The sequence below is a fragment of the Lynx rufus genome, unplaced genomic scaffold (genome assembly GCF_022079265.1).
Source record: "Lynx rufus isolate CCGP_SWC_20201006 ecotype Redwood Valley unplaced genomic scaffold, mLynRuf1.p SCAF_1, whole genome shotgun sequence".
Taxonomy (NCBI): domain Eukaryota; kingdom Metazoa; phylum Chordata; class Mammalia; order Carnivora; family Felidae; genus Lynx; species Lynx rufus.
The window spans coordinates 17,931,952-18,076,130 of record NW_025814823.1 but is presented as its reverse complement, the minus strand read 5'-3'; the positions used below and the strand labels follow the sequence as shown (position 1 = coordinate 18,076,130).

The following is a 144,179-nucleotide window of genomic DNA, read 5'->3' as shown; positions in this document are numbered from 1 at the left end:
TATATATGTTAGGCTACATGTGCATGTTAGATGCCCAGACCCTTTCATTAAAAATGTATGATTAAGGCTTTGGTTGTCAACTCTTAGAGTTTTTAAAAAATACCAGTTTGAGCCCCATCCAAATCAATTTAGTATCTCTGGAAGTTAATATTGTTTTCAAAGCTCAATGGATGTTTCTAATGTGCAGCTACGATTGAAAACCATTGGGTTAGGAAGGCAGGATATAAATAACAGAAGCCCAAAGTAGAAGTGTGCACAGAGGGTCACTATTGCTTGGTAGTAGCAGATGGGCCAGGTTAGACTCTTGGCACTGGTAACTAGTTATATGATCTTGCATAATGTGCTTATCCTCTCTCATCTTCAATTTCCTTACACTGGAAATTAAACTTCCGTAAATTGGGTTAATAACGGTCCCATTGTGATAGAGTTGTTCCAAGGATTAAATGAAGTAAGGCATGGAAAACACAACTCCTGGCACCTGGTAAAAGTTCATTAAATTATTATAGCAGTATTAAGTGCACTGCGGAATATCACCAGACAAGGTGTGAATGAAGCAAGTCTTGCAGGATGGAAGGTAGGGTGGAAACATTTCATTTGAACGTTGGAGGAAGATAAGATTAATTTGAAGGCAGTTACAACTCTACTGCCCCCTACATAAATCGGCTTAACACAGTGCGGGAGTGTGAGTCAATAGAATGTTTTTGTTTTCTTGTTTGTTTCCTTAATCCTTGATGGAGAAAAGGACCCAACCTAGTAGATCTGGCTGAACAGAAAGGGTTTTTGGCTACTGTTGGTGGATTCTGAAAGGGTTTATTGATCTCTAACACTAGACCTTTCATGTCTTGAGAAAAGGGCTCCCCTGAAACGATGACAAGCCAGGCTGGCTATACTGCATAAACAGTCCAGTTTACTATTAGTATATAAACATTGCTTTGGCATTAATATAGAAAATATGAATCAGAGGGTCCTATTCATAAATAAAATATTTGGATAAGAAGTGAAGCCACCACAGCGTTAATTTGTCTGTAAAGTCAAAAAGAAACAAGAAGAATAAATAGAAAAGTTAGTGTCAGCATCAGGTAATACTTCGGATATATGGCAATTACCTGGTTAATTTAGTCAGTGTGGAAAAATTCAGAACTCTTCCAAATTGGCTATTCATGTTGACTGAAGTATTCAGACAATTAACAAATCTCTGCTTTGTGTTAGGTAGAAAGAAGGTTAATGTTCAAAATGTGCAACAAAATGGTAGAGTACAAAACTCAACAATCAGAACAAATACTTGCCCAATCAGATCCGATGTGATCTGTAAATATGTGTTTCATCTGTACCTGCGTGTACTCACTAACCGTCAGCTGTGGGGTAAGACCATCTCTTGTCTCTTTTTTCCTACCACTCCTCCATGAAAATTGATTCTTCAAGATGTTTTACCTAAAATTTTAATGATCCCAGCTGCCTCTCTGCACTCATCAGTTTAACCACTTAGCAACAACAAAAATTTCTCCATTTTTTGTTGCAGAGATATCTAAGAGATGAAGAAAGAATTTTTAAAATTATTACTGTTAATGCACTGGTCTTTTCAAAATAGATCATTTAAAATACCATTGGAGTTGTACAAAAACAGCAGAGTAAAACAACAAGGAGAAGAAACAAAAATGCAAGCTCCATCGATGGCAAACCAGGAAGTATATCTAATCCTGAATATAGTACAGAAGAAAAGCTGACAACAGCAGTAAAGATAAAGATACCAAGAAGAAATGCTCATAGCTGCAGATGTCAGAGAATCAACAGAGTAGTGTTCTCTGGGGTTTGTCCCTTAGAGGGTCAAAACCAACCATCTCTTGTTCTGAAACAAGACGCATAGATACCTTGGCAGCTTCGGGAAGCTTGGAAGGTAACACGGAATGAGGAATCACAGAGACAAGCCACTTTGCAAGAAACAATCTGTCAGTGAGACTAGGAAGCAGATTCTGAGTTCAGTTGATAGAGAGATATAAGATTTTAGTAACCCATTCACAAACACACCCAACCCCAGATATTAAGAATTCCTACTAGCCTGAAACATGGCACTGATTTTCTTTCACATAAACTTACTACAAATAGCTGGGCCAGAAAGAATTTATCTTCTTCAAATATACCATAAAGGGGTTAAGGGATTAAATAGAAATTTAACATGTACAGAAAGCACTTACATTTAACAAATGAGAATTTTAACTAAATACATTGCTGCGAAATTTTTAAATCTTCAAGAAGCAACCACTTCTCGGGGCGCCTGGGTGGCGCAGTCGGTTAAGCGTCCGACTTCAGCCAGGTCACGATCTCGCGGTCCGTGAGTTCGAGCCCCGCGTCAGGCTCTGGGCTGATGGCTCGGAGCCTGGAGCCTGTTTCCGATTCTGTGTCTCCCTCTCTCTCTGCCCCTCCCCCGTTCATGCTCTGTCTCTCTCTGTCCCAAAAATAAATAAACGTTGAAAAAAAAAATTAAAAAAAAAAAAAATTAAAAAAAAAAAAGAAGCAACCACTTCTCTAAACCAAGAGCACAGAGCAGAAATGTGAGAGCTCAGAGAAGGACTAAAGTTCCAAAGAAGGGAAAACTTAATAGAAATGGAAAATGTTTATTGATATAAAAATTTTTTAACTTTCCAGAATTAAGTGAAGATTTGATTCCACAACTTAAGGTGATATATGGCCCATGAAAAACTGATCTAGACAGCCTAGTAAAATTATTGATTTCAGATATAAAATATCCAGTCACTTATAGTAGAAGGAAAAAACTCATGCTGCTCTCAGATGATTTTGTTACTATATTCACTGCTTAAGGACAGTCAGCAAGGTCTAAGAGGTCCTCAATGAAAGACAGTGGCCTATGAATTTTATCCTTAGAAAGAGGAGCCTAGTCCTAGTTTATTCAGGGTGACCTTAGTTTTTCCACAGTAAATCTTACATTCCAGGAAGCCTCTCAGTCCCAGGCAAAACCTTCATTTTAAGTGTCCAGGCAATACTTATTACAATGCTATGTATTAGGCAACAATGAGAAAATCTATTAATTTCAACATGTAGAAATAATACAGAGAACATTCTCTGAATACAAGAAATAAATCTAGAAGTTAATACAAACACTAAAAAATAGAAAAATCTCTGCCACTTGCCAGTTAGAAAGGGAAAGTCAAAATGTGAATCACAGAATATTTAGAAAATAAAGACATAAAAACACCATACAGAAAACCTATTACTTACTCATAAGTAAAATAGGAAAAATTTTAAAATAATAATTTAACAACTCTCATAAACATAGATGCAAAAACATTTACTAAAATATTGGTGAATGGCGTTTTATAATATATACATCAGAACCAAAGTAGAATTTATCTCAGGATTGTAAAATTGGCTTCAGATTTAAAAATCAACCAATGTGAGCTCATTTTAAATTTTTTTTTTTTTCAACGTTTATTTATTTTTTTTTGGGACAGAGAGAGACAGAGCATGAACGGGGGAGGGGCAGAGAGAGAGGGAGACACAGAATTGGAAACAGGCTCCAGGCTCTGAGCCATCAGCCCAGAGCCCGACGCGGGGCTCGAACTCCCGGACCGCGAGATCGTGACCTGGCTGAAGTCGGACGCTTAACCGACTGCGCCACCCAGGCGCCCCATGTGAGCTCATTTTAAAGTGCAGGGGTGCATGGGTGGCTCAGTCAGTTAAGTGTCCAAGTTGGTTTCGGCTCAGGTCATGATCTTGCAGTTCAGGTTGTGAGATTGAGCCCCAGTTTGGGCTCTGTGCCCTCCTCGGCTCACAAGGGCACACACACTTGTGCATGTGCTCTCTCTCTTTCTCAAAAATAAATAAATAAACATTTAAAACACAAAATAAAAGTGCAAAATTCACTGGACAAAATTCAACACCCATTCAAGATTAAACCAATAAACAGAATGGCTTTTAGCAAACTAAGACCTTAATAAGTTAACTTCCTGGGGCGCCTGGGTGGCGCAGTCGGTTAAGCGTCCGACTTCAGCCAGGTCACGATCTCGCGGTCCGTGAGTTCGAGCCCCGCGTCGGGCTCTGGGCTGATGGCTCAGAGCCTGGAGCCTGTTTCCGATTCTGTGTCTCCCTCTCTCTCTGCCCCTCCCCCGTTCATGCTCTGTCTCTCTCTGTCCCAAAAGTGAATAAATGTTGAAAAAAAAAAAAATTAAAAAAAAAAAAAGAAGTTAACTTCCTTAATTGTTCAGTCTGATAAAGGATGTTCATCAAAAACCCACAGCTAACGTCACACCTAGTAGGAAATTTCAAAAAATTTTTTCCCATAAAATTGAGAACAAGGCAAGGATCTCCACGCTCACCATTTTGATTCAATTTTGTACTAGTGGTCCTAAATGTTTACAATACAACAGACAGACAAAGACATAACACCAGAAGGGAAGAAGAAAAACTAACTGTATTTTCAGGTGGCATTGTTTGCACAGAAAATGCTTAGAAATCTATAAAACTATGACTAAAGTGACAAGATTAAAAATTACTTTTAATCAGAAAATAAGGTAAGATAAAATTCCATTTATAATAACACCAAAGGAAAACTGCATAAAATACTTAGGAACAAATTTACAGAAGGCAAGCAAGGCCTCTACAACAAAAACTACAAAAAAAAAAAAATTGCTGAGAGAAGGTAACAGTGGATAAAAGACTTGAACATACGCTTACCATGAAAGATATATAAGCGATCAGGAAGTAAACGAAAAGTCCTCAACATTATTAGTCATCAGGGGGTGCAAATTAAAACAAAATGAGGTAACATTACTTCCCACCAGAATAACCAAAATTAAAAACACTGACCACAGCAAATGTTAGTAAGGAAGGATGTAGAACTGAACTTTTCATATTTTATTGGTGAGAATATGGTAAATCTACTTTGGAAGAATTTCTGACACCGTCTTGTACTACGAAGCAAGTGCCTACGTTACGACCCAAGAATCCCATTCCTAAGTATTGACTTAGGAAAAAAGAGAACTTACATCCACAGAAAGACTTAGACTACAATTTTCAGGGTAGCTTTATTCACAACAGCCCCCCACCAGGAAAAGCTCAGGTGTCTGGTGATAATGGGATATTTATACAATAGTGTACTACTAATCAATAGCAAGGGGAAAACTACTGACACGTGAACTGATACAGACAAATCTCAAAGACATGCTGAGTAAAAGAAACCATATACAAAAGCTTGTATACCCTATGATCACATTTGTATCAAGTTCTAAAATAGGCAAAACTAGTCTATGCTGTAAAAAAAAAAAAAATCAGAATAGCATTTGTCTCTGGAAGGGGTGGAAGATGGGGATTAACGTGGAGAGGTAGGAGAGGAAATTCTGGGGCTATGTTAATGCTCTATAACTTGATAGGTTTCAGTCACACATTTGCATACATTTGTCTAACCCCAGCAAATGTACACTTAAGATTTTTGCATTTCGTTGTATGTAAATCTATACCAAAAGGAAAAATTGTAGCAAATATTTAACTATTTTATGATACGTATGTGAAATAAAGGAAGTGAATTGATCCCTGCGATTTACTTTGAAGTGAGTCAACAAAGTAAGATAGATAGCTGGACAGATTGCCAGATAAATATAGTATTATATTATCAAATGAACATAGTAAAATGTTATTGGTAGAATCTACAAAATGAATAAATCCATGTGTTCCCCGTAAAACGATTTCAACTTTGTTTTGTTTAAAATTTTTCACAGTAAAACGTTAAAAAAAATTATCTCAAGAAGCTAGAAAGTATATGGCAAAAGTAAAACAATCAGATTTGGTAAGTAGGAAAATGGAAATTGATCATTTCAAAACAGAAAGATGACCAAGGTAATAAATTCCAGAGCTACTTCTTTAAAATAAAATAAAATGAGTAGATTACCTAATTTAATACAGAAAATATGTATAGAATATATGTGTATTTCTATACATAAATATATATATTTATGTATAGAAATACACAAAATAAAAAGTAAAAATAAAATAAAAAAATACACAAAATACACAAAATAAAAAGTAATAGAAAATTTTTATAGAGACTTCAACAGAATCATAAGAGAATACTTCAACTCTCTGCAAATCAATTTTGAAACTGAGATGTAATGCATAGTTGTTTATTAAAATAAAAATTTCCAAAAATGACACTAAGAGAGATAGAAACTTAATTAATTTAAAAATGTTTCCGGGGCGCCTGGGTGGCTCAGTCGGTTGGGTGCCCGACTTCGGCTCGGGTCATGATCTTGCCGTCCCTGAGTTCAAGCCCTGCGTCGGGCTCTGTGCTAACAGCTCAGGGCCTGGAGCCTGTTTCAGATTCCGTGTCTGCCTCTCTCTCTGACCTTCCCCCATTCATGCTCTGTCTCTCTCTGTCTCAAAAATGAATACACGTTAAAAAAAGTTTAAAAAAAAATAAAAATGTTTCCATTATCTTATTCAACATTTTTATGTGGTCTCTAATGAGAAGGTATTTTCAGATATATAATCTACTATATTTTCATAAGTAGTAGGCTATAAAAGTTTCTTGCAAAGCTAAACTATAAAAATTCCACAAAGGTAATATACCACAAAAGGAGATCCACAGCCCATGCTCACTTATGAACATTGTTGCAAAATATTCAGTAAAAGTAAACAGAGTCCTCCAGTAATTCCTCCATAATTCAATATTAGGAAATCTATTCCTATATTACCATAGATCATCATATTAATTAGTTAAGAGAGAAAATTTATTTTATCCTCTCCATAGATATTTAAAGGCCTTAATACAATATAATATCTATTCTGGATAAAAAATGTTAAATACTAAATACTAAAAGTAGGTACCTCATAACATGAATTACACACACATACACCTGTATTTAATGTCTACTTAAATATAGATGTAGTATTTGTCTGAATCCAGAGAGGAAGAGAAAATGAGAGGGAGGATGTATGCACGCATGTATGTACATACGCACATATGCGTGTACATATGTACATATGTATACCAGCCTTCTGCTAAAGCATTATCTTTACAATCTGGAGCAAAATAGGATGTTTCTTGCCAGAAATTTTGTTTATCTTGTCTCATAGCTACTAGTATCTGTGATAGACAATAAAAATAATAGAGGTATAAAATTTGAGGCAAAATTATTTTTAATTATTATTATTAAAATCATTACTTGATGGGGCGCCTGGGTGGCTCAGTGGGTTGAGCGTTCGACTTCGGCTCAGGTCATGACCTCACAGCTCGTGAGTTCGAGCCCCGCGTCAGGCTCCATGCTGACAGCTCAGAGCCTGGAGCCTGCTTCTGCTTCTGTGTCTCCCTCTCTCTCTGCCCCTAACCCACTCGCACTCTGTCTCTGTCTCTCTCAAAAATAAATAAACATTAAAAAAAATTTTTTTAATAAAATAAAATTATTACTTGTCATGATGTCTTCCCTGGAAACTGTTGTTATCTCTGGAACACTTAAAGATTCAACTAAAAGTATATCATAAATAATAAGAAAATTCAGTAAAATAGCTGAGTGAAAAAATAATAGTCTTCATATATACAAACCACAACCAGGTAGGTGATATATTAACAAAAAGTAACTACAAATAAGCCTATTCCTTAAAATGCTACTGAGGAGCATAACCAAAAATTTAAATATGGATGAACAGTCAAATCGTAAATAGAAAGAGTCAATATTACAAAGATTTCAATTCTCTCGAAGTCAATATATGTGAATTTCACTTATTCACAACAAAAATAAAAACATTTTTTAATAACACAAGCTTATCCTTAGTTCATGAAAAATTTCTGAAGGAGAAAAGTAATGAGAAGGAGGAAAACCTGGCAGATATTAAAACATATTAAAAAGCTACATTAATTAATAAGTCAATCAATAGATTCATGAATACTAGATTCATGATTCATGAAGAATAAAAAGAACAAGGGGGAAAAAAAGGCCAGAAATAATAATATGTAGAGAAACAATAATAGCTGTTGTTATTTAGAGTTTATTACATGCCAGGAATATTCTAAGCCCTGTACAATATTTGCCTTGTATTATGTTTTCAATAATCCCATGAAATTGTTGTTATTCTCACTCATTGGATGAGGAAATTGAGGCAAAGAGATTAAATAATTTGTTCAAGTTCAAACCATTAGTGGAAGAGCTAAGGTTCAAACCCAGACAGACTGCAGAGGGTATATTCTCCAATGTTGTGTTTTACTACCTAAACGCATGGACGAGTCGAATAGATGATAAAAGTATACTTCAAAGCATTGGCGGAAAGGTAGATTATTCAACACATCATATCTGCTTAAAACATAAGGTTGGGTCCCTGTCTCATACCTATTGGGAAAATCAAAAACCAGGTAGATAAAATATTTAATATTTAAATGATGAAAAATTAAAAATAAAAGACAAGTATATCATTGCAGCATTGCCTGTAATAACAAAATCAAAATATCCATTAAAAGACTGGATTATAAATTAGAGTAAATCTATGCTGTGGAATACTATTCAATCGTTTAAAATATTGGGCAGTATTACATATACAGCTAAGGAATACTATGCAAAATACATCCTGAGTATAGAAAGGAAGGAACAGAAAGAACACGGGGTATACATGACACTGTCATTTGTTTTCAGTGCTGTGTGTGAGTGGTCGGAGTGCGCATGCGTGTATTCTCTGACGCGTGCACTAGAACCAGGGGCCGGCATCGCCTTGCGAAAGAGAATTTGGATGGTAAGGTAACGGGGGAGAGACTACGTTTTCACTGTATATCTTCTTGTGTCTTTTGAATATTTTACAGCATACTGTACATGTCATTACCTATTCATAAATAACAAATTTGAAAACCAACAGCTAACTGTGCGGATATTTTAATCATCACCTGCATAACACTATCTCTGCCCATGGAAGCAAACAATCTTGGTGAAACACAAAAGGAAATCATGAGGTTTAAGAGGAAAGCAAAGAATGGCAGAGAAGAAAATCGTTCAATGAGTGGCTCTTTAGGGCTGAATTTTCTTCAGGTCATTCTATCTTTTAACAATCTACAAAAATGGAAGTCATTTGGAAAATAGCACACAATAAAGAGAACAATATCAATAACAACAACAACAATAATAACAACAACCAGTAACAACTAACACTGGATCGGTGCTTCCAGTTTGTCAGACAGCATTTTAAGGACTTTGTGTGTATTTTCCTCATTTAACCGCCTGCAGCAACCCTATGCGGTATATGTGCATATTATTGCCTGCATTTTTCCAAAGAGTAAATTCAAGTTTCCATTTGGTTCATTTCCATCAAATGAAGAATTGTAGAGCATAGTAGACAAGGGCAGATGACAAAACCATCTGGCCATGTTTCTACAAGCCAGGCCTCTGGGCAGAGTTTTCCAAGACATCACCTCCTCCCACACCTGGAACAGTTCCAGAAGCACAAGGTCCCACACAGGTCACCAAATGATGATGATGGCCCCTGGGGTGGCCTGACCCTGAACAAGTGTCAACATTCAAAGACAATGTTGCTGATGGTGCAATTTCCTGCTTTGAATGCTCCACATTCCTGAGCTTGCACAGGGAAGGCTAATACAAAGATTTATCCCGGGGCGCATACCGAGTGCCATGTGGTGGGGGGCTTGTGAAGATGGAGAAGGCAGTTGGGCACTATGCTTACAGCTGACTGTTGCACGGTGATGGCAGGTGTCACCCAGGGAAAGCTTTAAGCATGACACTTGGAGAAAATCTCACTCCGTAATATCTTTTCTCCACACCTCTGTCCAAAGTGCCTGAAGTTCCACAAGGAAGCATTGCTGTCTGCTGTCTGCCAACGCCACTTTTTAAAAGAAAACCCAACGGAAAAAATATATATATATATATTTTTTCACTAAATAAAGAGTGAATTATTTTAAAAGTACAAAGCATAGAGGTCAGTGTCAGATATCTGTTCTAAACTTCATTCTGCCTTTTCAGGACGCCATGCCATCAGGCAAGTTTACTTAATCTGAGTTTGTGTCCTCCTCTGCGAAATGGGGCTACCCATTCTCATTTCACACGGTTGTCGCAAGGATTCAACACAGACACACACACTCCACCAGATACAGAATCCAGTCAAATGCTAAAGCATTCAGTTACATGTTCCACTAACATCAGTTTCCTCCTACACTTTCCTACCCAATTAACCCCGTCTTCTTGGCAGGCGATGCGAGAGCACGGTGCCGAAACCAGACCTGACTATCTTGCCTGGAACTGGCCCTTTGTGCAGTAACCACCCCGCGCCCTTTTGTTCGCTCCACTCCCCTGACCCCTGACCCAGTCTGCTCACCGCAGTTCATAGCGTGGTAAGCCAATCTCACAATGAAAAGGGACATTTCCTACCTTTGAAAAAAAATGGGCAGAGAACCAGCAGACTTGTGGTGCCTTCCATTTCCCATATGTAAATTTCTCAAAATACTTTCCAGTAAGCCATCTCTTAGGGCTCATAACGTGATTAATAACGTTGTGTCTCGCTCACTTTTAGTATTTCAGATAGGATAGTTGTCTTAGGAATGTATAGTTGTTGAATTATGAAAGGGAGGTGGTCTGATCTGTCTTCTTCCTACTCACACGCATGCTAGAATCTCACAGGGACTACGGGAATCAAGCGAGTGAGCCTTTAACAAGTAAACGTTTTGCTTGAAATCCAGCAGGCAATTAATAGGACTCCTGTGGCTAAAATCCAGTGTTGCCTTGGGGATCCGGAGACCTCAGATCAGCAGGACTAAAGACACTGGACACCTCAGGGTGACTCTACCTGGGAGCACTTTTAAAAATGCTTCTCAGGTTCACATTTGTCTGAAATTTCATCGCTGTAAAGCTGAATCTCACGAGAGCAAGTGTGATCGAGTAGGAGTTTCTCCCTGCAAAACCTGTTTCAGTGTCTTTCACCCTAGTGGGGTGGTTGTGCTCTAGAAACGCGCTTCCTCAACTGGTCAGTCCTAACAGCCAGGTCTCCCCACCTCCCCTCGCCACCCATCACAGTGAACGCTGTAGGCTCCTACCATCATCAGCAGAGCCACATGCCCTTTTCCAGGCTTCCATGCTTCTTCCATTCCATGCCAGACAAATTAAAACACGGGCAGGGCCTGTGTTCCAGCCACCCTCTTTATCTGCCTTCACATTCCTTCCTCTGCCCATTCATGCTGTTGCAGAGGTCTGGACCAGCTTCCTGTAATCTTGGAGGGGAAAATTTCTCCCTTTAGTGAGGGCTTCTGAGCCTGGTTGTTTTGGGTAACTGATTTCCTCCCCTCTCCTCACTTCTGTGCATATAGCTTCCTTTGCTCAGCCTGTTAACCCTCCTCCAATGGCGAGGAGTGTCTTCTAAGCCCTAGGATTTCAGTGTGCTCTTCTGTTTCCTGCTGTCCGAATGCAGGATTTCCTGAGCCAGGGATATATACAGAGTGGAGGCACTGCTGGGCTCTATCCTGACCGCACCTCCTAGGGATCATCCTACTGTGTACAACACGTTATATTTATATCTCAGGGCATTGAGGTCAGTCCCTACTTTGATATATCATTTCCTTCATTCCCCAAAGCTGAGCAAAGTGGAAAATCCTTTCTCCTCAAGTACTTTAGCTCCTACCCTCTCCCTGATTTGATTTGGGAGTGGTCTTTCTTCCTCACTCCCTAAACTGAAGGATTTAATTAAAAGATAAATTAATAGCTAGAAAAGCAAAATGTTGCATCATGAGATGTAATCTTCCTGCTGAAATCTCTTCTGAGTATCCTAAATACTTAAAAGACTGAATATTTTGAAAATAAAAGGACTGGTAGGTATCCCTGAATTAGGGTCAATTCTCTGATCCTTTTTATTTCTGACGGAGGAGTAGAAGTAGACACTTTTAACAATTTAAAATATGGATTGCATAAATAAGGAAACTTCTGAATAGTAATTAGAAAATGACCATAGAGATAGGTACTATTTTAAGTCTGGGAAGGTAACCTTTTCCAGTGGAGGTGCAAAGTCAAATACTACATTTCCACGTGGTTCTATAGCAGGAAAACCAGCCCCTTTACTTCCTGCCATCCCAAACTCTGGTTGCCCATCTCCTTACCATATGCCTGATATAGCCCAAAATTCCCAAGTGCTTTCTCGAATCCAAAGGCAATTCCCAGCTTTCCAGCCTTACAACTGGAGCAGGGACTCAGATGCACGCCCGAGGTCACCTTCAGCGCTGTTGCAAAGCCACTACGCTGCCACCAGATGGTCCCAAAAGGTCCTTCAGTGGCCGTGACAAAGTGTTTTGCAATTGGTCCCGACCAAGGCCGCAGGCCTGAGTGCAGGCCTCCGCTCCCAATGCCTCACCAGCTCATGCGGTTTGTCAAGCTCACTGTGCTCTGTCCAGTAGGGTGCTCACCTAGAACTGCACACAACTGACATGGCACTCTCAAAGCCATTTTCTCAGGCACTTCCTCGGCCCTCAGAGTGCCCCTGGGGGTACCTCCCCAGCATAAATGCTCTGGAAGCTTCCCGAACCTTCAACAGCCAGCTCAGGGGAGGAGCCCCAGCAGAGGTTTCTCTTTCTCTTCCCTGGAGAATCTATTTTAGGAGCCTCACTGTTCTCCCCTGTCCCTTGGCCTTCGTTAAGAACATTGTCTTCATCCAGACAGGTTTCCTTAGCTTTGAATCTAAGAGATAAGGGGTTGGAAACCTCTTTGTAGGCACGTGGACAACTGCTCTATGAATTGTTTTCTCACAGCTTTAGGTAAAGCCCTCATTATCTGCAGCTTTGATTAACTTCCACTCAGTGAGAGGCCTGCTGTGTTCTAGGCCATGGACTCACTTTGTATCCAATATTTACACCCCCTGCTACAGGATCATGTCCAGTAAATACTGGCTGTTCGGACCTGGTGCCCAGAGGCCACCTTCTCCTTCCAGGTGGCTGTGGTCTCTTCCAGCTGCTGCTGGGAGTCTCCCCAGTAATCCCAGCGCCTACCCCCCAGATCCAGACACTTACGTCTCACGGCCGTTCTAAGAAGCACCTTTGCCTGAAGACACTGCATCTGAGCCACTCTTTGCAGGTAAAGTCAGGTGAGCTGCACTCTGACCTCGGGAGACTGATGCTCACGGGTATCTCCTAGGAGTTCCATAAATACAGGCTCTAGGCTCACCATGAAGGTGATGGCAGTTTTTCCAGGGGCAGCCTTCATGCCACCTTCCGAATGCTACATGCCCTGCCTGCAGTGGACCAGATTGCACCAGGCCTAAACCGAGCCATACTGCACCCACCTTGCTTCCCCGCCCACCATGCTTCTGCTCCCCAGGCTGCATGCTGTTTGGGACCACCTCCAGCCCAGCCTCCACGTCCTCTAGGGTAGTATGAAAAATTACCTCACGTGGCTTGAGGTTACCTGGATCTCCAAAGAAGTTCAAAAAGATAGGAATGAAAAACTCCTCTCCCAAAACTCAGAAGTTGAGTTTGTATATGAGAATTGAATCACGATTGTGTCTGGCTACTCGCGTCTCGAGGGGCACCCAGGTCCACAGGTAAGTGGTGGTCGGATGTCCTGGGATCAAACTGAGACAGATTCTGGGTCATTTGCTGGTGTGGAGTCAGAGGCCAAATTGGGGACTGTATTTCATGATATCGAATATGTGATCACTTAGCGTTGGTTTGAATTGGGGAGTGTGGTCTCAGAAGGCTCTGGGAAGCATTGTCCCTTTCAGTGTCGGGCACATGAGTAACACTGACAACTGCCACAATTGCGAAACAAAAAAGATAGGTCCTGACTCCACGAATTTACACGAAACTCAGAAGACAGCAAAACAATTCTAAACTAAGATACTGTGTTCACTTACAGCATTAAGAGCAGAAAAAGGAAAGCTCAAACAAACAAACATAGTCATCCAGTAATTGTAAAAGCCAGGCTTTTATATGTTGCTGAGCATCGATAAATTTCTAAAGGATGCCATCTGACTAGTCCAATGGCCACCATGCTGTTGTCAATGAGGACAATTATTTCTGTCTGAGAAGTAAAGGTTTCCTAACAAAAGGCATAGGATTGAATGATACAGCTTTGTCTCCACCTGCAGGAAAGAGGACACTGAATTCTTTCTTAAAGGTATTTGAAAATATGCAAGGCCTCTAGGATTACCACTAAAAATACCAGGTTTAATTAGCACGCAAGCTCTAACTATACATTCTTCTCTAATAAAATAGTAATTGGATCAAAACAGAGTCAATTACAAGACATAATGGACGTGGACCACTATGCTTACTTTTATAACCTTTTTTTGAACTATAATATACATAGAGAAAAGTTCGCAAGCCTCAACGTAGAGCTGGATGAATTGTCCCAAAGGAAACACACTGGTAATCATCGTCTAGATGAAGAAATGGGACATTAGCAGCCCCCAGAAGCTCATTCACACCTGCACTTAGTTTTTAAACCAGGATTGAAAACCGTAGTCTTTGACCTATCCGTCAGTACATCTAAGGGAGGAAGGAAGCCACAGGCTGCAGAAGGACTCTCGCCCCCTAAGCATCCTGGTCCCAGCGCTGCCCCCGAAAAGGCCATCGCCAGCCCTGCCGTGATGGGGAGAAGGCAGCTCTCTTTCTCTGGCTCCTGTCTCCCACAGGGCTCCAGACAAGGTCAGCTCATGCTCCTGTTCAAGGATAGGTCTAGCCCTCGTTTTCATTAGGCTAAGTTTCCTTTATAGGACTCAGTCAGATGAAAATGAAGAAGAGTTTGTGAGCTGTCTTCACCAAAACCCGTCTGTCATGTATTCCTTGTGCCCACAGTACTCAGGGGCCCAGATGAGAGTGGAGGTGGCCGCCCGTTACCACAATCAGCACGTCTAACATTGTACACCCACGCCAGGTAAGAAATCGTACCTCTTGGCTTAGGGTCCAAGGTACACCTTCTAACAAAAAAGAAACTGCATCTGATTCAGGTGATTCCGAGTGTCCTATTGTCTGGTGTTTGAACCTAGTTTTTTACGCGTTGTCCTTGTTTCTGAGCACGTCCACCCCTGTTACTCCATCTTGGCTGGAAGCAGAAATCTGAAAACTTAGACTCTGACAGTACTCTGGGCTCTGAGGGAGAACAAGGTTTCTAGAAATACAAAGCATTTTGATTATTCTTAGGCTTTGCTATATAGTGGGAACTGTTTTTTCTTTTACCATATATGTGCGGTTGCTTGTTTTGTGATCACAAAGTCTGTAAAATGTCTCCAGGCTCCATTTTAAAGGCAGTTAACAATCCCGTCTCCTACTGATTCAGCTGGGAAGAACTAATTCACGTTTTAATGTTAAGAACCCAAGGGAAAAGGAGACAAGATGAGAGGAAGAATAGAAGGGAAATGATAAAACTTAACGAAATAGAACGGGCTTCATTTTCTTTCCAGTTTTTAAAGTATATGTTAAAATAGTTTGTTAGACTGTTTCTAATATTTGTTAAAATCATTGTCAAAACATATTTGGACATTTGTCACTCAAAGAGTTAAGCCAGACTCCACGGGAGGGGAAGGGGGGGAGGGGGGGACTTGGGAGGCTGGTGACCCTGCCAGGTGCTTTTGGTAAAAGGGAGGTAACAATGTGTCTAGTGGATATTGTGGGTACACTCCAGCCATTCAAACCCAGACAGAGGAAATGGGGGAATGGAGCTGGGGGGGGGGGAGGGATGGGGCTTAGAAAATGAATAAAGAGAGAAAATGGCCCCAAACTCTCTGCTGTGGCTCTTCATGTGCTGAAAGCCTGCATTGTGTGAAGCTGTGAGTCAAAATAAGAAGGTTATTCAGTTATCACAGACTGCATCTGAAATATGAAATCGTTCTATTCCAGTCATTTAGCTTCTCATCCTACCCAAAAAAAAAAAAAAAAAAAAAAAAGAAAAAAAGTCTTCCTCATTAGCTACCAGTTGTTTTTTTTTTTTTTTCTTCCGCACAAAGTCATTTCATATTTTTAGGGAAAAAAATTAATTGCTTTAAAACCTTTCTTCTCTAACCTGTCAAATGAATTCGTGCATTCCAGTGGACTGGGGTGAGGGTTTGGACCTAACGTGAGGTTTGCCAAAAGAGCCCTCCGACCCCCTGGTAAGCATCTGAGCGTTATGTGGGGAGTAACCCTTACCACCACCCCCCACCCTTCGCTAAAACAAGCTTCCTTCTGCGTCTCTGTCCCCATCCCCCAGGTCCTTCACCACCGCCATCTATTTTCCTTGGATGAGAGCCTCGCAGTGAATAGGAAACATTTTTAAGAGAGGGGAGGAGGGGTTGTGAAAGAGATTTAGAGGCCAAATGGGGCCTTTGGAGGAAAAAAGAATTCAGAATCGCTGATATAACTCAATGGCATTCACTGTTGCAGAAAGTAATGAACGTTTTCCTTAGCAGCAGTTCATCTAGTGTCCTAGACTAATTGGAGACCATTTTCCAAGAAGAAAAGAAGGGTATGTGGTTCACAGCCACGCATCTGTGCACGGTGTGGAGAGCCATCCGCCTTGCCTTGTGCAGACTTTTGTGTGAGGAAAAGACCCATCTTTGTTCCTCTGCCTGGTTCCTTGTGTGGCTTCTCTCGTAGGAAGAAACAAGGGGGAAATTAGATGGTTGGCAATCCACTTTAAAGACGTACATTTTGTCTGAAAATTATGTGCTGCAGCTTGATCATAATATTCTACGTCCGAATATCCTTAGACCTCCCGAAGAAGTAGAGTGCATATGAAATATCCAAATACTGATCCTGAAGCTGAGTCTTCTATCAAGTGAGCTGAAAATGTAATACCTTGAGAAACAATGGGGTGTCTTTTCTCATTTCTTCCACGTTAATAAGGATACCTGATCAGAAATAGTAATTTTCACTTGTTGTATTAAAATCTCTAATACTACCTTTGAGTAGAAGGGACATTTCTTTCAGGGAAGGGTCAGTCAGCAGGGCGTGCATGCTGGAGGGTGATCTTTATGCTTCCCGGTGGTCTCGGCTTCCACGGAACCAGCCATTATGCTGTCTCATATATTCAAAAGCAAAGTTCTGAACTTTTAACTTTCATTTGGTTAGATATCAGTCCGTGGGGTATTTGGACACCTATCGAATTTCTTCTCTCTTTTTGAAGGCAATCTTTCTGGTTTAAGAGCTGAAACCATGAAGAGTGAGGAAAGATTTTCGTTTAGTTTGAACTCAATGCATTTGTAAGTAAAGAGTTCAAAACTCTCCTTATTCAACTTCCTGACCCCCCCCTTTTTTTTTTGAATATCACTGTGAATTTTCACTGCAGCAGGTAGATATCTCTAAGATCCTACAGGAGTTAAAATTCATTCCTTGGCCGGCAGAAAGTTTCTTCCTATTTAGGGAATACTGTGAACTTGCTCACAGCAGGTACCTAATAAATATTTATTAATTTGATTTAATCTAGGATAATATCTCTGAGGACTATTTGGTAGCCAGATTCTTGAACATTCCTACAATATTTGTTTCTGATGGTCCAATTCTTAGAGGTGGAACTGAGGTGGGTGATTTTAAAATGATACTCATCTCTGGCTCCCTTTCTTATCATGTCAGAGACACAGCGGTCGGAGGTGACTTCAGGACAGAGTCCTGGATGCGTCCTCAGTCAGTGAAGCCACCCTAGGAATCTGAAAGGATCTATTCAAGGTTCTTGGATGGCTCCTGATGGCTCAGCTGAGATTTGTACCTCTGAGTTCGGCAGGACCCCCTGGTGCCATTTGATCTTCTTCATCTCCATGACACTGAACCTGAGAAGTCACATAGTCTGGCCGGCACCTTTCCAGACCACTTCCTCCAATGAGAAAAGAATAAGGAGGCTTTATAATAATGAAGAAAATACACTGCCTGTCTTGGGTCCCTAGCCCAGGCGAGAAGAGTAGCTAGGTTCATCAGAGCCCAACAAGAGGGTGTGGAGATAACTCTGTTGCTTATAGGAATGACCGACCTCAGGGGAACCCATGGCTGATGCCAGCACGGATCGTTCTTGCCTCCAGATTAGCTCCATCATGGGCCAAAGAAGTCTGGGAAGAATTGGTGGCCAGCATAACAATTTCTAATACTCATCAAGCCCTAATCGTATATCCTGCACTGTTTTAAGGTCTACATTAATTCCTTTGATTCTTACAAGAACTCTACAAGGCCGATACTAAACTTCTTCCTCTTTTACTGATGAAGAAACTGGAGCAGAGAGATTTTAGGTAAGTTGCCCAAGGTTACACATTGTAATGGTGCAAAATTGTGTGAAAAGTCTTTGAAACTCTCTCTTTGAGAAGTGGAGTGTCAATCTCCTCCTCCCTTGATTTGAATCAGACTTAGGACCCAATCCTAATGCCTGGAACGTGCTGGAAGTGATGGCACCTCTCACCACACTAGGATAAAAGGCGTTGCCCCTTCTATCTGGTTCTCCCTCGGATTGCTCACTCTGGGGGAAGTTATTATCATGTCTTGAGGACTACAAAGCAGCCTGTAGAGAGGCCCACGTGGAGGACCGATTACCAGCACCAGGGTGCCCTCCATGTGCGTGAGCCACTCTGGAAGTGGGTTTTCCTGCCCCAGTCAAACCTTCTGATGACCGCAATCCATGACGGACCCTGAGCCAGAAATGTCCAGCTAAGCCACTTCTACATCTCTGAACTGTAGAAACTGTGACATAAATGTTTATTGTTTTAAACCACTCAGCTTGGGGTAATTTATTATGTATCAATAGATAACTAACGCACACAGTAATATCTAAGTGTCAGGGCCAAGATACCAACCCAGAGGGTCTGAAAACAGTGCCCATAGTTTACCACCGTACCATTCTGCCTCTGTTGATACAAAGGAGATCGTTTGATGAGCTTAGATTCTGAAAAAAAATTTTCAAGGAGCACTTGGGTGGCTCTGTTGGTTAAGTGTCCAACTTTGGCTTAGGTCATGATCTCAGTTCATGAGTTGAGCCCCACATCAGGCTCTCTGCTGTCAGGGCAGAGCCTGCTTCAGATCCTCTGTCTCCCTCTCTCTCTGCCCCCCCGCCCCATTCTCTTTCTCTCTCAAAAATATATAAATAAACTTTTAAAAAAATGTTCAATAATTGGAAGATTATTTCTTCCCAGCTGTAAGAAATTCTAACGTGTTTCCAAACATTTAGAAATCCAATGACGGCAATGCACACATTAGCTACATAGTTACTCCTTTCCATGGATATCGAATAAAGGTTGGTTGAGGCCTTTTGTCCTATCCTGCTTTTTCTAGACTCCAGGCAGACACTATCTTTCTGTTAGCACTCTACTTCAGACAAGCCTGTTAACACTATAATTAATCAGATTCCAGCTTATTCGCATGTCATTTCTAACCTATGGATACGCCACAGTCACCGTAACCAAATTAGATATGCGTCCAATCTATGGACCTCAAGTATTAGCTTTCTTTTTGTCATCTGTTACTTTTAGGCTGGGAGGAAAATATAAACAATCCGTCTCTTAGACAGGATCACTTCCGCATGTGGTTATTTCCCCGGTACACGTTCGTTGCTTAGGGCGGCTTGGGTGTCAGAAGATTGACTCTCTGCTGCCACCTTGCGGACACAACAAACACTAGCGCCCACAGCGCTGGGCTTTGTACAGAGCGAATGCTCCCTCGGTGCCAGTTCTCTCTCTGCCAACACTCTCCACAGAAATTGTTAAACAGCTGTCAATAAATAACCATCATCTGACATAAGGCCACTGCTGGCAGCAAACATGTGTTCCCCCACTGCCCATTTTTCAGCATCGAGGTACTTGGAAGACCCGCTCAGAGAATCAGAAGGCACTTGGTAACTAACGTCTTCATTTCTTAGAGTCAGGGAGACAGACAGCCTTAAGGACGGTCCAACCGGGAGGAGCTAACCCGACCCCGGGATCCTGACACTCATTGTCTCTCCCCAGGACAGATGCCACAACACAGTCTCTCTGCTCCCCGTGGGTTTTCCACGTGGTCGCCAAGTCACTCACGCCTCTGCTTAAAACCCGGAGCCAAGTCCAGTTTTCCACCAGCTAATACCGGAGCTGTTCACAACCTGAGCCTGGCCTAGCTTACCTCTCAGCGATCTTCGTGGCTTTCGATTTAATGACATTTAACTCCACCTACTTTCTGGAGCACCCCTCCTCTCCAGGTCCACACGCCCTTCCTAACTCTGAGGATTCGGCCCGGAGCTTGTCTCCCCTGGAATATCATTGTCCCACTCCACCTCTGCCTTTGCCGCTCCCCCACTTCACCACTAGAGTGACCCCTCGCCCTCCAGGCTCCAGCCGCACTCTGAAGACAGCCCCGTGTCCCGAGCTGCTGTGACAACATTGTCTGTTTGAATGCTGGTCTCCTCCAGTGTGGTCTGAGCTCTTTGACGACCAGGGCAGGATTACGTCTAACTTTGCGTTCCTGGTACCTGACAAACAGCAGGTACTTCATAAACGAGATAATGTACATAAAATATTTAGCACGTCACCTGACAACAGCCAGTGGTCAATTCAGGTTGTTGTTGCAGTCATTGTTAATTTGCCGAATGAAACCAAAGGTTCTCACGTATCCACAGCCAAAAAAGAAAGGACTGGCTTTCTTCTTGGTAGCAACTAAAGAGAGGAAGGCTGAATGAAAAGAAAGAACCATAAGACACGCGTAGAAAACAATGAAGAATCTAAAGACACTAGAGGGAAACAATGACATAGGCTAAATAATGTGAGATTAGTGAGAAGATCAAACAAAGCAGGGGGAATTTGACGAACTTTCCTAGCCGGCCAGATAGTCTCCACTAGGAAAGTGACTTTGAGGGAAGTGGTAAATTCCCTATAACCTGAGTCATTAAACACTAGACCAGATACACCACTTAAAAGCACACAGCAGCAGACATCGGGGAAGCCGCTGAGTTAGTGGGCTTTTTCATCCTTTAATTTCCCCGATTCACTCACAAAGTATTTATCATAAGGCTGCAAAACATTCTTTACATCTTTTCCCATTTGTTCACCTTCATTTTTCTGAGGGAAAGGTGCACGGTATTAATATTTACTTAGCCAACATTACCCAGCAAGGGGACTGTGCAAGCCCACAGTGGCCAATATTTAACAAGAACACAGAGACGGCCATTTTACTGGAAACATTTTTTGACACAACCTGATTATTTTGATTCGGTCTGTATTGGGCGGGGGGGGGGGGTGGGGGAGAATCTTGGGGCAGATTGCTACTGGGTGTTTGTTGATGTAGTCTTTGAATAAAATTGGTCGGCACACATTTTCTTAAGATAACAACCACACGACACGCAAGTTGTACTTTACTGCTCTAGCTCCCTTACTGCTTCCTTGTCTTTCTTCCTCTGCTTTTTCTTTTTTCATCTGATAGTTCCTAGAAACAAAGCCAGACACCAGAATAAAAGAGCTGATACTACTATTCTCTTCAGTTGTTTTCTGTAGCTTTTTAAACGTAGTCATATTTTTCTGACTTTGTTGATTCGAATTTTGCCTAAACAACATCTTTCCAAAGTATCTCTGAAAAGATTGTTTTAGATTATTTCCAGCTTTCGCTTGAGCTGGCATCTGGATGCTTTATTTTGTTTTTGGTGTATTAAAATGTAATACTACATTAAAAAAATAACTAAGTAATCAGCAATCAGTACTCACTTGAGCAAGCTCTGGGTGAGTGGGGGCAGGGAGGCTCTGGTGGGACCCTCTCGTTTTAGGGACGAGTGAGCCACAAAGATGTGTTACAGGGTCACAAAGCTGGTGGGAGTCAAAGCCTAGACTAGAACCCAGATGTCCTCATTTTTCATCTAGAACTTTTCCCGTGACACCAAGGATTAAGTGAGTAGAGACAACTGAGTTGTGTGCATTTTTTTTCTTTTTCCCAATCTACCTTTCAGCAATATAACCATAATAAAGATAAGAACTGCTAACATCCAATGAACGCTTACTTCATGCTTATCCCCAACCACAGATCAAATAGGAGAGCAACTGAGCATAATGTAAGTTGTACCAAAAACACTAAATACAGTTCTCGGATTTTTTCACAACCATATTTAATGAGTATCCCACGTTCTGTTCTAAACACCAGAAATAACTGGCCGAACAATTTATTAAAAAGCAAACAAACAAACAAACAAACAAACATGAATTTCTAGTAGCAAAAAGAAGCCTTCCAAATGTACATTACATTTATAAAGTTTTAAATTACATGAAGGTTGGGGAAAAACAGATAATATGGAAGATTCTGCAAGTCACAGCTGAGATGCCCTTTGGCAGATATATACACTCAGGGCTTACTGCCCTATTCGGAGTGCCAGGGAGGCAGTTGGATGGGCCTTTTCCTGCAGTTAGACAATCCTGCTCCATGAAACGGAAGATCGTTCTGGAGCTTGCCCACTCAGCTGCACAAAGTGCACCCATGTGGGTCCCCGCCGCCATTTTACACTGGCCTACTCAAACTTCTGACAACCATCGTGTTCCCTTGTGTGGTTGATTTTTAGGTTCATTTTGGCCAATAGATATATCATGGAGCAAACAAAAATGTCAATAGATAAATAATTTCCATTTCCATCAGGACTAATTTGAGTACAGGATGACAGGTTTACACAGGCTGACACAGCATTTCTTATTCTAAAGAACGTGTTCATGTTTCAATAACAAGGAGCTGAATATTAGGTGGATGGAACATAAGTCACAGGAAAGAATTAGCCTATTTCCACAAAACTACCAGCCTTAAAAGAGTCCTGACGGGAGTCAGGCGAGCGCCGGATTTCTCCGTTCCAATGACTACTCTCTAGAGAACCGATGAGTGACAGTGGCCTGGCTCTTTTAGAGACTGGGCACCTCCAATCTACAATCAGACAATCTTCAGTTCAAGGTTTTGTTTTGTTTTGTTTTCTTCCTGTTCTAATCAAAGCAGGGGTGGACAGAGATAATTAGCTTCTAATTACTGAAAATCATGGTGTCCTGGCCTCTGTGGTGGTCAGCAGAAAAGTATCTTCTCTTCCTCTTGTCTGTTAGGAGCCTCACAAACAATCTCCAGAGCTCAGGGCTCCCCCTAGTAGGGAAATCCAGATCACCTCTCCCTTCACACAGCCAGGGGAGTCCATTGGGAAAATACTGCTGCCTCAATCCAGGCCTAAGCCTCTTCCCAAGAAACAAGTGTAGGTAAATATCCCAAAGGAGAGGCACCCTCGGAAGACCAGTCTCCTTCCTCTGGTTGCCTCTGAGACAGATTTGCTCTTTTCCCTTCCCGGCATTAGGATGGAGGGAGGCTGGAGAGGTAAGGAGAGCGCAGGGTGGACAGAACTGTCTTTGATCCCTGTTCTGCCACCGGGGAAAAGTCCCTCAACCTCTCAGACCTTCCCGATTCTCATCTGGAAAACAGCGATACCACAATGTCTGCTTTGTGGGGTTGGGGAAACCCGGGGAGAGGCTGAGGTTCACGGCATCCCGTAGCTCTGCCTTGGTGCCTCTGGATCAAACACACGGGTCTTGTCGGACACCGAAACAATGCACAAAGAAGTGCCCGAAAGTCTCGCAGTGTGACCCGAGCGGGGCAAGCGCCTTTCCGAATCTGCCGGGAATAGGCCAGAGAGCCCGTTGGCTCTGTTAACCTGCCCAGTGACATTCCGGGGACAGGCCCTGAGTTATTAGGAAGCGGGGCGGTCCTCGTCCCTCAGCCTTGTATGGGACGCCCCTTAGTGGTGGCAGCTCTTTCCCCGCGCTCCCCTGAGTGGGTGGCAGCTGTGGGCCGCTGTGCCCGCTTCTCCCCATGACAGGAGGAGCGGTGCCTGCTTGAGCCCCGGAGAAGGCAGAACTTTTTCTTAGTGAAAATGAACCCTAAAAAGACGATTCATATCATCAAATGAGGTCTTGCAGAAACGAGAAAAGAAGACAATGAGGAACAAAGAGGGCAGTAACTACACGCTTCAGTTGTTACCAAACTTTTCAGTAATTAAAACCTGATTGGGAGAAATGAAAGCCCGTGATCCTAAGGCTTTTTCATTACGAGTAAGCCTTTTACAATTAATTCTCGAACCGTTCCTCTGAAAGCCAATTTGACAGCGAGCTTTGTTCAGTAGTCTGACTAATGGCTACAGCCACCCCTGGAAACACAAATGAATTTCTTTTTATTTTTAATATAGTCAACTGGATTACTAAATAACGTAGAAAGGGAAAAAATGAACAAACACACACAATGGAACATAATACAGTCAGACTGGGGAGGCGATGGGACAAAAAGCATTGGGCCCAGTGACCGAAGGCTTGGCTTCAGTCCAGCTTCTGTCACTTACGTAAGACAAGTCACTTAATTGTCTCTAAGTTTCAGTTTCTTTATCCGTAGAAGCAGGAACAGAAATAACATTGCACTCTGAGGACCTCAGTGGACAGACGACTGACGGGCCGCTCAGGAATAATGCTTTGTAAAAGCCCTGTACTAACGTTACAGCTCTTAGCGTCACTGTTGCCTGCCTCTGAGGACAGCTCCGTCAGCATGCGGGAGACTCGGGGTGGCTCATGTCGCCTTACGGGGCCCTGAGGGCAATGGTATTCTACTGACGGCCCAAAGAGAAAATGCAGCTAATATGTACAAGATAACAGCAGTAGCAGTGGGTGCTAATTACATAAATCCCCAAATTACCACCTGTGATACAACCAGAAAATGTTCATACCTTCTGGTATCTTATTGACGTCTCATTTTCTTTGCGGGACAGATTTAAATCGTGAAGAGTACCAAGTAGCAAGCATCTTAGACCACAGCACAAGGAATTTTGGTTTAGCTGCACTTGGCAACGTGAAGGCACCTAGTGGCTGGGAGATGTTGCATTTTCCCTAAGGCAAGGAAGTTTGCCAATGTGCCCCACCAGGTGTTAAGGTACCCTGCTCGAGCATTTCCTCCAACCTCACCGATAGGAAAACTGAGGCTTAGAGAGAGCAACTAGTCTGTCCAAGTTCCCACAGGTCCAAATGATGCTCGTAACCATTCTTTCATACTGGACCGGACACAGGACACTGTGGGAGGAATCTGGAAAACTGCGAAAGCCACCACCTGGCAGGAGGGGGCCACGCGTTGGTTCAACCACTTTGGAAAGCAGTTTGGCATTCTCTGAAAGCCTTGAACGTTCTGATATGCTAAAATCCAGAAATTCCACTCCAAGGTAGAGAAATTCCCACGTATTTGTACTTTGTTTGTGTACCCAGGAATATCACGGGAGCCTTGCTCATAGTGCAAAGCAAACAAACAAAAACACCTAGAAAACCCAAAGGTTCATTTGAGAGGGGGGTGGCTACAAAGAAGGTGTCACACAAGAGTATACAGCAATGGCTATGAATGAGCCAGAACTCTGGAGAGTTGCAGAGATGAATCTTTTGCATGACCCTACATGGAGGAGAAAGCTACAGAAGGCTACCTACGGAATGATACATGTGTATGTGATAGAACTTTCCAAAAAAATGAAGCGACAGGTCAGGACAAAGTTCAAGCAAATGGTGCCTTCGGAGGGCAAGGGTGAAACGAACACCCCCAGGTAGATGCGAACGCGTTGGGTACATTCTAGTGAGTTGGGCGACAAGTCCTTGGGTGACTGCTTTGTCCAGCTTTGTGCGACCACGTAAATTAAATCACTACTTTGCATGAGGTACCTATCTCATCATTAAAACCTCTGCTTTAAAGTTACCACGGGTAGGACGGGGGTACAGAGGCCGCCAGCCCGAGGCACCTAGAGCCTAGACGATTAACAGGGAAAACATGAGGCCAAGGTGCATGGCTCCGATTATCCGAGTTTGTTTTTCCGGCCCCTCCAAGCTAGGAGGCTACCTAGGGCTCCGGCTCTGGATAAACAACACCGCCAGCACAGCAGAGCGGATGACAAAGTTCTAGGCCACCCACACAGCAATCAAGAGCTCCGCTGGGTGGGCCAGAAATTGCAAATGTCCCTGCCCCTTGGCAGCAGTGAGCCACCTGTGGAGAGCAGCAGGGGCGGCCGCGGCGGCAGTGTTCCCGTGCTGGAGGCCCAGCTGCCCCCGGGGGCCAGCAGCTGAGTGCCAGCCAGCGAGACATGGACACCAGGCGCTCCAGCTGGGGCAATTTATGTGAGTGGATAATTGCACATAATAGAGTTAAAATATAATTGCCTCATTAAAATGGGTTACCAAATCTCATTGTGTGTGAGTGTGAAAGAGATAGACAGAGACACGTGTGTTAAACTGCGAGAAAACAAAATTGCATAAATGCATGTGAACGGGAGCAGTCGGAGCGCTTGACTGAGCCACCTCGACGGAAGGAGACCCTGGTGCCGGGCGGAGCCTGCCGAAGGACTTGGGATGATGTCTCCTCGCACAGTGATGAGGGCTCGGGGTTGGGCCTCGCTAACGGCAGCCAGGTCCTATCCCTGCTGGGGAGTCTCCAGTTTGCAAGGTAGAGTCTTGGGTGGCAAAGATCTGCTCCGTCCCCTTCCCCGTCTCCGGTCTCCAGAGTCCATCCTGGCCTGGCTGCCCAAGCAACCAAGCGGTAGGGCAATCTTCACGCCTGCTCCCCTTCACGGCAGCTCTCTGAGCTGAACCTGGAGCCGTCTGCCCGGGTGACAGGTAAATCGAGGTACCAGAGAATAACTGCGAGGAGCCCTCGCCAACCTGTGAGGGGGCCCGCACAAGGGACAGTTCCTCCTCCTCCCTGTAAGAACGCACACCAGCGGTCCCTGGCTAGATTCAGCAAATGTCCCACTGTTCGAGCGCCCGGGGATACTGCTCTGCTGTCCTCACGGGTGGTGCCCCAATGCTCCCATCTGAGCACCACCTCCATTTCTAACACCCACATCACCAATGGCCCATGTGAGAGTTCCTAAATGGAGACAAATCCAGCCACTCACCTCCTCTGGATTATTTTGTTAAACAGTTATTTCTAAAATTAACTCTGAGCTCTCATCACCCCAAGAGCCACGCGTGGTCATGCCTCACTTTGTTCTCGAGTTTCTAACGTGCACTCAATCTGGCAATTACCACCACTCCGTCTGGAAGGAGCAAAGTGAAGTTTTGTCTCAGAGCACTCACACATTAAAATGTCAAGGCTAATGAGTTATTTTCTTTTCAGTATTAGAAAGCAGATAAACATTAACAATCTGGTTCAGCAAGTGTCACTAACAAAACCCAAATCCCACGTCCAGGAGTGTTGACTGTGGCCACAGCTGAGGCAAGGGAATGGAGACGGGAAACAGCGGAAGAAGGGGAGAGAGGGGAGGACTGGACACCCGGCCCCAATCCGGGCACCGGACACTGACTGGGCGCCGTCACCCTAACCAGCCTGTGTGACTGACTCACCTCCGCTGCTGAGTCCCTGACTTCAAATGCAGATTTTCACTTATATGAACAGATTTGTTTCTATGCATGATTAAATACTCTCTTGATTCGTCAGATAAGTTCAGAAGTGCAAAAAGGAGGAGGATGAGCGTTTTAATTACAAGCAATTCAGCCTGGCAAATAGAACTCTCAACCTGCCAAGTCCTGGGCTTCTAAAGCTCGCCAAGATCCCCATCTGCTTCTACGGGGGATTGGGGAGGGGGTGCTGATTCAAGTTCCCACAGAAAGAATTAGAAAATCTTGGACCAAACGCCTAGCTCTAACAAATAAAGAGCCTCGGTTCTGGATAAAAGTCAAATTGTGAAGATACCGCACAGCTCTGTTTTTTTGGGTTTTTGCGGGGGGGGGGGGGGCGGCTGTAGAACAGGGCGAGATGTAGACGGGGAAATGACAGAACCAGATTTCAGCTCATCTTGATGAAATTCTGGAGTTACAAAGGCTACTCTTGTTCCCTCAGGTTTTTTTGGGTGCGGGCCAGGGGTGCCTGGATGTCCATAATCCCTGAATGGATCTCCCTATCCTGCCCCCAGGCCCGGGTTCCTTGAGTGCCAGGATACCCAGAAGCCTCAGAATGGAGCCCCTGAAATGTTATGAAACGGGAATTGGCAACCCTTTCCTCGGAAGCTGCCAAACTGGAGAAAGAGCCGTGGAGGCACAGGAAAGGTGAATGCAATGTGCCATCTGGGTGTCATGACTCAGCTTGTAAGGTGCCCCCAACTGTGCGCCCGCCACTCGAGTGGCAGGCAGATGGAGGGCAGATGGGCAAGAAGGGTGGGCACGGGGGCAGCATCGGGGAGGGTCCCTGGAAGCCAGCAGTGGCCGGGAGGCAGCTGCGGAGTCTCAGCCAGGCTGGCACTGCCATCAGGAAGCTTGGAGTGCCACCCCCTGGTAACTGAGCCAGGGGTTGGTTGCTAAATCCTGTAACAGAACCCTCCCTACAGGCACTTGGCATTTGAGCCTTAATGGTTTTGGCACGCGGCCTAATTACTCAGAATATGTGCACGGTTAGACAGTAATTCCTTCATCACGTTCAGTGAGTATCTGCACACAGCACAGAAGCTGTGATATTTTTATTCCAATAATTCCTTTGCCGACCACCAAACTTCTATGAAAAAGTCTCAGAAGCTATTAGATATAAACCACACTGAGTTTCACATTAAGTTGATGCTTCGGATTATGGACAGTTTGTATAAACCTCAGAACGTCCACCAAGGCAGAAAGTTGCCTCATTTCGTTCAAGAAACCATCTACAAAGAATGTGGCTACACTCAGTGATGAAAAGGATTCACATCATACACCGTCTCAGAACACTGGAAGCTGGCATTCTTGCTTACGCTTGTTAACGCAATTATGCACCACAACTCATTGTGAGATAAGGTCATTTTGGTTAATGAAATCAGATTGTCTTAACAGGTTGATCTCGTAGAGATTCAAGTCAGATGCTGGTATTCAAAACACAGTCAGAGCCAACAGAATCCAAGTCACCCACCTGAGGGTTTGGGAGAAGAATAAAAGTGAACAATATGAATGGTAACTCAATGCGCTCGGCGAATTTAGCTTAATTTGCCCTGGGACCAAAGTGACGGGTGTTGCCAGGAGTTCATAGATCAATGACTGGCTTAACTGATAAGGCTACAGTTTATTTTTCTAACTGTGAAGTAGGACACAAGGGGGCATGGCAGAAGGAAATCTATTGTCATCGTCAATCGTTCGTTTTATGAAACAAATTTTATTGCCTCACTCCCTTGTTACAAATGTTAATAGTAAAAATACAAATCACATACTTCTGAGAAACTAAGGGTGCAAAGAAAAAAATCAGAATAGATAAAGTTGAAATGTTTAGAAATAGCCTCAAAACATGTAAGGCAAAAACTGAAAAAAAAAAAAAACTAAAAAAAAAACAAGCAAACACACAATCTTAGTTAATATTTTTAACAAGTATCCCTCAGCAGCTGATGTAACATGCAGATAAAATACCTAAATCCAATAGATGATTTGAACAAGATTAACAACATTTATCCCCTCAACATGTATAGAACTCTGCACCCAATAACTAAGAACACATCCTTTCCAAATATAAAGGAGACATCCTCCGCTAAAATAGTATTCTGGGGGCGCCTGGGTGGTTCAGTCGGTGAAGCGCTGGACTCTGGGTCAGGTTAGATCTCATGGTTTGTGAGTTCGAGCCCCAAATCGGGCTCTGCACTCATGGTGCATTGATGGGTTTGGGATTCTCTTTCTCTCCCTCTCTCTCTCTCTCTCTCAAAATAAAGAAAGAAACTTAAAAATAAATAAAATAGTATGCTGGACCATAAAACAACTATGAACAAATATATAAAGATTGATATACAATATACTGGCTGGCTACACTGGAGTTAAACTTGTTATCAATAATCAATAGATGACTAGGAAATCTTCATGTTTGGAAATACATTTTGAAGTAGTCCCTGAGTCAAAGAAGAAATCACAATGAAAGTTAGAAAATATTTTGAAATGAAAAATAATGAAGGTATGCCACATAAAAACATGGATATAGCTAAGTTTATGTTTACACAGCAATACAGATATTTCAATGAATGTATTACCAAAAAGAGTTTGAAAATTGATACTAATTTTCCTTGACCTACAATAGGCTTGTCTCATTAAATCCACTGTAAGTTGAAATCAGTTGAAAATGCATTTAATATACCTAATCTACTGAACATATAGCTTAGCCTTGCTAGCCTACCTTAAGTGTTTTCAGAACACTTAGAGTGGGCAAATCATCTAATACAAAGCCTATTTTAGAATAAAGTGTTGAATATCCCATTTAATTTCTAAAACACAGCACTGAAAGTAAAAAACACAATGGTGGTAAGGGTATCAGTTGTTTACCCCTGCGATTGCGAGGCTGATTGGGAGCTGTGGCTCCCTGCTGCTGTCCAGTATCACAGGAGAAGATCCTACTGCATATGACTAGCCCAGGGAAAGGTCAAAATTCAAAATCTGAAGTACAGTTCCAACTGAATGCATGTTGCTTTTGCAACACTGCAAAGTCAAAAAATTGTAAGTTGCACTATAGTAAGTCAGGGACCATCTGTATAAGCATCTACTTCAAGAAGGTAGAAAATGAATGGGGAGCATTCGTGGCTCAGTTGGTTAAGTGTCCGACTTTGGCTCAGGTCATGATCTCACGGTTCATGAGTTCGAGCCCCGCGGCAGGTTCTGTGCTGACATGTCAGAGCCTGGAACCTGCTTCAGATTCTGTGTCTCCCTCTCTCTCTGCCCCTCCCCCATTCACGCTCTGTCTCTCAAAAATGAATAAACATTAAAAAATAATTTTAAAAAAAGAAGGTTGAAAATGAAGAGCAAATAACAAAGTAAAAGGAAGGAAATAATAAAAATAGAGCAAAAAATCAATGAAATGTAAATAAAGATAATCAACCATGTCAAAACCAGACTCCTTGAAAACACTAACAAAGTTCATAACTCTCAGCAAGACTAATCAAGAAAGACAGAATAAATTATTAATACCATGTCCACAGACATTAAAAAAGATAAGGGGGGGTGCCTGGGTGACTTAGTTGGTTAAGCCTCCTACTCTTGATGTTGGCTCAGGTCGTGATCTCACGGTTCCCTGAGATTGAATTCTGCATTGGGCTCAGGCTCTTGTGCTGACGGCATGGAGCCTGCTTAGGATTCTCTCTCTCTCTCTCTCTCTCTCTCTCTCTCTCTCTCTCTCTCTTTCTCTCAAAATAAATAAACCCTTTTTTTAAAGATAAGAACATTAAGGAGAACATTATGACAAATTTAGATGAAATGGACATATATATTCAAAAACAGAATTCATCGAAACTGACACAAGACAAAATGGACCATATGAATAGTCTTAAATATATTTTGAAAATTGAATCCAAAATTTAAAACTTCTCACAAAGACATCTCTGGACAAGTTGGCTGCTCTTGGAATTCTTCCAAGTACTTAAGGAAGAAGTAACAACAATCTTACACAAACTATTCCAGATAGGAGAAAAAGAGATTATGTGCTAATAGGTCAGTACAATCTTGCTACCAAAACCTGACAAAGATATTAAAAGAAAGGAAAATTACAGGGCAATCTGCCATGGGCATAAAGGAAAAACTATAAATAAAATATAAATAAATCAAACCAAGAGGTATATAAAAAAGATTGTTCTTTATAACCATTGGGTTTATTCCGGGAATGCAAAGTTGTTTTGACATTTGAAATTCTCCACATTAAGCAAAGAAAGGGGGATAGAGACTACAGTTACCTAAAAACAAAAAACAAAACCTACATTTGATAAAATTCAATACTCATTATGATTTAAAGTAATCAAAACAAACCAGGGACAGAAGGGGACTTTCTTAATTTGATAAAGCTTATTTACAAAATATCAGCCTAGGAAAAGCTTTCCCTCCTTCCTCACATTTTGGAAAAAGACAAGGGTGATCGCTATCACCACTTCTATTCAACAGTGTACGTGTTGTACTGGTTGGACACTGCACAGTGTCATAGAGCCAGAAAGACTAACAAGAAAGAGTAAAACTGTCATTCATCATAGACTGTGTGACTGAATTTACAAAGTTTACACAAGCATCTACAAACACCATTTGGAATTTACTAGTAAATTTAGCAAGATCACTGGTCAATATATAAAACAAAACTAAATCCAGTGGTTTGTACAAAAATAGAAAAGAATACAATCGGTCTGGGATCATCCCAGGAATGCAAGAGTGATCTATGATCAGAAAAACTACACATGTCATTTACCACATTAACATTAAAAAAGAGAAGAGCCATATGATCATTTGATGCTCTCTGATTAATCTACTGAAAACCCACAGCAAACGTAATTCCTAATGGTGAGATACTGGGAACATCTTTAAAATCTGAATTACAAAAAGTGTCCATTATCATTGCGCTGGGTTAACATTGGGCTGGAGGTCCTAGTCAGCACAGCAAGACAACAAAAGAAATGAAGGGCATAAAGATTGTCAAGAAGGAAACAAAACTGTCATCTAGTCTCAAATAATATAAATGTCTATATAGAACCCCCCCCCCAAAATCATTAGATGTAAGTGAGCTAAATGCTTAGATTTAAGGTAATCAATATAGAAAAATCAATTCCTCTTCTATACACAGCAACAGATAATTTTAAAATGTAATTAAAAAATAGATACCATTTACCCTATGAACAAGAACTGTACGTTCCTTAGGAATGAATATAACAGTTTTCTCAGATTTATATGAAGAAACATCCATTTTTTTTGAAGAGCACTAAAACTGCAATGTAGGGAAAATTTAACGTGTTCATGATTTGGATTATTAACCTTCATAAAGATATTCATTGTACCCCAACTGATGTATAGGGTCCAAGTAATCCCAACCATATTCCCAATGGCTGTTTGCGAAGGAGAAGTTGATTTTAAAACCCAAGTGGAACCACAAAGAGCCAAGAACACCTGAGGCATTCTAAATGAAAAAGACAAAATGGAACATCCCACCAAATATCAAGATTGTGAAGTTATAATATTAAAATATTTGTTATTTGGTGCAGGAATAAGTAAACCTACGGAAAGAATGTGAGAAAGATCCAGCAGTGTATCCACATACACAAAAATTTGATTCACGACAGAGACGGCAGGAGTCTCACCCACTGTATCACACACAAAGTAGGAGGCAATACTAATTCTGCATCATCTCCTGATACCTGTGGTTACCAAGAGCAACACCATGGCTAACGAGTTACCACTTGCAAGGAGAAATCACAGGTAAGTCACAGGAGTGTATTTGCACATTTGCACGGTTTCTGCAAATTCCGTTAGGATTTATTATCGTATGATTCATCGCATCAACCTGTTAACACTCAGTGGGTGAGTGATTTCTTTGTAGGATTGGGAATGAAGGCAGGGTAACTGGACCTGGTTTTTTCGCTTTTGTTGTGTTTAATGGCAGCCTTCTGGCTTTTGAATGCTTGCTTGCTTACATCGTTGTTTATGAAAAGGAGCTCTGAAACACAGTTTTGAAGCGACAAAAATTCCTGGTCTTCTATCAAATACAGATTGCGAGTCTGTCAAATGCTAACCAAATCTTTGGTTTCCTTTTTTAAGACTTGGCTTTGGGGCGCCTGGGTGGCGCAGTCGGTTAAGCGTCCGACTTCAGCCAGGTCACGATCTCGCGGTCTGTGAGTTTGAGCCCCGCGTCGGGCTCTGGGCTGATGGCTCAGAGCCTGGAGCCTGTTTCCGATTCTGTGTCTCCCTCTCTCTCTGCCCCTCCCCCGTTCATGCTCTGTCTCTCTCTGTCCCAAAAATAAATAAACGTTGAAAAAAAAAATTAAAAAAAAAAAAAAAGACTTGGCTTCCTAGGCAAATCCATTTTTCTACCTCAGTGTATTCCTCATTACCCTTTTATATTCCATCTGAGGCCTGGCTTGCAAATAGAAGCCAGCTCTTGTCTGAATTCCCCAAACTAGGATCATACATATGATATCCCTAGACAGGCTCATGGCATCTCAACACATGAGACCTAACTTTAATGCTGGCTTGCATAAGAAAAATTGCTCTTGCTTCTCATCATTCTGCTTTTAGTAGGCAAAAAAACTAATGTTTGCTCCGGTGGAATTTCAGATCTTGACATTGATGGAAATAAAGAGAATATTCAAGTAAATTAATTTCCTGCTGGCAAAGCTATAAACTTTCAAAATCCTGGATTGGCTGGGACTTTAACTGTTTAACACATACCATGAAAAAACACTTTGTCAAAAGATGATATATCCTCTCAAAGCATGCAAATATTTCATATGGATATTTTCAGACCTATCAAAAATTTTCCCATTCACCTTATCTTCGTAAGTTTAGTACCATTTATTTTTACATACTAAATTATCACTTCTAGGAAGGTTTTTTTTTTAAGTGCTAGTAAAGTTTTTATTTTTGACATCAATGTTAGTTGAATTTGATAGACTTAAATGATTATTATATTTATTTCTTAGCCAATTTATAGTAACTCCCTATGTGGATCTGAAAACACATAATTATATCATCTATCTGCAGAAGCACATTCTAAGGGGAGATAAATCCATATTTTCAAGATAGTTGTGCTGAAATATAATTATAGCCCCAAAGTAACCATACGTAGATCTGTGTATTTATATTATTTAAGCAGTGTATTTAACTAAATAAGAGAAAGAAACTGACCTGCTCCAAGTAGTCAACATTATTATGTGACTCTGCATTTTACTATCTATTTTAAAATCTATATTGTACAGGGGCACCTGGGTGGCCCAGTCGGTTAAGCGGCCGACTTCAGCTCAGGTCATGAGCTCGCGGTCCGTGAGTTCGAGCCCCGCGTCGGGCTCTGTGCTGACAGCTCAGAGCCTGGAGCCTGTTTCGGATTCTGTGTCTCCCTCTCTCTGACCCTCCCCCGTTCATGCTCTGTCTCTGTCTCAAAAATGAATAAATGTTAAAAAAAAAAAAAAACATTTAAAATCTATATTGTACAGAAGGTGAAAATTTGTTGCCTATTTAATATAAAGTCACAAAGATTTACACCTATGTTTCCTTTTGAGCGTTTTAGTTCTTAACTTTTACATTGAGATCTTTGACCCATTTGAGCTAATTTTTGTATACGGCATGAGATACGGGTCCAACTTCAATTTTTTTTTTTTTAAGATTTTAAGTAATCTCTACAAAGTAGGACTCAACCCCACAACCCCGAGATCAAGAGTTGTGTGCCCCACTGACAGAGCCAGCCAGGTGCCCCAGGTTCAATCTTTTTGCATGTGGATTCCCAGCTTTTCTGGTGCCATTTGCTAAAAATAGTATCCTTTCCCCATTGATGGGTTTTGGCAGCCTTGTAAAAAAATCAGTTGACGACGGATGTATGATTTTACTTCTGAACTCCAAATTCTATCCCATTTATGTCTGCCCTTATGTCAATATCACACTGTTTTGATAACTGTGGAATTGTAGTAAGTTTTAAAATTGGGAAGATTCAAGATTGTTTTGGTTATTCATGGTCCCCTGTATGTCCATATACATTTTGGGATCAGCTTGTCTATTTCTGGACCAAAAAAAAAAAAAGAAAAAGGCAAATGACATTTTGATAGGAACTGCATTGAATCTATAGATTCGTTTGGGGAAGATTGTCATCTTAATACTGAGTCTTCATCCATGAACATAAAATGCCTTCCCATCTGTTTGGGCCATCTTTAATTTTTTTTCAACAGTGTTGGGTAGCTTGCAGTGGATAAGTATATCACTTCCTTGGTTAAATCTATTCCTAAGTATTTTACACTTTGTGGTGCTACTGTAAATGGAATTGTTTTCTTACTTTAATTTTCAGATTGTTCATTACTAGTGTATAGCGTCTTTTTCACAAGTGTATTCAAACACATCTCTACATGCCTTACATAATGGCTAGCCCATTCAGCCGCTGAAACACTATTTTTCTATTCTATATTTTCTCTATGTCTGTCATAATCTTTATTATTCCCTTCTTGTTTTCAGTGTCGTTTAGTGTTTTTTCTAGTTTTTTTTTTTAAGGTGTAAAGTTGGGTTAATTTATTCCTTCTTTAATGTAAGCTATCCATTTTCTTCTGAGCACTGTTTTTGCTACATACCGTAAGTATCGGTATGGGGTTTTATACCAAACTTTCATACATCTCACAGTTTTCTCTAATTACTTTGTTATTTTCTTTCTAACCCACCGGTTATTTAAGAGTATGTTGTTTAGGGGCGCCCGGGTGGCTCAGTCGGTTAAGCGTCCTACTTCATTCAGCTCAGGTCACGATCTCATGGTTCGTGAGTTTGAGCCCCCCCCCCCCCCCCCCCCGTCGGGCTCTGTGCTGACAGCTCGGAGCCTGGGGCCTGCTTCGGATTGTGTGTGTCCCTCTCTCTCTGCCCCTCCCCTGCTCATGCTCTCTCTCTCTCAAAAATAAATAAGAAACATTTAAAAAGATTATGTTGTTTAGTTTCCCTATTTATTTTCCTTTTGTTAATGGTTTCTAATTTTGCGTCATTGTAGTCGGAGAAGATACTTTGCATGATTTCAATCTTTTAAAATTTACTGAGACTTGAGATGGGGCCTAACACACGGTCTGCTTTGGAGAAAGCAGAGAGCATGTGGACTTGAGAGAAATGTGTACTGTGCTATCAGGTGGGGTGCTCCATTGATGTCTATTAGGTCTAGCTGGTTTACAAGTGTTGCCCGAGTCTTCTGCTTCCTTGCTATTCTTTCTTTGTTAATTCAAGTGGCTGTCTAGTATCCTTTCATTTCAGCTGCAAGGACTACCTTTAACATTCTTTAGGGCAGGTGTGATAGTTTTTGTTAATCCTGAAATGTCTTAATTTTGCCTGTATTTTCACATGCAGTTTTACTGGCAATAGAAATGCTTTTCGGCCTCTATAGGTTTCTGATGAGAATTGTAATAATTATATATATATAATTTTTTTTAAGATTTTAAGTAATCTCTACAAAGTAGGACTCAACCCCACAACCCCGAGATCAAGAGTTGTGTGCCCCACTGACAGAGCCAGCCAGATATATATATATATCTCCTATATATATATATATATATATATATACATATATATAGGACAGGCAGAGGAAGAGAGAGAGAGAAGAGACTCCAAGCAGGCTCCACACTCAGCACAGAGCCCGACACGGGACTGGATCCCATGACCCTGGTGGCATCAAGACCTGAGCCAAAATCAAGAGTCGGATGGATGCTCAACTGACTGAGCCACCCAGGTGCCTCAAAGCATCGTGATAATCTTATTGTAAATCACATGTATATGATGAGTTATCTTTCTTTTTGCTTTCAAAGTCCCCTCTGAGTTTTTGGCTTTTGATAATTTAATCGTGATGTGTCTCAGTGTGTATCTTTATCTGGGCTTGGTAAACTTCTTAAATGTGTGTTATTAAATTTTCAACAAACTTGTACACTTTCTGAAAAAAATATTTCTTCAAATATTTTTTTGTCCCCTTTCCCCTTTCTTTTCCTTCCAAGACACCCATTGTGTGAATATTGTTGATAACATCTCACAGGTCTCTGAGGCCCTGTTCACTTTCTTCTATCCTTTTTTCTTTCTGTTTCTCGGATTGCATAATCTCTATTGATCTAACTTCAATTTTGCTGATTCTTTTTACTGACTGTTCACAGCTGTCCAACTCCTATAGTGGATTTTTAAATTTCAATTATAATTTTCAACCCCAGACAAGATATTTATACTTTTTATAAAATTATGACTTTAAATTATGATTTTGAGAAGTTTATAACTTTATGAAAACATCTTTTCCAATTTCTACCTCTTTATTGATATTCTCTGTTTGAGGAGGCATTGTCCTCATACCTTCCTTCAGTCCCTGAACACATCTAAAATTGCCGATTTAAAGTCTTTGTCTACTAAGTCCAACATCTGGGCTTCTTCAGAGACAGTTTCTACTGAGTGCCCCCCCCCTCCCCGTGTTTTGGCTGTCCTTTAGGTATCTTGTAAACAATTTTTCTTGAAAAGTGGGCATTTGGAACATTACAATGCACACATTCTGCTGAAATCAGATTCTCCTACCCTGCACCTCAGAGTTTGCTGTGGTCGGTGCTTTTTGTAGCTGTTGTTGTGTGTGATTTTGCTAAATGAATCCTGTAACATTGACAATTGCTCTGTTGTGTGTGACCACTTAAAGTGGTCCATTAGCTTAGCAGTCTGCTAACAACTGGACACAGATTTCCTTACGTGTCTGGAACCAAAACAACCCCCCAGTCTTGACTGGGGTGTGCTGTGATGAGCGTTGGGGCATGCCTTCAAGATGCAACCAGAGGTGACAGCTTAGGGTCTCTCTGGTCTTTTCTGGGCATGCAGTCCTAAACAACACATACATAGCTTTCTAGATTTCCAAGGATATGTCTGGGTTTTTCCATGCCTTTACGGAGATCTCACTGCTAACCTTCCTTCCTAAGCTTTTTGCTTAGTCTATTGTTCATCCCTATGCTTATCTATTGCTTCAGGCAGAAGAGAAATGTACGCCCCCTTACTCTCCCCCTATCCTGGGGTGGTGACTTTAGCATTGGAAATGTTCCAAGTTAGATGAGATAAATATAAGCTTTTAGAACAGGAATCTTCTGGGTAGGCATGAGACAGATAAAATAAAAACATTCTTTGCAAAAGGCTACTGCTAAGCTTGGGAACAAGGCACAGGGCTAGCTTAAAATTCCACAAAGCATGCTGTTATCAAGACTCATCTTTGTTTGGTTTTTGTTTTTTAAGTATAACCTGACTTGCTGTGAGCTAGTTTCTAGAGTTCTAAAAAAAGTTGTTTTCGGTGGTTCTTGGGGGCCAGTTTTATTGTTGCTTTTACGGAGAGTCAGAATTTTGGGATTCCTTAATACAGTTTTACATCTTAACTAGCTAATTAATGTAACCTAGTCAGTATGTTCATCTCAGAATGAGAAACGTACAGTTGTGCTTTAAAGCCTTCTTTTCTGTGCTATCAGCCTCTTAAATATCAAGTACATACATCTGGCTGTTACAGAGGATGGTGTTAGTTTCATTTTTTGCCTCTCACCTACATTCAAAACCCCTCGATGAAACTGCATTATGTTTACTTAGAATACATGTGACTATTTTTGTGCAAGACAGGGATGCAATGATGGATGCACATTTTAGCAAGCTTCTAAAATCCTGTTTATTACAGAGCCTGGTGTTGGTAGCTACTTAATAAACTTAATAACAAGAATAAGAAAAAAACAAAACAAAACAAATAGTTAACATATATTGAATTCTAACTTTTACCCCAGATCATGAGCTCAGCAAATTTTTAGAAATATTTTTAAATTGTAAAATATACAGATAAGAGCTCATGTGGGGCGCCTGGGTGGCTCAGTTGGTTGAGCGTCTGACTCTTGATTTGGACTCAGGTCATGATCCCAGGGTCATGGGATCGAGCCCTACACCAGGCTCCACACTGTGTATGGAGTCTGCTTAAGAGTCTCTCATTCTCTCCCTCTGCCCCTGCCCCTGCTTGCATGCACTCTTTCTCTTTAAAAAAAAAAAAAAAGAAAAGAAAAATTAAGGTAACGTCTATGTAAATTTTAGAGATTTAAATGAACACTCAGGTACCAAAAACCCAGTGTAAGAGAGCATTAATAACTTTGACAGATCTGGTGCCTCCCTCCTCAGAGATCGTCTTGAATTCCATGCTAATCATTTCCTATATTCTCCTCATAGCTCTATCACATGTGCACCCATGATATATGACTGGTGTACATTAATGTACAATTTTGTTTTACCTTTTACAAAAAAAATTCTATAAATGGATTCATACTCTTCTATAGTTTTTTCTTAAATATTATTTGAAAATCATTTATTTTTCAATACTGTAGAATATTCCATTATATGGATATATCTAAGGACACCTGAGCTAACAGCAGTCAGGAAAGGCTAGGCTATGCTGAGGTAATAACTCCTAAGGGGAGGAAAAAAAGACATTCCAGGATCAAGCCCTAAAGTATGTCAACTTTTAAAAGTTGTATAGAGGCAAAAGAACCAGGGAAGGAAGTCAAAAAAGGGTTTGGCCTGAGAAATAGAAGGAAAACTAGTAGAAAGTGGTGCCACAAAAGCCTGGAAAACAACAACAACAACAGTATTTCAAATAAGGATAGTGAAGAATCCATTGGATTTGACACATATAACAGTAGGAGGATCTCATCAGGTTTAGTTGTGCTGTGCGGTGAGAGGCTGAAGCCTCACCGGGATACTTTAAAGACACAATGGCAGGGGAAGTAGAAGACAGCAGGTGTCAAGGTGTCAACAACCACAAAAAGAAGCGGAGAGATGACGGTGTTGGGATCTGCAAGGTGCAGAGTTGTTTGTTTGCTTTAAAAATATTATCAACACTAGAGCACTGTATATGCTACTGAGGATAATCCTTGGGACAGGCCACAGAGCTGCGGAAGCAAAATGAAGGGATAACTCAGAGACAAAAGTCTCTGAAAAGGTGAAAAGAAAGAATCCAGAGTGCGAAGGAAGGGAAGAGCCTATGACAGGACGAGGGGCAGTGTCTCCAAGGCAGAAGGAGGAAAGACAGAGAAGGCGAGTGCCAGATTCGAAGGTAGGAAAATAGGGGAGCTTAATCTAACAGCTTCTATTTTCTCTATGAACTACGAAGGTCTTTACCTAAGAGTGGGGTGGAAAGTCATCTTGAAAAGCAGAGAGATGAGTTTAGCCAAGAGACGGGAGGGAGAACTACAAGGCAATACTGAGTGCCATTTGAAGACTGTGAACATGAATTTAAAAAGTCAATCAGTCCATTTATGTGATTTTTCTCAGGTAACGTTCACTTGTTCAAGTTCAGGTGCAGAGAAAGAAACCGAAGAGAAACCTTCAATAAGAGAAGGTTTTTGCCAGGCAAATACTTTTCTCTGAAGAAAAGGCTGACACGTATTGACTAAGGTTATACTTAAGCCACATCAAAACAGTTTAAATTGCAAACTATGAAGTCTATGGCAAATACAAGCGTTATGTTCATGGATTAGCACGTACAGTCTTTTGTTTTAACTTCGTGCTCAAGGTTATATTGATAGTACATTCTGCTCACCCATCTTCCACTGCTTATCTCAACTTCGCCCTACCCTGTACCTCCCTTTCTATTTGTACGTTTTCTGAAAACACAATGATGAGATATATAAAAATACCGCAATTATCACTGTTCTAGAAATAGTTTTAATATGTTGAGAAAACCATGTAAAAAGAAAAATACACCTTTTTCCCAGAAAACAAAGGAATTCACTGATGGCAAGGTAGCAATCTTTTCTTCACAGTGGAAATAAATTATGTAAAATTTAAGCTCTTGATTTATATCATACTTTATTTTTTTATCTTTTCTATATCACACATACTCATTGAAGGAAAAAGACTGTGAAAGCTCAGATTCATACCAAAAGAGGTAAGTAACTGCTCTGCCTCCAAAATAATCATATTAATATAAACAATTATAAATTTCAGACAGGCGAACAGGCCACGTTCTGTAAATACTAACACATTATACATTGCATATCATATAAACATTAGTTTATCTTACTACTTTGCAAAATATTTTAACTTTGTCCATTTTTTCCTTATGCCTCAGTTTTCTTGCTTGTAATTTAGGGACTGACCTCTTTTTATAGATTTGCCAGAAATTAAGATATTTTGCTAAGAAGAATTGTCTTTGAAATCTTATCAACGAAGTACTGAGATTTATTTTTTTGAAAAACAAGGTGATTCTGAATCTTACTCATAAGTAAAGTTCTAAATTCAGAGCTCCAATCATTCTCTGTGAGCCGTCACCAGGGGGACAGATACACCGTCAATGAACAATTGCTACTCAGAATTTTCCCGCCTGCGTTAGAGCAGGTCATTATTTCTTTGGTTTGAACAAGAGATAAAATTTGTAGTTGGCTGGGTTTAGAGCTCATATTATGTAAGAAGTATCTATCGTTAAACACTAGACTTATAGGCATATAGGATGCCTATATTCCTAACGTCCTTTCGAAGTGCTGAACTTCACCGTGAGTTCAGTCCAGGGCGCGCACAGAGAGAAATCCACCCTGTTTAAATTACTTCTCTCTCTTTTCCCACTTTTTGCTACGTGTATATTTCTGCTCCTCAGTTTAAATATATCCACTCACATTAGTAACTAATAAGAAACCAAATTAATCTTTAGGTAAAGAGACGTTATGTCACATCTTCATAACTAATTCTTCAGTTTCAACAAGTTTCTTATGTATGATTAATTTGGAACTGATGTCGTAAAGAAAACTCCCTCAAACCTCTCATACTTCTTTTTTCCATACATTTATATTCCCGAAAACTGCCGAACCGGGGAGGTGGCTTGCAGAGAACAGAGCATCTCTACGTAAGGGGCAGATACAGAGCAACACAACCCAGGTCAGCATGAAATTACTTCCTGTTATTGTGACCAAAGAAATTATCGAGACCTACAATGAAATGATACAAAGAGAATCATAACCGTCAAATTTCAGAGCAAAGAGCACCAACTGAAGAACAAGAACACCTTCCGAGTTTTAGGGGAGGCGATATTTCGCTGACACATTCAAATAAGAGGATCAGGAGAGAAGGGTCTGCACTTGCTGTGGCGATCGGTGTAGAATGCTCTCCGGATCTTTGTATTCGTTGACTGGATTCATCACAGCGGCATACACTTCCCCATAGGCTCTGCAGACTAATTCTGTAGATTGTTTTATGATCTGCTCTCTAGTGATAAGCAAACAATATGTGAACACACACCGGAAAGTAAAATACTAAGGATAGTAAGAAGCTTCATATTTGAACCAATGCATTTCACTTTCATAATTATCACATACATACTACAAAGAAATTATTGTACAACCACACAAGTTACTTACTTTGGTTTGGGAATAAAACACACTATTTTATATTCGTTATTTATTCATTGTTGCAGACGGGCAGGGACTATGTTCACAGCTGTATCTTTATGATTACTAAACAAGAAATGGAAACTGTGACCTATCATCAATGTGCTGATTTTGCGAACGTGACTGATAACACATTAACCTTGAAGAAAGAGGCTTATAATTATTCATACTTGCCAATACTTCAAACCTCAGAATAACTTACAATATACTGTCCTTTCACATATATATATATATATATATATATACACACACACATATACACATATATATATACACATATACACATATATATATATACTGTTATATATACTGTTATAAATATACTGTTTAGCTCCTACACTAGTAACCACATTTTAGATTTCACTTATATTGCCGGGTAAAATAATGTGACACTTGCCTACAATAGGTAACAGCATTTTCCACAAAGATCATCTCTACATAAGCATATAAAAGAATAAAACCTTTAAAAAATTTTGTTTTAATCCTTATTTGTTTTGAGAGAGAGAACAAGAGACAGAGTGCGAGCATGGGAGGAACAGAGAGAGAGGGAGACACAGAATCGGAAGCAGGCTCCAGGCTCTGAGCTGTCAGCCCACGGCCCGACGCGGGGCTCAAACTCACGGACTATGAGATCATGGCCTGAGCCAAAGTCAGATGCTTAACTGACTGAACAAACCAGGCACCCCTTTTATTTACATTTGTTTTAATAAAAAGAACGTATAGATCTTTAAATGTCCAAATAAATTTTTAAAAAATCTCTTTCAGTAAATGTATACTAACTCCAAGTGGATTAGAAAGCATTTTTTTATTTTTTTAATGTTTACTATTTTTGAGAGAGAGAGAGACAGAGTGCAAGCAGGGGAAGGGCAGAGAGAGAAGGAGACACAGAATCCGAAGCAGGCTCCAGGCTCCGAGCTGTCAGCACAGAGCCCGACACGGGGCTTGAACTCACCAACCGCAAGTCCATGACCTGAGCCAAAGTTAGACACTTAACTGACTGAGCCACCCAGGTGCCTCAAAGAATAAAAGGTTGTAAATGAACTGAAGCAAATTTTTTAAAAATCTGGCCAGAAAAAAACAGCACTGGGTTCATTAAATCTGCATCAGCTCTCTCTGCGTTTTCACGACATTTACTTCATACCAGCCTCAGCTACTTCTATTCCTGTATCACTGTATCTAGTGATAAAAACAGGACTTTTTTTCTGATTTTCACAACTCAATTTAAAGATGTCTTTCAAGCTTTACTCCCAAACCTTCTTTTCTAGTTGTTTCTTCTTTCTGTCAGTGGCACGGCCACGTTTCGTCACCTCCATTCAGACCCTAACGAACTCTTGTACGGAGTACAGAAGAAACTCCTATCTGGTCTTCCCCTCCTGAGTCTCTTCCACCTTCAGTCTACGGTAAGCACTACTGCTAGATTAATCTTTCGCAAGCGTACCTTCTATCCTGTCCCTCCCCCACCCAGGGCCTTCCTTCAAGGAGCGTCAATGGCTTCTTCTGGTGCCAGAGAGGTCAAAATCCCTCACTCGGCCATTTAAAACCCTTTAGAATACCTTCCGTAGCACAACTCTAATCCCGAGGTCTGGATCATCAGCACCCTGTTCCGATGGGGTCTCAGACTCTTGGTGGGGTGAAACAACTTGTCATTTCCCTAAAATTGCTAAAGCTTACATAATAAGAGTGGGTAGAAGAAAGTTACGCTGAGTAAATTCTCTGAGCAGAGTGGAGTAATGCTTCTGGCTATGCTACCTTTCCATTGGAAGGGAGGATGGTAAAAACTGGTTTGGAAATCTACTTGACCAGATGAGCCTTCCAGATATATTTGATCTCTTAGTGATCATTCCTATAATTAACTGAACTTAACAACAATTGCATAGATATGATGCAAAACTATTTTCCATAAATGAAATAGATTAAAAATACTATAACCTGGCATTTTATTTATTTATTTTTTTTAACATTTATTTTTGAGAGAGAGACACAGAGCACGAGTTGGGGAGGGGCAGAGAGAGAGGGAGACACAGAATCCAAAGCAGGCTCCAGGCTCCGAGCTGTCAGCACAGGGCCTGACGCAAGGCTTGAACTCACTAACTGTGAGATCATGACCTGAGCGAAGTCAGACGCTTAACTGACTGAGCCACCCAGACGTACCTATCAACTGGCATTTAAAAAATTTGTTAAATATGATACACATTTGATGCCCATTTTGCAACATGTCAAAAATAGATTTCTGATATAGTGTTTTTTGTTCTTTACTCAAAGCAGCAAGACAGATTTTTGGGGGGTGTATAAAGCATCCATTACTTACACCTCATATTCTAAAATCTATACTCAGTCCCCATTACTTATACCTCATACTCTAAAATCTATACTCAGTCTGTACATAGTGTGTTATTTGTACCACATAAAGAATACAAAGAAACAAGGCTATTCCCTCTCGTAAGAAATTTAAAATCAGAATACAGCACAATGAATATTAAATATAATTTTTTAAAATCCAGAGTAACTAGTAAATGTAGAACGAGTTGTTGAAAAACACAAAGTAATACATTTTAAATTTTAATCTCAAGTCCAAAGGATGAAAAAATTTAAATTTATTGAAGTTTAGTTGTAACCCAGGGCATGCTTCTATTTATAAGCTAAACTAGCTTACAAATGTCTACAACTCACAATGCAGCAGAAAAATCATTACAAATCTGCAATGGAGAAAACCAGAATAAAGCAATACTGCTAAGACACAAATAAATAAAATCAAGACAATAAGACCAAGTCAGAGTTTATCATTTATTTTCAATGTTGGTGTTTGATAGTATAATACAGTTTCTCATTCTGCTCCTCAGTTTAGGAAGCTACCAAGATAGGGAAGGGATTAAAAAAATGAATACGGCTGTGCTAAACAAGATAAGAGATACCAAAGCTCATGGAGAAAGGAAATCTTTCATGCAGTGGGGTGAATAAAGGGAAGGGGAAAGAACTATTAGCCAATAGGAGAGAAATGCAATGGAAAGAGAGATTCTCCAGAGCGAATCTGAGTCAAATCCAGCGGGGAACTGTGACTGATAACGACTCCCCATTCCTGGACAAATGTAAGAGTTCACTATCACTACCAAAGCCGGGTACAGAGTCATACACTCACACTCAATGCTTTGTTTCCAGTGAATCATACACAGTAGAGAGAAAACAGTACAGTGATGGACATCATTGTCAGAAGACCTTGAATCTAGTCGAAGCTCTGCCACTTATTACTGTTGCTTTGAACAAGAAATTTAGCCTTTCTAGGACTAATTTCACCACTGTAAGGCAAAATATTGAACTTGATACTTACAAGATACTTTCAGTTTTTAAATTATTCCATTGAGGATTAAGAGCATTTTAATGATCTGCTGGTGAAAAAATAAAAACTCGGGTGCCTGGGTGGCTCAGCTGGTTGAGTGGCTCTTCGTTTTGGCTCAGGTCATGATTTCACGCTTGTGAAATCGAGCCCCGCGTCGGGCTCTGCACTGAGTGTGGAGCCTGCTTTGGATTCTCTCCTCTCTCTTTGCCTCTTCCCCACTCGTGTGTATTCTCTCTCTCTCTCAATAAATATGTATAAAAAATAACAAAAAATAAAAACTCTATGTGCCTATCTAATTTATACACATACGTACATATGCATACATACATACATTCCTCCCCCCACGTTATTTTGGGGAATTGGGTTTCTTAAATACTGATGTATAATAAGCATATCAGTTATCTGTACACAAAATGGGAGGTATCTGAGGTGCTAACATGGGTTTACTTTCTTGCCATTTTACTATCCCCTCCTCTTTATTTATAGTGCTAATTACTATGCAATTATTATGTATCTTTTATCTTAAAAAGTATATATGTATATCTGTGTATATATCTATCTGTTTGCCTGCCTGGTGTCTTGGTCCAAATTATTCACTAATATCATTTATAAAATACAGAGTCTCAAATAATGATGAATCATTATAGGGACAAATAATGTTTAAAATGGAAGTTTCAGGTATTCTCTAACTAAATACAAAATCACTGAGAAATCATCTCAGTCATACGCTTCTGAAAACTCGGAACGTGCTCATCTGTTGATCACCTCACGTACAAGAAGGAAGAAAAGCAGTATGTGTTTTCAGTAGTGTATGTTGAGCACTGGCGCGAGCACGGGCATTCACCTCAGATCGCCCGCCACACTGAATTCTGATCAGTCACAGCCAAGACCATAGGTGGTGAATGGAGAGTACCTTTAGGATTATTTCTACAGGTTAAAAATCTGAAGACGAGTCCTGCTTTTCACATATGCAAAAGGGCCAGTTGAAAGGGGAAAAAAGAAATATTTGGATGCAGGCTATGACTATCTATAAAGTTAGACCGTTAACTGCCTTGGTCTCTTTACCACCGTGAAAATCTCATAGGTGGTCATTTATCAGGTGGTGCCCTATTGGCCTTTGGACAGTTTAATAATCCTCACAGTGCAATTATAACTTTCAAATAATTAAAAACATGACTCACACAGATAAAAAATGAAAGAGTGCCAATGACTTAATAACTCCTTAATGAGGAACTACTAAGATGGTAAAGCTGGTTCACAGAACATTCTGAGGAACTGGTCATTTATAGGCATTTGAAAAGGAAGGTTAGAATAAAACATGGGTTCATGTCCCCCAGAGCAAAAAAATACATAGGACATGAAGTAGCATGGGGCCTTTAATCATCAACAGTAAGCCGAGCATCAAACTATGATACATGCCCCTAAATAATTAAATAATTCTCGAAGGGCCTGGTAACAATGCTTCAGTGTGACCCTGAAAGGACATGTTGCTCTCCCAGACCTGATCTGCCCTATTTCCAAGTTTTGAAAAATCTTTCTTACATTTAGAAAGTAGTTTGCTATACCAGTGTATACATCAAAGATAATAACCATGCAGTTAACTACTGGAAAAAAAATGGAAGGAGATGAGGATATTATAAAACTGGAGGGAAAAGCAGTATTTTTCTTAGGCATCAGAATACCATGCATTAAGAAATTCAATGTGTCCAGTTATAAATGTTACAATGCCAAACAATTTATTATAAATGTCAGAAGTACTAATAAAGACTAATACATAATTAAATGGAGATGCCACCCATTTTAAAACAGATTCACAAAACATTTAAAATAATTATTTAAAGCCTTTAGCCGTGATAAGAAATGAACTGCATACTTCCAGAATCAGTGAGCTTGTCATTAATCAGTACTTTAGGATTTTTGGTTGCCATAACAACATGACACAACTTTCCTCATTACCATAAACCCAGCGTTTCTAAAAATAGCTATTTCAACAGTCAGGCTCTGTGATCACTAAAATTGAGCTTTATTACAGAACCACAGTTAAGAGTGCAATCAAATGCATCACAGGAGAGAAGGTATTAACAGCTTAAGTCTTGGAAAACGAAAAAGAAAAGATGATAATGTATTTAGGAATCATAGATGAAAGAATTTTGATTTTTCTTTTATCATAATACCAAAACCAATGATGTCACAATGGATCAAGTTGATTTTTATCCCAGGTCAGCTTTCTGTCACTGACTGTAAAATTAAAGTACATTTTACATAAGACCAAACCCACATATCTCATATAAGTGTTAACCTATCACATATGCAAATATTTTTGAGCTTCCTTTAAAAATAATAATATAATCTCAGGGCCCCTGTGTGGCTCAGTCGGTTAAGCGTCTGACTTCAGCCCGGGTCACGATCTCACAGTTCGTGGGTTCGAGCCCCACATCGGGCTCTGTGCTGACAGCTTGGAGCCTAGAGCCTGCTTCGGATTCTGTGTCTCCCTCTCTCTCCCTGCCCCTCCCCAGCTCATGCTCCCACTCTGTCTCTGTCAAAAATAAATACACTTAAAAAATAATAATATAATCTCAACATAGAAAGGACTAATAAAAATACAGTACAGGCTAGTGTTAAAAAGAATAGGCATTGGAATCAGAAATAGTGGATTCAAATCTTGGCTCTGCTTGCTTCTGTTTGCCCTTGGTTCAATTATTTAAACTTTCTAAGCGATGTCTCCACTAGAAAGAGGAAATCCTAATTCATGGGAGGATTAAGTGAAGTTAAAGAATCAATCTGGTTGAGGTGTTCAGATTGATTACACTGTAGGAGTTGGGGTGGGGCAAGGGTGAAAACAGAATAGTTCAGAAGCTAACGTGATAATATAGGCACAAGTGACACTACCTTGGACCAGAGTGGTGAACTGTGAAGATGTTCAAAAGTAACTAGAGTCTCCTCTCACATACTTTTTTCTAGATAAACATTTAATAAAGTGGTTCTTTGAGAATTATGACTGAAGTTATACTGAATTTATTAGATTAACTGTATCACATAACCAGTTGGAAAAGAATACCATGTGACTGTTGGAACGCTGAAAATCCACAGCAAAACTCACACTTCATGATGAAACATCCGAAACATTTTCATTAAAATTCAAAGTAAAATATGCACACTCACTATTACATCTACTATTTACCTTGGAGTTCTTAACCGATACAATGATTTTACTTATAAATACTGAAAAAAACTTAATAAAACTCATTATCCTTAGCTGTCTTCACCGAAAACTAAACAACTGATAAGTTAATAGAACTAAAATAGTTTAGTTACTTGGCCAGATTCAAAATGATCATATGAAATTTAGTACATTTGATATACACCAGCAATATCTAATTAGAACAGGTAATAGAAAATAAAAAATCTTATCATAATAGTCACAGAATTATTTCCTAGGAAGAAACCCAATAATATAGACAGAAGACTATATGAGGAAATTATAAAACTTTATTGAAAATTCTAAAATATCTGAATAAACAGGCATACCATGTTCATAGATAAAAATATTCACTAGTGGATTATACCCATTTCTTTTTTGCTCATTCTTACATTAGCTTGGTGAATGTTTTATATGCACTTGAAAAGAATGTTACCTTCTATAAATGTGTGTGGTATTCTATATGTATTAGGTTTGATTGCTGGCATTGTTCAGTTCTTTTACACCATGTCAGATTTTTGGTTACTTTTTCTAACAATTACTGAGAGGGGTGTTAAAATACCTACCTACAATTGTCAGTTATCTATTCTTCCTCAATTCTATGAACTTATACTGCTTATTTTTTGAAGCTCTGCTATTAGATGCACATATTGACAATTATATCTTCTTCACGAATTGATTCTATTATTATTGTAAAACATACCTCCTTATCTTTGGTATCTGTCTTGCAGTCTAATTTTTCTGATACTAATACAACTACTTTAGCTTTGTTACGATTTTACTTTTAAACTATCTGTATCCTTACTGTTAAAGTGTATTTCTTATAGACAGCAGACAGTGGGCCATGCTTTTTCATCTAAGAATCTAATCTGCCTTTTAACTGAAGTATACAGTTCTTTTACATTTAATATAATTATTTATAAGGCTGAATTTAAGTCTATCATCCTGCTATTATTTTTTTTTTTAGATTTTCCCCTTCTATTCTTTTCCCTTCTTTTTCTGCCTTGTTTTGATATAATTGCTTTTTTAGCATTCTATTTTATCTTGACTATTGGAATGTTAGATAATTTTGTTCATTTGAGAGCTGGCTGCAAGGTTCACAATCTACCTTCAAAAAATATTATTATATTATATAATAACCTTGTAACATCATAAATATGTATTTCTACTTCCTTCCCACTCCATCTTTTGTGCATTTCTTATAAATTTCATTTCTACGTGTTAAAAATTCCACAATTCGGGGCGCCTGGGTGGCGCAGTCGGTTAAGCGTCCGACTTCAGCCAGGTCACGATCTCACGGTCCGTGAGTTCGAGCCCCGCATCAGGCTCTGGGCTGATGGCTCAGAGCCTGGAGCCTGTTTCCGATTCTGTGTCCCTCTCTCTCTGCCCCTCCCTCGTTCATGCTCTGTCTCTCTCTGTCCCAAAAATAAATAAACGTTGAAAAAAAAAAAATTAAAAAAAAAAAATTCCACAATTCACTGTTAGTATTTTTGTTTTAAACGGTCCACTACCTTTTATATTTAGCATTTTCTGTACTCATTATTCCTGTGTTGATCTGAGTTTTCTTCTGGTATTCTTTTCCTTGAGCCTGACAGACTTCCTTTATCATTTCCTACAGTGCAGTATACTAGTAATAAGTCCTCTCTACTTTTGTTTATCACAAAATGTATTTTTTGTGCGTTGAGTTTGAAAGATACATGTGATGAAGACACAAAGTAGACATTTAAAGATGATATTCTATTGCCTTCTCGTTTGCACTGTTTCTAATAAGAAGTCAGTAGTATACTTAACGATCATTCGAATCCTATACACAATATGTCTTTTTCCCTCTGGCTGCTTTCAAGATTTTTCTCTTTATCCCTGGTTTTCAATGATAAGATGATGGTACGTATACTCTGGTATGGTTTTCTCTGCTGAGTTATTTAGCTTCTTGGGTTGTGGGTTCATGTTTTCCATCACATTTGGAAAAACTTGTTTCATTTCTTCAAATTTTTTCTGACTCATTCCCATTATGACACTCCAGTTATTATACCTACTTTAGTTTGCTTAATATTATGCCACAATTCACTAAGGCTCTCTTCATCTTTTTCTAGCCTTTTAATGTTTTCTATCAGTGCTTCAGTTTGGATGGTTTCTACTGTACTCTTTTCAAGTTGACTGATCTTTCTCTCTGGGGTGTCCAACTGAGAGTTAAACCCAGTCAGTCAATTTTTTACTTTAGATGTTACACTTTTCAGGTCTAGAATTCTCAGCTCTAAAATTCCCTATTTCTTCTCTCAGCATAATAATGTTTTCCTTTAAGTCCTTGAACACACTGTAACTAGCTGCTTATAAGGAACTTAACTGCTAGTTTTATAAACTGTCATTTGTCTGTTTCTATTGACAGATTTTTTCCTAGTTTTGGTTCATATTTTCCTACTACTTCTTCTAAGTAATATTGCATTACACATGCTACACGGTTGACTGTCTGTATTTATTGTCATCCTTAGGAGTGCTAAGCTTTGTTCAGGAAGGCAGTTGGTTTAGTTAAAAATCAGCATGATACTTTATACTTTGTTTTTAAGCTTTTTTGAGTATAAGGTAGGCTTTATGTAGGACTAGATTAACCTTTCTTTGAAGGCTTGGGCTTTCTCGAGTCTCTAAAGCATTGTGCAAGCTCCAGTTATTCTTCAGCTTACAGGTTTCCAGCAGCTGTTCTTTTCCTGGTGGAACTATTTTCCCCCAAAACTTACTTTATTTTTATTGAGAACAGGTATTCCTGATAGTTAATACAGGTGGCTTAAAAGGAGGTAAAGAAGAAAAAAAATATTCTGTATACCTCTTTAAGTAAAGAGGAAATATTTCCTATAAAGGCATTATTTTTTACATTATTACATTATTTTTTTAGTATGTCAAATCAAGGAAGATTCCTGAATAAGAGTTCTCAAATCACATCTGATATAATAACATTCAGAAATAATTCTGAATCATCAAGAAAAGACACTGAGAATATTTTACATATGTATATATATATACACACATATATATACATATATATATATATATGTATATATATGTTTAACTGTAGCTTCTGTATTCCAATGTCTAATATTTGTATCACTGAAAGGTGAATATTGGAGTTTGACACTGAAAAAAGAACATCTCTAATTCATCCCAAGGAAGAAAAGAAGGAAGAATTCCTTAAAATTATTTTCGTTCTCTTTTCTCCACTTTCTATACAACTTTGTTTCCTGGCTAAATTTATTTGAGAGAGACAGACAGACAGAGAGAGAGACAGAGAGAGAGAAAGAGGGCGAGGGGCAGAGAGGGAGGGAGACACGGAATCTGAAGTAGCCTCCAGGCTCTGAGCTGTCAGCACCAAGCCCAACGCAGGGCTTGAACTCACGAACAGTGAGATCATGACCTGACCTGAAGCTGGACACTTAACCAACTGAGCCACCCAGACGCCCCTCTGTAACTTTACTTTTAACTCTTATTAAAGCTTAGGAATGGGTGGGGGGGAGTCTGTTAGGAGGTATCCCTGAGTCTAGGGACAAAACTTTTAAAGTTTTGATGGAAGTTGTCAAATTGCCCTCTAAAAAGATTGTACTAATTTATACTCTCGCCAACAGCATATGAAAATACCCATTTTCCCAGACCCTTTCAATTAGCATATAACAAACGCCTTATTGTCAGGAATCTGATGGACAGATATTCTCACTGCTGTTTTAATTTGCATTTTTTGATAATTATTATGTTCTATTTATTTGCCATTTGCATTTCTTCTGTGAACTGTCCAAACACACAGTGCCTATTTTTCTACTGTTTTGTCCTGATTTGTGGTATTTTGTTTGCTATTAAGGATACTTTGTTACATAAATTGAAAATATTGCTCCACATTACGGTTTTTATTTTAACTTGGTTTATATTGTTGTTTTCTGTAAAAACAGAAACAAGACAAAAAATTTAAAGTGTTATGTAGCCAAATCTGTTCCAATTTCTCCTTTATGGTATCTGCTCTACCTGCCATCCTTTATAAAACACATTAAAACTTCCCGTCATTCAGCATATTATGAAAAGAATCACGGTATGTTTTATATTTAGTGACGTCCCAAACAGCGCAACATTCAAATACTAAGATTGAAATGTGGTTAAATCTAAAGAACTACAGGTATTCGGTTAAGAAAAATAATTTAAGAAACACACACAAACAATCTGAGACACGGCATAATGGATTTTCTTTTATAATCTCTCAGGTCTTTAGAATTCCAGGTAAGTAGACAGTATGAGATCTTTTAGGATGATAAAATATAAAAGTAAAAAAAAAAAAAATTAAAATCATTAACTACACCTAAAATGATCAAATTTCCCAACTTTATGTCCGAGAAAAACTGATCCATCCCGTTGCCAGTCAATTCTAGTTGGCCAGTCTAATTCAAATTTTCCTGCGTGTTGACTCAGAAGCCACCTCCTTGCTCTATTCACTGCTGTGGACGTGCCCTCCAGGACAACAGGAAACAAGTGTCCGTCTCTGCCCCACAGCTCCCCTTCTGGTAACTGGAGTATTTTCTTCAAGTTCAATAGTTCTTTCCTTACCGCACTTTTTCATATAAGTATTTGTGGGGCACCTGGGTAGCTCAGTCAGTTAAGGGCTGGACCAGCTCAGGTCATGATCTCACAGTTCGTGAGCTCGTGCCCTGCCATCAGGCTCTGTGCTGACAGCTCAGAGCCTGGAGCCTGCTTCGGAGTCTGTGTCCCCGTCTCTCTCTGCCCCTCCCCCGCTCATTCTCTCTCTTCTCTCTCTCTCTCTCAAAAATAATAAATAAACATTTAAAAAATATTAAAATAAAATAAATATTTGTTCACACGTCTAACTGACCCAACAGACTATGATCTCCCTGAAGACAGTGCAAATGTCCTTCAAATCTTAATCCTTAGTGCTTGTTACACAGAAAGCATTTAATACACAGCAGGGCGAATGGAAAGGAAAAAAAAAAATGTCTAAAATGGTCTAATTTCCTACTTCCACGCAACTTAAATTTGTCAATATTTTCCTTATAATCAGGAAGGTCAGACAATATGATCCCTCTGTTTCTTCTAACCATAATATTCTGAGATATTACTGTATAGTTCTTTGTCTTGAACACATTCCTGGTAAATAGGTGATACTGAAAAATTATAAAATATACCTAACAGATCCAAACAGTCTGTACAGCAGCTCATCTGCACAGCACAATTAATATACTACTGAGCTTCCACGACATTTTCAATGTCATTCTGACATGTTTATTAGTTTGGTATTATGGCTATATACTTCCATTATAGTCACATCAATTTTAAGAATCATTCACTAAGTAGAGATTTTGGAGCCGCCTACGTGTAAGCAGTAAGTATGAGCAGGGTCGGGTCAGATCTCTTAGGGTGGCCGAGGCGTGAAAAAAGGCGGGTAACCATAAATCTTCAATCTATATTCTTCAATCTAGGAGAACGTCAATCTCCTATTCTTGAAAAGAAATTTTTTTCTAAGAAATGTACTTGCTGTTTTGAAAAATATGTGAATCTTAACCAACTAGTTGAGACAGGAACACACTTACTTCACTGTGGCACTTAGGAGAAAGTTCAGCTGTGGCATTAACAGGCTGTCTGGGGCTGACAGGTAACGATCAAACTGAACCTAAATGAAACAGAGAAAGAGCAAAACATAAAGTGCGTACATCTGCTAACGGACATCTCAAATATAACCAACTCACTTAAGGGTTAAATCTTAGGAAATATACCATAGTACAAATAAAGACTTCTTTGTGATCAAATGAGTTATTTCTTCAACATTCTAACTAAAATTCCCTAAAAGTATAAACTTCATTTTTTAAAAATATTTATTTTTGAGACACAGAGAGAGAGAGAGAGAGAGAGAGAGCAAGTGAGCGAGTGGGGGAGGTGCAGAGAGAGAGAGGAGGACAGAGGATATGAAGTTGGCTCCATGCTAATAGCAGCGAGCCCAATGCGGGGCTCAAACTCACAAACCATGAGATCCTGACCTGAGCCAAAGTCAGACGTTCAACTGACTGAGCCACCCAGGCGCTCCACAAGTGTCGACTTCTTAAAGTAGTTAATATCAGCATAGCTGCTTTGAAAATTCTAAATCCAAGTGGTTCATCTTAATCTCCCTCAACGAACTTTTGAATAAAAAATACTAACAAGAAGTAAAGTGATCAGATTTCAAGTCTACCTTACTTCCTTAAATCCACTGGATGTTAATTATTCGTTTACTTATTCCTTCAACTGATATTTATCGAGTACCTACTATTAGGAAGGTAGTATATTAGGTAAAGTATATATAGTGGTGAGCAAAAGAGGACAGTCCCTAGCTTCAGAGAGCTACAGCCTACTGAGAAAGATGGTAAGTAAGTAATAAGGTCAATAACATATATAATTACAAACTGTGTTGGATGCTATGAAGGAAAAAACCAAAGTAGTATAAAAGTGTAAATCAGGAGGATGGACCTAGCTTCTGTGTTTGGCTAAAGAATCTGAGGAAAGGAAATCTGAAGTGAGATCTTAGAGATGAAAAGAGATTAAGTAAGTGTGTGCAGTGAGGGTTCGGGGGTTGCATGGATGGGACAGCACGAAGACTTGAAGTGAGAAAGAGAATGGCGAACAGAAATCAGTTCGTATAGGTCTCACATGCTTTCTTACAGGATTTTAATTCTTATTGGAAAGGCATGAGGAAGCCATTGAAGGAGGGGAATAATCTGATTTAAGTTTTAAGAAACTAAGTCTGGCCGCAGGAAGAAGGAAATGGAAGGTAGATGCAAGGACACTAAATAGGCAGCTACCGCGGCACCTTAGACACAAGGACAATAACATGGCAGACAGAAGAGGAGATACTTGAGAGAACTGGACAGTAAAATCAGCAGCATCTGCTTAGTGACAGGACGGAAGGGCATGACTCTCAGATCTGGATCTGTGCCATTTAATTCACAGCATTATTACAATTCATAACTGTATTCTTTTCACACTTATTTAGTTGTGTAACAGCTATACCCCTTGCTAGATCGTGTCTATTTTCATCCCAATTCTTAGCATAATGCCTAGAAAACAGAGGACAATGTTGAAATAATAATGGACAGAAGCTCTTACTGCTTTCTGAGTTAAGAACACTTGGAGGAGGACCTGGGGGTGGGGGGCAGGAAGATGTGACAGAGTTCGAGCCTGGGGTATGCCGAACTGAAGTGCCCTGAAGCATTCCGGTCAAGGCAGCAGGCAGTTACCACACACAAAACAAGATTCTGTTTCGTTAGAGAGACATAAAATCTTCAACTCAATTGTTATTCAAGTTTAAGACCATGCACAAAAGAACTTGCAATGGGGTTTAAATGTATTTTGTGGGTTTATATCATGGACTGGAAATGTGTCGGTGGGGAGAGAAAGACAGGGAGGAAACACATTTAGTGAGTACGAAGATGACTGATCTGTGTGTAGAGTTATGTCCTCATTTTGGGGGGGCAAATACCTTGGAGTGAGACCACTAGGTAGTATGGTGAGTGTATATTTAACTTTCTAAGAAGCTTATCTTTTTTTGAGTTTATTTATTTTGAGAGAGAGAGTGCACACGCGCATGTGTGCAAGTGGAGGGGTAGCAGAGAGGGAGAGAGGGAATCCCAAGCAGGGTCCGTGCTGCCAGTGCAGAGCCTGACGCTGGGGCTCAATCCCACAAACCGTGAGACCATGACCTGAGCCGAGATCAAGAGTCAGATGCTTAACCGACTGACCACTCAGGCACCCAGAAACTCACCTTTTTGAAATAATCTAAAATGTATTCATTTCCACTTATCTTTACTTAAACTTTTTAGAATGAAATCTGTTTTGAAAGTTTTTGCTGTGATGTTTGATGAATAGAAGTTATGACTGTTACTTCTCTTTCTCTAGTCTTTTGTCATGATGTGACGTTTCTTATTTAGTAGTTGAGAGTGTAAGTACTAGGTTGAATGGGGTGTTCGGAGGTTTAGAGTTAATACACGAAAAACACTTGGCACGCGCAACAAATGTTACTGGCTGGCGTTATTCGTCACTGTTATTACTACCGCTAGCGTTGTTATTATATAGCTTCCAAAGAACATCATCCTACAAGGGCTAAATGAGTGTCACGTGATTGGTGGACATACATACACGCAAAGTCTATACTTAAGACATGGAAACACACTCCGGGAAGCGGCACGCGGGCAGAGAGGGATGTGCAAGCAAGCTCTTCACTTGAAAAGAAGGTAATAAAGTGGAGGTTCGAGGAGTCTCACGCTCCAGAGTAATATGTTATTTTAAGACTGGACTCTGATTTTAGTGATCTCAGAGAGAAATCAAGAACTATAAAGACTAATAGCAGGAAGTCTTGAATGATATACAGCCCAACTTCTTCGTGTCTGTCATTCCCATTTCTCTATGACATTAGGAGTAAAACTCTGAAAATGAAGAAAACCTGAACAGGGATGATGAGGTTATGAGGGTATAGTGGAATATTAGCACAAATGGATGTCGTGTTCGGACCTTAGTTAAAGGAAACGTATGTGCAATCATTATCCTTAAACCCCCTCTGGATAAAGTATATATCAAGAGACAAAATTAGCACCGAGGACAAAACTATCACACAGGAAAAAATTAATAGTGTTCCATAAGGAAACCTATGCTGAAATGCTTGATTTTATTCTTATTCACTTACCATTGCAGCCTTCAGTGCCACGGAATCTAGGTTGGGCAAATTAGCTAAAGAGCCCTAGAAAAAAAAAAAAACAAAAACAGCAAAAACAAGATGTAAAAAAGGTGCTACGGTTTCCGTTCACTTATGAAATACAGTCTATTAATAGATTCCCCAAATCTGGAAATTCGGCTCATTTCCAAAGAACTCAAGTGTCATCTCTTCAACCTCAGTGAGAGCAGGGACTATGGCTTGTTCATTTTTGTGTAACTAGCACGAAGGCACGTAATCATATTTGTCAGAGGGAGTGACAAGCAGAAGTTTAACAATAGGAACACCAGGATATTTCAGATTGACTTATAAGCAAGCAAACAGGCGAGGAAGCATTTAGGAAATGGCAGCAAGATATGGAGGCTTGAAATCTCACCCTGACAATCTGAGATAGTATAAAACGGCAGCAGAATTGATTCTTCTCTGGTAGAAATCTGCTTGCTGCTTTATCAAAATAACAAATTTGGAGCCGGTGATTTTTGAAAGCTTCATTTAAGAGCTCCTGGACTATAAAATATGTTTCATGTTAATGCCACTTAAACGAGTTCTTTGCGGGGTGCGCCTGGCTGGTGCACGTTGGTACAGTGTGTGACTCCTGGTCTCAGGGTCATGGGTTTGAGCCCCGTGGTGGGCATGCAGCCTACTTAATAAGATAAAACAAAATCTTTAAAAAAATGAGTTCTTAGCTTTCTAAAGAAAGATGCTTACGTGAATTTCTCAGGTTCCCCCACTCCCTCCTCTATTTCCACTGGAGTTCTATAACTTAACAAGATCTCATGTTGGTCTCAGAAGTATTTACCTTTCCAAAGTAACAGACCAAGATTTGCTAAGTTAAAAAGGGGATGACTGCATTTACACACCAATCTATGCATTCAATTAACCCATAGTGATACAGGACTCTGAAAAATTTACCAGTATGAATATCCTTTATACAATTTATAACACTGATTTTTGTATATTTTCATTACTTTTAACCAAAATTATCCATAGTAAAAAGTATAGTTAATATTTAGGGGCACTCTACTACAGTCTCGGGTAGTCATCTAAGAACTGTACATATGTTACCTCACTTAATCTTCGGAACAACCTACGATACAGATATTATCATTACCCCAATTCCACAGCTGAGGAAACAGATACAGAGAGATAAGTCACTTTCCCAGTAAGAATAGCTAGTAAGCGGCAGAGCCAAGGTTCAGTTAGAGGCTAGCTCTAGACCCCACACTCTAAATGCGTATTTCCATGTGCTTACCTGCTCAGGTTTATGTTGCTGCACGGTGTTATAGATATAACTCAAGCCGGCTCTAGTTAAAACATAAGAAGCTTGCTCATTGATAAGTGTGTCCAAATGTGCCTCAATCTAAAAGAAAACCCAGCAGAAAGAAAATATTTTAAAAGAGGAATAAGACTGCGGAGAGTACAAGTAGACCACTCTGGAGTCAGCTCTTCATCACGGACTTGCTCCTTGCAGTGGCCATGAGTTCCAGACCATGAGGCACATGGGCCACTTCTGTGACAAAATCTTTTCCTTCCCCCAAAGAGGAAGTCCTCCTACAAAAGGGAGAGAAAGTCTCATTTTAAAAATGAGAACTGAAAGGATTTCAGTACTAGCCACTAGTCAAACAAATTGAGTCTCTTGTTAGCTCTTTTAAAAGATGGCAATAAACAAAACACAAACAAACAAACAAACAGGAAACATTAAAAGATAACAACAATATAAAATACTTAGGAAGACTTCTGGGAAGATGAAGGCCTGATGTTCCTGACCTCCACATACCCCTACCTTCCCAACTTGCTGGACTGACTCAACCAATCAAATGTGCCGTATGGAGACGCCTGGAGGCAACAGGTTTCTCCCGGGGAGAAAGCAGGTTTCTACCAGGGGGGAGTTGAGAACCCAGCAGAAGGTTGGCCAAAGATTTCAGGTTTAGGAACTGTCCACGAAGACTTGACTAGCAGATGTGAGTTGTTATGTGCTCACCTGCTTTGTGTTATCCTCGGGGAAGCCATCTAATGCTAATGGGGGCAGAATCCACAGAAGTGGACTACCCTGATGGGCTGAAGTATCCCTTAGTGGGAAGAAGTCTTCCGCCCCCTTACTTTTACCAGTACAGGCCTGAGAGTTTGGAGATCTTCCTTCTTCTCCTGACCAGCAAGTTCCCTCAGCTTTGCCAGTCTGTTTGCCGGGGCACAGTAACGCTACCCATTGTGCTGTTACCATCTGAATGCTTCTGTTGTCCGAGTAACTCCAGTTTGCTGCTGAGGCCCTCCCCCTAAAAAACTTCCAACTAACTTAAAAAAGGGGAGTATGTTCTAAGAGAAAGCCCATCTGAATGATTAGAAGGAGTAACTTTTCCGGAGGCAACCCTATTAAAAGACGTAGAGTACTTTATTTTTTTCTCTTAAGTAAATGTCCAAGAAAGTACAATTAGAGGCCTTAGACACTAGACTTAGTGGAAATCAAAAAAAAAAAAAAAAAAGAAAGAAAAACACCAAGACGTGCAAATATAAACATTTAATGAAAGAGCTAAGAATCAAATTACCATCTGAAGAAGAATGGAAGAAAAGTAACATAGTAACATCAAAGAAAGATTAAATAAAGAGATATGAAAAGATATTAAAAGAGAGATTCTGGAGATAAAACCAATAAAGGCAGAAACTTCAGAATATAAAATATAAAATTTTTATAATTATATAATTATAAAATATAAAATATAAAATATAGAAAATAGAAAATTCAGAATATACAAAGAAAAGTGATAATTAATTAGGTAATAGAAAACTATATTGAGCAAAAAAAAGGGTTGAATCTTCAGACTGAAATGGCTCTGCAAAATCCAAATGGGGAAGGAGACATACCAAAAAATACCCCGAGGAACTAACTATCTGAACTCAAAGGAAAATCCTTACGAGCTTCCAGATGGACAGAGTTAAGTTACCACAAAGAAAAGAGAATCAGACTAGCCTGGACTCCTTACTTGAAACACTGGAAGAAGGTAAGTCAGAGTAGAAGAAAATTAATAGACCATTGACAGAAAAGGTATGAAAAACCAAAAATTGTTTATGCAACAAGATAAAATTTCTTTGGAGGGCCTAAATAAACCATGCCTTCCAGTACCCACATCATTGTACAATCCTCTCTCAGAGCTCCGGGCTGGCCCATGCAGCTAGCACTGGCCAACAGCCTATAACCAAGCATGAAGTTAAGTGCAGGCTTCATAAGCACTTACACACTGGGGCTTGGCCCCTTGGAAAGCAAAACATGACCAGGGAATATTTAAGGAACACAGGTGACTGGTGATAAAACAGAGACTGATGAACACCTGATATACCTAAACAGCTTAAGATTTAGACAAATGGCAGGGTTTAGGGGTTGAATCAGTGATAAATACAGTAAAAACCAATGAATTTTTTTAAAAAGAGATTTCTAAAAATTTTTTGAGAGTGAGAAGGGCAAAGGGAGAGGGAGAGAGAGAGAGAGACGGTGGGGCGGGGGGAGAGAGAAAGAGAGAGAATCTTAAGCAGACTCCATGCTCAGCATGGAGCCCGACACGGGGCTCGATCCCACGACCCTGGGATCATGACCTGAGGCAAAATCAAGAGTCAAATGTTCAACTGACTGAGCCACCCAGGTGCTCTTTAAAAAAAGAATTGTATTAATTCCACAAAAAACAGTTATTTAAGAAAGGAAAATTAATCATACCTCATTATATTTCTTTTAAAAGAAGGAATTAGAAATTAGAAAATATCACAAGTTTAGACTTATCAAAACTCATGCTTTAGAAAACCCCCAAAGTTCACAAATAAATTTTTACTGTAGCCACTGCCATATTACTTATATACTTGTAATAACACAGAACAGTCAGCATTTTTTCTTCAAAACATTATATACACCAAAAGTCACTATTTCAAAATTAGAAGCCAAGTATCTGGTAAATTTTATAAACGGCTTAGCCACTTTACAAACTCTTAAATGATACTATTTGGTTTATAGGACTAGAGTCATTGGTATAACAAATTGTAATGTTTTGCCTAACACTGGTTTACACATAGATAAAAATATATCTGTCCTCTGTAACACCTTCTGCACTAGCTAGCAAGCTTGGAAAATATAGCATATTATTCACAGTTCAGCAACTGAAATCTGCATACAGAATTGCTGTTCCAATCAATAAGAAAAGCTTCATTCTATCATCACATACTATGGTTTGAATAAAATATCACACTCATTACATATTCTGGCTTCCCAAAACAAAACTGAAACACCAAGTATGTGTGCACATTGTGTGAATGTGAGTGTGTGTGTGTGTGTGTGTGTATTTCCATCAGACTATACCCAAGAATTTATTGAAATTAGGTCACCGAAATTGGACTAAAGCCAGTAACTGAGATCAGATGAAAAAAGGCTCCGTCACAGTGAGCGGGCATCTTATGACAAAGTTTACCTGAAACTGTAGCATTTCTAGTCGTCTGTCAGTGAACTCAAACAGAGCTAGTGTTGTCTTCATCATATAGAGTGAATTGACCATGAAAGTGGCCATGTCAGCTGTGCCTAAATTGCTGGCAGATACGGTACACATCTGGAGGAGAGGATCTAAGACACACGATAAAACCTGTAAGTGAAAAATAAAATAAAATCTATTTTTTATTCCCCAATCAGTGATACAGGCCTGGGTTAACAGTACTTCAGAAAGAATGACAAACTAATTGGAAGGGGAGCAACTTATAAGATTAAATGATATAGTAATCATAATGTTTTTTACAATGGGCATCACGGAATAAAGTACTTTTTAAATTAAAGTGAGCTGATCTAATACATGAAAGAAAAAATCAATGAGAGGGACTGTTACAATGCACGGGTTATAAAATGCCAGAATTTCAACAGAGTGTATAACAGAGGAGCAATAAATAATCATTAAAAATAGGGGCGCCTGGGTGGCGCAGTCGGTTAAGCGTCCGACTTCAGCCAGGTCACGATCTCACGGTCCGTGGGTTCGAGCCCCGCGTCGGGCTCTGGGCTGATGGCCCAGAGCCTGGAGCCTGTTTCCGATTCTGTGTCTCCCTCTCTCTCTGCCCCTCCCCCGTTCATGCTCTGTCTCGCTCTGTCCCAAAAATAAATAAAAAACGTTGAAAAATAGTTAAAAAAAAAAATCATTAAAAATGATTTACAACATACTTGCACAAAGTCAGCTTGACGGGCATCTAACGGTACAACTGAAGAATCGTGAGATGCCAAAACTTCACGCAACAATGCGAGTGTCTGATTTAATGCAGAACTTGGTCCAAGATCAGGTGGTGGGAGTTCAACCTAAAATAAAGGGTGGCTTCATCCACTGCTTACATTTTCCACTAAATTTTAATGTATAAATAAATACAATTCACAGTAAAACAATACATGTAAAAGATGTAAAGATTTGGCGAGCATTACAAAATCTAGAATTGATCCACAGCTGATACTAATAAGCATAAAGTGACACCAAAGGTTTTTGTTGTATTATCACAGAACTAATATATTCTTCTCACAATTAGAAGTAAAGAATTTATACTTCTAAAATTCGAAAGTTACAAGAAAACTCAGTAGTCTTTGATGTAGAATTATATTTTTATGCAGATTTGAAATGGCCTACTGTTTTGGGTTTTGGTTTTGTTTTTTTTTTTAGCCCAAGTCATTAGAAAAAGGCAATCTAGAAACCAACACTCCCCCAACGACAACATAGTTGAGAATCATCATCCACCCTCAGGCCCAAATCTCAGAAATGTGGCTCAATATGCATAGGTTTGGGGACTAGGAATCCATCTTTCAATAAGCACCACAGGTGATATCCAGATCAGTCTATGGGCTACACACTTCACAGAAACACAGTGCCCACTATTCTACACGGTGTAACACTGCCACTGAAATCTTTAGCACTGAAATTAAAGATTAGTTTCACACTTTAGATTACCAATCACTAGTTGTGTGGTCCTGGGTAAGTTCTTTAACTTCTCAGAATTTCAGAGGGATTCTTTAAGGATTAGTGGGATTGTTGCATATAAACTATTGGGTACTATAAACTGGAAGGTATGCCCAGTTCATTCTCTCTACTTGCTGGCATCATGATATCCAAGAAGATGTGCTGGTGAATTTTTGTTGAGTACTTATAATAACATAGTCAGATCTTATCTAAAAAATATGATACTCAGAAGTCTATGTAAGAGACTATAACCTTGTGTCAGACAGAAAAGTATAAGAATTTTTAAATATCTGGATTTATATGAAGAATGTTTTATATAGAAAAGTTAATACATAAGTGACAGCAGCAGGAATATCAAAGTATGGACCTCTGAAAATCTTCCCTCTTTCATAAAACAACAAAACCAAAAAATTATAAGACATGCAAAGAAACAAAAATACATGGTCCATGCACAGAAAAAATAGTCAATGGGAACTTCCCCTGAGGAAGCCTGGACACTGGAGTTACTACACAAAAAATCTGAATTGACTATTGTATTTTATTTTAAAGTTTATTTATTTATTTTGAGAGAGAGAGAGAGACAGAGAGCACAGCAGGTAAGGGGCAGAGAGAAGGAGAGACAGAATCCCAAGCTTGTGGGGCTCAAACCTACAAACCGTGAGATCATGACCCAAGCTGAGATCAAGAGTCAGATGCCCAACCAACTGAGCCACTCAGCACCTCAAAATTGGCGATTTTAAGAAAGGGAAACAGGTTAATGAACTAAAGGGAAGTATGAGAACAATGCCTCATCAAATAGAGAATATTTACAAAGAAATAAAAATGATAAAAAGAAATAACTGAATAGAAATTTTGTAGTTGAAAGTAACTAAAATGAAAAATTCACTCTAGGGATTCGATAGCACATCTGAGTAGGCAGAATAAGTAATCAGTGAACTTGAAGATAGGTCAATTAAAATTATCCAGTTTGAGGGACAGAAAGAAAAACAAATGAAAGAAAATTCACAAAGCCTCAGAGACCTATGGAACACCATCAACATTAAGTACAATGTGGTTCTCTTAGAAGGAGAGAGGAGTGCAGAAAAAATATTTGAAGAGCTAATGACAAAGATTTCACAAATGTGATTAAAACAAAACATTAATCTAAGCATCTAAGAAGCTCACAAACTCCACAAGGAATAAACTTACACAGTTTCACACTAAGACACATCACACAGACTGTCAAAAGACAAAGAGAGAATCTGGAAGCAGTAAGAGAAGTGATTATGACAAAGGATTCTCATAAGATTAACAGCTGATTTCTCATCAGAAAACATGGAGGCCGGAAGGCACTGGATAGCATATTCAAGGGCTGCAAGAAAGACCGTCAAGACAGAATTCTGTACTCAGTAAAACTACTCTTAAGAATGAAGGAATACAAAGATTCTTCACCAGTAAACCTGTTCCACAAGAAATATGGGGAATCCTGGGGTGCCTGTGTGGCTCAGTCGGTCGAGTGTCCGACTTCGGCTCAGGTCATGATCTTGCGGTTTGTGAGTTGAAGCCCCGCGTCAGGGGGGGAGGGTATAAATAAAGTATAAAAATTCCTTTATTTAGAAATAACATTAATTAGCCATCGTTACCATCAGTTTAAAAACATTCTGGATATCTTTTTAAATTGGGTGAATGAATAGAAAATACTTTTATAAAGATGGCTTCATATTCTGGAGTTTTTCTTAATTCAGTTTGAATTTAACAGAAAAAAGGAAGCAAAACTGAAGGAGGTATGAAACTTGAAATAAATATTTTCCATGAGAGATACTTTTTATTTAATTTTGTCAATCTTGGTTTCATGTATTTTGGGGTTCTATTGTTAGATGCACACATTTATAATTGTCAGGTCTTCTTGATAATATAGATTATAAAATGTGTTTGTTTCTAGTGGTGTTTGTCTTTAAAGTTTATTTTATCTGAAATTAGCATAACTACTCTAGCTCTTGGTTTTTGCTTGCAAAGTCTGTCATTTCCCATCCTTTCACTTTCAACCTCTTTGTGTATTTAAACCTTTCTGTTTTTGTTTAATGTTTATGCATGTATTCTGAGAGAGAGAGCAAGCGCCTGCAGCATGAGTAGAGGAGGGGCAGGGGGGAGGGGCGGGGGAGAGAATCCCAAACAGGTTCCGCACTGTCAGAGCAGAGCCCAGTGTGGGGCTTGAATTCACAGACCATGAGATCATGACCTGAGCTGAAATCAAGAGTCAGATGCTCAACTGACTGAGCCACCCAGGTGCCCCTAAACCTTTTGTTTCTTGAAGATAGCATATGGGTAGTTGTATCTTTTTTTTTTTTAAAGGTCCATCTGCCAGTCTCTGCTTTTTGGACGGCATGTTTAATCCTTTCACATTTAATTGATGATAAAGTAGAATTTGTGTCTGCTGTTTTGTTATTCTTATGTCTTAACTGTTTTTGTTCCTCTGTCCCTCTGTTACTGCCTTCTTTTGTGTTAATATTTTCTAGTATGCTCCTTTAATTCCCTTACTGTTTATTTACATATATGTGTGTATGAGTGTGTGTGTGGTGTTTGTTAGTTTCTTAGTGGTGTCCTGGGAATTATAATTAAACATCTTAATTTATAACAGTATACTTCAGGTTAATGCCAACTTACTTTCAATAGCACACAAAAGCTTTACTCTTATGTAGACCAGGTCTCCTCTTCCTTTACACTACTATAGTTACAAATTGTATCTTTCTATGTTGTGGACTCATTAACACAGAATTATAATTATTGCTTCATGCCATTGTCTTTTGAATCAGGGGAAAAAAGGGAATTACAAATGGAAAATACATTAATACTTTCTTTGCCTATATCAGAACCTTTAGTGGTGTTATTTCTTCATGTGAATTCGAGTTACTGTCCAGTGTCTCTGTATTTTAGTCTGAAGGATTCCCCATATTTCTTTCTTTTAAAAAAAAATTTTCTTTAATGTTTATCTTTGAGAGAGATGGAGAGAAAGTGCGATCAGGGGAGGGGCAGAGAGAGAGGGAGACACAGAATCCGAAGCAGGCTCCAGTCTCTGAGCTGTCAGCACAGAGCCCGACACAGGGCTCGAACTCACGAACCGTGAGATCATGACAGATGCTCAACTGACTGAGCCACCCAGGCGCCCCTGTTTTCAGTTTTTAAGAGTCTCTTATGGTTTGGCTCCCTCCCTCTCTTTTTTTTTTTTCCTCCTTCCCCTCCCCCAGGGTCTTCCGTTAAGTTTCTCAGGATCCACATAAGAGTGAAAACATGTTATCTGTCTTTCTCTGTTTGATTTATTTCACTTAGCGTAACACTCTCCAGTTCCATCCACATTGCTACAAAGGGCCATATTTCATTCTTTCTCATTGCCAAGTAGTATTCCATTGTGCATATAAACCACAATTTCTTTATCCATTCATCAGTTGATGGACATTTAGGCTCTTTCCATAATGTGGCTATTATTGAAAGTGCTGCTATAAACATTGGAGTACATGTGTCCCTATGCATCAGCACTCCTGTATCCCTTGGGTAAATTCCTAGCAGTGCTACTGCTGGGTCATAGGGTAGATCTATCTTTAATTTTGGGGAGAACCCCCACACTGCTTCCAGAGCAGCTGTGCCAGTTTGCATTCCCACCAACAGTGCAAGAGGGTTCCTGTTTCTCCGCATCCTCTCCAGCATCTATAGTCTCCTGATTTGTTCATTTTAGCCACTCTGACCGGTGTGAGGTGGATCTCTGTGTGGTTTTGATTTGTACACTAATAATGAAGCAACAGAAAGACAAATAAAGAAATTGATCCCATTCACAATTGCACCAAGAATCATAAAAGACCTAGGAATAAACCTAACCAAAGATGCAAAAGATCTGTATGCTGACAACTATAGAAAGCTTATGAAGGAAATTGAAGAAGATATAGAGAAATGGAAAAACATTCCGTGCACATGGATTGGAAGAATAAATACTGTTAAAATGTCAATACTACCCAAAGCTATCTACACATTCAATGCAATCCCAATCAAAGTTGCACCATCATTGTTCTCGAAGCTAGAACAAGCAATCCTAAAATTTGTATGGAACCACATAAGACCCCGAATAGCCAAAGTAATTTTGAAGAAGACCAAAGCAGGAGGCTTCACAATCCCAGACTTTAGCCTCTACTACAAAGCTGTAATAATCAAGACAGCATGATATTGGCACAAAAACAGACACTTAGACCAATGGAATAGAGACTCCAGGATTGGACCCACAGAAGTACGGCCAACTAATCTTTGACAAAGCAGGAAAGAATATCCAGTGGAAAAAAGGCAGTCTCTTTAACAAATGGTGCTGGGAGAACTGGAAAGCAACATGAAGAAGAATGAAACTAGACCACTTTCTCACACCATTCACAAAAAATAAACTAAAAATGGATGAAGGACCTGAATGTGAGACAGGAAACCATCAAAACCCTAGAGAGGAAAGCAGGGAAAAACCTCTCTGACCTCAGCCGCAGCAATTTTTTACTTGACACATCTCCAAAGGAAAGGGAATTAAAAGCAAAAAAGAACTATTGGGACCTCATGAAGATAAAAATCTTCTGCACTGCAAAGGAAACAATCAACAAAACTAAAAGGCAACTGACGGAATGGGAAAAGACATTTGCAAACGACATATTGGATAAAGGGCTAGTATCCAAAATCTATAAAGAACTCACCAAGCTCCACACCCGAAAAACAAATAATCCAGTGAAGAAATGGGCAGAAAACATGAATAGACACTTCTCTAAAGAAGACATCCAGATGGCCAACAAGCACATGAAAAGATGCTCAACGTCACTCCTCATCAGGGAAATAAAAATTTCATTTTTCAATCGCCAAACAGAAGGCTAGTGACAGAAATTTCATGCACCAATAGGAGATAGCTGAAGAGAACCTTTTTTGATCCCCTTGAATTAAGGTCTGTAAAAGCTGCAAAATTCAAACCAAACTCATGCCTTAGTTAGAGCCAATGACAAATGATACAAGTACTACTTGAACTCACTTCATTTAACAAACCGACCTTCTATGAAGTGCTTTTACACATACCAGATTAGCCCTGGGTCAGAATTATGCTTCAAAAGTAAATGAAAACTGTGGCGGTTGTCAAATAAATAAAATCTATAATTTTATAATAATGTAGTAAAAATAATGGAAAGAAACTCTAAAGTAGAAAAGTATCTAATTAACATCCTCCAATCACTTCAACTTAATTTCATCCAAGTGAAATGGATTTCTAATGGTTAAGTGTTATACGGGACAGTGTGGTACTGGTACAAGGACAGACAAATAAACCAATGGGAGGAGAATAAACATTCACAAAACAAATCCACGCATATATGGTCTTGCGATTTCTGACAGTTTCCACTGCAATTCAGTGGGAAAGGATTACCTTTATAATAAATGGTGCTTGATGTACTAGATATTCATATGGGAAAAAAATTAACCTTGACCACTACCTCATCGCACAGTTAAAAATTAATCTGAGATGGATCAAAGACCTAAATGTGGAAGCTAAAGAAACCAAGCTTCTTAGAAAAAAACATGTAAGAATAACTTCATAACCTAAGGGCAGGAAGAGATTAGATAAATAAAAGTCAGGATACAGAACAAAATTAAAGTGAAGAACTTCTGTTCATCAAAACACTCCACTAAGAGAGTGAAAAGACACATTAAATTGGGAGAAAATATTTGTAATGCTTCCTTTTATCCAGAACACATTTAAAAAAAAATCTTACAAATCAGTAAGAAAAATACAGATAACCCAATAGAAAACTGGGTAACAGACTTCAAAAGACACTTCACAGAGAGTATATCCAGCAACCAATAAACATATGAAAAACTGTTCAACATCTTTATAGTCTTCAGGCAAGTGCAAATCACAAATGAAATACTACCACATAATTTCCACAATGGCTGAAACTGAAAAGATCAGCACTATCAAGTACTGGAGAGGATGTGGAACAAACGAAATTCTCACACGTTTCTGGTGGACTAAACTGGTACACACGCTTTAAAAGATGCCTGGTGGTATCTACTAACATTATCAATCCCATCACCCAGACATTCCATTCCTGTGTATACACACGAGAGAAATGAAAACTTACATCCATCAAAAGACATGTACAAGAATATTCACTGGATCCTTATTTACAATACCTAAGAACTGGAAACAATCCAGTGTCCATCAATACACTGTGGTGCATTTCTACAACTGAATTATTACACAATAACTGAAAAATAACTATTGCAGACAACATGGGTGAATCTTACAGATATGTTAAACTGAAAGGAGTCAGATCCAAAAAAGTTGGAAAAAGCATGTATCTATTTATGTGAATTTGAATAGCACACAAAAATAGGAAATAAACGTCAGATAATGGTTTGCCTTGGGGGGACTGAGTAAAGGCATAAAGAAGCCTTCTGAGATGCTGGAAATGTTTGATGTCTTGATCTGGGTGGAGATTAATGAGCATACAGAAATACAAAAATTCAACTAACTATATACTTAAGATTTGTGTACTGTCAGTTACATCGCCACTTAAAAAGAAAGTTCTTTTGATCTTTTTGTTTATATTTTGTAAGCACTGAGAATCAACAATGGATTATAAAAGTATCCAAAATTCATAAACAACATGGCCATTAATAATTAATGTACAAAAGAGCTTTATGAAAGACACGTAAGTTTTATGTACATTTTCCAATTGATAAAGTTGAACTATAAAAATCTCACATTTAAAAACGTTTAGTCTACTGAAAATTTCATATTCCACATATTAGAATGTCTCTTTTTTTAACTTTTTTTATTGGCTTTTTTTTTTTTTAATTTACATTCCAGGAGTGGAATCCAATGATTCATCCCCTACATATAACACCCAGTGCTCATCCCAAGTGTCTTCCTTAATGCCCCTTGTCCATTTAGCCATCCCCCCCCCCACAACCCCTCCAGCAACCCTCAGTTTGTTCTCTATATTTAAGAGCCTCTTATGGTTTGTCTCCCTCCCTGTTTTTATATTGTTTTTGCTTCCCTTCCCTTATGTAGAACCTCTCTTTTTAAAAAATGTATACAGCTAGAAACTAAACAGAGTTGTGCTTCCTGTGACTGTTTATTATGACACTTTTCATCCCTTTTATAGGTAGATGCACCTTTTTGGTTTTTTTTTTTAAGTTTATTTATTTATTTGGAGACAGAGCACACGCAAGCAGGGGAAGGGCAGAGGGAGAGTGAGACAGAGAATGCCAAGCAGGCCCCATGCTGTCAGGGTGGAGCCCAATGACAGCCGGCTTGATCTCACAAATTGTGAGATCATGGCCTGAGCTGAAAACCAAGAGTCAGACATTTAACCGACTAAGACACCCAGGCGCCCCTCTGATTTTTTTCAAAGAAAATGAAAAGGCTGCACCATACAAATTACAAAAACTGTTAAGCCTTTATTCCACTGTCAACTTTAGTTTTACTTTTTCAAATATCTTCCATTTAAAGTCCTCTAATTTTCTGTTCTGTAGCTTCTTAGAAGGCCACTTACCCATCTACTTTCAAAAATAAAAAAAACCAACCAAAAAAAAACAACCCTCCTATTTTTAAACTGACTTTTTCTTTTTATATATAGACTCCTTTTGCTCTATCTGCATGCATGTATGTTCTAGCAACTGACAATACATAGAACTAAGGTGTTTTTTAAAACCACTTTATTGAGAGGTATGATTGACATAACAAACAGCTGTACTTACTTAACGTATATAATTTGGTGAGTTTGGAGATACACATACACCCGTGAAACCATCACCAAATTCGATGCCATAAAACATATCCATCACCTCCAAAAATTCCCTCTTGTCCTACGTATTTACTTATGGAATTAAAGTTCTTAAGTCGATAAAAATACCCAAGATAAATCTTAAAATGCAAACTAACATTTGTTTGAGATAACTTCAAATAATTACAACTTTTTATTTAACATAATTTTATTTAAAATTTAAAAAGCATTTTAGCTGAGAATACTGTTTCTGTTTTTCCTGGCAGAACAATCTGTAAGGAATAATGTGAAACTCAAACTCTTCATGTAGGACAGCATTTCTCAAACTTTAACATGCGTACGGATGATCAGGGAACCTTCAAATGCATATTCGGATTCAGTAGGTCTAGGCAAGCCTAAGATTTTTGAACGTCTAAGAAGCTCAGAAGTGATGGCTAAGCTTCTGGTCCATTTACTACATTTCGAACAGTAAAAGAAGATTCCAAACACAAACTAAATACTAGAATTGAAGTCACAATTTATTTAAAGGACTATTTAGTTTAGTTTAGTTTAGTTTAGTTTAGTTTAGTTTTGTTTTTTCCAGAGGCCTGAGTAAATTAACCCTGACTACTATTAATTTTATTTGGGTTTCATTTATGACACATGTTAAATTAGAATTATAACACCACTATAGTGAAAAGAATTTTAGCCAACGCCTGTCTAGCTTAAATTGATATGGCACTGTGTATTTTGCAGCACAGATACACATAAACGGTTCCTGACTTATGATGGTTCAACTTAGAGTTTTTTGACTTTACAACTGTGTGAAAGCAATATGCATTCAGTAGAAACTGTATTTCAAATTCTGAATTTTGATTTTTTCCCCAGGCTATCACCAGGCAGTGCACTTCTCTCCTGTGACGCGGGGCAGAAGCAGCAAGCAGCGGCTCCCAGTCAGCCAGGCGGTCACAAGAGTAAACAACTGATGACCACTCTGTGAGCACACAACCAGTTTCTGTCTCACTTTCGGTACGATATTCAAGAGATTACATGACATACTCAATGCTTTAATTATGAAATAGCTTTTGTATTAGATGATGCTGCCCAACTGCAGGCTAATGTAAGTGTTCTGAGCATGTTTAAGATTAGGTTAAGCTAAGCTATGATGTAGGTTAGGTGTATTAAATGCATTCTCAACTTAGGATATTTTGGGGACACAACCCCGTCGTAAGTCGAGGAAGACTGAATTCCCTTTAGACATTGCTGGCTTTGCAGTTATGAAAGTTTCAAGAGAGGTGATAAGGAGGGAGTGCACACACTTGGATACTCTCAAGTGCTGCAAACTGCTTTGTTAGGGAAAAGATACAACTGTCAATAAAATGATGTCCTTGAATGTATTTTTTATAGCGAATAAAGAATTAGTTTCCAAATATGTCTTTTTAAAAGCACAGAAGGAATCATATAAAGAGTATTCATTTCTGGCAATACCTTTATTTTAAAGGCTACTCTTCCTAATAATTTTACCATATACTTAAAATTTTATTTTATTTATTTATTTATTTTACTTACTTAAAATTTTATTAACAAAAATTTCCACTTGGGTGCTTTGCTAATGAAGACCATTCTGAGTAAGTATTGTTTTCCTTATAAGGGTAGAATTTTTTTAAAAGAAGTGAATGATTTACAAGATGCAGAATAAGAAAAAAATATAATTAATATAAAATATGGAACAGTAAAATTTAATGAAAGGAGGATAATTCTTGAAAGAACCCTGACATGGTTGCAGATGTAAGCAACATGCAAGCTATAAACAGCATCATATTCCCATCTTGATTAATGTTAAAATATCCCTAAATATAGCCCAATTCATATCTGAGAAAAACATTTCAGGGCATAATTACTGATAATGACAACAGTAACCAATAATAGTCAAAACCCATCCACTGCTATAAACTCACATAACTTGTACTTAAAATATTCAAATTACAATCAATCCTCCCCCATTTATACCCTATATTGTTCTAGGTTTTAATTGAAAGATGACATCCTCTTTATCCATTTTATTTTCTTATTTTCTTGCAACTTCTATTTTAACTTTACTAGAGACATAAAATATATAAGAACCTAGTAGTCTGAGTAAAAATAGAATAAATGGATAACCATTTGGGAAAAATAAGGAAACCCTTCCTTCTCAGCATGGACAAAAATAAACTTCAGGTAGATTAAAAATTGATGTAAAAATGAAACCACAAAAACACCCAAGAACATGCATCTAAATAACTTTATTAAATAATCTAATATTGTCCCGCTGCCAGATGCTATCATATATTAAATTCTAACTATATTTTCTGGTTGTGGGGAAGTTTTCAAGCATCACATACTCCCAAAGGGAACCCTCCCCACCGACCCTGCAAAGAAAAAACCACCACTACCAACAACAACAAAAACTTCAGATTTTACTATGTAAAAACCAGAAGTAATGTGTCAGAAAATACTATAGGCAAATGTAAAAGGCCAACAATGACCTGGAGAAAATATTTCTAATAAAAGTAATAGTTAATATTCCTAATGTATAAAGAATATCAGAAAATAATAAGACAAAACCCAGTAGGAAAATGGCAAAGGACATGAACAAGAAACTCACAAACAGCCAATAAACATATTTTCAATGTTCATTCTCACTAGAATCATTGAACCCCCCCCCCCCCCGCCCCAAAAAAGATGTCACTTTTTGCTCATATAGCGTAAGGGCAAAGGTATTTTACAATGCCTATTATCCAATGTTAGCAAAGGCTGGCAATCTAAGTAGGAGCAAGCATAGATTTGAGAAAATGGGTGACAGGTAAACAGGAATGGCTGCTTAAGCATATGTATGACTGCCATTATGGCGGGCTTCGCTGAGGTTGGAGATGGTGAGTTTTGGTAAATCCAGTCTGCATGTCTACATGATTTTCTTCAGGAGTGCTCAGCAGTCAGTATACAAAAGAGAAATTGACAAGCTTAATTCAAGGTGTTCTTGCAAAGTAAGCATGGCACAATGAAAAGGGTACAAAAGATAGTAAGTTAGCACAAAATGAAGGCAACTAGTTATTCACCGAACTAATAAGTCCCATGAGATCTGGCATATAGGGATATTACTCTTTCCTTTCTTCCTTATTATGTAACCATTTTAACCATTAGTGTATGTGTGTGTGTGTGTGTGGCCAATACTAAGTGCTCACTACAACTGATATGACAAATATACAAAGGATCATAAGAGGTACTATGTACAACTATATACCAACAAACTGGACAACCCAGAAGGAATGCAACCTGCCAAAACTGAATTAGGGTGAAACAGAAAATCTGAATAGACCAACTGCTAGTAAGGAGATGAAATCAGTTTAAAAATTTTTAAAGAGAGCCCAGGACTAGATGGCTTCACTGTTATATTTCACCAAGCATTTAAAGAATTCACATCAGTCTTTCTCAAACTCTTCCAAAATATCAGTTGAAATGTCTCCTTTTTTGTTTATAGTTTTGATTTGGGTCTTCTATTTTGCTTGGTTAGTCTAGCTAATAGTTTGTCAATTTTGTTCATCTTTACAAAGAACCAACTCTTAGTTTAGTTAATCCTATTGTTTTCCTGTTCTGTATTTCATCTACTTCTGCTCTAACCTTTATTATCTCTTTCCTTCTGTTAACTTTGGGCTCAGTTTGTTCTTTCTATCGTTCCCTAAGGTGTACAGGAAGGTTACTTGGGCTTTCACTTGCTTCTTAACGTGTTTATTGCTATGAACTTCCCTCTTAGAACTGGTTTTGCTGTATCCCATTACTTCTGGTATATAGTATTTCCATTTTCATTTGTCTCAAGAAACTTTTTTATTTCCCTTTTAATTTCTTCTTTGATCCCTTGGTTGATCAGGAGTGTCTTGTTCAATTTCCATGTTAAATTTTCCAGTTTTCCTCATTACTGATTTCAGTTTCATATCATTGTGGTCAGGGAAGATAGCTGATATAGTTTAAGCCTCTGAATTTGCTAAGATTTCTTTTGTAGCCTACATTATTTCTATCCTAGAAAATGTTCCATGTGTGCTATTTATCTTTTGCCTATTTTTGTGTCAGACTATTTTGTTGTTGTTGAGTTTTGAAAGTCCTCATATATTCTATGTGTTCCAAATACAATGTTGTGAGGCTTTTGTCCCATTTTAAGAATTTTATAATTTTAGGTCTACCTTTAAGTCTTTGATCTTATTTGAGTTAATTTTTGTATATGGTGTTAGATAAGGGTCTAACTTCATTTTTTGCATGTGATTATCCAGTTTTCACAACACCATGTTCCTTCCCGCTTGGATGGTCTTGGCATCCTTGCCAAAAATCTTTTGACCATAAAAGCAAGGGTTTATTCCTGGGTTCTCTATTCTATTTCATTGCGCTATGTATCTGCCTTTATGTTAATACTATATTGTTTTCATTACTGTTGCTTTGTATTAAGTTCTGAAATTAGGAAATGTGAATACTCTAGCTTTCTTCTTTTTCAAGATTGTTTTGGCTATGCAGGATCCTGTGAGATTCCACATGAATTATAGAATGGGTTTTTCTATTTTTGAAAAAAATGTCCTTGAGATTTTGGTAAGAATTATACTGAATCTATAATTGTTTTGAATTGATATCTTAATAATAGAAAGTCTTCTAATCTATGAACATGGGATGTCTTTCCATTGATTTATGTCCTCTTCAATTTCTTTCAGCAACATTTATAATTTTCATTGTACAAGTCTATCATCTCCTTGGTTAATTCCTAAGCATTTTATTCTTTTTAATGCTATTATAAATAGAATTTTTTCATAATTTCCTTTCCATTGTTAGTGTATAGAAATGTAACGGATTTTTTGGTATTGATTTTACACCCTGCTACTTTGCTGAAGTCACTCACTAGTTTTTTTTGTTTGTTCGTTTTTTTGCTAGAATCTTTAGGGTTTTCTACATATAAGATCACATCATCTACAAAGACAATTTTACTTTTGCCTTTCCAATTTGGGTAACTTTTGTTTCTCTTTCTTAACTAACTGCTATGGCTAGAACTTGCAAGACTATTTTGTTTGTTTGTTTTAATGTTCATTTATTTTTGAGAGAGAGAGGCAGAGCACGAGCAGGGGAGGGGCAGAAAGGGAGGGAGACACAGAATCCAAAGTGGGCTCCAGGCTCTGAGTTGTCAACACAGAGCCCAACATGGAGCTCGCCAGCAGTGACATCATGACCTGAGCTGAAGTCAGACACTTAACTGACTGAGCCACCCAGGCGCCCCACTTCAACACTATTTTTAACAGAAGTGGTGAAAGTGGGCATACTTGCTTTGTTCCTGATCTTAAAGGAAAAGCTTTTAGTCTTTTCCTTTAGGAAAAGAGCATGATGTTTGCTGGAGGTTTTGTATTATGTTGAGATAGTTTCCTTCAATTCTTAGTTTGTTGAGTGTTTTTATCATGATAGGGTGCTGAATTTTGTCAAATGCTTTTTCTGCATCAATTGAGATGACCATGTAGTTTTTTTTTCCATTTGTTACATGATAACTATATTGTGTGACTTTCATATGCATTCCAGGAATAAATCCCACTTGATCATGGTGTAAAATCTTTTTAATATGCTTCCTAATTTGGTTTGTTAGTATTATGCTGATGATTTTTGCATAGGTTTCATGAGGGATATTGGTCCCTAGTTCCTTTTTTTTAAAATTTTTTTTTAACGTTTATTTTATTTTTGAGAGAGACAGAGACAGCGAGTGGGTTAGGGGCAGAGAGAGAGGGAGACACAGAATCGGAAGCAGGCTCCAGGCTCTGAGCTATCGGCACAGAGCCCGACGTGGGGCTCGAACTTACAAGCCGTGAGATCATGACCTGAGCCAAAGTCGGACACTCAACCGACTGAGCCACCCAGGCGCCCCTCTAGTTCCTTTTCTTGTAGTGTCTTTTTCTGGCTTTGGTTTCAGGGTAAGACTGGCCTCATGGAATGAGTTAAGAAGTGTTCCCTCCTCTTCAATTTTTAAAAAAAGTTTGAGAAGGACTGATACTAGTTCTTTAAATGTTTAGTAGAACTCACCAGTGAAGCCATGAGATCTAGGGCTTTTGTTTGCAGAGTGGGTGTGCAATTGATTTTTGATTACTGATTTGATCTCTCTACTAGTTATAGGTCTATTCAATCTAATTCTTCATGAGTCCTGGTAGCTTTTGTATTTCTAGGAATTTGTCCATTTTATCTGATTATCCAATTTGTTGGCATATCGTTGTTCATTAATACTCTCTTAAAGTCCTTTTTATTTCCATACAATTGGTAGTAATGTCTCACTTTCATTTCTAATTTTAGTAATATGAATCTTCTCTTTTTTCTTAGTCTAGACTAGGTAACGGTTTGTCAATTTCGTTGACATATTCAAAGAACCATATTTTGGTTTGACTGATTTTCTCTTTGTTTTTCTTTTCTTTTTTTTTTTTTTTTTTAAATTTTTTAATGTTTATTTATTTTGGGGACAGAGAGAGACAGAGCATGAATGGGGGAGGGGCAGAGAGAGAGGGAGACACAGAATCGGAAGCAGGCTCCAGGCTCTGAGCCATCAGCCCAGAGCCTGACGCGGGGCTCGAACTCACGGACCGCGAGATCGTGACCTGGCTGAAGTCGGACGCTTAACCGACTGCGCCACCCAGGCGCCCCTTCTCTTTGTTTTTCTAATCTCCATTTAGATTAAAGACTGCTCTAGTCTTTATTATTTCCTTTGTGTTAGATTTGAGTTCAGTGTATTCTTTTCTCATTCCTGAAGGTGTAAGTTAGTTGATGATTTGACATCTTTCTTATTTTATTTTGTTTTTTGAGAGAGAGAGAGAGAGAGATTGCAAGCAGGGGAGAGGGGTAGAAGGAAAGAGAGAGAATCTTAAGCAGGCTCCACACTCAGCACAGAGCTCCACAACCCAGGGATCATGACCTGAGCTGAAATCAAAAGCTGGATACTCAATCCACTGAGCCACCCAGGGGCCTTTCTTGATTTTTAAATGTAAGTATTTATAGTTATAAAGTTTCCCCTTGATACCACTTTCACTGCATCCTGTAAGTTTTGACATGTTGTGTTTTCATTTTCATTTGTCTCTAAGTAGTTTATGATTAAATTTCTATAGATTTGTGAGTAAATTCAGTTTTCTTTTTGTTACTGATTTGTAACTTTATCCTGTTGTGGTCAGAGAGGACAGTTTGTATCATGTCTATCTTTTAAAATATACTAAGATCAATTTGTGGCCTAACATACAACTACCATGGAAAATGAGCAATGTGTACGTCAGAAGAACGTGTACACTGTTGTTTTTGTTGGATAGAGTGCTCTGTATACGTTCATTAGATCTCATCAGTTGACTGTGTCAACTTCTGTCTGATGATTCTATTAATGCAAATAGGTTACTGAAGTCTCCAACTATAAATACAGATCTATTTCTCCCTTCAATTCTGTTAGTTTTGGCTTCATATATTTTGCTGTTTGTCATCAGTTAAGTTTAATAATTGTTTTATGTTCTTGCTGTATTGAACCTTTGATTAATATCCAATTGCCCTTGTTTATCTCCTATAATAATTTTTGACTTAAAGTTTATTTTGTCTTAAACTCAAAATGGATAAAGGACCTGAATGTGAGACAGGAAACCATCAGAACCCTAGAGGAGAAAGCAGGAAAAAAACCTCTCTGACCTCAGCCGCAGCAATTTCTTACTTGACACATCCCCAAAGGCAAGGGAATTAAAAGCAAAAATGAACTACTGGGACCTCATGAAGATAAAAGCTTCTGCACTGCAAAGGAAACAATCAACAAAACTAAAAGGCAACCAACGGAATGGGAAAAGATATTTGCAAATGACGTATCGGACAAAGGGCTAGTATCCAAAATCTATAAAGAGCTCACCAAACTCCACACCCAAAAAACAAATAACCCAGTGAAGAAATGGGCAGAAAACATGAATAGACACTTCTCTAAAGAAGACATCCAGATGGCCAACAGGCACATGAAAAGATGCTCAACGTCGCTCCTCATCAGGGAAATACAAATCAAAACCACACTCAGATATCACCTCACGCCAGTCAGAGTGGCCAAAATGAACAAATCAGGAGACTATAGATGCTGGAGAGGATGTGGAGAAACGGGAACCCTCTTGCACTGTTGGTGGGAATGCAAACTGGTACAGCCACTCTGGAAAACAGTGTGGAGGTTCCTCAAAAAATTAAAAATAGACCTACCCTATGACCCAGCAATAGCACTGCTAGGAATTTACCCAAGGGATACAGGAGTACTGATGCATAGGGGCACTTGTACCCCAATGTTTACAGCAGCACTCTCAACAATAGCCAAATTGTGGAAAAAGCCTAAATGTCCATCAACTGATGAATGGATAAAGAAATTGTGGTTTATATACACAATGGAGTACTACGTGGCAATGAGAAAGAATGAAATATGGCCCTTTGTAGCAACGTGGATGGAACTGGAGAGTGTGATGCTAAGTGAAATAAGCCATACAGAGAAAGATACCATATGTTTTCACCCTTATGTGGATCCTGAGAAACTTAACAGAAACCTATAGGGGAGGGGAAGGAAAGAAAAAAAAAGAGGTTAGAGTGGGAGAGAGCCAAAGCATAAGAGACTCTTAAAAACTGAGAACAAACTGAGGGTTGATGGGGGTGGGAGGGAGGGGAGGGTAGGCGATGGGCATTGAAGAAGGCATCTTTTGGGATGAGCACTGGGTGTTGTATGGAAACCAATTTGACAATAAATTTCATATATTAAAAAAAATAATAATAAAGTTTATTTTGTCTGATGTTATCACCACGTTTGCTCTCTTCTGGTTAGTATTTACATGGATTATCTTTCTCCTCCCTTTCACTTTCATTATGTGTCTTTAGATGTAAAATAAGTCTCCTGTAGAGAGCATATAGTTGCATCTTGTAGTTTTATCCATTCTGCCAATCTCTTCTCTTTTTATTGGAGAATTTAATCTGTTTATATTCAAGGTAAATACTGGTAAGAAGAAACTTACTTCTACCATTTTGCTATTATTTTCTATATACCTTATAGTCTTTTGTTGTCTCTCATTTCCTGCATTATTGTCTTTTTTTAAAGTTGGTTTTTATAGTGAATGCAACATTCCAATTCTCATTTTTTTGTGTGTATTTAGCTATTTTCTTTGTGTTTCCCATGAGGATTACGTTTAAGGTCTGAAAATTATGTAACACTCTAATCTGACTTTATACCAGCTAACGTCAATAACCTACAAAAAACCTCTGCTCCTTTACAGCTCCACCCCCACCCTGTCAGTGGCTGATGTCCCGAAATACAAACTAATAATTATTTTAAATGCATTAGCCTCTTAAATGCATCATGTAGACAAAAAATGGAATTACAAACCAAAGTCACAACAATGCTAGCTTTTACAGCAAATATTTTTTTTAGAAGATACTAGGCTCTTAAATCATGTAACAAAAAGTGGAGTTCAAACATTTGTTACAATACTGACTTTTAGTTGCTTGTGTGTTTACCTTTATCGAGATCTTTATTTCTTCATAAAGCTTGGAGTTACTGTCTCCTGTCCTTACATCTCACCCTGCAGGGCTCCCTTGAGCATTTCTTACAGGGCAGGGCTAGTAGTAATGAGCTCCCTCAGCTTTATTTTATTTGGGAAGGCCTCATTTTTGTGAAAGAATGCCCTCACTTTTGAAAGACCGTCTTGATTTTTTTTCTTCTTTGAGCACTTTAAGTTTTATTTATTTATTTTGAGTGGGAGACGGATTCTGTCAGTGCAATTTTTGTCTCGGTGCAGAGACAGATTACAGGTGCCTCCAACTTCACCACCTTCCCTGAAAACTATTTTTGTGTATTGATCTGGTCACCAAATAACTTCCTAAATACATTTACTAGTTCTAAAACTTTTCAATTAATTTTCTTGGGTTTTTGAAGTAGACAATCACAGCATCTAGAAATAATCTAATGTCTCCTCCTTTGAAATAGTTATACCTCTCACTTTTTAATCTGGTCTTTCTATTATTTAAAAATGTTATTGGCAAGCATTCTTGTCTTATTCTTTCTTGACTTACATAGAGTATATTGGTAGTGCTTCTGTGTTCATTATAATGTGGGCTGTTAGTTTTACTTATCTTTACATGGTTAAAGAAGAATTTTTGCTTTCTTATTTAGTAAGATTTTTCCTCCAACAACCTGATCAACTATCATGATAATATAAAATTTTCTTATTTAACACTGAGATATTTAATGTATTTTCTAACACTTAAACATTCTTGTATTTCTGCAAATAACCCATACTTGTTTTGAACATAATGCTGGATTTGGCTTAATGGTATTTTTAACTTTTTTTTTTTTTAATTTAAAGTGACTGATTTGTGATTTTCACTTTTGTACTGTCTTCTAAAGGCTTTTATGTCAGTGTTACAACACCTAAATTGAACTGGGAATTCTTCTATATTTTCCTGTGTTCTGGATAATTATCTGTTCATAGGTGTGGATGAAGCTATCTGTATAACCTCAACTAAGCCTAGCAGCATGTTCTCCAATAATTTTTCTTCCCTCGCCAGGTGTATTCAAGTTTTCCACTTCTTTTTTTTACCCTTTTGTCCACTTATATTGTCTTAAAATCACTCTTTGTATTCAGATTTTCAGATTATTTTAGCATAAGACTGTTACATTTTAATATGGTATTTTCTAATAAATTTTAGTTCGTATCTCTGGTTAATATCTCAAATTTCTGATATTCTAATTTTTAATTCTTTTTTTTTTTTTTGGTTAAAGAATTGTCAGAAGGTTGTCAATTTTGTTGGATCTTCTCAAAAAATCAATTTTTCCTGTTTCCTAATTTATCACAGAAATTTAATTCCATCTTTCCTTTTACCATTTTGTTTTGTCGTTCTCTTTCACATTTCAAAAATATGAATGCCTACTATGTTTTCAGTCTGTAGCCCACATGTTTTCCAACCGGTAAAACTTTGGGTAATAAGCGCAACCGTGCGCTTTTCCACGTTCTACAGTCTGGCTCCTGTCCTCAGCACACAGCTGCAATTGTTCTCAGTAAGTCACGGATCCCTATATGTTGTCCAAGATAACAAATCTACTGTCCTTTTTTTACTAGAACTCTTTATACGGTATCTGTCATTAACCATGTCCTGCTTCTTGAAACTCTATTCTCTTGGCTTGTCTGAGAAAACCCTTTCCTTGCTTTTCTCCTGAGTCTCCCATCATCCTCCCTCAGCATCCCACCACGGTGGGCTTCTTTTCTTCTCTTAAATGTCAGGGTTTCCCAAGACTGTGTGTCTGAGAACTTTGCTCTTATTAAACATGATTCATAGTGACCTCATCCAAATCCATGGATCGAACTATCTTTTATATGTAAAACTATCTAAACCCATTGTACAGCTCCCAACTAGATAAGACAAAATAAGATATCTCAAGGTATCCTGTCTAACTAATGTCAGCAATATCATCTTTATCCTGTAAATTTTACCATCTTTCCAGGTTACAGATACTTGTGAGTACTATCAATATTCCCAGGTTGGTAACATAGGAATTATTTTAGGTTCCTCCCTCTGATGTACCCATATTCAATGTGTTCCTTCATGGCTGTTCCTAGAATCTCTACCTTAGAGCATGATTTTCATAAAAAACTACCCTGATACTCCCATAATCTTCCTGTCTGCAACCTGGTCTCTCTCCTATCTACATGCTACACCACTTTCCAGATGATTTTTTTTTTATTTAAATTTACTTATTTTGAGAGAAAGAGAAGCAGCAGGGAAGAGGCAAAGAGAGAGGGGGACAGAGGATCTGAAGCGGGCTCTGTGCTGACAGCAGAAAGCCCAACGCAGGGTTGGAACTCACGGACTATGAGATCATGACCTGAGCCGAAGTTGGACACTTAACCAACTGAACCACGCAGGCGCCCCCAGGTGATTTTTTAATAAATGAAATATTTGTTTACTGGTGACTCACAGCTTGTGCTCTTACACATTCTTTTTATTTCCCCTACTTAGGATAGCCTCTGTCTACCCCCTTATCTACCTATTTAAATTCTACGTCCTTCCAAGTTTAAGCCTTCTATCTCCCTCTCTGGAAAGCTCCTTCTCCTTTTGTGCTAGCATTGCACCTTGGGCACATGTCTTTCATAAAACATGTGGTTCTATGGCAACCACTGATTAATTTAACTATTTTCCACTAAAGGAGAAGCAACCTGAGGCCAACCAATCTTGTTTGCCACTGTACTCTCATCAGCTAGCAAATGTTTGTTCATGTTCAAAGTACACATGAACTATTTTAAAAAATTTTTGTTTAAGTAAGAACTCATGTAAACATATACACAACCAGAACTGTTAGTCAGAGAAAGGCAGATATCACATGATTTCATTCATATGTTGGAATCTGAGAAACGTAACATATGACCATAGGGGAAGGGAAGGAAAAGTAAGATACAAACAGAGAAGCAAACCATAAGAGTCTCTTAAACAGAGAACAGGGTTGATAGGGGTAGGGAAAATGGGTGATGGGCACTGAGGAGGGCACTTGTTGGGATGAGCACTGGGTGTTGTATGGAAGTGATGAATCACGGGAATCTACTCCTGAAGCCAAGACTACACTGTATGTTAACTGACTTGACGATAAAAAAGTTTAGAAAACTAACTAAATAAATAAAATCTTAAAGAAAAAAAAAAAGAACGGACTACTAGTAAACTTACATAAACAAAAATACATACAACAGAAAAAAACATAAGCGGGTCCAGGTCCATAAATTCATGTTGCTTTTCCAAAAGAATTTGAGTCCTACAGGAGGTCAGACTCCTAAGCTTCTCTGAACTTAGGAATGTAAAAATTGACCAGATAACTCAGGATTGGAATGCTACCAACTATTCTATATTACAATTCTGGGTCTAACATAGCCAGACTATTAGAGTGGTATGATTAAAAGAAAAAAAAAAAAAAAAAGCTAGTATGTTGATTGTAATGCATCCTTAAAAGACCTAAGTCCTTAATAATGAAATAAAAATAAAAAAGGGTTTGCTTATTGTAAATCCATTCCTTAAGGTCTTATCACAACACACTGCTTAGCTGAAAATATTAGCTCTTGGGACTCTCAGATTTTTGTTACCAGATTTTTGTTGTGGTGCTTTATTTGTTTCCGGTGGGAGTTTTTTATTATCTTGTTTATTTTCATAATTAATTGCAGTATATAACTCAAAGGAGCATAAATTTCTTAAGGACAAAGCTGGACCATCAGAGAGTAAAACTATAAGCAAACTGTTTAGAAAAAAACATTCAGTAAGAGTTTCAGTTTTCCAATCTGTATGTCATCTTAGCCCTAACCTAAATATAGTAAGTTTGCTTTAATTACAACTTTTTGGTTATAGAAAACTGGTAGTGAAACTAAGGCTTGAGATTCTACCTCTAATTATGACTCAATGTTATACTGTTCCAGGAACCCAGCCTATAAGCCCAGATCCAGTAAAGCCATCTCAAAATAAATTTAATTGTTCACAGGAAGAACTCAAAACAACACTGTATGGAATGGGAAAAAATTACCAATGTAAAAACAGTAAAACATTTTTAAATGTGCAAAACTCACACTCACATAGTTTAAGAACTGCATTTTCCAAACATACCTTGTCCATTAATTTACTTGCATGAAGACTCAAGCTATTGAAGAATATTTTTTTGCTTAGCAAATGCATTTCTTCAATGGTAGTCAATAATGTAGTTGCACTATTTCCAACAATGCCACTAAAAGCAAAGAATATTTCAGGTTGCAAAACAAGCCTCACACAATGAGTTCTTTAACTGAATATAATTCGCTTAAAAGATCTAGATTTAAAATAAAAGTATGTATGGAGAATATAAGCTGTGAATTAAAAACAACTACTTTAGTTTCACATAAAAATGACAGAGATATTTTACTTAAGAGTTAGGTAACAAACAAATGTTTCCAGTGTTTCACAATCTCTTTTAGAAAAACACTTACAAGATGGAAATCCATCTATTTTTCTCTATTACGGTAAATGCATGTCTTGAATATCCAAGACCTAATTTTAACTTTAAGGAAGCCATTCCATCAATAATAACGCTATTCATAAAATATTTAAATTTTACTAACACTGATTTATTCTTTCCATTAAAACTCTTACACCAGGGGCGCCTGGGTGGCTTAATCAGTTAAGTGTCTGACTTCAGCTTGGGTCATGATCTTGTGGTTCGTGAGTTGGAGCCCCGCATCGGGCTGTGTGCTGACAATGCAGAGCCTGCCTTGGATCTTCTGTCCTTCTCTCTTTCTGCCCCTCCCCCCACTTGTTCTCTCTCTCTCTCTCTCTCTCTCCCCCAAAAATAAGTAAACATTAAAAAAAAGGTGAGTAAAACAAAACAAAAAACTCTGACATCGTATATAAATTATAAAGTTTCTCAATTTTTATACGACTGCCTAAGTAGCAGCAAATTTAGACTGAATATGAAAAATCTTGTAATATTTTAAAATATCTAATTATTAGCACACTCTATACTCCTCAATTTGCTATTACAAGGATATTTCTTAGACCTATCTAAGGAATTTTCTCATTTTTGCTAGAATGTAAAACAAGCCTGTATATAAAACAATTCCCAATTTTATTCTAATTCATGTACTGAAAGTCATTTAAAAATTTGATATTAGGAGAAAAGGTTTTTGTTGATGTGAAAATATACCATAATCCAGTAGGAAATCCTAATTTCTAATGGCACAATACCATCTTACTATACCTAAAAGAAATTTAGATTGCTGAAAATAAATATAATGGCATTACTAAATACCATTAGATAGTAAACAAACAAAAAAAGCCAATTTACAGAAAACTGATATATTACACATGACATGTTATAAAAGCAAATACTAATGCCATTTACTTCAGTACATTCTGAAACTAAAACAAATTGGAATGAATTCTTATATAGTTAATGCAGGCAAACCAAATTAACAAACATATATATAAAGTAAACAGCAAAATAAAAGCAAATTCCTAAACAGGTAGCCATAATACCTATATTTACAAAAAAGAAAGTATTTCAATTAAAAATAGTATAAGCTAAACACCAAAATAAACTGAAAGAAATTCCCACACATGCCTATACATACAATAAAAATAAGTATGTTTCTGAATAGTAAAATATACCAAGCAACAGGGGAAAAAACTGAATGGATACAAACAGAAACTGATATTTAAAAATTTCTTTAATGTTTATTTATTTATTTTGAGAGAGAGAGAGATGAGTGAGTTGGGGTGGGGCAGAGAGAGAGGGAGAGAGAATCCCAAGCAGGCTCTGTGCTGTCAGCAGAGAGCCCGATGCGGCACTCGAACTCACGAACCATGAGATCAATTATGACCTGAGCTGAAATCAAGAGTTGGACACTTAACTGACTGACCCGCCCAGACGCCCAGAAACTGACATTTTAATGAAAACTTTGGAGAGATAACAACATATGTTTACATTCATTAAAAAAAAAAAATTGGAGTTATCAGCCATATTTTGCACTTACTCAGATCTAGAATTTACTAATGGTTGCAAAGTACTCAACAGGTACCAGTAACCGGGCCAAGTACTTACAGATGGTTATTGCATTTCACTCCATATTTATACCCAACGTGCTTATCCTGCCATTACTTGATTTTTCAATTTTAGGTATTATTTACAAAAACTCTGCTATGGAAGATGAGAGTCAAATTCTCTCAACATAATGCTCATCCCCCACCACAATATACCCAAACTTCAGCTTTCCCAGGCTCTCTAATACAGTTATATCACAGGGTTCTGGTGAATAAACACTCAATGTTTACAATATCACAGGCATGTAAATACTATTCAGAGCTAACTGAGGCATCAGGGAATTCAACATAAGGGAATGAGCAGGCTGATGAAGAAGACAAACCCCAGTGTCACAGCCTTGCAAGAGGCCTGGAAAGCAACCAGTCCAGACTGGAGGAAGAGAATGAGGGTTCCAAGAGGAATGTAGGAAGGGAAGAGGGGAGAGAAGTTGGGAAGAATTGGTAGATGTGCTTGACTACACGGTGAGAAAATGTGGAGTCTACTTAAGGGTTTGGGTCTGCAGCAAAAGCACTACCAGGAATTTATCCAAAGGATACAGGACAGGGGCACATGTACCCCAATGTTTATAGCAGCGCTTTCAACAATATGGAAAGAGCCCAATGCCCATCAACTGATGAATAGATGAAGCCGTGGTATATTTATACAATGGAATACTACTTGGCAATGAAAAAGAATGAAATCTTGCCATTTGCAACGATGTGGATGAAACTAGAGGGTATTATGCTAAGTGAAGTAAGTCCGAGAAAGACAGAAATCTTATGTTTTCACTCATATGTGGAATTTAAGAAACTTAAGACCATGGAGGAAGGGAAGGAAAAAAAAAAAAGTTACAGACAGAGAGGAAGACAAGCCATAGGAGACTCTTAAATACAGAGAACAAACTGAGGTTTGATGGGGGTAGAGGGGCAGGGGGCTGGGGAAAATAGGTGATGGGCCTTGATGAGGGCACCTGCTGGGATAAGCACTGGGTGTTGTATGTAAGTGATGTATCACAGGAATCTGCTCCCAAAGCCAAGAGCACACTGTATACACTGCACGCTAACTTGATGATAAATTATATAGTAAAAGAAAAAAAATTGGGGTCTAAAACAGCGATCAGGACATAGGAAAGTAAGCAAATACAAAAACAAAGCAATTACTAAGTACAGAGAGAAAAAGGTTTACAAGTAAGGAAATGTAATCAAAGTATGTTGGATTCCCTGTTTTCATGGATTCTGCATCTTCCTTCGCCTCTTTTACTACTGCCTTTTGATGGAATCTATCCTCTGGGAGTTTGAATGTATAGGGGGCATTTTTTTTTTTTTTGAAAATTTGCACATCTCCTATTTTTCCCCAATTTTCTTTGTGGGTTTCTTTTCTTTCTAACCTCTAAATATGAGAGCTCCCCAGGTCTCAGTCTTAGGCCTCTTCTTCAACTGTACTTACTTGCTAAGTGATCTTACCTAGTCCTGTTGCTTCAAATACCATCTATATGCTGCAAGCTACCAGATGTATAGGTTCAGCCCTGACTTCTCTGTTGTCTGCTCACTCAACATATCCCACCGCATGTTCCCAGGGATGCTGAATCCCACACGGCCAACACTGAGCTGAACTCTTCAGTACCCACCCACTCCCATAAACCTGTTCCTCTCCAGCATCCTCCCTCTCAGCAAACGACAATACCACCCATCTAACTGTTCAAACCAAAAGCCAAGAATTCGTCCCAGACTCCCCACATTTCACCCTACCTAGTCCATATATATTTCCTATTGTCTCTGGAAACCCTACTTTTCATCACCAAGACTATCACTCTGACACATCACCATCTCTGCTCAGAACACAGACTGCTTCCTAAATACCTTGTTCCCCTTTACCCTGGTACACTACATTATCCACAGTGTCCAGAGTCACCTTATATACCATAAATCAGCTCAAGTCACTGAAACATCCCCACCCACCCACACACACATACATCTTCTCCAACCCTCTCAGTATAAAATCAAAATCTTCACCATAGCCTACAAAGTCCCACATGATCTGGCCTTTGCTTACCTCTCTGATTTCATTCCTCCCTACTCCTTCCATTCACTCTATTCCAACCACTGGCCTTCCTTATGGTGCTGTAAAATGCAAGCTTTTTCCAGCCTCAGGACCAGAATACCCTGTCCAGGATGCTCTTTAACAAGATCTTTACATGCCCGACTCCTTCACGCTGTGCAGGTCTGTGTTCAAATATCACCTCCACCAAAAGGCCTTTAAAATAGCCCCATGCACATACACTTGCTCATATGTGGTCACTCCCTATACTTCGTTTCCTTTCTCCTGCTTTATTTCACCTCGTTGCCCTTAGCACTATCTAAATTATTATTTTATACTTGTTTGTCTTTCTCCCCATTAGAGTAAGTTTAAGCGGTTTTGTTCACTGCCATATCTTTAGCATCTAGTAGACTGACGTCTGCAATCAATTTTTTAATTGACTAAATGAGGAAATATGTGAACAAGTAAAAGTAAAAAAAGTACATGGAAAAAAATGATCAAAAGATCCAACTGTCATCCTCAAAGTCATCACCTTCAAAGATAGAAAAATTATAATTCTCAGAGTCTAATAAATATATTACCTTCAGAATCCAAGTGATTTTTTCTTAGCATTCTTTGTATTAGAAACTGAGTTATCTTTATCTTCAAATGATAAATTTTGTTCAGTACCATCATGGGTATTACTACATAAATAATTTAAAAATTATTTAGCACTACCTTTGCCTAATACGGCATTAGTTATGTGTTAGCTGCTTTCAGCTGCTGTTGTGTTTTCTAAGTACATATCATTCTCTTATTTTAGGAAGCTTACAACATCACAATTGAAACTAGTTTATTGCTTCTGAGTCATGGCAAATGATGGTAATAAATTTATATCTAAAATGTTAGAGGACTAACCCAAATCCTATCACTGATTAGTTATATATAGCCTGTGGCTTGTTGGTTTTGTTTAAAAATTTACCGGGGTGCCTCAGTGGCTCAGTCGGTTAAGCGTCCGACTTTGGCTCAAGTCATGATCTTGTGGTCTGTGAGTTCGAGCCCCACATCAGGCTCTGTGCTGACAACTCAGAGCCTGGAGACTGCTTCGGATTCTATGTCTCCCTCTCTCTGCCCCTCCCCCACTTGCACTCTCTCTCTGTCTCTCAAAAAATGAATAAGTATTAAAAAAAACTTTTTTTTTAATTTACTAATAGCATGTGAATTCCATCTCTTAACTGTGAAGTTCTGGGTGGCTAGTCTCAGCTACAAGAAGGTAGGGAACGTCACTACCATAGTCTTTTGGTGCTTCCTTAACTAGAGATCCCTGCACCTCTCCTATTAGTTATAATAACCCCTGGATTTTAACAATTGGACTTCTGTTCCTGATACTAACATACTGGATGAAAAATAATTGTTAAGTCATTTTTAATGGACTAATAATGGAAACTATCCAAAATATAGTGTGAAAGGTCATTGTTTTAACACAACTACATGGAACACAAGACACGGAATATGGTCTTATAGTGACATTTATAATAAAGCTCAAGTGTATACCATCACTGCAAAGTGAAGATAAATGAATCTTTCGGAGTCAAAGATCAAATTATAGAGAAAATAAGTGGTTCCTAATCAGATAAAGTAGCTTTTATTGAAAGCAGACAAAGCTATAGTTCTGTTTTATCATTAATAGAAAACTAAATGTTAAAAAAAAAAAAAACTTACATTATTTATACCCAGAATAGGACACTTCACTTATTGTGCTCTATTTTGAGCGTAATGTATAATTACTGTAGGTACCATGGATCTCTTTTACTAATGCAGAAGAACTAAAAAAATACTCACACTACAAACTTATACTGTTATATAGGCTGTGTGTGTGTGTGTGTGTGTGTGTGTGTGTGTGTGCGCACAGTTATGTTTGGGGAAGAAAGGGAAAAGAAATGGCGGACCTCAAAATACAGCACAAACAACACATACATAATGATTCATAAGGTGTGGAGGTTCTGCTGGTTTATATTTAGTCAAACAAATGGTGAAAGCAAACAAAACCAAAACCTTATACTGTGTTTCTACCTGAAATAACGTATCACAGAGGGTCTAACAAGCACATTTAACCATTCCACTTACCTGATTGTATGATGGTAAAATTTGAGGAGGTTAGAAATTTTATATAACAAAACTGCCCCAGGTTCAGCAACTATTACTTGTTCAATTCGAACCTGTGAAAACATGAAAAAAAATTAAACATTTCTTAAAGGCATAATTTTCATTCTACAATCACATGTGGTCTAAACAGCATTTTAAAAAGACAAAATTTAATTCTGTAGAAATCACAAAATTCCTTCTAAGTAATCTCTGAATATTAAATTATAAGGGATAGTAGAATAACAGAAATATTTTAACACAGATATACTCTACCAAAAAAAAAAAATCCTTTACCTACAGAATTTGGCTTGAAGGCAGTCGCTACCAAAATAACCAATACATGAGGAGGTCATTGTGAGGTTTTTTACCAGTATATAATGGAATTTAGTTCAGCACTATTTGCAAATCAGCTGTTACCTCCCTAAGAGCAGATTATCAGTGAAATACTGCTCTATCATCAACTATTCAGAAAAAAAAAATTAAAGAATTCTTATCTTCAAACTATTATACCGAATTTCCTTTTTTAAATTAGCACCAACATATATGTCTAATTACGACTACCAGGGCAATATCAGATCTAGTTCAAAGTTAACTCGATCTCTCTTAAGGTTAACTACTAGGAATCTTTAATTAAATTCCATCCCTTACATTCCCTTTATATTCCCTAATTAATGAATGCAAGCTAAATTACACCGGGATGCACTTCCTTACATATTGTATCTGCTCTTAAGCCGCTGCTTACATTGTGTCTTCCTGTTTCCTAACTAGATTCTAAACACAGACCTTGTATTTGTTTTCTGCTGCTTTTACATCTCCACAGCATCTGGGAGAACAGTACATACACCACAGATGCTTAATACATGCTTTTGAAAACTGAAGTTTCTCTGTACTTAGATTTTGGAGTATGTCATAATGCCAACATATGTGATTTGCTAAAATAGATTTATAAATGTATGTATGTGAGCATACAAAAACCTCTCAGATTACAGAAATTAAATGACCTTTACATTAATATGTTTATGAAATTTATACATCTTTTGGCATTAGACATTAGTAGATGAGCTAACTAACACAATATTACAAATTGTGAACAGCATGTGAATTTAAAAACCACGATTTACACGTTACAATTTCTTTCTAGGTCCAAAGCCTACCTCAATAGTGATTTAAATGATATATCAATAAGTGATATTTTCTGAATGTTAATGTAATTATCAGGACAAAATATAATAGATGCTAATTGTAGATAGACAGCTCTTCTCTAGTAGATTTGTAACAGCATCTTAGCTATCTGGCAAAGTCTCTCCAAAAATGTTCAGGCATCAAAAAAATACTCTTTACGCCAACTCTGTCAAGCAAGTGAGAAAGGAGGAAGAGGGAGGGGAAGAAGGGAAGGAAAAGAAGGAAGACACAGAGGAAGGAAGAGGAAACAAACCCAGTTCCGCCTCTTTTCACACACACACAAAGGTTCTGCAGGAAAGTAGCATCCTTTCAGCTATGATGAAAAGAACAGAGAAAGGCTGAAAAATCAGGGGATTTATGTACAATACACGAAGGTTGTTTGCCACACTGTTTTCTGAGGGTGACATAAGAGGACCACCATTTTCAGCAAAGGCCAACAGTCCCAGGAAAAACAACAGGCGATGAGAGAAAAACACAAATGTACAAAGGCTGAAAGAGACTACGGAGGTGGTGGCAGCAGGAACCAACTAGAAAGTAGAAGGCGCTGGAGAAAAACAAGCATTATTAGCAAAGCTGAACAGCAGTGACGGGAAGAATGGCTCAGACATAACAGGCTTCCAACTGTCCCTGGCACATAATAAACACTCAAGAAACTGTAACTGTATCAGAAGTGGCAGAGATGATAAAGGCAGAAATTAAAAGTAGCCAAAGGGGCCACAGGCAGTTGGACAACAATCTTGGGAGGAGATAAAAGACCCAATGGCGGCTCTCCATTCCAGTGCCAGAGAGAGAGCTGTAGCAAAGCAAGAGTCAGAAAGCACGAGAAAGATGGAGACAATCTGTGTTTATGGGGAGGGGACAAAAGGAGGAGGCAGGACTGAAAGGGATAATAACAAACCTTTGTCTCAACATCATAGATGGCTGCTTGGAGTAGACGTTTGTTCCCCAGTACACATCAGCAATCTGAGGGCACTATTTCTGTACCATGCAATACAGCATTCGGCTCTATTTCCCATGCCATTTATCTTTGTATATGAACTTATTTTCATAGAACCCACCATAATGTATGAAGGTCTGAGCATATAAGTTTTTATTAAGAAAGGTAAAATTCAAATGTTAGCTAGTAATCGCTTTACAACCCAGAACAGTCATATAAAAAGAAGCATCATCTTACCACGTATAGACTTGGAAAACAAAGATTCAATACATTAATTCTTTTTTTTTTTTAATTTTTGTTTATTTTTGAGAGAGACAGAGACAGAGCACAAGCAGGGGAAGTGCGGAGAGAGGCGGAGACACAGAATCCGAAGCAGGCTCCAGGCTCTGAGCTGTCAGCACAGAGCCCGACATGGGCTTGAACCTGTGAACCATGAGATCATGGCCGTGATCACGATCAAGCTGAAGTTGGACGCTTAACCGACTGAGCCACCCAGGTGCCTTGATAATGATTATTTTTAAATGTATTTTATAATCCTACACTAATGTGTTAATTTGAGAAAATTATAGCTTGGTTTCCAGCTGTGAAGTTATTTTTAAACTCATAGGAATAAGGCAATAATTTATCCAGATACCATATAACATATATAAAAGCAAAATATTTACCTTCAGAGGCCTGCACACACCCTCAGTAATATGCCCAACAACTTCCTGAATATTTTCTTCAACACCTACAATTAATTATAGCATAACTAAAATGTTTTTTCCATATTACGCATAAGTTCAAAACACGAACAATAATGTATATGATTAATGACACTAATAAACATTTAAAATAACATAACAATATTTTATTAAGTTGAATGTCTTTTAGGACATTATCAATTATGTTAATATTTGGGTCCAGAACCTGGTTAATTTATTTCACTGCTGATTAATAAAATGAACAACTTCTTTGTGAAAAAGAATAAATGTATGAGTCACAGGAAAAAAATGACTGGGAAACATATTAATTGAAGGAAGTGATATGAAGATGTATTAGCATCTGCAGTACAAACGCCTTATTCTGGGCAGGGGTGCTGAGCACAGAAGCTGAGATGTAAAAATGGAAAGCACACCTTGTAACCTAAGGGAAAAACTGACATTTACTAAATATTGACTATTTGCCAAGCTCCTGGGTACTTGACATTTACTGCTTGTGACTGACTTTTTTTTTTCAGGTGGAGAAACTGAGGCTTAGAAGAATTAAGTCATTCTCAAAGAATAACCTATTTCATCCAACTCCGATCTATTTTCTTCCAACCTCTTCACACTGCCTCTCAGATACACTTTACCAAAACATCTTTTAAGAAATACATTATTTTAAACTAGGTAATTAGGATAACAGAAACCCACTTTAAAAAGTGCAGACCTTGTGCCAATCCAGCATACCCACTGAGTCTAATTTGAATTTCAAAGAGCGAGAAAAACAAGCAGTAAGTACCCTCCCAGATTTGCACACTAGCTTCTCCTGCAGATCAGGATCTGAGCCAGAGCGGCGCAGGGCTGACCAGTGCGACAAAGTCACAATATTCCTCTCCACTTCCTATCAAAAACAGAGTACCTTAATTTTCCATTTATCCCTCAAACTCTAACAACAGGCATCTTAAGGTAATCGCCATTAAGAAGACGTGAAATTCTGTAACAACCACACATCAGCAGTTTCTTCCTTGAAATCAAGACCAAAATTTTAAGTACATAAAGTACTACATGGGTAATTATTCAAAAAACTACAACAGTCACATGAGAATGAATAAAGGGGCTGGGTGGTAGAAAGAAATGAGAGACTTAGTGGCTTAACGACCTTAAACCAGACACTTGGTCACACATATAAAAGGAGGATATACCACCTCTCACTTTAAAGTGTGGTGTGGACATCTGAGACCATGTTTGTCACACACCAGAAGGGTCTTAAAAGTCAGGCAGAGGAGTCTAGGCCTGATAGGGAAGGTCACAGGGACCGGTGCACAAGTGTGCACAGCTGTGTGACAGGAAGGTGATGGAGGACAGAAGTCTATTAGCAGGAGAGGGGAGAAACCAGAGGAAAACTAATCAGAGCGCTTACTGTGCCACTGAGGGGTGAAGAGCTTATCTCTGTGAAGATGACAGATTTCGAGAAGTTTGTGTTATTGTCTCTATTTAGATGTCAGCAATTAACAACTGGAGGACCCACCTTGTAGAGTTACATGCTTTAAGAGAGCTTCAAGGTGTTCTTTCTCAGAAGCGGTCGCCTGATGGAGCCAAGCCAACATATCTCCCACGTATCTAATGCAGAAACTGAATGTTAGTAAAGATTTCCTTCAGAAAAGCCTCAAAAATCCCAACACTGTCTGATTACGATACCTCAAGGGGTCATGGGAGTGCATTTCAATGGGTCTTGGCGTGCCTCCCGGGCCCCCTCTCGTAAGAGCATCAATAAATCCACGAACAACGGTACTTCTCCTGGCTGTTCCAAATTCATCCAAGGTATACCTGGGAGAAACAAGTTATTGGAGAACCAGAGGTGTTTCTTTCTGATGGTTACATCGAACTATCCATGCAGTTTCTGAGATAAGCAGCTTGTCTCAGCTTCTTTACACAACGCTCTCAAGCAATAAATACTGTTGTGCACAATTGCCTTGCGATCACTTTCTATCTTTTTAAAACAAATTAGAATCAAAATGCTTTGATTTTTCTCCCCTCATGCTCTTAGATTATAAATATGTTTAGTGTAAAGAATGCATTCCTTTAAATGATCACGAATTCTATGAAATGACTTCTGATTAAATGACTACTTACAGCACAAAATTCACAAACTTTTAACTTCTCAAATACGTAAAACTAATCCTCATCCTCAGGACCCAATCTGTCCCAATAAACAGAAGCAATGTAATTTCTGTTTCTAGGGCTATTCACTCTGACCACAAGTTATGTTAGAAACCAGTGAATTCACTGGCAATTTAAATAGGGGTGAGGGGACTTATCAAGCCTGACAAACACTAGACTCTGATCCGTATAATTATATGAAATATACATACACATTAATATTAATGTTAATCTCCCTTTAATAATAGACATAACTTGGGGCGCCTGGGTGGCGCAGTCGGTTAAGCGTCCGACTTCAGCCAGGTCACGATCTCACGGTCCGTGAGTTCGAGCCCCGCGTCGGGCTCTGGGCTGATGGCTCAGAGCCTGGAGCCTGTTTCCGATTCTGTGTCTCCCTCTCTCTCTGCCCCTCTCCCGTTCATGCTCTGTCTCTCTCTGTCCCAAAAATAAATAAACGTTGAAAAAAAAATTAAAAAAAAAAAAAAATAATAGACATAACTTGAAGCAAAACCAGCATGAGTTACAATGAACCTTCAATGACATCTATATATGTGAAACACCTTTTCCCCGAGAGAGAGGAACATTTCTTTGACTTGAAAGAGATTATTTCCCAACAAAGGTCAAAAATTCAAAATGGAAAAAAAAAGTATTCAAAATGAAACTTTATAAAGGTGAATGTTAGAATTATTTAAATATCCTAAAATGCCTCTGGTTAAAATTAAAAGTTAAAATCCCCATTTTTTTAGCTAGGGCTATAGCAAAAAAAAGAATAATTCCGGTCAAAAAGTAAATTAAAAGATGAAAGATCTGGGTCCAAAACAAATTAAAAGAATAGTGTAAAAGCCTCTAATAAATGGATCAAATACATAAAGAATGACTAAAAGTCAGCAAATTACTACATTCCTTAACACCTTATATTCTGAAGGTTTACCAAAGGAAGGAAGACATCAATTTATTCATTTCTACTTATAGTAAATTTCTTTATGAAAAAATGGCTATACTTGACTTATTAAAAGCTAATAATGCATTAGCATTCCAGTTACAAGCTACCTAATAAAAGCTGGGTATGGCAACGCTTCCCAAGGACTTCAATAATTATCACTTTTCTGGCACATGATACCTACACATTTGAGACACGCTCAAGACACCAAAACTTTTACTCATTACTCAAATAAAGTACATACGCAGTGCCATCTGGTGGTTAACATGAGACATTGTTAATTTTTTCCTAAATTTAAAGAAACCACCACTTTGAAAATAAATGATAACTTAATGAAAGGCCAACTTTCTCTTTTAGCATTCATCTTACAGGAATCAACTGGTCTTTAAAACTTCCTTCTTCCTAAGTTAACTTCCAAATGCCTCTTACCATGTTCCAAACTGCACTATTGTCCCCCTATTCCCTGGCTTGTGCCTCTTCAAGATAAATCGTGTCTATTATAGTTCTGTTCTTTGCCTTTCAAGCTTTTTCCTGGCTGTAACAATGGATTCTAAATATACCCTTCTGTATTTGACAGCTTTCCAGTTTATCTCCTTTCAAAATAAAAATAATAGCTAAAATTCTGTGATGAGCAAAGCACCTTATGTGAACAATCTAACTTAAATCTTCACAAAAACCCTGTAAGATAGGCACTATTTTTATCTTTATTTAAGGAAATTGAGGTTTATAAAGGTACAGAGGCTTGTCAAAAAATCTAACTCGGAGCTCGCCTTCTAAACTATTATACAATACTGCTCGTTTCCAAGTGTTTATCAAGAATCAAAATTTAGGGACGCCTTGGTGGCTCAGTCGGTTCAATGTCCGACTCTTGATTTCAGCTCAGGTCGTAATCTCATGGTTGGAAGATCAAGCCCTGCATCAGGCTCCACACTGTCAGCATGGAGCCTGCTTAGGATTCTCTCTCCCTCTTTCTCTGCCCCTTTCCTACTCGCTCTCTCTTTCTCTCTCAAAATAAAAATAAACATTGAAACAAAAAAAAAGAATCAAAACTTACTAAATATATATTTACGTGATAGAAGTCAGCTGACCAAAACACACAAAGGAATTTTTTTAAACAGAGATTAACCTTGTGAACAAATATGAATCTGTGGACAATGTAACATTTTATTAAAATCAAATACCAAATATTTTCAGCACTAAAAGACTCTCCTAATCAAACACCAATAGTGCCAAGGCTGGGAAAGAAATTTCAAGGTACATCTATAACCTGCTAAGCTGATGATCAGTAGTGAACATTAATTAATCATATGTCCATGCACAACATTCAGGGCTATTACAGTACAGCTCTTGCTACCAACCCAGCAACCAGTGCAAGATTTTGCAATCAATTTCCCAAAAATCCATGTTCTTTCTCAATCTACATCTTCGCATCTGCCGTTCCCTCAACATAGGATGTTTTCAATTCCCTTTTCTTCCTGGAAAATGCCTATTTAACCTTCAGAACTCACTTTAAACCTATTTCCCAGAAGAAACTTTCCCTAACGTTCATCCCTTTCTCCTACCACAGAACACGGACACACTTTAAACCTATTTCCCAGAAGAAACTTTCCCTAACGTTCATCCCTTTCTCCTACCACAGAACACGGACACACGAACTCTAAAGTAGCAATTAATCTAGTCATTAAAATGGTGTGTTTATATCTGGTCCCATAAAATGAAGCAATTTGAGGGTAGAGGTTTATTGATGCTGTGTCTCTAGTGCTTAGAACTGTGCTTAACATATAGTAGGTACTCAGTAAGTAGTACTGGAATGTTATTATTTCATGCAGCTGTCCCAGCACTTGTGTTCTCGAAACTTATTATAGGTGAAGCAACGTTCCAATCAGAAAGCACAGTAATGGGGAAATCCTCTAAAACTATTACAAGCCTCTGAAAGGCATGACTCAGAGCAAGACTGAATGCCTCTGTACACGTTCCCTGGTTTTGTTTCCTGCATAACTCCCCACTCGGTGTCCCTATTTTCATATTATTGCAGAAGTTAAAAATAAAAAAAAACATTTACTTCTGTTTTATATGAAAGATAGAAGAGTAAAATTAAAATACAGAGTAATAAAAAATATGTCAATAATTAATAATGCCTAGGGTTCTTACCCAAAGCCTCATCATAGATCTCTTAGCTGGCATAACTTACAGAATGAAAGACGTGAACTCTTTCTTTTCTTGAATCCTATTAATGGAATCTTGATTTTAAATGTTCTTTTTTCATTTGGGGGAAGTTATATTTCTGACCTCCTTCTCTCCAGGGCAAGGTTGACAGAGGAGTTTTAGCTTCATACAATTCTAAGGTAGTCAGTGAGATGACAGGATGGGGAAAGCCCTTACCTCTACATACATAAGGGGCAGTCTAGACGTAGGGACACCTTGCTTTTCCCCTCCAAACTGCATTCTATAATACACAATACACAAATGAGCTGATGCCCCAACAACACACATATCAGGTAAAAGCATCACTTTAAATAAATTATTTAATTACTGAAACTAAACTATCATATATCAATTTGATAATACTGAAAGCTAGCATAAATCGTCCAAGAAAAAGTGGATTTATTTTTTTTAATTAGGAAAAAGTCACCAACTTATATAAGACAGGTCTATCCTGCAGGGCTTCCATTGCCTGAGTTAATACTGGAGATATGTCACATGATTCCTGCGTCAATGTTCTGCATTCACCTGGAAAACAGTTACCGTGTAATTACAGCACCTGTTAAATTAAATTTGGTCTTTATTATATCCATTGTGTACCCACAGTCTAAATTCTGTAGCAGATATTACATTAAAAAAATGCTTGGAAAAACTTAGAGAATATGCCAATCAAAAACTATTTTATGATGGGACACCGGAGCAGCTCAGTGGTTACACATCCGACTCTTCGTTTCAGCTCAGGTCATGATCTCATGGTTCGTGAGATCGAGTCCTGCGTCTGGCTCTGCTCTGACAGAGTGGAGACTGCTTAGGATTCTCTTTCTCCTCCCTCTCTCTGCTCCTCCCTCACTCGCTTACGCTCTCTTTTTCTCTCTCAAAATAAATAAACTTTAGAAAAGTAAATAAGTAGGGGCACCTGGGTGGCTCAGTCGGTTAAGCATCCAACTTCGGCTCAGGTCATGATCCTGCGGTTTGTGAGTTCGAGCCCCGCATGGGGCTCTGTGCTGACAGCTCAGAGCCTGGAGCCTGCTTCGGATTGTGTCACACTCTCTCTCTCTGCCCCGCCCCCACTCACATCTGTCTTCCTTTCTCTCAAAAATAAACATTAAAAACATAATAATAAAGAAATAAACAAAAAATACTGACAGAGGAAGAGGCCACAAACCAAAGACTGTAGGCAGCCTCTAGAACTGGGAAAAGGCCTCAGTCACAGCCAGCAAGGAAACATACCTCAGTTGGTCCTACAGACTCAAGTTACTAAATTATGCCCACAAACTGAATGAGCACAGACACTGAACCTTCCCAGAGCCTCCAGAAATGACTGCAGCTGTGCTAAGCACTTTTAGTGTGGTGAGAAACATGTCTGATTTCTGACCTGCAGAACTATAGGGTAATAATTTGTGTTGTTTTAAGCCATTAAGTTTGCGATGATTTGTTACAGCAACAATAGAATAGCAATTCACCACGTATAAAACAATTACTTAATGACTTTAGAAGTAATGACCTTTTTTTTTTTATTACCATCCTTAATCATACATAGAGCTTGAATGATGGCAAATACTCGTGATACAAACACAAACACAATATGTTCAAAAGTAAAACTCGGGGCGCCTGGGTGGCGCCGTCGGTTAAGCGTCCGACTTCAGCCAGGTCACGATCTTGTGGTCTGTGAGTTCGAGCCCCGCGTCAGGCTCTGGGCTGATGGCTCAGAGCCTGGAGCCTGCTTCCGATTCTGTGTCTCCCTCTCTCTCTGCCCCTCCCCCGTTCATGCTCTGTCTCTCTCTGTCCCAAAAATAAATAAACGTTGAAAAAAAAAAAAATTAAAAAAAAAAAAAAAGTAAAACTCATTTTTCTTTCTTTCTTTTTTTTAAGTTTCTTTATTTTTGAAAGAGACAGACAGAAAGAAAGAGAATCCCAAGCAGGCTTTGAGTGCAGCGTGATATGAAGCTCGAACTCTGAACTGTGAGATCATGACCTGAGCTGAAATCAAGAGTCAGACACTTAACCACTGAGCCACACAGGCACCCCCACGTTTTTCTTTTTAAAAATACTTTCTGATTACTAAGACCCAAATATGATCTCAAAGGTCAGATGAAATAACTAAATTGAAAACTAGTATTTATAAATCTAGACCACATGAAAGAAATCACTTACTTTGAGCCCATCGATAAAGTCTTTCATAAGCTGTTTCTTGAAGCAAGGCCATCTGTTCCATAATTTCTAAACTAAGAAAATTAAAGATTTATTTTAATTTAAAGTTTTAAACAATAGTTACATCTAAAAACTTAATTATTTTGCTTAATTACAGCACATTTTGGTTAAAGCATATAACTTTTTATCATTTTATGGAAGGATTTTTTGATAACTTTTTTATAATTAAATAAATGTTGTCAAATTTTAATAGCATCACTTAGGTATCCAAGTACTGTTTTCTTCTAAATGTATCAGGGTATAACTCCCTCCTTATCCAAAGATACATAGAAATTAAATTCCTATTTCATAATATGTCATATAATTTCAGAAAGAACCTAGAATGTCTTTAAAATTTGAGAGATGTAAGAGGAAATTCAATTATGAAGTGAAAAGTTCACTCACCCTGCTGTTTGTTGGTTCGTACGTAAGAGAACTTTAACATCATTATGAATCTGTTTTACTCTTCCCAGTGCCTTGAAAAAATCCTTTAAAATTAAAAACACAACTTTAAAATGTCCAGGTTTTCTGGTGAAATTACATTACTCTAAATTGAAATGTCACTACAAGGTAAAAACAAATTCTTTCACTTATTCTGATGAAGTGCTCCTATACTGACCATAATTTTCTCTAAATTTTTATCGGAAGTGCAACAGATACTTACATTTAAAACATATGTTAATTCAATGTCGACTACGTGCCAAATAGTATGTTAGTTGCCAGGAACACAAAATTTATAAAGACAACAACTGCTGTCCCTCAAGAAATGCATAGTCTAGTAATAGAGAAGGCACCCCTGAAGATTACTACATAAAGGAAAACATGCTACATATGACATACCTTATGACTTAATAAGTAAGCATAGCTTTGTTATCACTGAAGATGATGTTTTACATTAGCTTTTATATACCTGTTCTTGCCCCCTAATCCAAGAGTAGAATGTAAAGCTGGATACGTAAAAGCTGCTCATAAATAGAGGAGCTGACTGATGCTGAACTCCAAGATTTTTTTTCCTTTTAGAAAGAGGCATTGAAGCCTTCGTTTCCATACAGTCATGGTGTTCCAATCATGAAAATAATGAATGAGTTATTTTTCTTTGATGAATGAAATTAAAAAAAAAAAATCTCCTCCAATACTGTTGACAATTTCTGCTAAGTGGAGAAAAGGTAAGATGCCAAATATTTCATATGTGCAAAGTTCCACAATCTACAAGGGCAATAAACACCAATAAGGAAAGTACAAACCCATTCTCGACCTACTTAACTCCTTACTCCTAGATGACTGGGTCCACTCTAGCCTGGCAGTAAGAAGCGGTGACACCTCTGGAGAGCAGCCCAGTACGTCGCACCCACCCTTTGAGAACTCTTCCTGCCCTCAGACCCTAGAGGGATGACAAGTGTCTTAGGTGTATAGCTCCTTCCAGTTAGGAAACTGAAAGATTCCTTTCTGGAGACAGTGAATGTCTTCAGGAAAAAACAAAGAAACAAAAGTCTACCCAGTTAACTGGCACTTTGAGAGGTTTTAGAGTTGTGTGTCAGTTTGGAAAGAAGGGCATCGATTCAGAAGCTAATTTGGTGAAAAGATAAGGAATTTCAAATTCCAGGAAAGACAAAAAATTATAAAGGAAGAAACGTGTAATCACTTCAATGCTACTGTAATGAAAAGAGAAAATGTCATAAAACTGTACTGTGAGGTAGGAAGGAAAGAGAACATGTATGTGTGCAGGAGAAGGCAGGGTTAAGAGGCTAAAATCTCATATTTCATGACTGGAAACCAACAGAAAATAGGAAACATAGATAATCAAACCTTTTTTTTCTTTTTTTTATATCTACGGATCCAGGATACAGAATTTAGAAAAGAAGCAATTAATAAGGTTGAAAATGGTTGACAATGGACAATGGTTGACAGGAAGGAGTGAAAAGGTGATGAAGATTTTTTTAAAAAATTGACACTCTTCCATTTCTCAAATAAAAAATTATACATATTGCTTTGAAAAAAATACACACACACACACAAAAAAAACCAAATTAAGGTAATTTAAAACATGTATCTTAGTTTCTAAACTTAAAAAAATATTTTAAATAAAACTTTTGTGATGGGAAAATAAAGCCTTAAAACGAGTGACTTATCTATAAATCATTATCTGCTATGCTTTAAATGATTGTAAGAGAGCAACATACCTCGGTTATAGGTCCTTCTCTGGTACCTCGGAGGAGACCCATCTCATCAGAAGTCAGCTGGAACTTGGATAAGAAGGCATCTGCGACTTGTGCTCTTATTTCTAGTCTTTGACTATAATAATAATAAAAAACAACCAAGCAATAAAAAAAAAATCAAGCATGCTATGAATTTGCGTAGCTTTAAAACAAGCTACATCTCTGACATAATAACTTCTTAAAACCCATGTGAAAGAGTCTCAGTATCTTTGAAAGCCTCATTTCTGCCTCAAACATTAGATGCTCGTCCGGCGGGCAGGTGACAAAATTACCTGATATTGTTCTACCTCAGATACCTACACACAGTAAAACGAATTAACCATCATGCAAAAGAAGAAATAAGTTTACAAATGGTCCCTGCGTAACAAATTCTCAGCCACTTACATGTACTTGAATTGTTCATTTGGTAGTAACAACGTTGTCTTACAGGAGAGAAATATGCCCGTTTTCAACTAATTTCTTTTCAATCACTAAAAATCCTAAGCCTCTGAAGTTTTCACATGAAGTGCACAGCAACCAAAAGTCAGGTTTTTTATTTTTTAACTTTCGATTAGAAACAAAAGAACTCATTTACCAATTCCTCATAAATCCATAGAGCACTCCACTTTTGCCTTCACATTTTTTCTGCATACTATGGTAACACAAGAGTCTTCAGTTACATGATGTGAATGCAACCTATGTAGACCAGGTTGACAATTAAGGAAAGGCACACTCTTATTTGGAATGTGACCTGAAGGCCTGGGCTGCATCCCCGTCTAAAGGCCAAGTCCTGAGCAGAAATTCACCATTCCTGGCTTTTCCATCTTAGATTTAAAGACATACACATAAAATTGGGTTTCACCAGCAGTATTCACAAGGCAGTAATATTCCACAACTTAATAATACTCAAATGAGAGTGGACAAAATAAACATCAACATTCTATGTGCAGACAGTACAATGCATCTGCCATATTTGTTTTGTTGGTACGCTTGGGGTTCTAAAGTCAAAGTCAAATGCTCTGAAATAATATAGCAAGTTAGAAAGGAAAAGTCCTCTAGGTGGCAGTAACATTCTGATGATCTCAAATGATAATGTAAATAGTGTAATTAAATCTACACAGATGAATGGCATACGCCCTTAATCACCTTATGGATATCAAAAAGTTACTTTATCGGGTTTTGTTTTATAGTGTTAAAGCTCCAATCGTTACCACACAGGATTTAAAATAATTATAAGAATTCATAAAATTCCTCGAGATTATTTAGATTAATCATTTTTACTGAAACCTTTCCAGAGCTTCTTTCAGATCTATCTCTAGAGTCAATTTACTGGGCACAAAGGAAACAAATTTCTTTAGTTTATAATTTACTTTTGCTTTAACCAAATCTAGTATTACCTACCTTGATCATACTTCTTAATCATTAAATTTCATTCCAGATAGTAGTTTTGACTAGTATGTATGTACACACACACACACACACACACACACACACACACACAGAGACATAAAAGCCATGAAATAAAAAGACTTGAAGCCAGAGGTTCTATCTCTACAAAAGATTTGGTCCAAAAATATGTTTAATGGTCATATTGCTAAAACAAGGGTTTGGTATCTCAAGATGACAACTTTTAAAGTAATGATGAAATACACTGTAATATATTTTTAAAATCATATTACTCTTTGCTTTCACCCTATATATTCTTCCCAGGTAAAACTGCACAACCTTTCTGATAGAAAGTTACTCTCATATAGTCCAATCATTTGGTTTGGGAGTATCTGTGCAATCTAAGGACACTAACAGGGGCCTACAATATATAAAAACCCTAAGCCAGGGTCTGGTGTGACAAAAGATACATATCAGACCTTGCCTTCATCTTACATCACAACTGAAATATGGTATGTTCTGGAGAGTTTTTAATATGTAAATAAAATCATATGAAATAAATGTTAATACAAAACATATAAATGGCTATTATAAATTACAGCCTCTTTGGGATGTGTTCATGTAATCACTGTAATCACTTGGAGATGTATTATATGTTATATAATACATAAATAAACACAGCAAATACATACTGTGAAATAATGTGCAGCAGATAAAAAATATGAGATAGATCTGGACCTATTAACACAAAATGATCTATAAAGCATTTCTCAGGTACAAAAAGCAAGCCACAAAAAATATGTTGAGCACCAACATCGAGTTTTTAAAAAATATATATACACACCCATAAATGAATTTTCAGGACATGTATTCACAAATTACTTAAATATTTAAAATAAACAGACTAATTAATCCTAATAATGATTCCTTCAAGCATTCTCAGAACATGATTTATGAATCTTATGGTGCCTTCTTTTTCTTTTCCTGAAAATCTGCCTCTGCCATATTTTAACTCTACCTTCTAGATTCACTTTCACCAAATAATTTCAAAATAATAAGAAAAAGATTTTAAAAATGAGCAAAAGATACAAAAGAAAAAAAGGATTAAGAAATATAAATGGCAAGACAAAACGAAAAAAAAAAAGCTGACTCACCCACCAACAACATTCAATAAAATATAAATTAGGAGTATGATGCTACTGTTCATCTATGAAATTGCCAAAGTTTTTCATGACAATACCTACTACTGGCAAAGGTTTAATAAAAGAGACATTCTCATTTATTGCCGACAAATATGTAAATTGGTATAACCCTTTTGAAGAGCAATTTAGGCAATATACATTATTTCCTTAGTACATCCTAAGGAAATAATCTGAACTGCACATAACGATTTAAAAGCACATGCCAAACCATTATTTTTAGTATTGGAAGCAATACTAATATTCAGTGATATAAGAATGTTTAACATACGTGTTGGTTCATTCACAAGATGAAATATAATTTCACCATTAAAAAGCATTGTTTTTCTAAGTAAAAGACATAGAAAAATGAACATAAATTTGTTTTCAGGTTTATATATTTATTTTTGAGAGAGAGAGGAGAGAGAGAACACACACACACAAGCAGGGGCAGACAGAGGGGGAGAGAGAGAATCCTAAGCAGGCTCCAAGCTGTCAGTGCAGAGCCCAGGGAGCTTGAACTCACGAACAGTGAGATCATGACCTGAGCTGAAACCAAGAGTTGGACGCTTAACCAACTGAGCCACCCAGGCATCCCAAAAGTGAACATAAAATATAAGTGAACAAAGTAAAACGGAACTACACACATATGATCACACTGGGAGGAAATATGCCAAAACGTTAACAGTGGTTATGCCTGTGTAGTAAAGTTGTAGCTGATCTTAGTTTTTTTTTCCTCTGAATTTTAGACATACAAATGAGAATAAGAAAGAAGAAAAGAGGTCTCTAAGCTTTCCTGCCCGAACAAATATGTTTCTGTAATATATTTTTATATGTATGTTTATGCAAAATAAAGTATTGTATTTTTGTTACAAACTGCAAAACCTGAATTAAAGTGGTTTATAACAAATAGCACAATTAAAATACAATTAAAACTATTAAAAGATAAAATAGTAAGAAATAGTAAGGAAGGATGAGAAAGTAAATAACATAGCTGAGGAAAACTATAACCTAAGCTTCCCAGCCATCAAAGCCAATGTAGACACAAGATGTGCTGATAGCTTTGTCTAATAAAAGCTCTGGAAGAGGAGAGAAGGATAGTGTCCCTTGACGGATTACCAGGCAATGTGTTCAGCTCCTGTGTAAATCACCTAATCAGCTATTCCCTTTTTTCAGATGTGAAAACTGAGGCTGAAGTTAAGAAGTAACTTGCTCAAAATTAAAAATCTAATGAACTCTTACCCAAAATTTAGATTAGAATTCAAGTTTTTGTCTTCAAAGCCTACATTCTTTCTACTTTAACATACTATACCTCAAAAAGAAACATAAACGTTCACCAGAGATTGTTTCTCTGATTCTAGAAAGAAATTTGGCTGGTGGGCCTTCACAGGAGATAAAAAAATATATGGGGCGCCTGGGTGGCTCAGCTGGTTAAGCATCCAACTTCGGCTCAGGTCATAATCTCAAGGTTCCAGGGTTTGAGCCCTGCGTCCCGCTCCACGCTGTGCAATACTTGCTTGGGAATCTCTTTCTCCCTCTCTCTACCCCTCCCCCACTCGTGCTCCCTGACCTCTCTCTCAAAATCAATAAATAAACCTAAAAACTTAAAAAATACGTATGTATATATGTAAAGTAGTGACTTCAATAGCATTAAAAAATATGGAAGTAGGGGCACCTGGGTGGCTCAGTCAGTTAAGCGTCAGACTCTGGATTTTGGCTCAGGTCATCTCACAGTTCATGAGATCAAGCCCCGTGTCAGGCTTCATGCTGACAGTGCAGAACCTGCTTGGGATTCTCTCTCTCCCTCTCTCTGTCTCTCTCAAAATAAATAAATAAACTTTAAAAAAATATGGAAGTATATTTATGTGGATATCACTTCCTGATTATCAATGAAACCCATCTTCTATCAACTAAATATTACAAAGAAATATTAACCGCAGTTCCGTGAAGACAATTCTACATCAAACTTTACCTATTAGAGCGTCAGCTATCACAATGACTGAACTTCTAATGTAGTTGGAAAAATATTCATATCATTTATACATCTGTCTTAATAAGAATGGCATGTTATCCAAATAAGCCCACAGAATTTCTATTTTTAAAGCTAATTGCTTATTTGACAAAGTTTCTTGCTAAAAAGATAAGGTAATACTTAAAAATGGAAAAACAACTCTCGGCCAGCTTCCAGGAATCTATTATAATTTCTGCTGTGTAATGTTCCTACAATACTTTCCACAAATGTTCACTTGGCACATCATATCCCTAGCTCTTGGGATACTGGAATGTCAGAAATTTTCACTCCCAAAAGCATACCCAGCCAAAACACTTTCATCGGCTTATTAAAATAATAAACATGAACAACGTTGCTTAGTTTTGAGAATATACAGGTAGAAACACAATGTTCTAATGTTGCCTCCTATAAACATTAATCAGGGTCCCAAATATGTTACAAGCTCCAATACAATGCTCAGTTTTCAGTTTTTATTTTATGTTCCTTTCTTGGCGTCAGATTAGCTGTATTCCAAATTCATTTATTCAGAAATTATTTATTGAATCTACAATGCATTAGGCACTGGAGATACAAAGAGAGTTAAGCAACTGTCAATGTTCTCAAGGAGCTCACAGTTTAGTAAGAAGAGAGACAGTCAAACCAACAACTGATTACAAAAGACTGTAATACACAATAAAATACATGAATCCATATTCTACTCACTTTCATTCACCCATTTATTCAGTCAACAAATATTAGCAAACCTATTTGTAAACTACCACAAGAAGAACTTATGCAGTTAACTCTTAATTATATTAGAGAGGACAGACCATAGCTAAAAATAAGAGACAATGAATGTGAAAAAATAAAAATAAGACTACCAAAAATCTAAAATCATCTACATTTTAAAAAGCAATCTTTTTTTTAAATCCGTAGCAAACAATAAACAACACATTGTCATCTCCAAAGAGTGAATAATCCTTCAACCCCAATCAAGTTTGATACTCCTAAAATACTGTTTTGTTTATTTTCCTCTTGGATAATAGCTTAGAACCTTACATGCTGTATGAATTTTGAATCATATTTTTTATTATTTTAACTTTGATTTGGAGTTACCCATAATTTTCTTTCCACTTAATCTCCAAATTAATGAAGAAGAAACTATACAAAGAAAAACTTACCTTTCAGCTTGAAGCTTAGTGGTTTTTACTATCAAATCTTGAGTCTGTTCTTTTGCCGCCTAAAATTATAAACATATCCAACATGAGCACATTTCGATTTTTTTATATTTCAGAAAACTAATAGTACCACTTACTAAAGCTCAAACTTAGCAGCATGTGAGATCACACTCCAGAGCTCAAAAGTTTTAAAAAGGCCAAATAACTGAACTAGATGTTGCCAGGCTCATATACTACCTTCACTAAGAGAAGCTCAGAGTTCTCAACAGACACAACGCCAAGGCTTACAAGAAAGAAAATGGTGTGAGGACGCTAAGGCATTTAACAATTCATGATGTTTTTAGTGAAACAGAACTACTGGAAAAGCAGGGTCGGAATAAAAATCATGACTTCCATTATGAACATGTGACTTGAGATACCATGAGACCTCTAAATAGAGTTGTAAGTTAAGTCACTGAAACGCTGGTGTGGAACTGAACAGAAATGCCCAAGATGGAGATAAACAGTTGAGAGGTGGAATACACGAACTACCCCTCATATAGGGTTTTGGGGAAGATCAGAGATAGCCCTATCTAAAGGACACAGGGCTGTTACCGACAAATTTTGTATCAAGCAATCCTTCCTTCCCCAAGCCAGAGTCGAAAGGATCAGGAATGAAAACTTGATGAAAAGCTATTCTATCCTTAGATTAGGCAATTATTTTACAGTAGACTGAAACAAAAGAAAATGTAGCTAATCAGATTCTCAAAGACCTAAACATAAAGGTGTTTAGCAAAGAGAGGAGAAACAAGTGGGTGTATGCAGCTGGAGACATAGGGTCCATGCCCTTGAGGGACATGGAGTGGGCTAGAATTATGTATAAATAAAGCCACTAGTAAGTGGAAATTACAGTTGACCTTGAACACCACATGTCTGAACTGTGTGTGTCCACTTACACAAGGAATTTTTAAAAATAATACACTATAGGGGCGCCTGGGTGGCTCAGCCGGTTAAGCATCCGACTCCAGCTCAGGTCATGATCTCACGGTTCGTGGTTCGAGCCCCGTGTCGGGCTCTGTGCTGACAGCTCGGAGCCTGGAGCCTGCTTCTGATTCTGTGTCTCCCTCTCTCTCTCTGCCCCTCCCCTGCTTATGCTGTCTCTTTCTGTCTCTCAAAAATAAGTAAAGGAAAAAAAAATTTTTTTTAAATAATAAAAAATAAATACATGTAAAAAAAGTTTTTTTAAATAATACATTACAGGGGCGCCTGGGTGGTGCAGTCGGTTAAGCGTCCGACTTCAGCCAGGTCACGATCTCGCGGTCCGGGAGTTCGAGCCCCGCATCGGGCTCTGGGCTGATGGCTCAGAGCCTGGAGCCTGTTTCCAATTCTGTGTCTCCCTCTCTCTCTGCCCCTCCCCCGTTCATGCTCTGTCTCTCTCTGTCCCAAAAATAAATAAACGTTGAAAAAAAAAATTAAAAAAAAATAAATAAATAATACATTACAGTTCTGTAAATCTATTTTCTCTTCCTTATGATTTTCTTAACATTTTCTTCTCTAGATTATTGTAAGAATACAGTATATAATATATATATATATATATATATATATATATATATATATATATATAACATACAAAATGTGTTTTGACTGTGTATGTTAACAGCTTCTGGTCAACAGTAGGCTATTAATGGTTAAGTTTTGGGGAGTCAAAAATTAGGCATGGATTTCTGTGTGCACGGGGGTCAACTCCCCTAACCTCCTCATTGTTCAAAGGTCAACTGTATAAAGCAGACAAACACATATTATGGAAGGTCAGTCTCTTAAAGATAGGATACCAGAGCAAATATGGGAAGATACGGGTCATTTCCATGCTGGAACACGATCATAAAGAGCAAGCTTCTGCTGCTAAGTTTCCAGAGCTGCATTAGATCTACACAGGAAACCCCAGCCCCCTGCAAGTTCTGGGTTCTTAGAGGCCTAAGCCTTCTACAATCTTTCAGACTGTCAGCAACGTTTCTGCCTTATTGCTTCATACAGGTATCCCATCAACAAGAGCCCCAGCCCCACCTCCATCTGAGTCCGTGCTCCTTGCAACCAAATCGCATGCCTAGCAAACAGTAGGTATTTGTTAAGAAAACAGATTTGAACCTAGATAATTCAGCACATCAATAACTTTTGAGGAATGGAGTCGAACACAATGACTTCCATGGTACTATTCTAAAATTATGACTCTTTAAATCTACTAATTTCTTCCAATTCTTCCTCATCTTTCCTAATCCCCTTTTACTTTCAGGATCCACTGCCACCTTACTCCCGCTTAATACAATTTTTAAGAATATTTAAAATATTTTAAAAATTCTAAAATATATTTACATTTTAATATTTGTGAAAAAGGAATGCCACACAAAATCAATATCAAAAAGTGCTTCCTAGCTTCTTTTTTCAGCTGCAGTCATTATTAAATTGAAGGTATATCTTACAAAAAACACCACCTGTTAATCACTGACGTAAGATACTTGATTACAATGTGATGCAGTAAGAATTATGCATATTTCTTGACTCTTCATTTATAAATTGTGGTAACAATCCCAAACTAATGTTTAATAATACCAGTGAAGATCATTATCGTAAAACAATTTCCAATTTATCTTAAATGTTGAGGATGATTATTTCTCATTAAATAATAAACATATGCCTCTAAATGTAATTTATCCAAGCAAATCCACAAAGGGAAAAGCCACAGCATATAAAAAATTACTGGTTATATTTTTTCAGTATCTTGTAATAATAATTTCTAAAATGTCCCCAATCCAAAATACTTTTTAAAATATGAGCTAATTTAATTAGTCCTGTGTATAACATCCTAAAATGAAAAAGTAATACTTTCCTCTATGGATAAACTGAAAACCTTATTCTAGAGTTGACAGTCTGAGCGGGTACCACTAAGATTCCAAAAACATACGCAAATAAATCAGTGCCAATGGATGAAAACTTCCAAAGTCACCGATCTAATCCCTGCTAATACAAGAATCAAAAGTGAATGTAAACAACAAGTAGTACAAAATATTTTTAAACATGCAATTTAAAAAGTGACGAAAATGTTGCACCATGATTATGGTAGCTGTTTCATAGGTATATAATTGTCAAACACATCGATTTGTACACATCAGATGAATGCAGTTTATTACTGCACATAAATTCTTCCTCAGTAAAACTGACATAAAAAAGGAAAGAAAGGAAGAAGGGCCCATGCCATTATAGGGGGAAAAAATAGGGTTGGTGGATGTAAAGAAAATATCGAGGACAAAATGAAGAGGATACTCTGTGATTTAAAATACTTCTGCCTGGAGCCTGTTTCTGATTCTGTGTCTCCCTCTCTCTCTGCCCCTCCCCCGTTCATGCTGTGTCTCTCTCTGTCCCAAAAATAAATAAACGTTGAAAAAAATAAAAAATAAATAAAAAATAAAAAATAAAATACTTCTAATCTGTTTTGAAAACAGCACGAAGGATAAAAATACTTTGATCTTTTCCATCTACAAATAGGTATAATAAAAAGAATAAAAATATAATTGAGGATAAGAATTAGGCAATGAGATACAACCACTAAAAAGAGGAACTTGAGTAATCCTGTATAACACAAAATATAAAATTAGTATTACAAAACAAATCCGAGAGTATAGTATAGAAAACCTTATAGAGTGTAATTTGAGAAAAGGCATTAAATCAAGGAAGCTAGAAGATGAGAAAAGGAAATAAAGAGAAAGTGACAGAAACAGAATCGTCAAACAACAAAAGTAATACTAAGCGACAGAAGTAATACTGCAAAAAATGTGAAATGACAATAATTAGCAAAGATTTTATGACTACTTAAGGGCTATATAATTAATAAAGATCTAAAGATTGAATAGATATGCCAATAATATTTGATATATTAGTAAGAGTACTGAAATTTAGATAAGGCTAGGAAAGCTAAAATTTTAGAGAAACAGGAAACTGGCTAGTTCTAGAGACAGATCATGTAAGTAGCTTATGATTAATTTGGGGAATATGCATAGATTAATGATTCTTCCTAGAATCAGTGTCGCTCTCAACAGTTCTAGGAGAATCTTAAAGGTATAAGTTTGAAATATAAATGTGAAGGTGGTAAATACAATCATGACTGACTCTCCTGGGGAAACCCTAGTCTATTCAGTATTCCAAAATTACATAAATGAGGGTAATGCAACCAAACTAGACGTTTCAAACTTTTTTTTTTTTTTCTTTTTTTTTTTGAGACAGAGACAGAGCATGAGCAGGGGAGGGCCAGAGAGAGAGGGAGTCACAGAATCCAAAGCAGGCTCCAGGCTCTGAGCTGACAGCTCAGAGCCTGACACGGGGCTCAAACTCACGGACTGTGAGATCATGACCTGAGCTGAAGTCAGATGCCCAACCAACTGAGCCAACCAGACGCCCCTGAAACTGCATTAATAAACAGACATAGAACCAGAGATATTTTCCTGAGGTTTTGTGTGTGTGTGTGTTTGGGGGGGGTGGGGGGTGCTGAACATAAATCATAATTAAGCTGGGTCTTTGCTGAGCATAGCTTTAGTGTCGACTTACTCCTAAGACTTTCTACCAATGAACTCATTTCTGCTGGACTTACGGGATATTATAGGATTGAAAGGTTCATCAGTTAGCTCTACGCTGGCTAGATCAAAATATAAAGGCTTCAGGAGTTAACTGAACAGTAAACTATCATGCAAAGAAACCCATTTATAGTTAAAAAAATAAGCAGAATATTTACACTCAAACTTCCTATTGGGCATGATATATTAGATATCCATATATTTGACAGACTTAGCTAACAATTTCTGATAGCTTACTTTGAACCAGGAACTATGCTAAAATCCAGCCATTATACAGTACCTGTAGGCGACTTGTCATGTCTTGACAACAACTGCTCATTGCTTGAACATCTTCATTAATGCTTTCAAGTTCCTGAAAAGAAAAAAAGTAACAACAATCACTACATATATTATTAAAGAAATTCTCTTAGCCGAATCCTTATTTTCATCTCACGAATTTTTTTTTTTGGCAGAGCATGACAAAAGATCCCATATTTAAGATTGGAAATAATTAGGGGCGCCTGGGTGGCTCAGTCGGTTAAGCGTCCGACTTCGGCTCAGGTCACGATCTCGTGGTCCGCGAGTTCGAGCCCCGCGTCGGGCTCTGGGCTGAAGGCTCAGAGTCTGGAGCTTGCTTCCGACTCTGTGTCTCCCTCTCTCTCTATCCCTCCCCCGTTCATGCTGTGTCTCTCTCTGTCTCAAAAATAAATAAACATTAAAAAAAAAATTAAAAAAAAAAAAAGATTGGAAATAATTAAAATAATAACATCTAATGTTAGAACAGATATAAAGAAATTAGTATAAGCCTTTTAAAAGATGTGACAACAGGAAACAGCAAATAAAATATGACTACCTCATCATTCAGAATTTTAAAATTAAGATTTATCCTAAGGAATTAATCAGGTAAGTGTGCAACAATATATGTAAGATGATCAACAGAATTGCCTAAAACAAATGGAAAATGTGAAACATTTTCAAACACACAATGGAAATCTGTGCATTTATTAACAATAATTATGTGTGTGTGTGTGTGTGTGTGTGTGTGTGTGTATTTTCGCTGGCATGGAGGGATGTCTATATAAGGTAAAAAAAATAAAAGTACTATGAAACAATGCATATAATATCCCCCATTTTTTAAGAAAAGTACATATATGTATATAGAAAAACACAGGAAAACCAGGCAATAAAATAATGACCAAGGTTATTTCTGGGTGATAGGGTCATAAACAATTGTTCTATTTCTGACCTTATCTAACTTTTCTATAATGGATTGTTTGTAACTTTTAATTAACAAAAACAAGCAAATATGAAAACCCAATAAACTAAAAATAGTGCCTCCTCTCTCTCGTCATCACATATTGGATCATGCCACAAACCTGGTAATTTTCTCAGTAACATTCTTTCCCTCTGTACTTCCATCTCTAGCCCCCTCCAGATACATGTGAATCTAACTGGCCACTAAGTCCTGTCATTTATATCCTTAATATATATGTATTCTCTGTTTCTTTTTTACTACTCTAAGAGCTACTACTTTGGTTCAGGTCTATTGGTACCACTTGGGTGAACTGATCATTTTTTTTTCAACAGGTCTCCCAGGCTCTATACTTTTTACCAAACCATTCTCTAGTCTTTATTGAGTCAATGAAAAATATGATTTGAAAAAATGGTATCACAAAACCACATTTAGCTTCATACTGCACTCCTATCTTCTTTTTCACAATTGGGTGTCACTTAACAGGAAGAGATATACAAGGAAGTTTCAGTGGCAGACCACAGACAATCCCTTTCAGCACCATGCCCAGACCTTCAAATAGAAACATGACAGTTTTTATGAAGGGACAGGCCAGTCAGAGGGCAAGTAATAAGAAAGCAGCCAGGTGAGGCTGTAAACAAAGTGTGAGGATGAACCAGTTAGAAAATCACTTATCAGAATATGAGCATAAATCTAAGTTCTAGAAGATTTTTCTCCCTTCTCTCCATAAAGTGCTTTGAATGAAATAGAACTATCAGGAGTACCCAATGTTTTTAAATGTTCCTACATTTCACTATAAATAGGATATAAATCAAATTATTAAATGAAGTCCTGAGCTACTTTGAGGTGAATAAGTAATAAAAAAATCAAATAAAAAAATAAAAAAAAGCATGATTTCAAAATATCAATTAATATCAGCAACAGCAGAGACCTAAGTAAACTCATCTCACCATTCCCTTAAATCTCACTGTGTAATCTCATACGAACAATCACTGCCATTATCAGCCAGCTAGGTCAAGAACAACTACGCCTAATATTTACTTTAGCCACCATAATGTACCAAATGGATCTGATTTGTCAAATAATATAAATCACATCTCTGAATATGTGACCTAAATGCAGAGTTTTGATTACTGTAATTCAATGACCTTTACATTACTTATAAAGTATTTGAACTTACAGTCAACTTTTTCTCCCCCAGTTAAATAAAGTTACAGGCTGTGAAATATAATTGGTGTATGATAAGCTTTTAAAAAACTTATTATTATGGAAAGTTTTCAAAAATATCTCAAAGTTGAGATAATATTAATGTCAATGTCATACCACCTACCTTCAACAATTACCAACCCATAACCACTCGTTTCATCTATCTCTCTACACACTTTCTCTTTTTTCCTTTTCTTTTTTTAAGTTTATTTATTTTGAGAGAGAGAGAGAGACAGAGTGTGTGAGTATGCACAAGAGGGGGAAGTGAGAGAGAGAGAGAGAAAGAGAGAATCCCAAGCAGGCTCCACAGCCTTAGCACGGAGCCTGACACAGAACCCACAGACCGTGAGATCAAGACCTGAGCTGAAATCAACAGTCAGGTGCTTAACCGACTGAGCCGCCCAGGCGCCCCCTCTCTACCCACTTTCTATCTTTCTTCCATCCCTTTCTCCCTCCCCGACAAACAGAATTATTTTGAATGCATAATGTCATATCATTTCATTCATAAATATATCAATATCTACTTCCAAGATTTAAAAAAAATTTTTTTAATGTTTATTTATTTTTGAGAGAAGACAGAGACAGAGTGTGAGGCACGGAGGGGCAGAGAGAGAAAGGGAAATAGAGAATCTAAAGCAGGCTCCAGGCTCTGAGCGGTCAGCACAGAGCCTGATGTGGAGGTGAACCCACGAACCCTGAGATCATGACCTGAGCCGCAGTCAGATGCTTAACCAACTGAGCCACCCCGGCACCCCTCTAAGAAGACTTTTTTAAAAAATGCCATTTTGGGAGGTGTAGGTGGCTTAATCGGATGAACGTCCAGCGCTTGATTTTGGCTCAGGTAATGATCTCATGGTTCATGAGTTTGAACCCTGCATTGGCTCTGTGCTGGCAGGTGCAGAGCCTGCTTGGGATTCTCTCAGTCTTCCTCTCTCTGCCCTTCTCCCACTCACACTCTTTCTGTCAAAATAAATAAACTTTTTAAAACATGCCACTTTCACATCCAAATATTTAACAATAATCTCTTAATATCAAATGTCCTGTCAGCATTCCAGTCTCTGCAACCGTCTCAATTTTAAATAATTATTTCAAGTCAGGAACTAACAAAGACTCACAAATTGCTACTGGTTGCTACTTCTCATTTCTTTTTTTTAATCTACAGAGTCTCACTCCTCCCTATTTCTCTTTGTCTTACAATTTATTTGTTGAAGAAATTCATTTGTATAGTTTCCAACACTCTGCATTTTCTGACTGCATATTTGTGGTGTTAACATGTTCCTCTGATCTCAGTATTTTCTATAAACGGGCAGTTAGGTCTAGAAGCTTGATCGTATTCTGGTTCATTTTTCTGGCAAGAATTTTTCATACATGGTGTTGTATACTTTTACTAGAAGTGATAGATATGGATGTTTCTCTCTTTGTGAGGTTAGCTGCCAATGATGACCGATGGCGAGATCGATGGTGCTCAACTGGGGCAACTGGGTCCCCCACCGTGGCACTTCGCAGTGTCTGGAGAAATATTTGGGTGGAACAACTAAGGAAAAAGTGGTACAACTGGAAGTGAGTGGTTACAGCCCAGGGATGCTGTTCAACACCCTAAACAGTGCGACCCCAACTGTGTGACCCAAAAGGTAAACAGGGCCGAGTTGAGAAACCTTGAACTAGATCCATAAATTCAACAGCAGTGCAGTGGCAAAATATTCTATCAATCCCTCTTCATTTCTCCAACAGAATAAAGTTATAAAGAGCAGCTTCCTCCCCACAACTCTATGTAGTTGGAACAAAAGACAGGATAAATGTTGGACCCTTTCCTTTTATTTACTAGGTTTCAAAATAAGTTGGTTCCCTTATATCCACCAGATATAACCAATGAGGGCTCTTTTTGGGTTTTAGTATCAGTATGAATCCTTGGGTTTAAACATGTTTGATAGGTTTCAGCCCACTCAGTTATTCTTATTGATGCTCTAACTGTCCTACCTCTGGCCAATGGAAGCCTCATCAACTTAGCTCCAAAGTTCTTCTGCCGCTTTCCCCATAGTCTTAGCTTCCCTGCCTTCTGATATGTGCAACATTGTCTCTTTCAGTGGGAAATGGTGTTTAGAGAACACAATCTGGATGTGCTCATGAGTACTCTTTCTGTTTTTGCTTAATGTTTATTTACTTTGAGAGAGACAACAAGTGAACAGGGGAGGGGCAGAGAAAGAGGGTGAGAGAGAGAATCCCAAGCAGGCTCCACACTGTCAGCATGGAGCCCAATGCGGGGCTCAAACTCACAAACCATGAGATCATGACCTGAGCTGAAATTGAGTGTCAAAAGCTCAACCGACTGAGCCACCCAAGCATCCCTACTCTATTTTTATGAACACTTAACCAAACATTCCTTTCAACCTTCCAGATTTTAGCCTCAGTGAAATCTTTCTGAACTGTTAAATATAATCTGTTTATTAATTAATCATTAATATTATATATAACACATACACCTCACACAGAATAATTACGTGATACTAACAAAATTAACAAAGTATTGCATAATAAATATAATAACATAATAAGTAAAATCCATTTTTACCCCATGGTGAGTAGACTGCTCACTCAAATACGATAAATTATTTATGCACTGAAGTAACTGATCTGAATTAATCTGAAAATTTCATAATTTATGATGCACTAAAATAACTCACTCCTAATTAATCTCCAATGGAGAAGTGGTTATCCAAGGAGGTTTATTCAGTAAGGAAAAATTTCACTGGAAAGTCATTTAAAGAAATGTTTCTTCTTCTTGTTGCTAAAAAAGCAAAAATTTCGGGGCACTTGGGTGGCTCAGTCAGTTAAGCATCCGACTTTGGATCGGGTCATGAATTCAGGGATTGTGAGTTTGAGCACTGCATCGGGCTCTGTGCTGACAGCTCAGAGCCTGGAACCTGCTTCGGATCCTGTGTCTCCCTCTCTCTTTGCCCCTCTCCTACTCACATTCATTCGGTCTCTCTCTCTCTCAAAAATAAACATTTAAAAAAATTTCTAAGAGAATATCCTAGAACAAATGTTACAACTTCTTAAGAAGCAGCATTAGTGGAGGTCACAGATTCAGAAATCACACTAAGTGAAGGACCTAGATGCTTCGAAAGTAAGTAGTTAAATCTTCTATTTGAACACGGTACACGAATAGTAAACGTATCAACCCAATTCATAAAAATATTTAGCACAGAGTAAGGCATACAGTTAAGTTCTCAATAAATGTAAAACAAAAAGAATTTACATACTTCCTTCACCTCCTTGAAAATGTTGACAAACTCTTCATTGATGGCTAAACTTCTGCGTTCAATATCTCCACGTAAATTCCTTCGAGTCCGTAAACTGTTTTCAACGAAAAAGGCTGAAAGTGCCTTGAGAGCTTCCAACATCTCCTACACAAGTGATAACAGAAGACAATTACTGGGACTGATTTTCAAATGTTTTCCTAATCTCAAGCCAAATTTTAATGAAATCATTTTCAAATTATGTTTGCATTAAACAATCAAAAAAATACTGGATGGCCTTCACAGTACTGAATAGTAAACTTACTTCCAGAACACAGTAAGGATCTACTTACTTGTGTATTGTAGCATATATAAGAGATTATTCACAGCAGGATAGTTTGGAATTGTCAAGACTGGAAATACCCTCAATGCCCATCTAAAGAGGATTGGTTACAGAAAGTATGATATATCCATTTTAGGAAAGATGAAAATTCTTTATGTACTTAATATAAACTTCAAGATATGGTAAGTGAAACAACAAGGTATAGAAACAGTTATAATACCAACTGTTCCAAAAGAGAAAGGACTATGGTGCATGCATATTTGCCAGTGAATAGATAAACTACCACTGGAAGGATATAGTATGTAAGAAGTAAGCACCACTTGTAGCCTCCAGGCAGAGAACTGAGTAACTGGCAGCAGAGAGGAAGGCCTCTTTGAGATGATTTCGGAACAGAGGCCTGAGTGACAGGAAAGGCATCCATGGGAACCAAGCCAGTCCACTAGAGGTTTTAGGCAAAGGAGTAATATAACGTGCTTTATATGTTCAAAAGTTTATTCCAACTTTGTGAGGAGAGCAGATGGGGGGCGGGGGGGGGGTGGCAAGAAAGGAAGCAGGCAAGAAGAAGAAACTAAAATAATCCCAACAAGATTTGACAGTGACTTAGAACAAGACAGTAGCATTGCAGACGAAGGGGAGATGATCCGAAACAATTTTTTTTCAAGGCAGCGCCTATAGGATTTGTTAATGGACTGAATGCACGATGTGAAAACAATAACAGGAATCAAAACTATTTATACACTTTTTGTTTCTGTGGGTACCTGATGTTCTTTACTAACAGTGGAAAGCAGAACCAGTTTGGAGAAAAACTAAGGGTCTGGCTATGTTAAGTTTTTACAATGTCGATCAGGTATCTAATTGGAGCTGTCATATGAACAACCGACTGTTACAAATCTGGAGTTCAGCAGAGATGTCAAGAACAGGGTCCTAAATTTGAGAATCACCACCCTTTTTGCTATTTAAAACCATGAAAGAAAGAGACTTCTCTTACAGAGACAGTCTGCATAGAGGACAGAAGGGAGAAAGAAGACCAAGCCCAGGATATCCAATAGTACCCTAACTCCAGATATAAATTCCTACAGCTGAACTAGCATATATCCTAACAGGTTTCTGTGTTTCTGTTAACATGGTATTGTGCGATATTGGCTGGATTGACAAAAACAGTAAAGCTATTTAAATTCAGTTCTATATTTAAAAGACCATTACAAAGATTTACTGTACAAAAAAGAAAAAGATGAAGAAAAACCATAGACACTAAGGAGGGCACCTGTTGGGATGAGCACTGGGTGTTGTATGTAAATCAATTTGACAATAAATTTCATATAAAGAGAAAGAAAGAACAAAAGAAAGAAAGAAAGAAAGAAAGAAAGAAAGAAAGAAAGAAAGAAAAGGAAAACCATAGAATGAAGCCACTTCTTTTGACTACAACCTTGAAATTTCCTAGGCCTGGCTCAGAAGTGGTTAGTAAATCATGAATGGACAAGACCACACACACAGGTGCAAATTACAGTTTCCTCAGTTATTTGATCATATGATTTAACCTAGTTATACTTTTTCCATACCTTATTTTTCTCCTGGGTAAAAAGAGAGATAATGTTATCTACATCATAGTAGCTGTATTAAATGAGATCATACATGCCAGTATCAGACACATTAAACACTTAATAAACTGTATGATAACATGAACATTTAATAAGAAACAGTAAGGGCCAGGAACTGTGCTGAGAACTCCAGACAGACTCTCTTGGTGAATCTTCACAACAACCCTGAGAAAGTTACCAGCAGAAGTCCCAATTTAGAAATGATGAGAAACAAGCTTAGAGAAATTAAAGGACTTATTCAAATCATAGTGCTTCGGTTTGATGGTTGTATCCAATAAGCGGTGGCCCCAGAGCCCGTCTTTCTTACTATATTATAATGTTATTTTTTACACACATTCTTATTGACAGCTTATTTTCAGTTACCTACAAATTTATCTATAAAGGTCTCTCTCACTGCTACATATACTTTTTCTTTATGTCTACTGGCATGACCAATTTATCTAAAGATTCAAAGATACAGAAGAGATCATCACCTAGGACAGGGGCTGAACGGAGGAGTTTCAGGTGCTACTCGGGAGAGGATGTGGACAGTTTATCTTGCAAAGAAAAACAGCATGAGCCCAGATATCACAGACAGTGCTTAGCTAACAACAAAAACTGATACAAATTATTTCGTTTGAGCTCTGAGCAAGCAGTAGTTCTCTCGCGCTGCAAATCACTCCAGTCGTTCTCACTCGTCAAGTGGAAACGCTCAATTATGCCTATCCGAGTTCCCCAGTCCCTCCTACCCCCTTTGCGTTGTCTTGTCTTGTAAGTTACTCCGATACGGGCTTCTAAGTCTGCCCGGGGCTCTGCTCTCTCCCTGCTCAGACCCCGGAACACCTCCGGGGTACGGAGATTCCATGGTTGGCTACCCTGATCCAGAGTCTTCCAGGACAGGTTTTTCAAATAAGGGGTGACACCCAAGACACCTTTTCGCTTTTCCAGGGGCCCTCGGCCTCCCTCTTCCTACCCGCCCCACGCCCGATCCGGAGGGATGGAGGCACGAGGTAGTGGGTGTCGACAAACGCCTCCCCCGGTCAGGGTCAACTCCGCGGACGACTGTGGACCCCGGGCCCTGACAGCCCCGGTTACCTTGTCGTTGTCCAGCCGCGTCTCCAGGATCTTATGCAGCTTCCGCGACAGCGGGTTGTTGGTCTGCGCCGGGCCCCCGCCTGCCCCATTGCTGAGGCCGTTGGCAGCCGCGGACGCGGGTACTGCTACCACTTCCCCACCGCTCTCGGCCATAGTGTCGCAGACCCCGCCCCCAGCTCCGAGGGGACCCCCTAGGCTTTCGGCAGGGACCCGCGCCGGCCGCGCGAGTACTGCGCGTGTGCGTGGACAGCGCGCATGCGCCCCGGGTCCCGGAAGGCTCCGCCAGCCCTGCTCAGCTGAGCCACGCTGCTGGAGAGGCGGGGTTAGAGCGAGGGGTAGGTGGGCAGATCCTTAGGGTCCCCTTAGGTAAGGGGAGACTGAGGGGAGGTTTCGCATACGGTCTGGAAATCGAATCGTGTTTAAAGTTTGGGGATTACGGTTAAAAGGATTTCGGAATCCCGAATCAATGAAAATCTAAGCTAAGTTTGAGTAACATACACTTGACACCCGTGCCTGGCGTATAAATTCTACAGTAATTAAATTCATTTTACCTGATTTTTTTTTTGTAAAGTATTTATTAAAGGTGTATTACATGCTAGGTACTCGAGTAGGCATTAGGGGATGTCTGAGACAGAGGAGTTAAATGTTAAGATTGTGATGAGTGCTCTGAAGGTATTGAAGTGCAGAGTTGAAAGAGAATAGTGAAGGGAGGGTCCTACTTCACCCAGGAAGGTCTGGTAAGGAGTTCACATTTAAAGTGAGATTTGAAGGAGAGTCTGAAACATGGGGTGAAATCGTTTCCCCCCCCCCAGAGTGTATAAATGCAAAGGTCCAAAGACAAGAAGAAACTTGGGGGGTCCATGAATTGGCCAAAGCCAGTGCAGCTGCAGAGTAACAGATGAGGGAGTAATAAGATGAAAAATAAATTCCCCAGAGGGTCTAGATAACAAGTGTTGTTTTTTACATTTCTTTTCTCACTTAAAAAAAAAAACTGGATCAGAACAAAATCTCTGAACTTCTTGTTTAGTATTTTTCTGAAACACTAACCATTTAGCTTTTGTCCTTAATTTGCGTTGTTGTGTGTGTATGTATAGACATAGACTTAGACATATATGTATACCTGACCAAGACACTCACCCCAGTTCCGGCAAGTGAAGAAATGGCTCAACTGGCAAAAAGAAACGACTGTAAGGTCCCTATGACCCCAATAAGAAATACATAGGACTTAGATGAAGAAAACTTGCAAGTGTTATTGAGGGAAAAATAAAGAGGAGGGAGGGAGCAAGAGAAAGAGAAACTAGAAACAACCAAAGTGTCCACTGATAAAGTACTGAACAAATAAATTATGGTTCGTTCACTCAGTACAATACTATGCAATTCGGGTGCCTGGGTGGCTAGGTCAGTTAATCGATTGACTTCTGATTTCACCTAAGGCATGATCTCACAGTTTGTGAGTTTGAGCCCATGACGAGCTCCACACTGACAGTGTGGAGACTGCTTGGGATTCTTTCTCTCTCTGCCCCTGCTCTCTCTCTCTCAAAATAAAGAAACTTAAAACAACAACAACAACAAACAATACTATGCAACTGTTATCTACCACAAAGGAAATTTAAATGCTAATGTAGAAAGAATTCCAAAATACAATATATGGAAAAGCAACATGTGTTATAGTGCATATAGTGTGATCCTTGTGTGTAAGAAAGAGACAGATACACTTAAACTTTAGCTTTTTCTTTTTTTTCAGGGTGGCTTTCCTGTGGAAGGGAGGCTTTTACTTTTCATTTTGTACGTTTCTAAATGGACTGAAAATTCCTATCTTAACCCATGTGCCACTGAATTATTAACAGAGATTATTAAGGTAGGGTAATTATGGTCTATTTTTCTTTGCTCACTTGTACTTCTCTGAATTTGCAGTTGTAAAAAAAGGAAGCAAAATCATTTGAAAATTAGAATATTATGTGGTTGAATAAAAACAGAAATTATTGCACAATTTAAACATACTTAAAGCCATTTGTATATTTTTTAATTATCAGATGTCCCATAAGGCTAACTATAAATTGTAAGTTAAATGCTTAACATCAATATTTTTCAAATGTTAAAATAAATGTTCTGGTGAGCCTTGTCAGACATGTATTTATATATATGTATGTACGTAATTGAACATAAAGGTTTTCTTTTCGTGAAAATGTGAAAGGTAATTTTGTATACTGAGCTCTTTAGTATACTAGAGCGCTAAAAGAATTAAAACACAGGCTCTGGCTTAAATATTTCAGTTTAATGGGAGAATAAAAACATGCATATAAAAGGGCAAAGCATTCTTTGAGTGCCTTGGTGGCTCAGTCGGTTAAGCATCAGACTCTTGATTTTAGGTCACATCATGATCTCACAGTTGGTGGGTCCAAGCCCCTTGTCCTAGCCCTGCTTGGGATTCTCTGTCTCCCTATTTCTCTGTCCCTCCCCCGCTGGCTCTATCTCTCTCTCTCTCTCTCTCTCTCACCCTCCTCCCTCTCTCTCTCCCTCTCAAAAATAAATAAATAAACTTAAAACAAAAAAAGTAAAGCATTCTTACATAACTACAGGGGAAATGTGCTGTAGAGTAAAATGTAGAGATTCTTACCTTGCAAGTGACGGTTGAAATCACTTGGCTTCTGAAATAAGTGGGAATCATATTATACTGGCATGGCTTCATTAAAATATGATGTAACATTTATTAAAGCCATATCTGGTGAGTCATAGAATTTTCAGCCCTCTGTATTTTTCACTGTATTAATAGCAATAGCTCCTATCGCTTAGCGTTCAAATGTACTGATAATCTGACTCAGTGCTAGATATTTTTAATATACTATCCTTATCTTGATAACTACCCTGCAGCATAAGGATCACTACCATGTTATCATGTAATTAGTACTCTGATGAGTAATCCAAGACCAACAATCTTTCCAAGGCTATATGGCTAACCTTCGATTGCATAGCTACTTCTAGCTAAGTTGGTAGTTAGTTGCCAAATTCTATTACTGCTTCCTTGTTTTGGTTTTGAGTTGTGTACACTTCTTACTTGGAACGTAGTTAAAATTTTGTAACTAAACGTTCAAATGCATTTTATGCTGGCAGTGACTTGACCCCATTCTTACTGCCTTCATATTGACACCAGCATTATTTTTCTTTAAAAAAAATTGTTTTTAATGTGTCTTTGAGATGGAGAGACAGAGCACAAGCAGGGGAGGAGCAGAGCGAGAGGGAGAGAGAGAATCCCAAGCAGGCTCCATGCTGCCAACGTGGAGCCCGAGTGGGGCTCCAGCCCACCAACTGTGAGATCATGACCTGAGCCAAAACCAAGAGTCGGGTGCTGAACCAACTGAGCCACCCAGGTGCCCCTAAGGTAGAGTTCTTCATTGCAATTAATAGGAGCTGACTGTGGATGGCTTAAGGAGAAATTTCTTTAACAAGAGGATATTGGGTAAATCTCAGAATCAACAGGAAGGATGAAGAGCCGTGGTCGGAAAAGAGGCAGAAACAAAAGGAGATGGGCCACATGGAACAGTTGCCAAAATCACCCCACACAGCAGCTCGCTGTGGGTCCCATTGTCATTACTGCTGAAGCCTGGGATCCACAGGTCACTGTAGCCACGTTCCTGACCCCGGACGTAGGATGCCTCCGTGGCACAATTGCCAATGCTCTTTGGAGACTATGTTGCTTAAAATTTTACCATTCCTGAGGAGTTCTCCACTGTCTCTGCCTTTTGTGCCACTTTCTCTTGTTTCAAAGTCTAGGACAAGTGCTTTCCATCGGCAGAGCTCAGGTAACAGATTTGTGCACGTTGTCAGGGAGCTGAGAAAGTGGACAATTGCTCAAAACTAGAAAGAATATTCGTATACTATGCAACTCCCTCTCCCACACATGCACGCATGCATACACATGTGTATATTGCAAATGTCTACCACAATTTACCCCTTTGAAACAAAATTTTTTTAAACGTTTATTCATTTTTGAGAGAGACAGAGTGCGAGTGAGACAGAGGCAGAAAGAGAGGTAGACACAGAACCCGAAGCAAGCTTCAGGCTCCAAGCTGTCAGCACAGAGCCTGACACGGGGCTTGAACCCACAAATTATGAGATCATGACCTGAGCCGAAGTCAGAGGCTCAACTGACTGAGCCACCCGGGCGCCCCTCACAATTTGCCCCTTCAAGTGGATAATATCAACATGTACTCTTCTTCCCATACTTATCCTTAAAAAATATTTTTGCCTCATTTAATGTAATTTATTTACCACATAACCAAAACCCCACTTACTTTATCCCGTGAGGTAACAAGCCAAAATCGAATCTGTTTGTCTATTCCAAAGTCAAAAGCTCAAAGTGAGAATTCTCTCTAGTTTTGCTCCCCCCCACCAATATCATGTAATTTATGGATTAAACTGTAAAGTAACCACCGAGCACCAGCTTTTTAAAAAGTGCTATTCGAGAAAGAAAAGTCAGAAAACAGGGGTAATGTCAGAGTTTTTATTTCTACAACTTCACAGAGCTGTTATTGGAACACAGGATTTCTGTTCTTTCCACGACCCCTTTGTCTTCGGCCAACACATCAGTTGACCAAAGTTCTTTATCCACTGAGGTGACCCAAACTGCCATGCCAAAAGCAGCTGGGCCTCTGAGGGGTCTGGCTGTATGAAGTTACTGTGGTTTCCTTTTAATTTGGCCCCTGGACATGGAAGTCCTAGGAGTACTCAGGGAATTCTGTAGATGGCTGTCCTTACTTCTTTCTGGCTCTACTCTATAGCAACACCCAACTTCCCCTTTATGGTCAGGATCCGTCACTCTGCACAACCATATAACCCCCTTTTTCGTCTGTTCACCCACTTCCACTAGGAAGGAGTCTCATCATCTGCTTCAACTCGGACAACTCTTATTACTCCTGGAATATGTTAGTTCTCTTTCCTAGGGCCCTGACACTTTTAATGACAAGATCTAAGCTCTGCAATAACACACATCTATTCTCATACTTTTAGAAGACAGTAGAAGTGCAACCAACACAGAATTCCAGAGTCAACATCAGCAGCAGTGCCAGACTTTTGGAGACCAAGAGCAAAATGTTTGCAAGTGGGTAATAAATACCATGGAGATGCCATTCCCACCCACGCCCTTTATCTGTAGATCGTATATTCTGGCTGCAGGAGAAACAGGACAAATACTGATCTGCGGTTTGGAGAATGGCATGCATAAAACGTATGAGGTGCTGTCTTCTTGCTGTTTCTCTGTGGAGGTCCTGGTAGCACGTTCTGTCTTTGCTGCATATTTTTCTCAGGGACTTGGAGTAGTGATCCCATGTTTCCTATGCATCTTGAATCACAACTTCCTAGCCCTTTTTTCGCACCTCCTATTTTTTGCCTTTACCACTCACTCCTCAGTTTTTAGGCATTGAAGCTTCTCACGGTGAAGTACATACTGATTTCTCTGATCTCCCTGTGACTTCATGAATTTTGAAAGTGCCTTCCAGTTTCTCATATTCTTTTTTATTCAGACATTTTCTGCAGTAGTTCTCATCCTTCAGTTTAAATTCTCTGAAACCTTAGCAGTGGTGGATGTAATGGTCTCAAATTTTTTGGCAATAAAATTATTTCCAACCTTCTTCAAATGAAATTTGCAGGACCGATAACAGTGTGGCTGATCGGACTGAAGCCTCTTGCCCTTTCTCCACTAAGGACGGCCCTTTCTTTATCCGTACAGCCTCCTCTAGCTGCCTGTATCACTTGGAGTTTTGAGGCTGCAAAGTAACTGACAGTGTAATTTATTGGAAGGGTATGAAGACTCAAAGGGCTGAAGGGAAGACTGAAGTCTCAACTGAACAGATAGCAATGGGAGATCTTAGCGGCTAGAACCACTATTTGGGTTTTAGGGCACTCCTGCTAGGTTTATTTTTGTTTTTTTTTTTTTTTTTTTGGTTTGGTTTGGTTTTGGTTTTTGGTTTTTTGCCTTTGCTCAACATTAAAAGTCCTGAAGCAAGTCCACTTTGGCCACATGCCCATCCGTTGGTCAGGACATCATGATTTACAATCCCAACCTGATAGCATGCAACACCAGAAAGGTAATTGTAGTCAACTTCATAGCTATAAACTTGTGGTCTGGGAGACAGATAAGGAAGCAATCTATTAAGAAAGGTGCAAAATCAACTAGGTAGGAAAGAGATTAGTTTTAACCCCAGCACAGGGGAGAGGTGGGAGACTGTCCTGAAGATTCCAATTAACTTTGAGCAGACAGCAGAGGTTAACTGCAGCTAGGTGGGGCAGGAGGTATAATTCAGCAATTATATTTATGAAGGTGGCATGGTAAGAGCCGTGTCAGAAGTTATAGTAAAGCTAAAATGGCTCAGGATGAAACCATTTGTGAGAAAATGCAAGGATTTGAAAAGCCTCCTTTCTATATGAAAAGGCTTGGTATTTTTTTAACTTTTTTTTTTTTTTTTTGAGAGAGAGAGAGAGAGAGAGACAGAGCACAACTGAAGGAGGTACAGAGACACAGGGAGACACAGAATCCGAAGCAGGCTCCAGGCCTGCCAGATTTTCCATCTGAAAAATGTGTGTTGCCTTGTTCTTAAATCTAATGTATTAAGGGGTGCCTAGGTGCTCAGTCAGTTAAGCACCCTACTCTTGATTTTGGCTCAGGTCATGATCTCATGGGTGTAAGACTGAGCCCCGCATCTGGCTCTGCACTGAGTGTGGAGCCTGCTTGGGATTCTCTCTCTTCCTCTCTCTCTCTCTGACCTTCCCCCGCTTGCACGCGGGCTCTCTTGCGCGCGCGCGCTCTATCAAAATAAATAAACATTAAAAAAAATCTTGTATGTTAACTATGACATATTAAATTTATAATTTTCATTTATAGTGTTTTTTGTGATTTTAAACTTAATAGATGCAATCTTATTTGATAAATTTTTAACAGTATTTATAAGTTTAAATAAATCTGAATCATCCAATCTTTATTCTTAGGTTTATAAGTATCATTTAAGTACTAAAGAAAATTTTGTAAGATTTGTGATTCCACTTGCTTATCTGTTTGAAGTACTTCAGAAAACCAGATGTATTAAATATCTATTTTAAGTTAAAAAGTTTCAGATAATCAAAACAATTGCATTTACAAAGACTTTTAATTATTTAGGAGAACGTACACTTTGCATGACTTTAATGTGAAATGTTTAACATACGAGTTAAATTTAAGAGTTGTACTTAAATGGTTGGAGAAATTTAGTATCTTAACTTCAGAGACTAGCTGAGTATTAATTAACAATCACTAGATTAGTAAGTGGACTTATTTGATATATAAGTTGTATGTACAACTTACATTTAAAATTTTAATATGTTGACTATCAGTGAAAATAAATGCAGATGTAAGGATTTCTTTCTGCATACAAAAGCTATCCATATACATTTAAGAAAAAAGCGCCTCCATTATCAAAAGATAATTTTCCAGAAGGATTGATGTAGCGTCACCGCGGAAAAGGAGAACAAATTTACAAATGTCCAGCACGCTTGCCCCTGCAAGGTGCTTGGGCCTCTGTGGAGCCCATTTGAAAACCCCTAGTGAAGTGGTCGATGCTCTGGTCCTGTGGGTTGAGTCTCAGCTTTGCCACAGTATGACACTGGGCATTCACCTTTCGCCTGCCATTCTGAGTCTTTTTCGTTTTTTTTTTTTTTTTTTTTTTTTTATTTATTTTTGGGACAGAGAGAGACAGAGCATGAACGGGGGAGGGGCAGAGAGAGAGGGAGACACAGAATCGGAAACAGGCTCCAGGCTCTGAGCCATCAGCCCAGAGCCCGACGCGGGGCTCAAACCCACGGACCGTGAGATCGTGACCTGGCTGAAGTCGGAGGCTTAACCGACTGCGCCACCCAGGCGCCCCTGCCATTCTGAGTCTTATCTACAAAACATAGTAATGCCACCCAGATTGTTGAATCACGAGGATTTGATGAAATCAAACGTGTGCAACATGTAGCATATAATCCGTAAAGTGACGCGTCGTTGCCACATTCGTTGGAGCTATTGCCCACCACCATCAGTGGAACCAAACGATAATCTTTCATTTTTGCCCATCTCATGCAACAGTTTCTCATTTTCGGGCAGAGCACGTAGAGTTTCTCACATTCCCTACCCTCTTTCAGCTGCAGGCTTCATCTGGCGCGCGCGCGCGCGCACACACACACACACACACACACACACTTTCATAGTAAGGTGTAAGCATCCATGTGCTTCCTAGAGCTCTGGTTGTGGCCTCCTTCCTTCTGCGGATGCCTGTATCTGGTTGTGCAAGCTTCTGCTTGTGTTTCTTGTCTATTTTCGTGGTTCTCATCTGCAGGGTTGCCAGCCAGCCTCTGTCATTTAACACTTACCACGTTTAATCACTGGATAGTAATGTCTCCAATTTAAATCGCCGCAGTTAATATTTTCATTGTTCAACTTCTATGATCTAAACCACAAATTTCCCTCTCTTTTTATTTGCCCTCCTCCGGTCACCATTCTGCATAGACCTGACAGCCTTCCACTTTTAATTGATTGCTATTGATTCTCTTTTCAGAATATATGAGCCCCTGGCCTCTTTGCAGAAGTAAGCAGTCCACCTGTCACAGAGAATCTGATTTCTGTTGAACTCCTTCTGCTTGAGCTTCCCACGAACTGTGCTGTGCCTTGGCCATCCTGTACCCCTGCCTGGAACACATCCCTTTCTTCTCCCCTTGGCTCGCACTTTGTCATTCTTTTACTCTTCTCCAGAGCCTCGTCTTCCAAAAATGTTCCCAGCCGGGCCAGGTGTCCCTCCATGTGTTTGCAAATCCCCCTACAGATGGTTCTGTAATTGCACTTCTCACATTATATATCATCATCAATACATTTTTATTATTCCCACTAATCCGTGAGCTCCCTGAGGCTAGACACAAGCTCATTTATCTTTGAATCCTTAGCACTTTACAGGGTTTCTGGAATGTAGTAGGAGTTGATTAAGCATTTGTTGAGTAGATTAAAAATTAATATGAATAAATAGACTGATTTATTTAAATATACCATGACTCAAATTGTACATCATCTGTTCCATTCTAAACCAAATTGAAGACAGCATTTGTATTTTTATCAATGTCCTTGCCTTTGGTTCAGTTATCCAGGGGAGAAACTCCTCGTTACCTTTGGTTTGCCTCCGTTACTCCCTTCACTTTCTCTAGTAGTGAACCATTTATTGAAATCCTGCAGATCTTACCCCCACGATATCTACTGCACCTAGCTTCCCCTTCCTGTTTCCACCGCTCGCTCCTTTCTTGAAGCCTTGATTTCTGAGTCACCTCCCTTCTTTCTGCCTCACAATTCATCATCGAATAGTTGCTTTTATAGCACACTCGTGCCATTTCTTACCCTACAGTTCTTGGTATATCTCCACGTATCCCTTCCTGGATCAAAATCTTTAATGAATCCCAATTCAAAAACGTAAAGCAGTAGTTCCTCAAAAATTCAAAACCTATCACCCCCTCTCAGGTAAAACATTTGAGAATGCACAATCTACAGACACATATTTATAAATGTATACTGAAGTTATGACTGTACTAATACATTAGATATGTTCTTAAGCAGGTATAAAAAGGGGCACCTGGTTGACTCAGTCGGCTAAGCGTCCGACTTCGGCTCAGGTCATGATCTCATGGTTCGTGGGTTCGAGCCCCAATCAGGCTCTGTGCTGACAGCCTGGGAGCCTGGAGCCTTGGATTCTGTGTCTCCCTCTGTCTCTGCCCCTCCCCCACTTGCACTCTGTCTCTCTCTCTCTCTCTCTCTGTCCCTCAAAAATAAAGATTAAAAAATAAATTTAAATAGGCATAAAAATCTAAAAAAGTTGAGATAGAAAATACAAGTCTTTGAATGATTTTATTTTTAATGTTTCAAAGAACTTCTTAGCTCTCTAGCTTTTTATCACTAATGTTATATATGTTTATTTCCATAGCATGTAATTTGGTATGAATAGATTTTATGTGTATTTATTCATATTTATGGCATATGTACAGGGGTCATTATGTTTAAAAACGTGGGTTCATACTTTGTGAGGCACTAGCTGAGGGTGCTCTTCCTGTTCCAAGTTCGGTTTATTTCAGTACCTACTCTAAGGGCTATCGTGGCAAAAAGACGTAAAAAGCCCCAAGATTTCACAAAGGCATGACACATAGCATGCCATTTATGAGAAGGCTCATTGTAAGTAACTTTGGATCTATGTCCGTATTTCAAAGATCATTTTTTAGAACAGTATTTCTTTTCAGGTCTCATCAAATCGCCCCTGTGCTCGTTTTGTAATGTGGTCGACAGACACCGTGTACTTAGTGTAAAGGGAATGTCAGCTCTGCCATTTTTTATTGACCTGTGACGGCATTATTAGCATCATCTTCATCTGTGAGTTCTCCGAAGAAATCCTGTAAAACTGCTTGCCAGTGCTCGCTTTGGCAGCACACGCACTAAAATTATTTGCCATTTCGTGGGCATGCCTTTAGTTAAAATGAGAGCGGCATAGGCTATAAACCCACCTAACCGGGCCAGCAAACCTGCAAACTCACTGAGAGGTAGGGAGCACGTTGCAGTGAGCAGCTCACTGAAAACTAGTAGAGAGTGAGGGGTCCCTCCCAACCTCTCAGCATCCCGGAGCACCCACTCTTCCTTTGGGATGCCTCCCACACTGTGCATTAAATAAGACACGTGACCTTGAAACATGGTCAGTGAGGGAACCAGTCAGTAGAGCAAATTTTTAGTAATGCTTCTTTATTTATTTTTTTAGTTTTTAAGATTAAAAATTAAGACAAACTGAAGTTTGGGGTGCCTGGGTGGCTCAGTCGGTTAAGCGTCCCACTCTTGGTTCCAGCTCAGGTCATGATCTCACCATTCGTGGGTTCGAGCCCCACGTTGGGCTCTATGCCGACACCGTGGAGCCTGCTTGGGATTCTCTCTCTCCCTCTTTCTCTGCCCCTCCCCTGCTAGTGCTATCTTTGTCTCTATCAAAATAAATAAATAAACAAATAAAATAAAATAAAATAAAATAAAATAAAATAAAATAAAATAAAATAAAACTGACTGAAGTTTTGACATCTCCTCACACCCCAGTGCATTCTCTTACATACCTCCCAGAGTTTACACCCCACTCTGGGGAATGCTAGTGTAGAGAATCAAATCCAGACTGCTGTCTCTGGCTTCCAGGTACTCTAGAATTCGACCCTAAGCCATCTGAGAAATAAATCCTTCTGTGTCACTCACACTGCTGCCCCAGATTTATTTTATGCTGCACTCCAGGCATTATGCTCCTTGTTTCTAAACATGCCCAGTGTCTTTCTCCCCTCTCGCCACATGGCCTCCCTTCTGCCTTGAATGTTTTCCTCGTTGTTACCTCAGCATGTCTGCCTGTCAGGTTTCTCCTCCATGAAATGTCCATTTGGGTATAATTCCTTTTTATCTCATCTGAGCATAAGTTTATAGAACTGGAAGATTTTCTTCGGCACTATGAATTAGAAATAGTTACGCACATGTATTATGTTTTCTATCAACAGAGTATAAACACCTTAAGAAAAGGCGCTGGGTGTCACTAATTTTTCAGTTCCTAACAATTATCCTACAAATTTCTTGGCACACAGTAGGCATGTGTTAGCAGGCAGTGTGATACTGTAGAACAATGTGAAGTTGGGAATCACACAGACCTGTCTCACAGAAGAATGAACATTTCTGTGAAGATTTTGGAAAGAAAATTACCTTCTGTCATTTAGAGCTGCCCAATCAGAGAATGGTTATACCTTCATTCTCACTGGAAGTGTTGAAGCAGGAGCCAATTGAAAATCCTCGGAGAGGTGGAGAAGAGACGTCTCCATTGGGTGAAACGGCAAATTGAAGTTCTGACTCTGTGATTTGGAGGAGAAAAAAAAAATCCCAAACCTGTAAAGGCCATTTCCAAGGTGAATGCTGTTGTATTTTAAAGTCATCTGCCACATCTCAATCATAGCGACCGTTTCCATTCCTATGTATTGACTAACACTTATATAGGATACCGTTTTAAAAACAAGAGGTGACTTCGAGTTTTGATAGGTTTGGTCGCTAACTCATTTTACCTATTAACCGGTTCAGTCATTGATTGTAAACAAGCTGATTTTGGAGGACTGGCTGTCCTATTGGTAACAAGAATTATTACCTCTGTTAGTTCAGTGTGATCTCATCCAGCCATGTTCAGTAGGCACAGACAGCGAAGGCAATTTAGGTAATGGAGGTTACATCATATTTTGCAGGGTTAGTTTTATTGTCTTCTACACTCAGTTTTGACTATTTAGCAATCGGAAAAAATACTTGCAAACGTTGTTTGTGACTAGAACTGTTAATAACCTACCAGCACAAAAGGATAAAATACACACACACACACACACACACACATCTACGGTGCTTGAAACACTGGTCATTAGAGTCTTGTTCTGGGAGATAATGTGGCACTGCACTTATTTTTAACTGAAGGTGATACTCCCTGAATGTGCCCCATACTTATTTGTGGTGTTCTTATAGTCCCACTTGGGAAACACAAACAGCGGGTTACTGGATTAAGAATGGTAAGAGTGAAAAATGACAAAGGACCTTCAAGTTGCTTAAAAATAGAAAAACACCCATGATGTGGAGGAGGTGGAGAACAGGTCACAATAATTCAGAGTCGTCCATCACGATTACACCTATGCCTGACCACCCTTAGCTCCTAACGAGCCCCGGCCCCAAGAGTGCATGGCCCATTAGCAATTAGAACTGGCCTTTTAGAATGTTCTAAATCCTGCCACCTTTGGACACCAGAAAATTAACCTATCAGAGAATCAAATTAAAGAATACAAACAATTCTCCACTTCATTTAACCAAACCCTTTTTAAAAAATGTTTGTTTATTTATTTCTGAGAGAGAGAGAGAGCACACAAGTGGGGCAGGGACAGCGAGAGAAAGGGAGACACAGAATCTGAAGCAGGCTCCAGGCCCTGAGCTGTCAGCACAGAGCCTGACGTGGGGGCTTGAACCCACGAACCATGAGATCATGACCGGAGCTGAAGTCGGACGCTTAACCAACTGAGCCACCCAGGCGCTCCCCAAGCTCTTCATATTATATTTACCTGCCATGTTCACTCCATCCTCTCCCCCTATTTAATTTACTCAAGTACAGCAGAAAGGAAAATTAGTTAACCCAGGATTCAGCAAATTACACTGTTTCAAATTACTTTTTGAAAGTGTTGAGTTTTGATCTTTGGCACAGACCCACTGCATCTCTTAAGAGTGAGGAGGAGGAATATCCATGTTAAAAGGAAAAAAGAACAGGGAAGGAAGAAAGGAAAGGAGGAAGGGAGAGAAGAAAGAAAAGAAAAGGTTTTAAAAGGAGGAAGGACAGGAAACACTCCCCATGTAATTTTTGCTACTAACCAGTTTTGGGAATCTCTAATCCAGTGGTTTTTCAAAGGGTGATTCCTCTACCAGGAACATAAGCATCATCTGGAAACTTATTAGAAATGCAAATTCTCAGGCCCCACCCTAGACTCACAGTAATGGAAGCTCTGGGGTGGGAGTTCAGCAATTTGTGTTTTAACAAGTTTTCCAAGCGATTCTATGACACACACACTAAAGCATGTGTATTTTTCAGTGAAGGCATATCCACATATGACAGGCCCCCAAAAGAAACTTCGTCACTGCAATAATTTTGTTCCCCCCCCTTTCTCTCTCTCTCTCTCCCTCTCTCTCTGGTTCTCACAATCTTAGGGAGACTGTAAAAATAATAAATGAACATATAAAAAATAGAATTTATATTATGGTCATTGTATACATGCCTCATCAATTTTCCTAGTTTATAGTAAGGTACCTTGGGTTAAAGAACATGCACTGTTCACCTATATACCCCACTGCAAGAATTAGTATAATGCCTTACACATTCATAAATATTTGTTAATGAACAAATAACCTATTGTCTTATAAAAAGCAAGTTTTCTGTTTGGAATTTACAAACGCGTCCAGTTAAGGTGGCAAATCTTTCATTTCTGTTCTGTGCGCACATGCTCATCAAATGTTGCACACATGGCCCTGTGTATTTATAACTTAAACATAATGGAAATTAATTACCACAATCAAGAAGAAAAACAATTCAAATTAAATTTCCTAGTAATTTGGAATCGATAGCATAATTTTCGATTATGAAGGATTCGAATATGAAGGAAAATCAGATTCCTCGTGCAGATCTAGGTTCTTAAAACATAGTCAGTAAATCATGGTTGATAATGATAATAATAATATTGATGTCAGGGTTATCATACCTTTAAAAATTCATCAGAAAACTTTATATCATTCTTGGCAATCTAAAACAAATTTATGCTCGTCAGAAAATTGGAAAATATTTACTAATAACTAGCCTACTAGAAAAAGCCCATTGCATGTTATTACTGAAATATGGATTTTGAAAATGTTCAGACCATAAAATCAAACACAGATGGTTAAAAGCAATTTTTTTCACGAACACAGATTTATGGTTCACTTAATCAATATTTGAAATATATGTGTGTAGCTCGATTGTTAAGCCATTTCTCTACAAACTACAAATTAATATTAATGAGAAATTCAATAGCATTCAGCAGTAGCATTCTGTCACTGTGCTAGAGTAATCATTGATTTTACTTTTAAATACTAATGCAATGGCAATTTTTTGCCAGCTTAAAGCAATAACCGCACAGAAACAGCAAGACATAAGTCAGGTGAAATTCTATGGTAGGAGATATGATAGCAAAGCTGTCAACAGTGACCAGTTAGCAAAATTTGAATTGTGCTCTCCAGCAAGCGGCAAATGACTGTGTATGGTTAGGTCCCTCATAATGAACAGCTGACCCCTGGGGTTATTTGGTTTGTAGTATACAGCCAGCCTGTTTAAAGAACCGCCTGGTGTCGGAGATGGAGTGGTTCCTTCTAAACGAGAAATTTGATCATGAGACCAAGGCACAGAGCCACCAAAACAGCTGGCGTTTTGTACTCGGAGAAGAGAAGAGAAAAGATTGAAAAGGTGACAATAGGTGAACGGTGACCTTTGTGAAGTCCCAGCATCTTGGTGTGAGGGGCCTGATAAAGTATGGGCCATGTATTATTAAGCCCAACCATATACTCTTTCTGAAACAGCAAAAACAGTGTACTCTAATAATTGCAGATTAGAGAAAACAGATTTCTCTTTAATCAAGATGAGATGATCCCAAAGCCTAATTAACAAATTATTGAACAAAAAGTGTCCAGATCCTGCAACCCCAGGCAGGGGCCCCAAACCAGACCCATCTCTCTTTGGGCCCTCATAAGTGATTGTATATATACATTATATATGTATAAATGATTATATAAGGGAGAAAAGTACCAGGTTGTTCCAAAAGTGGGAAAGATTGTGTGGGGGGAGGGGGAAATGCATAAAAAATAAAAGGCTTCACTAAAAATAACAGTATGTATTCTTATTTCTATAAAATTATGACTGTGTGGGTAGACAAATTAGAGATAAAAGTTCCAGCTCTAGCTATCAATTTATAGAAAATCCCATGACAAATTACCAAATAAAAATTAGATTTTAAAGTTTATAGAGTGTATCACATAATGGGTAAATGCAAATAACGAAACAAAAAAGAGAAACCAGAGATATTTGTGTATAAATGACCATATTTGCCTGTTTCCCTAGGAGAAGATATAAAAGGGTACCTACTGGTCTATTAAAAACGGATAGGTGCGCCTGGGTGGCTCAGTTGGTTGAGCAACCGACTTTGGCTCAGGTCATGATCTCACAGTTCGTGGGTTTGAGCCCCACATAGGGCTCTGTGCTGACAGCTCAGAGCCTGGAGCCTGCTTTGGATTCTGTCTCTCTCTCTCTCTCTCTCTCTCTCTCTCTCTCTCTCTGCCCCTCCCCTGCTTGCACTTTGTCTCTCTTTCTCTCTCTCTCTCTAAGATAAATAAACATTAAAAATTTTTTTAATTAAAAAAAAAAGATTACCTCAGGAGACTAGGAAGATGGGAAAGTTATTCACGTTTCCTGTACACATCTTTGTATTACTTCACTTATACAATATACATACACAACATTTTTTTCACATGTCAATCTTTTGTTAAAGTACAAGCCAGAAAACAGCTCATAGCTTGAGTATTCAGCTCAATGGATTATGACGAAGTGAACACAAGCATGTAACTGCCACACGTGAAGGAAAAAAAATGATTGCTATCTCAGAAGCCTTCCCCAAACCTTCCAGTCACAACCTCCAGGACCTCTATCTCTCTCGATCGCCATCTATCTCTGTAAATTGGTTCTGTCTGCTTTTCAATCTAGTGTAAATGAAACCATACACTATATATTTTCTGTATCTGGATGCGGTCATTTAACCTTATGTTGTGAGATTCATCCACGCTGCTTTACGTAATGGTGGTTTATTCCTTTTCATTCATTCACTTATATTCTGTGTATAAGAATATATTCTCACCGTAATTCACTTATATTCTCTACTATTGATGGACACTTAAGTTGCTCACAATCTTGAGATAGGTTAATAGGAATACCGCCACAGAAACTCTGGTGCATTTTGATGGATACACACTCTATCCCTTTGTGTGTATCCAGGTTCTGTTGGCAGTGAGCAACAGTGAGGGATGAGGTAATGTTCTGGACAAAGTTCAGTCTTGCTTAATGTTTGCTATATAATAGGTTCCCCAAGTTCAGGGTTTCTGTCTGTATTTCAATCCACTGCACAGGTGCCATCTGGGCCCTCTGTGCTGCCTCCGTGGGGCTTTGGGGGAAAGGGGGGCAGACACAAAGGATGTTCATGCTGCATCCTGTGGCATGAGTAATAAATTACTTTGTCTCTGACCCGGAGGTCTTCTGTCTTCCGTCAGTGTCAGTGAAATATCAACAGGCCAACCCATCACTTGTAATAAAGTAAAATCAAATCCCAACGTCATACCCACCACATCAGATATTCCAGCGTCCATTTCCCACAAGCATAACCACAATAACAACATCAAAATCAGGAAAGTGACGTTAAAATTTTACTGGCCCGGTAAATGTACTGTTTATTCCCCATCAACAGCACCGAGTCCCTTGAGGACATCCACCAGTGCAGGGAGTAGGTGAAGTGGGTGAAGACTTTGGAAGACGCCCGTGGTGCCGGGCGCCTGCACCCTGGTGCAGCATTCCCTGGGTGGAGACAGAGGCCAAGACGCGCCGGCGCCGCCGCTCAGGCTCTAGCTCCAGCTCCAGCTCCGGGACACTGCGAGCCCCCCGGGACAGCTGTGACGCGCGGCCTCGGGAGCTGGCGTGGAGAACCACACGCCTTCCACTCGCCGAGGTGCGAGATGGGACAGCACAGGTGTGCCAGCTGAGTCCGTCGGGACGGGTCGGCCCCAAGGCATCAGCGGCAGGGCCTGCTCCCCCCAAGGCCGCTGCGCGCCCTCTGCTGGACCTTCAAGGCCTGCCCCGCGGCCCAGGAGGCGAGCTGGGAGGTGCCGGGTGCCGGGAGGGGGCGCAGGTGGAGCGCGGAGGACAGAGGAAAGGAAGGAAGTGCCTCTGGAGACCCGGCCAGCCCCGGGGACTGCGGACCCAGGTGACCACAGAGCCTCCCACTAACGGACGCTCAGCACAGGCTGTTAGGAACTGTCCCAGACGCCACCAGCACCCCCTAGCTGGTTACTCTTCTGTCAGCGCTCTCCTAATCCTTCAGGCAGTAGATTATTGGATGGTCTTGAAAGAGATCCTCAGATCCCATTCAAATTTTATTTTAAAGACATAGTTTGGAATCACATCATGTCTTTATTCCCCCAGTCCCTTTATTCTCTTCCAGTTTGGGACAGTTTCTCAACCTCTTCTAACTTGTATGACTTTGACACTTGAAGATTATAGGCCAGTTATATTATAGAATGCGTGTCAATTTCACTTTCTGTGTTTCCTCATAATGAGACTCAGTGTGCATTCTTGGTAGGAATATCACTGTCGTTGACCTGTGTTGTAATTGCATCTCATCAGGTGATACAGAATTTTAATTGGTGCACATACTGCCAATGTTCATCTTGATCATTTGATTAAGGTGTTTTCAGCGAGGATTCTTCACGCAATGTTACACTCTCCTCATTTCTATTTAGTAAATGTTTCATTGGGAAGTAATTTGTATATAATTTGACATATAAAAACTATGTATATATTCCACTTTTCATCAGACTTTAAACTTGTTTGTGTAGGACTTCAGGGTTTTTTATTTATTCAATGAGTCATAATCCATTGCTGTTATTATTTATTTTAATGCTCAAATTTTCTCAGGCTTGCCCAGTGGGAGGCCATCCAAATTGGCTTCTGTGTCTTTCTGATACAACTCCATCAGAGTTTTTGCTTGCTTCCTGTCCTAATAATATATCCAGGCTTAGCTCATATTTTCCCTGCCTACATAGATATCTACATATCCATTTACATATTTTGAAAACCACGAGTTCACATCAGTCATTGTATTTCCAATCAACACCTCAGGAGTTATTTTAGCTTTCTTCCTTTCTTTGATAGCTCCCTTCTCAAACAGTAAGACACTTGGCATCCTTTATCCCTAATATATTTACTTATTTGTTCAATCCGTTCCATGTAACCTAGTAGAAACCAGGCAAGGGATTTAGACAGGCAGTTCACAAAAGAGAATATCTAGTTGCCAAGAAGCATCAGAAAAGGCACTCAACATCACTTGTAAACAGCAAATGCAAATTGAACCCACAATGAAATTTCACTACACACCCAAGTGAGTGAGGATAGAGAGCATAATATAACTTTATGCTAGTCAAGTATACATTACTACAACCATTTTGGAAAAGACTTTGGAATTCATTCCAAAGAGTAATGAGTAGTGGATCTTTGTAATGAATCAGACTGAAAACTACCTGGAAGTCCATCAGCTTCTGAATACATGAATAAATTGTGGTGTATTTATATAAGAAACATTACCATTACACTGCAATAAAAAGGAACACACTCCAAGAGATATCCAACAACATAGATGAATTTCACAAACATAGAATTGAGCAAAAAAAGATAGTCTTGGGGCGCCTGGGTGGCTCAGTCGGTTAAGCGTCCGACTTCGCTCAGGTCACGATCTCACGGTTTGTGAGTTCGAGCCCCGCGTCGGGCCTGTGCTGACAGCTCAGAGCCTGGAGCCTGTTTCCGATTCTGTGTCTCCCTCTCTCTGACCCTCCCCCATTCATGCTCTGTCTCTCTCTGTCTCAAAAATAAATAAACGTTAAAAAAAAATTAAAAAAAAAGATAGCCTTAAACGATGGCATCATACAAGGTTTTACAAAAGCTATACAGAACTAGATGCACCTGGGTGGCTCAGTCAGTTAACATCCCGCTCCTGACTTCTGCTCAAGTCATGAGATCGAGACCTGTGTCCAGCTCCGTGCTGACAGCGTGGAGCCTGCTTCAGATTCTCTCTCTCTCTCTCTCTCTCTCTCTCTCTCTCTCTCCCTCTCTCCTGCCCCCCCTTTCAAAAATAAATAATCAAACTTAAAAAAAAAAGACAGAACTAAATATTGTTGACAGAGGTGGTAAAAGTAAGTTAGAATAACTTGCAGAGATGAAGGAGAGCACTGTATTCAAGGAAGGAAAGGGGGCATTTCCAGAATGCCGAAATGTTCTATTTCTTGCAATCTTCTTTAGACATATTTTGTAATTTAAAAAGTTTCAAAATTGATTGGCCCTTCCTAGATGCAAATGAATGATGTAAGGTCTTATTGTATAGTATATTAGATTTACATTTTCAGTCAGGCTTTTAAGGCCTTTTAAATCAGTCCTAATTTATTTATCCAGTCTCATCCCTTGTTCCCTATGGTATGTATTCTATAAAGAACCAAGTCATTCCCAAAGAAAAATTGAGAAAAGTCAAGAACAAGCAATCCACAAAAGAAGACATACAATAAAAAACACTTTAAAAAATCAATCTCAGTGCAAATTAAGAAATGTAGGCATTCAATATATATTCTTTCTTTATCTGATTGGCAAAATAATGATAACATCTGGTATGGTAAAGGTGAGGGGAAATAGGACCTCTCATTAAAATCTAGACAAGAAGAATAATGAAAGGAAAACAGAATACAATTGGGTGATAAAGAAATCAGCTGAAAGCAATGAAGTGATGTTAGTTGAAAAATACACCCTAAGAACCAGAGGGGAGAAATCAAACTCAGTCAGTACTGGAAAAAAAAAAAAAATCGCTTGAGAGAAATACCCAGATCATGCAATCCAAACAATATATAAACCTACATTTTTTTCCAAAATCATCATTCTTTTCCCAAAATGCTTTGATGATGGTCAGTTCCCTCCTTGTTTGGCTCTAAAAATCTTTTTCAGGGAACAGAGTTTCCATAAAAGGAATTCAGAACAGAAAAATATTCTAATGATGAAGTTAATCCTTGAATAACTTGAGATGAGAATTATAGACAACTTTTCTGAAAGACTCAAATACTGCCTAGATTATTTCTTAAATCTACCGAACAGAAGTAATTAGAGAATCATTCAAGCACTTACGATGTGCATCAGAGAAGCAGCTAGGTAAGAGTAGGTGGGAGAACAGAGGAGGATACTTCCAGTGAAGGAAATAATAGCATCATATCTACTCACAAAGGTAAATACAGGCAAAGCAATAACAAAAACTAGACTTTCCAGCCTTTCCAATTCTCCAATTCTAGTTTGGAGCTTCCTCCTTTTTCCCCTTTTATAAGTAAGTTAAATGCCCTGAGGTAGGGCTGCTCCCATAGTGCTCGACCCTTCTCAGGGAAATCCAGCCCCTCCCACATCCCATTCTGAGTGGCCATTTCTCATTTTTTCAAGTTCCTTCTGCTGAAATCCTAATGGATTGACGTTACCCCTCTCACTGGATGCATCTTAACCAGACTCTGTGACTAACCAAGGATGAGACGGAATATTGCTCTTTAGCTGTCGGAGAGATACATATGGCGGGGCTTTCGTATGAGCGACATCTATGAACTTCACCTACAAGTAATCATCTTCAACATCTTGTCATCTGGAAACCGGAAACTAATCAAGGAAAAAAAAACATTCCATCAAAGAGAGACAGTCTCCATCTTTCTGTCTGGGGATTTATGAAAGGAACAATGATTGCTCATTGGAACTATCATTAGAAGTCAAAGTCAAGGACTGCTCAAAATCAAGTCGTGAAGTAGTTTTA

General features: G+C 38.7%; 1 protein-coding gene across 2 annotated transcripts; it reads right to left on the bottom strand.

The window, feature by feature from the left end:
- Positions 1–42,246: 42,246 nt before the first annotated feature.
- On the bottom strand, positions 42,247–123,134 carry COG6 (component of oligomeric golgi complex 6). Of its 2 annotated transcripts, none has more exons than XM_047079066.1 (19): positions 122,958–123,133; positions 119,967–120,110; positions 114,550–114,621; positions 109,669–109,727; positions 103,919–104,030; positions 102,144–102,226; positions 101,703–101,773; positions 99,983–100,076; positions 95,945–96,073; positions 95,775–95,866; positions 94,229–94,293; positions 91,427–91,518; positions 85,339–85,456; positions 63,154–63,285; positions 62,423–62,590; positions 59,230–59,337; positions 57,951–58,004; positions 54,832–54,911; positions 42,247–42,543 (listed from the first exon to the last, which is right to left on the bottom strand). In XM_047079066.1, exons 1-19 carry the CDS (start codon positions 123,108–123,110, stop codon positions 42,396–42,398), a joined length of 1,974 nt encoding a protein of 657 aa, XP_046935022.1. In that variant the 5' UTR covers positions 123,111–123,133; the 3' UTR covers positions 42,247–42,395. The 2 variants fall into 2 exon arrangements, with proteins under 2 accessions (XP_046935022.1, XP_046935027.1); XM_047079071.1 differs by lacking the exon at positions 42,247–42,543 and adding an exon at positions 54,040–54,735 and having other exon boundaries at positions 122,958–123,134.
- Positions 123,135–144,179: the final 21,045 nt, after the last annotated feature.

What these genes read in the sequence shown, in the direction of transcription:
- COG6 (XM_047079066.1), bottom strand. Translation starts at nt 123,110, where the DNA reads ATGGCCGAGAGCGGTGGGGAAGTGGTAGCAGTACCCGCGTCCGCGGCT. An exon ending in TTTTCAAGGAGGTGAAGGAA is followed by an intron (nt 114,622 to 119,966) that starts GTATGTAAATTC and finishes TTTTCTTTTCAG; the next exon opens with GAACTTGAAAGCATTAATGA. An exon ending in AGCAACATAAACCTGAGCAG is followed by an intron (nt 58,005 to 59,229) that starts GTAAGCACATGG and finishes TTTTTTTTCTAG; the next exon opens with GGCTCTTTAGCTAATTTGCC.